Below are 144,179 nucleotides of genomic sequence, written 5' to 3' on the forward strand. Positions count from 1 at the left end.
TTTCAAGCCTCAAACAAGCAGTATAAGGACAGATAATTTGATGACAACCCAGAGCAAGTCAACGGTTAAACGAAATTGGAAAAAACAGAACATGTTCACATACGCTACCTGGAATGTTAGAGGGATGAGTCACAAAGAAGAAGAACTAAATGAAAATTATTATTATTATTATTATTATTATTATTATTATTATTATTAGTATTATTATTGTTGTTGATGTCATTATGAAACAGAAATCGACTCTTGCATTTATTAACAATTTATGAACTTTAATTCACTGTAGAAAATACACTTTTCTATTCTAATATTAAAGTAAATAACTCTACTCATACCTTCAATGTGCTACTTGGACCTGCTTAGCTGCACACAGGAGGCTGATCCATGGCAGAATCATTGACACTGCAAGCTTAATTTCTTCAGCGATGGATTTAACTCTCTCTTTTTGATGTTTTAACTTCAGTTAACGTCAAGAAGACCAGTTCACACATACAGTACATGTACTTGAAAATGGCAATATCATAATATTAACTGCCATCTCAGAGATAGCCGGGTATTCACTTCTAATTGAGAACCAAAATGTTTCCAAAGGCACTTCGAGAAGTTTTAATTTCAATGTTCTGTCTGCTTTTAAATCTGCCAGTTCCTCTTGTAAGAGTATATTATTCGGAAGATGTTTTGAATAAACAATGAATGGATCACAAATACAGTTGAAATTTTGGACACTCTGTCCGAAGTAATTCTTGAGCTTCTGCTGCAAGATTACTAAATATTCTTTAATTAAGTCCATCGACACTTCATTACCGTCAGCAAGGGGCCTTACAGTTGGGAATATCTCAAACGATCCATTTTCAATAATCTGAATTAAAAGATTCAGCTTATTCACAAATCCTTGATTCTTATCCATACTAGTCAGAATATTTTCGTTCCTACCTTGCATTTTTCTGTTAAGCTCATTCAAATGTACGAAAATATCGGAAAGATATGCCAACTTAGATACCCATTCATCATCTGCAAATAAATCTGCGTATTCATAGCCATCAATAGTAAAAAATGCGAGTATCTCCTCTTTAAGTTCAAACATTCGTGCTAACACTTTACTTCGTGATACCCATCATACTTCTGTATGTAGAAGGAATATATTGTGCTCTGATCCCATTTCCTGACACAAAACGGGAAAAAGTCGCATAGTTAGGGGCCGTGATTTGATGAAGTTCACAACTTTTACTACTTCTCCATTACAATTTTCAGAGGGGATGGCAAAGATTTAGCAACAATGGCTTCGCAGTGAATGAGAAAATGGTCGCTTCATTTACTTCACATACTTTGTTTCTCTATGATAAATTATCTAGCATTAATTATTCAGGTAATCTTTTCGTACTTTGATTTTATTGTAATTGTAATTGTAAATTTAATACTAATTGTAATGTTATTTGTAATTGTAATTGTAAATTTAATAATAATTGTTATTTTATTGTTCATATTGTAGTTGGAATCTCCTGGTAGAGGGGCAGAGAAGGCCTGACGGCCTTATCTCTACCAGGTCAAATAAATAAATACTAATACTTTAGCCATGAATCCTTTCACTTGGCCTGTCATAGAAGTCTGTACAAACAGTAACGCAATTCTCCTATGTGTATTGATTACGGACCATATAATCATTAATTGTCCAAATATTTCTTCAATGGTTGCTCGCTCGGGCAGGTCTTTGCAAAAAAAAAAAAAAAAATACTAACAATTACATCACCATCACACTACGCCACACCGGTTGTGAAACATTGCACTAGATCATTGTGATAGCCAACATATTAAATAATGCGCAAATCGGTACTAATAGACTATAAATTATTATTAATCACTTAACAAAACTACAAAATAAGATATTCTACATCATCATCATCATCATCATCATCATCATCTTCTTCTTCTTCTTCTTCTTCTTCTTCTTCTTCTTCTTCTTCTTCAATTTCAGCAACAGTTGTGGAAGTTGAAGCACCTACAGTTTCTGGTTTTTTCCATTCATTGTTCTGATTTTTTAAAATAACCATGTAGTCTGGAAAGTCAAAATCATAGCAACATTTATCATGTCGTCTCAGTGTAGCCTTGTCAAAATTGACCGTAATACCTTTGTCCCCATTCTATTTCTAATTTTAGTCTCGCTAAATAGTCTTTCTACCTCTGCATTTGACCAGGGAAGTAAATGCATAGAAAGTGCGAACTCTATTAATTCTTTGAATGGATTTATACCTGAAGCACCTTTATACTGAAAAACTTCACACCAAAAACAACTGGCACTGCTAACATTTTGCTAATGAATCAAGTTCACTGAACGTCACTGTAGCGTACTTCAACTTTTCCAATTATTTCTGGGGGAGTATTGAAATTCTCCTCAATGGGAATTAGGAATCCTTGACTTTTTTTGAAGGGCATACTTGGGATTCAGTCTAGCAACATTTTCTGGTATTTCCACATTTTCAGGTAGTTTTTTCTGCAGTTGTTTGATTAGAGACACAATAAAAGAAACACATCACCCTCAGATTGACTGCTCATGTGTTTTCAAAATCAGTATTTGTGGTAATCAAATGTAATTATTGGCAATACAATAGTTTTAGCTAAAGATTCAATCAAAAATTAAGTCATTTAGGAATTTACTGTACAATATTTGATTCAAAGAGTTTAATCACTCTTGTAACATCCCCAAGAATCCCTTTTTGAAATAACAAATAAACTAAATTGTTTTCATAATTAACATAGCATATAAAGTCTCTGCTGTGTAACATTTTTCACTTAAACAAACAATTTCAAAAGATATTTTCACTTCCAGTCATTGGGTTGTTACGTGGTCAATTTCAGAATAAATTGACAGCCATCTAGTATTACAAGACAACTAATTTCGACTTCGAAAACAAATTACAAATTTCACTTATGAGGAACGCACAGACATATGATACTGCTAATTGGAGTGACATACACACCATACAAGAATTAAATTAGGTACTACCGGTATTTTTTGTTTTAACAAATTGTAAACGCCACTGTTCACCCCTTCATTACACTGGCGTTGTCAGTTCCTGTATCTTTCTTCTGCTTTAATTTAAGCGAAATTTTTTGAAACATGCTTTGATACCTGTGACGATACCTGAGGCATTACATTCACAAAGATCCATAATATGTAAAAATGTTGTAACGTTGTTATTTTTAGAGGCACTATAATAGGCAATTGCTATTATTTAGATACTTTGTGATAATAATATCGGTCACTTCATCTATTAAGAGACTATATGAACTATCACCAATGTCTGTTCTAAGATAATTTGCAAAATATAGACTGAGAACATTCTTTATAATATTGCTACACACCGTACTCCTATGCAACTGTAAATTGTCAGCAGCTTTGTTTCCATTAAATCTAGTTTTACATAATGTTCCCAAGTGGTCACAAGACAAAATAAAGGTGTGCCGGCATACAATTAATGCCAATGATCCTTTGGCAGAGGACTTTTCACGGATTTTTAAATGTGTATAAAACTTAGGCTTGCCAACAGTTCCATATTTCCTGGGACAGTCCCGATTTCGACCATTGCATCCTGCATCCCGAAATAATTTGCACAAGCATCAAAATGTCCTGATTTCATGGCATATTAGGTATTTGCAGCTGATTAGTCTGGATTGGAAGATATTCCCGCACAGTCTCGAGACATGCTTCCAATATGTGACGAAATGCAGAAATATGACAGTATGCATGTTCCAGGCAGAAATTTAATTCTTGTTAATGTGCCAACAGTGTGACGGGTGCAATGATCTTAACAGGCCTACACAAGTTAGGGCAGGTTTGATCACAGAATACTTAATGAATCATCTATCCTCCGTCCTCATCTTATGCACTTTGACTTTAGTTTGGCGCCATTTAGTATTACGTCCATTTTCTTCCACTTGATGCGTCATTCATTGGTTTTGACGGAAAAGTGGAAAAATTTATACTACGACCATTTCTATGATAGATATAGATATAAACGAGAACAACAACAAAGACTTGTAAAATACCGTAGCCCCTCCTCCATCCATCCACCCATCCATCCATTTAGTTATCTTCGAACATTGCCAGAATTATATTAAATGGTATAATTTTAATTTTGAGGATTTCTTAATGTTGTATAGTGCAAAATGTTATGTACTAAAGCCTTTGTTTTGTAATATAATTTATTAAGGTTATATTATAAACAACACTGTAATAATAAAATATAACTTAATTTATTTTGATGTAGAATAATAAAATATATTCTAAATAATACATTATTCTCTTAGCACATACTCGTATCCTGGTTTTCAATACAACACAATGAACTATTAATGGCAGTGACAACTCATGTAATTCAGTCTCTAGAAACATGTAAAATAAACAATGCATACAGAATAAAGGGGTAGCTATATAATCTTAAATTTGCTTGGTAAACACACAACATATTCAAAGCTAGTAGTAGGAAAATATTCAATGGTCCCCAATTTGCTGAACAAGATGCTTAATATTGAATAGAAATATCACGGTCACGAGAGCTGGGAGATGTGGATAATAAGAAACAGGTCTATTTTAAAAATTTATTATCAGTTTCTATAGAAATACGTAGACTAAACAAAAAGTAATGACAAGGAATACATCCTTAGTCATTCCAGTACTAGTTATTTGTGGAGGAAGAAAAATATCTTCCTTATTAACTGTCTTACTGCATGTCCTGTTAGGAACGAATGTAATTAAATGAGAGAATATTGATACCATAATTATATTAATTACATATAACACTAAAACTGTGAGTTTCAGTTTAAAATGTGAAAATAATGTTTTGATTTATGAGGGAACATTAATCAGATGATACAATTTGTTTTTAAAATTTCACAACCACAATTAGTTCATTGTGTAAAATTGGTTGCTTATGTTTTATTATAAGTTTATACCAACAGAGATATGAAAGAATTAAATATCCTAACATTTTGTGAATATTCATATACTGGCAGATACATTTGCTTCGGTATTTAAGGCATATGCCTACTAGTCTTTAGAATAGTAATTACTTCTAATTTGAATATGTGAGAAAAATTATTCAGATTCTCCAAATTTGTTTCTTTAAATAGCAATTTCAAGTTTACTGTTTGTGAACGTGTGGTTGAAAGACATAGCAAAAACCACTTTCCCAATAAGTTTCATATTATTTCACCATAGAGAATGTGACAGATGTTTTAATCTATGTAAAGATTATTAATTTTTTTGTTCTATAGAATTCTCTGTTATGGACTTAACAAATATTTTAGTGTTTAAGAGATTGTCTATTTATAGACAAACATTATTCAGAAAGAAGAATTCATAGTTAACTAGTTCGTTGTTACAAGTCTAAGATTAATATGTCTAATTATGCTCTAACTTCCACTTTCTTGTTCGTTTCATTCTGTTTTTGTACATACTATTCTTGATTCAGTTCTGTTTTTAAAGGTTTATGTGGGAGAGAACAGACGTCTGTTAGTAGTTTTCAGTTGGAGTCAAAAGATCAATTGAAACTGTTGACTCAGTTCATACTTAAAATGATATAGTAAAAAGCCACTGGTTTAAGGAGCCTGAGTAAGTAAAGATTTCAACAGAACTATATAATTAATTCATCAATACTTGCCCCTCACTATTTACCTATCACGTCATTCTTTCTTGCTAGAATTTAGGGGCAGAGTTTCGTACTGTGGTTAATAGAACTTACGACAATAAAATATATCATACAAAACAATTAACTTTTTGCTCCACCATGAAAGCAGTTTCCAAAATGTACTTATTTAAAGACCTTTAAATTTATGTTGAAGAAATTACCTTTATACAATTAAACAAAATTTAATGGTAATTTATATGAAAGCTGAGCATATAGTATCGGTAGTACTTATTCATTTCTATCAAACACCCCAACTTACAGCTCTTCTTTATCAAACTTAAGAAACATGTCGTAAAATCTTTTCTATTAAAAGTAGGAATTTAAATTAATTTTCTTAACCTTGCATAATATAAAGAAATAAACAAACACACACACATATTATATTTAATTATATATAGTACGTACCATAGTTTAAAAATATCACTACTGCTTAAAACATATACTAACAGCAGCTTACTATTCCTAGGTACTTTTTATCTTTTTGTTCATAATGTATAGTGTTGTGTTCAATAAAAGGAATACTGAAGACAAAGGAATCACACCTGTTGTATTGTGCTTTTTTTTTTTTTTAGTTTATCCCAATATAATTATGTATTAGGCCTATATGAGAAAATATTGAATTCCCTTGAAACTTCCATAAGAACTTGAAACACAATGGGAGAAGATTATATTAAGTACTACTGCATGTAATATCCCTGGGCATCTTTGTACTCATTTCAATAAAAGTTTCTACATAACAAAAAGTTTGTTCTTGTCAATAAATAATAACAAATTTAACCAATCTTTAACACCACGACTACAAACTATAAGCTATCTTAAGGGTTATTTACCAATATCACAAATGTTGACCAGCTGTTTGGCATGGCACATAGTTAAAGAAAAATAAAGTTAAAAATAATATTATTGGTATATCATTTGATTGAATAATGTACTCAAATAGCTAGTTGTTGAGGATGGTAACCATGACTTGCAAAATAGCAAGTGTACTTTAACCTATCGCTCTGTAAGCCAGAGCCTGATAGGGCGAGAAGGTACTGCTACAAGTCTCAGCACCATATCAATGGCCTTCTTATCCACCAGTTCAAGCTTGAACTGCTTTACTACCTGAAACAAAAAGACAGGCACAAAGATTGTAAAATTCCATTAAATTTATTACCGGTATTGCGATAATGCAGGAATAGCACAAATACTAACAATTACAATTAAACAATCAGTAACAGTACATAAATGGAAACACTCAAGAAAATTAATGATCTAAGAAAAATGTAGTTAAGTATAAAATATTAACCAGTGGATATATAAACGAAGATGTGAAAGTTAGTAGTACATATTTAAAGGATGTCCAAAGATAGAATGTTCAATATGAGACAATCTACTGGTATCTCAGAGAAAACCAACACAGGGACATTAGAGTCGAAGATGAAATGAGTATCTAGACCTAGTAGCTGCACTACGCCTATGTGAAAAAAAAAAAAATAATATGTACAAGGGAGAGTCAAAAAGTAACCTTAATAATTGTTTTATTAATTGAATATGTACAATAAGACTACAAACACTTCATCATTTTTCAACATAGTATATCAGGAATGTAGCGAGGACTATGCTGAAAAGTGATGAAGTGTTTGTAGTCTTATTGTACTTATTCAATTAATAAAACAATTATTAAGGTTACTTTTTGACTCTCCCTCGTAATATATCGTTTCCACTTATTCATTTATTGTTGTTTAAGGCACTGCAGGTTTGAAAATATTTTATGTTAACGACAGTATTTTTATTTTGAAGAGTGTGTTTGACGAGTCGTAAAATTTTATTTTATACAGATAATTAGTCCTAGCAGGAATCGAACCCAAACCCGAGAGAAACTCCGAATCAGCAGGCAGGCATCTCTGCTGACTGAACTATACCAATGGCTTACTCTTGCTAATCTGAAATTGAGTGTGGTATCTATTTTCGAACGTTCTATTAGTTTTTAATATATTATTTAACTGTGCTGTATCAAATATGTGATTATCTAATATCAGTAGAGACACAGGCATAGCTCATGTGGAAAGCTCGTTTGTTTGCTGAGCCAGAGATGTGCTCGGACATGAGTTCTATTTCCACTGCTTGGGTTTTTCCGTGGTTTTCCTCAACTGTAAGGTGAATGTCAGTAATCTCATGACGAAACTTCGGTCTCATCTCGCCAAATACCATTTCGTTATCACCAATTTCATCAGTGCTAAACAATCCAGTAGTTGATACAGCGTCGTTAAATAACTGTCCGAAAAACATCAATGGAATTAGTGATAGTAAGATGGTAATTAGGAAGATAAGCCTGAGGATTTGCCAACTGATTACCTGACATTCGCCTTACAGTTGGAGAAAACTTCGCGGAAATAAAAGACTACCAGGTGATAGCTCAAACAGTATTTGAATGAATGCTTGTGTGCAGCCTTCGAAATGTAAGTCTCAAAGTTACATTATTATAGAACAAGTAGCTGAATACTGCAGATGTTGATAATGAATTATTACTTGTACTTACTCATTCCATATTTAAATCCTGTATTTTAGGGATCCTAGACTTTCCAATTTTGGTGGAACAGTATCGATTTTGAAACCTTTGTCTCGTGTCTCAGCTAGATGTCTTACAGGACCTATATTTGTACCACTTTTTGATGTTACTTTTCTACATTTTGTTTTGCTTTGTGATTTCATGAGCTGACTTGAAACCCAGGTCATTTTTGTAGTCTTTTTTTATTTTATTATTGTTGCATTATAGCACGTCCGTTTAACGATGTGAATACATGAACGACAGTATTTTCAACAAGAGAGAGCGTATCACTTGAAAACATTAACAAATTGTTGGAATTCTCATTTTGTATTCTGGAACCAACACTGCCGTAGAATGCATATTGTCCTCTGAGTGTTCAGTTTGGACAAAAGAATGAAATCAAAATGAACAATGACACACTGAAAGCTGTAATTACAGTAAATCATCATTTTAGTGACTACTGTATGTGGGAATTTTTTTTACTTTCTTTCGAAAAATCATAATATTTTAATTCAGATACATGGATATGCAAAATATAGTTCGCAAGTCCCAGGAGAGGCGGTATCCTTGTCTTCTAACAGTGTTGCAGCTGAAAATGCCATTTAAAAATTGAGTAGGCGTAATTGTCTCAGTTTAAAACAAATTTTAAAGTGTCCTGCTTTTTGGAGTTTAAAATCTGGGATCCCTAGTATTTATTATTAATTTCAATGAATGGAAGAATTACATTCACCAGATCTACATTCCCACATTACTGCTCTCATACAGTAAACAATGTTTTCTAATGGCTGGATACTGATCTAAGCCATTAATCTTTTCGCTTCCCAACATATTGTGAATTTTATTAGTAACAACAATGTAATTTATTCGTCACAACAATAATTCCTTTCTACAATTCACCTTAAACGCTCTCGTCAACAATTGGATCTTCACTCAACACAGTATTCGTTATAGCACTCCACCGACGACAATGACAATTTACTTGGACTATTACGCACAACAATGAACTGTTAATCTTAACTAATATTTACAAAGCACTATTTACAAATCAGAACTACCAGTTCTCAGTTCACAGTTCTTCTATCTCAGTCACTCGAGTTCACAGTATCTCGAACCACAGACCTTCAGAGACAGTTCACTGTACTCGAACTCGGGTCCCTCCAACTGCGGTCCACTGCACTCGAACTCAGGTCCCTCCAACTGCGGTCCACTGCACTCGAACTCAGGCCTTCGGCTGCTGACGCAGTTGCGGACGCACACTCGAGTCGAACTCCGGTACACAAGACTGGCTTCCTTGCTCTGGCTTTCTCACTGACTGAATAACTGAAAACTGCTGTCGTTCCTTCGCGACCGTAATTTATAACCACAGCGACGTAGCCTCGAAAGTTCGAATTCACGAGTCTTCCATTTCGACGGATTTCTCGGCCTCTCTAGGCAAGCAGAAGATGCGCGCGCAAACTCTCTCCACTCTCTCGCCGCGTTGGCCCTTTCCCCTCTTCGCCGCGCGCCATTCCTCCGTGCTCCGCGCGATCTGCTTTCTTGCGGGACGCTGGTCGTGAGTTCGAATCTCATGTCGCTGTCACAATATAGTAGTAGAGCCTTCCCTGGATCAGGTTTTCTGGTTTGAAGGAGAAGGGCTCTTTTCATAACTGTATTATATTTATTAAAGATTGTGAATTTCTTCATTGTCATAATCACTATCTTATTTAGGTGTTCGTTTATAAACAGTTTTATTGTGATCAGTCAATGAATCAGTAAATTGTTTTAGCCGAGAGTTGTTTTTTTATTTATAATGATTTACTTTTTTAACGTCATATGCTTTAGAAATCTTCTTGATTTTGTAGTCGTGAAGCTGTAGTCGGGTGGTCCAGCGATAGTAAGATATTTTTTCTCCTATATAAGTTATAGTATAGCTTCATTTTAGATATTTCTATATTTCTTTGAGATGTTTAACCTACGCGACGGGGATCAGCGAAGCGCGTAATAGGCTCTTTATTCACAGTCTGACAGGCGCCTAACGCATTTAAAACCAGTAGACGCGAGGTAGGTTACTGAACTTTAGTATAGCATAAAGGGGTTTTTCCTGTCTAGGAACGCGCTTGTAGCGTTGTTTGAAGCTTGCAAACAGTAGTAGCATCTGGTGAACTCGTCACCTTAGTGAGTATTTAAAAGGACGGCGTACCGAGACGCACCCCCAGACGATTGCCGGCCTGTGAGCCAAGCGTGTATTTTCTCAGAAGATTGCCGGCCCGTGAGCCGTACGTGTATTTCCTCAGAATATTACCGGCCAGTGAGCCGATCGTGTGTTTGGTCAGAAGACTGCCGGCCAGTGGCGTGTTTACTCACTTATACAGTCTACGGCCTGTGAGCCGATCGCGTGAGTACTAATAATATTACCGGCACTTGTTCCGATCGTTTATATCTTATCATTCTCAGTTTTCCAGCCGATCGAAGTGATAAAGTGTAGATTTAGCACCTTTTAGCTTTGTGATTTACTCAAAAAGTGGCAGCAGTGATTTTAGACTGGCGTTAGACGAGACGCCGAAATCACACGGAAGACAACAGCCAGTATTCCGTCGCTTGGACTCAAGCAAGGGACGTGAGCCGAATAAATATACTTAGTGGAACTTTACTCCTTGGTTTCTTTTCGTGAGAAGGACAAACATCACATTATATCCTACGCCCACAAAACCACAAGGTCCCTGAGAAGAGATCTCCTCTACCGGGGGACAAGATCTTCCAGCATCTGTCCAACTGAGCAAACCGACTTCTCATCTGTCGGCGACGAGACAGAGAGGAGGGCAACCATCGTAATTGGCGCAACCAACTCACGTGCCACCAGGTAAAACCGTCGCAGTCGTCGTCAGTGACCTAGTGGTTATAAACATTCCATCTCGCCAGAACACAATGAATTTTTAAGTAGAAAAAATTCAAAGTACAACTTTCTTTGAATGAGAAAGTAAAGTCGTTGGTTGCATGCACTAGTTTTACCGCATATAAAATAGTCCTTTTTATGAATAGAAATAAATATTTTTAGTAGGACTCTGTTCTTAACACTTGGTAAAATTTATAAAATTTCCGATGACGATTGTAGAGCCTTCTCATTTTTTTTTTTAGCTCTCTTCATCTTCTCTACCTTGTTAGTTTTTCAATTCTGTATAATTTTAGTTTTTGACATTATTTATTTATGTTTTATTTTATTTAACTATTTTGTAAGTCAGCCTGTTCACTTCCAAATAGACTAATATCAGACCTTTATAAAATTGTTTCCTCTATTTAATTTTAATGATGTGAAAGAGTATTTCAACTGTGGTCTTTGGTATCATTTTGAATTTACTAATGACTTCTGTTGCTGATTTGGAGTGTGATAATATTACCCATTTATTTAATTTTCTTATAGAATTTTTCCATTTTGTGTTTCAGTGCTGCAGTAGTAATTTTGCAAATTTTGCATCGAAGATTGTAGAACCATGACTGAATGTCAACTACTGTATGTGGCACTTATAGTGCATACCTGATCTAAGTCTCTTTCTGAATTTATTACGGAACAACCATTGTATATTTTACGTCACTCACATTTTGGTTACACTGTATAGACGTAACTGTTTCAAGAGCTATCTGCAGTAATTTGTCAAGTGTGTCTTATATTTCGAGACTTATTTCTCTAGCGAGTTTCATGCAATTAAGTCAGTTCTTTTATGAGTGGTTTCTGATGAAACTTAAGTACAGTATTCAGAGGGAAAGAAGAATTCAATCAAATCATTCGAGAAGACTTTTTATTTCTTCTCTGAAGAAATTTAAATCTACAGAGAATTAACTGAAATTCAATATCTGCGACAAAATCACTGTACGCGAATAATAATAATAATAATAATAATAATAATAATAATAATAATAATAATAATAATAATAATAATAATAATAATAATAATCCGAGACACGACAGCCCATGAAGGACCATGACCGACCAGCTGGCTGCTGGCCTCACATCCACATGCCGAAGCAGAGGTGGACGATCATCCAACTAGAATGGATGTATCGTGTAGTTAGCACGATGATCCCCCCAGCCGTTATAGCTGGTTTTTGTAACCGGATTTCGCTACCTATCATAGCTCCCCAAGCGCATCACGATGCTGGGTGGGCACCGGTTCCATACACTGGCCGAAATTTCATGAGAAAATTTCTTCCCCCATGAGGACTCGAACCAGCGCGCATTCTGTAACGCGAGTCCTAGGCAGGATGCCTTGAACCACGAAGCCACAGCCCGGGACTCTGTATGCGAATATTTAATGTTTTTTAAATTTGTTTATTTTACGGCGCTTTATCAACTGCTATGGTTATCTAGCATCTGAGTGAAATGAAGATGATATTACCAGTGAAATGGTCCAGCACCGAAAGTTACCCAACATTTGCTCTTAATGTGTTGAAGAACAACACCGGAACTTGTCCTAACCAGGATTTGAACTCAGCCCACTATTCGTTACTTTACAGTGATGGACTTACTTAATGTTAAAAAAATTATGGTTTATTTAACGACGCTCGCAACTGCAGAGGTTATATCAGCATCACCGGTGTGCCGGAATTTTGTCCCTCAGGAGTTCTTTTACATGCCAGTAAATCTACTGACATGAGCCTGTCGCATTTAAACACATTTAAATGTCATCAACCTCGGCTGGGATCGAACTCGCAACCTCGAGCATAGAAGGCCAGTGTTATACCAACTACGCTACCGAGGGTGACTACTTAATGTTAAATGCTACATTAATCATATAGCTAATACATTGTAATAATTCAGAAAATTAATTTAATGCTTAGCTTACTAAATGTGAACGTAAATCTAAGTCTTACCTTTGCTATAAGAAGAGTGATTTGTATTTCAGAAATTTTGCGACCGATGCATGATCTGACTCCCATGGCAAATGGCATGGATGCATATGGACTATAAACACCTTTATAATTGCCAGTGGAATCACGAGTCCATCGATGCGGCCAGAAGTCATTTGGCTTTGGGAAATTCTTTTCGTCACGGCCACTTGAGTAAAGTGACAATATAACAAGTTCCTAAAAGAAAAACATCCAAGACTTAACTCTGGTTATTGTAGCATTATTATTATTTTAGCACATTTTATTTGTTGTCCCACGTTATTGTTCAATTTCACCAATAAAATGTACTTACTTCGAGAAATATGATACCCTAATAAAAATAAATACACAAAAAAATAGACAAATGTAAAAATAAAAAGTATAATGAAGGGAAGGAAATGAATAAATGAAAAATAAAAAAAATGGAAAAATGAAAAAATAAATATATATCGATGGCCCAGAACCAGACTGTTCCAAGTCCATTTTACTAATTTTTTTCAGGAGAGCTATTTTAAGCTCCTGACATTCAAAACTTCATGAAACAATTTGGAATAGCTTCATAGCAACCTTATGGAGAGGTATATTTACAATTTTGTTCGATTCATATATGCAAATACATTAATAATAATAATAATAATAATAATAATAATAATAATAATAATAATAATAATAATAATAGGAATAACAATAATAATAATAGGAATAATAATAATAATATGAATAATAATAATAATAATAATAATAATAATAATAATAATAATAATAATAATTCGTGACGCAACTATCCATGGAGCTCCAAGACGGAACAGCTGACTATTGACTTCACGTCCTCACGTCCACATGTCTTAGCAGAGGTAAAGGATCACCCAACTAGTAAGAGGATAACATATGGTCCTGGATATGAAGTACATAGAGAAAGTAAAATTCATATGCTGTGTGAAAAATTAAAGGATTTATTTCTATGTAAATGTAAATTTATTAGTATACGTCTAGCTCAAGTTCTGAATATAAAATTTTGAAACTGAATAATATTTTTAGTAACTGTAAGTGTATATTTCTACTTCTTGCTTTCTGAAGCATACTAACCCCAGCTGAAACATGGTAGCCTCCAATCAAACTGTCCTGGGCCAGATATCGCGTCAGGAATGGCGCAACAGGATACATGCGAAGAGCTTCCCTCATCACACCTTTCAAGAGGGGCAACTGAACCATGTCGTCAGGTGTGTGAGCGTTCTGCAGCTCAGCACAAAGTTCTTCTTGTGTCTCTTGATTGAAGGCAAGCGAATACAGCATCCACTGAGTGGAGTAGGCCGTCTGCAGCAGAGAGTAATACAAACTTTACATTTCAAATGTACTGGAAGAAGATGGTGGAATTGGCAGTCCAGGAAAAGAAGAAATGTTCTAATTGGCCTGTGGTTACCTATGTTTGCCGTTGAATCCGAATTTTGCCACAGCTGACGATGATATTGCTTAGTAGCATGGAGGGTGAGCTTCCCCCCCCCCCCCTCGGCTGTATAATATTTACTTTTCAGGTTTATTTATTTCTGTAAAAAACTAAATTATATATATTGGAATTGCCTATAAATTACTATTAAGATCATTACTTTGTAGAAGAGATAACAAGACTGGACTTGGAAGAGAGAACTCTAAAAAATGTTTCTAAAAGCAAGAGAAATCTGCGTTATCTTTTTCCTGGTACTATTTTTAGGGTTGTTTCCAAAAAAATTGCATAGTTTAACAGTTTAATTTTTATTTTGATGTTTTCAATTCAATTTGCAACTCTAACAGAGTTACTCTGTGTTTCAATTTCATTTTTTAAATTTATCAATTTGTATCATTTTCGTTTTATTACAAAGCCATTATTTTCGGTTATATTGACAAAGAGATATTTCTATATTTAATTTGTGTTTAACTACCATAATTTCATTTTTTGTTAATTATTTTTCAGCCGCATTTTTTATGAAAGTTGTACTTCAAACTCTTAAATAAACTGCTCATAATAATAAAAATCATGTTTAGATGCTCTAAAATTCCTTTCATAAAATTAAATTACTGAATATTTTCTCCGGAGAGGCCTCACACAACTCTGGTAATTGAGACCTTCATCATCCCCACCCTTTTAAAATACACATGGACGTCTTTGCTTAGTTTGGTTTTAGTCTGATTGTAGATTTGCGGCACATAATAGTACCCTGAACCAGACAAAATTATCAAAAAAACTATTCCTCACTCTAGAATCTTTCATAGCTTTTTTATATAGATCTAAGTAGAGTTCAATCGGTTTATATTCAATCTGATAAATTAAATGAAGTGAAGCTCAGTTAAGTTCAAAATTAATTTAAATTATGTTGAATTGATTTGTTACTGATATGCAAATTGTATTTTGTAAAGTTAAATTAAATTAAGATAAATTAACGAATTTACATTTAAGACCAGTTGTATAAAAGTCACTAACTATAGGTAATTTTTAACTGAACATTAGCAAATAACTAGAATTTAGTTGATGTATATATTATCGTTGGCTTATAAGCAAAACATGTTAAGTAAAAAATATTACCTTCGAGAAAAAGGCGTTTTGAAAACTCTTGACAAAACTGAATCCTCAAAATATTATTTTTAGTAAGTTGTTCTTTTTATGTGTATTTAATTTTCCAATTCTAATTTTATACACCTACATTATGTACAGATACGGAAATAAAATTTTGAGCTCCCTTGCTATAAGTTTCGCTTACAACACACTGCACATGTGCAGTAAAGATGAGCCCCTATATGTATGCTACTTGTGGACAGGCGTGAAAAATTGTTGCCTATATATAGGCGGACTCGCTCCAAATTTTAATTCTGTATCTGTACATTATATACGCCTCTTTTTCTCAGAAGGAATATTTTTAATTTAATGCGTTTTGCTTGTAAACCGACGTTATGTTGTATAAAATTAACTTATGAACATATAAACTAGGTTAAGGTTTAGTACTAACTGATATTTGCAGTAAAATATGTGACAACATACCGAAACATGTGCAAAGTCAGTTGATTTTCAACTGTTTCGTCAATGAGAGAGGAAACACAATCATCACCGGCTCTTAAATATGCGTCTCAATACATGTGAGGAGGCTCATGAAAATAGAATTCAGAGTATGATTTCGTTTTGTTTGTAGTTGTAACCTTTCTTTATGTTGAATAACTCTTCTCGGGTTCTCAGCCAGGTGAGTTGGAGATTTGCTTCCAGGCTTTCGACGGCTAGCTCTGCCATCTTCTACAGGGAATGAAGTGATGTGGGACCATGTCTAACCGGTATATACCGGCTGAGAACCCGAGAAGAGTTATTCTACATCACAAGCCGGCAAAGCCTCAAGTCATACTTTCTTCATGTTCTTCCACTATAAATTTTTGTAACCAAAATCTAATTTTAAATTTTTCGTAATCGAATTCAATGAACAGATTTCCTCGCCCATGGAAAAATGATGAGCACAGCGAAATATTAATTTATAATTTAATTTAATCTATAAAAAAATAAAATTGTGTATATTATCATTTCGCCACAATCTGAACTTAAAAATTAACAAAAGTATGTTTATATACAACGAAAATATACTTTACTTACCATTTTACTTACAAGGAAAAACTTTTATCTTTTTTTTTTTCCGAAATATTTCTGTAAACTTCAGTTAATATGATTAGTTTGAGAAGATTCGTTAGTTATATTTAACAGAAAGCTGAGATGAAATAATCTTCAGTGAGTATTTATACAACCAAAAATTCGCAGTGAAGTATAAATGAAAATTAATTTGACGTCTTAATCGGAGGTTAATTTTTATACAACTGGTCTTTATTTTATTTTTTCTTTTGCGGAGGAGGAGCCCGAAGGTTTGCACTATAGCCTGAGCCTTATTGTGCTTACCAATCATGTACTGTGAATGATATTTGTCGCCGAACAGCTGCGTTGTATGTTGCACCATGAACGTAACAATGATAATGACATGTAAAGAAATGATGGCGAAATGAGTCTAGATCCAACGCCGAAAGTTACCCAGTGATTCTGTTTCAATTGGTTGAGGGAAAACCTTGGAAAAAAACCAACCAGATAATTTGTCCCAATCAGGATTTGAACCCAGGACCGCTCGTCCCACAGTCACACATGCTAACCGCTACCCACAGCGATGGACACAACTGGGCCTTAATTAAGTGCTAACATATTTTTATTACTCTAGTTTCGCTCACCGTGTCCCCTGCAGCCAGCACAAGGTCTGCGACAATGCGGACAACGTTCTTGTGCTCCATTCCTTCTGCGAGCATTGCGCCCAGGAGACCTTCCCCATTTTGACATTCTGGCACCATCTGCAACACCAGCCTATTGGCTGTTATAAAATATCATTTCAGAAGATTAAAGAATGCTAGCTGTCAAATATAGAAGTTCTGTTATTGATAAATAGTAAGATCAAATTATGATAATATCTATTGTCTTAAATAATGTTATTTTCCTTGCCAGAAAGTAGCATCTAGGCCTACACATCTTTCCACAGAAAGCGTAGGCTACGCCTAATGTTAAAATCATTGAATTCATTAAATTTTTGGTGACTAAATGTGTGGTTTTTTCATCAGTGACTGATGATCAGTAATCGATCCACAACTCTTGTTCTTCTCAGACGAGACATGGTTCCATCTGACTGGTCGTGTAAACAATCAGAATACTCGCTATAGATGTTTTAAAAATTCACATAGTGTACACGAAATCCTTCTTCATGATAGGAAAGTTGGAGTTTGGTGCGCTGTTAGAGCAAGACGAATAACCGGTCAGATTTTTTACGAATAGAACACGCTTTGTCTACTCTTCATTGTTCTTAAATTGAGCATCTTAATTATTGTGAGGTTAAATATCGTATATACGGGTAGAACAAATGAAATCAGAAACATTACAGTGGCCGAACTTAACTGTGTCAATCAGAATGTGTTTTCCCGATACAACGCCTCTTTAGCCGAGGGAGGACGACATTTCCAGTATCTTCTAGGTACGATTTTATACATGTTTTAAGTAGCGGAGTTAACGTACGAGTGCGGCCAGCTGCGACATGTCCAGCCGCCGAGAAGCAAAAAACTGCGATAGCGGTCAGTACAGATAATAGAATCCTTGAAGAAACAGAATACCGATGGTAACATGATTAGGCGTTTATTATTATTAGTCTGTTTGTCGACCTGTATAGGAAATTAAAACATACAACCACATTATAAACATACAACCCACCCCACCTCAGCTTACTCGATTACCGTACTTAGTAAAGGTTTGCATATTTCGGTAGACGAGGGTATTATACACACATCGATGTAATACATTTTATGTATGCACCAGTAACTTCTTGTGAAACTGAAAGAAGTTTTTCAAAGTACAAAGATTGCTTATCAGAAAGGAGAGCATTTTCGTTTGAAAATTATAAAATGCAATCTACCTAGACATTTGTTACAGAATTACTGGATTTAAAGAAGACTGCTGAATATCACAATCGTAAAATTTATTGCTTTTTATTTTTGAGTAGAGGTTATAGTTTTTGTTGTTGTGAGTCTTGCAATACTTTGTTTATAACAATTATAATTTACTATGTAGGCCTATTTCTTAAAAAAAAATAAACAACTATTATATCGTCGCCTGAATGCAAGAACTAGGTAACTTGATTTTTCATATTTTGTGACATCGCCTATTTACTTATTTAGGCCGTGTCTCAAAGCTACATTTTCAGCTGAAGTGAACTAGATTGCTGTAGTAAATAGCCGGATGTGACGTCAGAAGTCATGATCCAAAGCTACATAGTCCATAGCAATCAAGTCCGTAGTAGCTAGTCAACGAAAATGCTTGCTTGATTGATGACTTGTTCACTAAACAAACATGGATACCTCATCAACAATTGGGGTTATTAAATCTGAAAATGCTTTGGAATTGAAATAATGTAAATATAATGTAGAATAACACGTTAAATTTGAACACTGATATTGTTAGTACCTTCTGTAGAATGTTTTAAACATTACTGTAATATATTAAGCCCTTATCTTTTCCATAAAACTCGTAATGAAACTACATTAGGACACTGCCTTCTTAATTTAGTGGTGCACCGTAATGTCATGGTTTTTAGAAAAATAATCGATGAAGAAGGCCATGTTTCAAGCATACATTTCCAAAGTTCCCTAGTGTATAGTTCACAAGTCACCTAGTTGCTAGTCACTAGTGTGTAGTATGGACTTGAGCTTTGAGACACAGCCTTATTGTCTCGTTTTCTTTTACCTATTTGTTATATTGGAAAATAGATGTCACTGGTATCGTTCGATCAGTTACCTAGGCTGTGTCTCAAAGCTCAAGTCCATACTACACACTAGTGACTAGCAACTAGGTGACTTGTAAACTACACACTAGGGAGCTTTGGAAATGTATGCTTGAAACATGGCCTTCTTCATAGATTATTTTTCTAAAAAACCATGACATCACGGTTCAGCACTAAATTAAGAAGGCAGTGTCCTAATGCAGTTTCATTACGAGTTATATGGAAATGATAAGGGCTAGATATAATATTACAGTAATGTTTAAAACATTGTACAGAAGGTACTAACAATGTCAGTGTTCAAAGTTAACGTGTTATTCTACATTATATTTACATTATTTCACTTCCAACGCATTTTCAGATTTCATAACCCCATTTGCTGATGAGATATCCATGTTTATTTAGTGAACAAGTCATCAATCAAGCAAGCATTTTCGTTGACTAGCTACTACGGACTTAATTGCTATGCACTATGTAGCTTTGGATCATAACTTCTGACGTCACATCCGGCTATTTAGTCAACAATCTAGTTCACTTCAGCTGAAAATGTAGCTTTGAGACACGGCCCTAGATCCTGCATTACATTTTGTGCGATTTTTGCTATGCTATAAAAGAGGTAACTAAAAAACGCAAATTTCGAGTTACCTAGTTCTTGCATTCAGGTGACGATATGTTTTCTTATAATATGTATGAACTAGCCACCGGCGTAGCTCAGTCGGCTAAGGCGCTTGCCTGCCAATCCGGAGTTTCGTTCGGGCGCGGGTTCGATTCCTGCTTGGGCTGATTACCTGGTTGGGTTTTTTCCGAGGTTTTCCCCAACCATAAGGCAAATGTCAGGTAATCTATGACGAATCCTCTCGCCAAATATCTCGCTATCACCAATCCCATCGACACTAAATAACCTCATAGTTGATACAGCGTTGTTAAATAACCAAGTAAAAAAATATGTATGAACTATCATCATTTCCTGAAACAGTGTTTTGCAGATGAATACTAATTTTTTATGAGCTGACTGTACAAGTTTATACATATGTCCAGTGTCAGTAGCTCCTTGCCGCATTATTCGTTGCACAAAACACTGGAGAGTGTAGTTATGGGTCGTCCCTAACCCGCCCCTAGCCACCGTTACCTAACCTAACCTATGTCTTCACTAAACTCGTAGTTCAATGTGACCAAACACTCTCATGATCACTAACCTGCTAGACAAGTGCAAAGAAAGTTTGCAGAGAATTTTCTAGATGTCAAAATCCTTAGTCGTCCTATAGTGCATAGTATAATATTAGTAGAAAATTGAGAGGAACTTGACGTGTTTAAAACAAAAAGCGAAGAAGAAGGCGTCATATTTTGACCCAAGACACGCTAATCGATATAATACTTCATGTAGAACGTTTAAAAATAAAACTATGCAATTTACTATTATTGCAATTAGCATTAGTTGCAATGATAAATGACTGTCAAAGAGATTATTTTGCGGCTACATTTCGGGCCGAAAGGCAGAAGCTGTGGACAGTGAAAATACCGCTCAGCAATGAGAAAATAAGACTTTGCTTTTTCTATTGAAGCATTTTCTTGCATTGCCATAATACAGTAGTTACCAAGTTACTTTTCTTAAAATGGCTACTACAATTTTCTTACGTCTTGATATTTTAAAATTACATTTCTTTCTTTGTTGTTTAGTCAACTGTCCGAAGACAGGTCTGACCAGCGAATAGGGATTATAAAGAATGGACACTTCGCGTCGGTACCTTTGATGTAGCCGGACTGATTTCAGTGACCTTCAAGCCAGCTAAAGCGTGAGATTCTGCTTTCTCCCTAGTGTTGGCGCTGACATCACATCAGCTAGCAGTCGACACAGCGGAAATATAACACATATAATTAATACATCTAGGTACATTATGTACTCAAATAAAAAAATTGGTTCCATAAAATAATAAATCCGTCATTAACTGTAATGTCTAGACCCTAGAGTTCCTTTATAATGAGAGTTGAGACGTTGACCCCAACAACAATTAAAATATGTATTGATTTGATAGCGCTGAAAATGGAAAAACAAAAACCTATATTATATTATATACAAATATTAAACGAATTCGATACTTAATTTTATAATGTATTATAGTATTTCATAATATAATTTATGATATCTGAAATATAAAATATTATTATTACAACTAGTTTGTCACTGAGAAATAAGGAAAAGCTGTTAACTTGAATTTATTGTAAGCAAAGCGTTACTGGATTATGCAATAAGGTAGGCGATGTTTGGATCCTGTGTCTCAACTCTATACTCAATTATTATCTTAGCGTATGCTCGATTACACTAACCTCTAGCGCTTGAAAGTGGAACTATACGCTGGCGCACAGAGAAACAAAACACAGGAAAATTCGCTCAGTGTCCATTCTTTATAATCCCTATTCGCTGGTCTGACCGTCTGAACCTCACAACTGATACCAACATGGCACCGCTTAAGAGGCAACTAGCTAGATTGCATACATCACAGATTAGCTACATACGTGGTGTGTCTAAAAAGTTCGGTGAATGGTGTCATATCTGAACGGCAACTTGGCGCATGTGCTTGCGCGTGCGCATGGTTCTTCAGAGACTTGGGGAGAATCGATGCACAGCATGCAATGCATGTGACTGGCAGAGTAAACAGACTGCGACCAGTTGAACGTAGTCAGTGTGAGAGGAAGTGTCACAGCGCAATGGAGCAACGTGTAAACATCAAGTTCTGCTACAAATTGGGGAAGACTGCAACGGAGACACATGGAATGTTGGTGCAGGTGTACGGGAGGGAAGCCGTGAGCAGAAAATGTGTTTACGAATGGTTTAAACGCTTCCGTGAAAGGAAGGAAACAATTGAGGATGAGCCACGTTCAGGTCGGCCATCGACAAGCAGAACCCCAGAAATGATCGAGAAAGTGCGACAAATGCTGGCACAAGATCGGCGACTGACTCTAAGATCGACTGCGGAGGAATTTGACATTAGCAAGGACACAGTGCAAACCATCGTCCGCCATGATTTGGGTAAGCGAAAGATCTGCTCCCGATTTGTGCCGCACAAGCTCACAGACGAGCAGAAAGCAAAACGGATGGAAACTTCTGGTGATTTCATTTCCATGTGTGACCAAGATCCATTGCTTCTGAAAACCATCGTCACGGGAGATGAGACCTGGTGCTACCAGTTCGATCCGGAATCAAAGCGGCAATCGATGTCATGGTGTTCACCGACTTCCCCGCGACCAAAAAAAAGCCGTCTGCAAAAATCCAAGGTGAAAACACTGTTGATCGCCTTCTTCACCAACAATGGCATCATCCACAAGCAATTTGTTCCTGCAGGTCAAACCATTAATGCTGCATTTTACCAGTCCGTTTTGAACCGATTGCTACAGCGTATCCGGCGGTTTCGGCCAGAGTTGCACAGGACTGGAAAATGGATGCTGCTCCATAACAATGCCTCTGCACACTGTGCGATCCGTGTGCGCATGAGATCGGAGGAGTCTACTTACGAATTGTAGGGGAATGGGTTAGCCTTTGCCTTGAACTCGGTAGACACACGCCCGACCTTCCCTTCTACTCCTACCCCCCTCGACAGAAACGTTGTTCCCCTACTGCGCATCGCGAGTGTCTTGACAAAATGCATGAGCTGTACACTAATCAGACTTCAAATGTATACAAACAATAATTGTTCTTCCTCTGACACATATCGTCAATGAGATGTATTATACCTAGCCTACATATCAGCCAGAACCTCAATCAGAGGTAGTTATTTCTTATCTAACTTAATAAACAGGCCTAAGAGTAATCTCTGAAGTCCATTTCTGAATTTTATAAAATAGCATGGTTATAAATCTCTACTTAAAATAACTATTATTTTACCTTTTTTTACTTATTATTTTACTTTATTTTACTTATATATAATTAGGAAATAAATTTTGGTGGTATCTTCTACAGTGACATCAACCCCTAGAATTATAATTTAAACCCTGAATTCATCATTGAGTAGTGTTTTTGAGCATAATATTTGAAAGGCCCAAGGGTAGATGAAATAAAATTACCACTTTTAAAAGAAACACATGCGTATATTTGTTAAAATATTCAACGAGTAGTTTCCGTTAGACTGAGACTTACCCACGCCAATAGCTTCATCAATAGCAGACACGAAACTCTTCCATGCAGGGATTCTGAGGAATGCGGCAAGACTTGCTGGTAACAGACTCAAGCGTGAACTTTCCTGGAAGATGAGGTGCACAACTGATGCAAAATGGGCTAATATATCTTCCATTTCTTTCCGTTTCCTCAAGTATTTGTCTCCCATTAAAATTGATACCATAACTGAAAAGAAAATATACTTCAAGCGTATAATACAGTGAATAAGAAATTAATAAGTGAATTGATAAAGGACGAGCAGCCATATCAAAACTAAATAATATTCTGTAGGATCGGGCCGTGACTTCTAAAACAAAGACTCATGTATCATGCAATAGTTTAAATACAATTAAGCCTACATATGCAGCAGAAACATGCAGGCTAATTTAAAAGCAGGAAATGCATAAAAATTAAACTCAACAGAAATGGATTTTTGATGACGGTCGGCAAGGATTTCTAGGAAAGACAGAATTCAGAATATGAAGACTACAGGAAGAAAAGGGGAAATGCCAAGATTTTCAGGAGAGCTAATTTAAAGTTCAAAACTAATTTATTCAAGAAGTGTGTTACAAATGATAAATATCACCATGCATTTTGGAAGGTGGCTAATCTAGTAATCAATATGTTCAATATGTTTTATTGTCGTCTAACCATAAACTTCCAATTTTTACTATTATCTCAATTTTCATAAAAAAGTGACATTCCCTCTTTTCTTCCTGTGGACTTCATATATTAAAAAATTAACGTAACTAGGTCCCATTTGGATGACATTAAAACAATTTAAATGGTATGGACATGTGAAGAGGATAGCAGAGGACGGATTACTAATAGTATAGGCCTATTGTGATACAAGTGTGGCAAGTGCATTATAACAGAATCAAGGAAACAGTTTGAAAAGAAAAAAAAAAAAGAAAAGGAGACGAAGTCGATCTTTTTCCAGTTTCTGAGATCTTGTTACGCACTTAACGCATTGTATTGCATAAATTTGTTTGCTAACTAAATATTCATCCTATAAGAAAGTTTGAACGTCGTTGCCAAAGCAGTATGTAGGTTATTTTGTTTCGGCGTATACAGTTATTGTTGTTTCTGGTAATAAAATTTGTATTAATTTGATCAATATACAAGTTTATATGATTTTGCACAAAAGAAAGACATCCCTTCAACTTCAACCATCAACATATCGAGAAATAAATAAAACCCTCACCTTAAAAACTACGGATCGTACTGCTCCGGTAACATTTAATAATTGTACGAATTGTAATATCACATTTAATTTTTCTAAATAAAAGCTCCATTTGTTTCTGCTTACAGCATTAGAACGATAAGTAATTATTAGAGATGAAACAATTCCTTCGTAAACACGATATCAGCGTATATTGACTCGAGTATTGTACATAACATCAGAGGGAAGGGGGAGGGGGGTTAGAATTGTTTTCTGTACCGTCTGGTTATAACAACAGTGCTGAACTGTGGTGCTATGTGTCCAGTGCGGTAGTCAGTGAGCGAGTCTATTTCTAACGTGTAGTGCAGTGTTATTGTCATTACTTCATATATTAAGTCATTCTATATGAAGACTTTAGTTGAATTGTACACTCCATAGAGGACTACCAAGAGTAACAACTTTACATTGGTTATATTTCACTCCAAATGTTCCGAACAGGTAGTCCCACCGAAGTATACTTTGTACTTTGTATGTACGGTATGTTTGAAAACTGCTCTTGTTTACATCTGACCGCTGTATAGAGTTCAGAGACACCCACACTGTATGGTTGAAGCGTAAGCAACCTCGTGTCCATGGAAGGGGAGGTTTCATCTCTAGTAATTATAACAGCACTGTGATTTCTTTTGTTTATAGCCTATAGCAACCAGAGAACGTGAGGTACTGTCAACTTACGAAGCATGAAACAACTATAGTAAATAAAGAAAAAAAGGTATGATCGTGCAAAATAGAAGTTATGAGTAGTATCCACCAGAAAGACGGAAACGAAGTAGGCCCAAGGTTATAAAGAATTGGCGGAATGATGAGAAAGAAAGGATTCACAAAGGCAGATTGGACGACAGAAACAACTTGAGGATGAAGACTAACTAAATGGATGCAAGGACATGTGATAACATTGTACAGCCTGAATAACAATAATAATGATAATAATGATGATGATGATAATAATAATAATAATAATAATAATGTATTTATTTTATTTTATTTATTTACTGATAGTTTATTCATGTGTTGGTAAACAACTGTTGGCCAATTAGCCTATAGTCCAGCACAGTAATACAATAAAAAATAATAAAAATATTATAATGGCGTTACAGCTTCAAAAATAATGATGTAATATTAGTAAAGGCCAGGATAACAGCTTTTATTGCCTTCAAGAATTCATATTTCTCAGCCAAATTTTAATTCTGACCTAATGGTAAACATAGTAACCACCCTCGTTACTAGTTCTACGAATTATGATTAATTTTAGTTAGTTACAATTTGCCATTTACAGATAATTAAACTTTCATTTGTATTGTATTTTAAATTCAGTTAGCTTGTAATTGCCTATGTAATTAAAAATTATTTTACATTGCTGTTTACTTAGTTTGTGATCTGTGATTTATTTTATTGCACTATTGTTAATTTTAGTTAGCTTGCGATTTGCTATTTACTTTAGAAATTTATTTGTACGGTTTTTCGTAAATTTTAATTAGCCTGTGATTTGCTATTTAAAACAATCAACTAAACTTCTGTTGTTAATTTTACTCACAAGCAAACATTCTGATGGGGGCAAGTAAGAAAGTTATTTTTTTTTTCTTCCACCATGTTAATAATGTCAAAAGAAGTGCTTATACAAATTTTGGTCACTCGACCGCAATTACGAGGCCGTCCAAAAAGTGATTTTCCCTGGGACCATTTACAGAAAAAAACACAATTGCATGGAAAGATTTATTGAAATAGATACAGCAATTGTTTCGCTATTTGTCAACATATTCCCCACTGGAATTGAGGCATTTGTCATTCCATGGGGTCAATTTTTGTATCCTTGTGTCGAAGAAGTCAGCCGCCTGGGATCGGAACCAGCGTTTGACAGCCGTCTGCACCTCTCTGTCGATCGCATATGACAAATGTCTCAGTTCCAATGGGGAATATGTTTAAAAAACAGCTCAACAATTGCTGTGTGTGTTACAATAAATTTTTCCAATGAAATTTTGTTTTCTTTCTGTTAACGACCCCTGTGTGTTACAATAAATTTTTCCAATGAAATTTTGTTTTCTTTCTGTTAACGACCCCAGTAGAACTAATTTTTACGGCCCTCGTAATTGCGGTCGAGTGGCTAAAATTTGTATAAGCACTTCTTTTGTCATTAAACATGGTGGAAGAAAAAATATTAACTTTTTTATCTGCCCCCATCAAAATGTTTGCTTGCCAGTTTGAAATTTGCTATTAATTTGTGCCTATTCTATTTTGTTTCTATTACTCGACCGAGGCCAGTGGAGTCCTGCAGCCCGGAACGCCACTAGTACTGCTCCTGCGTTATAGAAGAATCGGGAGAATGTTTTCGAGGAACTGAAAAGTATATTCATATCATGGAATACGGACTTCGTTCTTAAGTGAAATGACAGCAAATCAAAACATAATATTTCTTGATGTACAACAGCGAGAGTAGAGAAATATTTTAAGGTCGTGTCATTATAATTGAGAGCTGTGGCTGCTTCGATGCACTGACCCTGCAGCATCGAGGCCACTGCGCAATGGTCAGATGGGTCTAGACTCCACGTATAGAGACGACACTTTGTACTATGGAAATACGACATAGAAGATTTACGATTTACTTATTCTATAATATCCTGAATACTCACTATCGATGGCCCATCGGTAGAGGTCAGACTCCAGATGAGCGAGCTCTCGGCCACCGTACTGCTTCCTCCAGCGCTCCACAAGGTCCGTGGCCACAATGTCGCAGGATGCTACCACACTGCTGTTGTCCGGGCGCAGCAGCAGCTTGTTCAATACGCGGCGGTTCGCCAGCCATTCCTCCCCGTCCCTGCAAGTCCGGAAGCACATTTTGTTCACTTACCTCACATTTCTTGAGTGAACTGTCCGAAGACAGGTCTGAACCTCATGACACCAATGAGGCATCACTCATAAGGCTACTAACCCAGGAGATAATAAGGTAGGGTGGCCAGTTCCTTTTCCCCTCCATTGCATATATCGCTGACTAGTTACATATTACACTAGTCAGACTTGGGTTATTTTACGACACTGTATCAACATCTAGATTATTTAGCGTCTGAATGAAATGAAGGTGATAATGCCGGGGTCCAGCACCGAAAGTTACCCAGCATTTGCTCGTTGAGGGAAAACCCCGGATATAACCTCAACCAGGTAACTTGCCCCGACCGGGATTCGAACCCGGGCCACCTGGTTTCGCAGCCAGACGCGCTGACCGTTACTCCACATTAGTCAGACTTCAGATGCATACAACAAATTATTGTTCTTCCTCTGACACATACCGTCAAGTGAGATGTACTGCCTTTGAATTGAAAGAGAGGGGAAATGGAAGGAGAACTTTAAGAGGTACGCGAAAACGCGTCCTCGCAAAGGGGGTTCGGGGCTGAAATAAACTGAGTATGTGAACTCCAAGCCTGTTGACCACTTGTCTTATTCGGGGTTACACTGGTAGACTGAAGACGCTCTAGAAAATTTTGAAAGGAAAAAGCCGAAATGGACGTAATCTCTTAGGTACCACATACGCGGGGAATGGGGATGCGATCGAAAACTGACCACAGGACAGAGGAAGAAATGGCGGAAGGTGTAAGCCTGCACATTGAAAGGGACTTTGTCTTTTCGCAGTGCAAGTGGAGTCGAGAAAAACTCGCTCGTGTAACAGGTATGATGTTCGATGGCTAAGGCAAAGCAAGGCCGCGAGTTCTAAATCTGCCTGATAATAGATGTATATATCAGCCAGAACCTCAATCAGAGGTAGGCCTATTGAGTTATACTGCACTTAATAAAATTACGCGTTTGTCTATTATTTAAAGTGTAACATAAACACAAAAATCAATGCTAATTTGAACAGAACACAACAGTGCAGAACGCAGAATGCAACAGTGTTCAAAATAGAACGCGACGCAACAGTGTAAAATATGGAATGTAGAACCTAAAGGGCTATATACAGCTATATAACCTTCTTGTGCAGAACTCAACATCGTAGAGTAGAATATGGAATGCAGAACGCAACAGCGTAGAATACGGAATGTAGAAAGGAACAGCATAGAATACGGAATGTAGAAAGGAACAGCATAGAATACGGAATGTAGAAAGCAACAGCGTAGAGTAGAATATGGAATGCAGAACGCAACAGCGTAGAATACGGAATGTAGAAAGGAACAGCATAGAATACGGAATGTAGAAAGCAACAGCGTAGAGTAGAATATGGAATGCAGAACGCAACAGCGTAGAATACGGAATGCAGGAAGCAACAGCTTAGAATACGGAATGCAGAAAGTAACAGCGTAGAATATGAAATGAATAACGCAACAGTGTAGAATATGGAATGCAGAAAGCAACAGCGTAGAATACGAAATGCAGAAAGCAACAGCGTAGAATATGAATTGCAGAATGCAAGAGCGTAGAATACGGAATGCAGAAAGCAACAGCGTAGATTACGGAATGCAGAAAGCAACAGCGTAGAATACGGAATGCATAAAGGAACAGCTTAGAATACGAAATGCGGAAAGCAAAAGAGTAGAATACGAAATGCAGAAAGCAACAGTGTAGAATACGGAATACAGAAAGCAATAACGTAGAATACGGAATGCAGAAAGTAATAGCGTAGAATTCCGAATGCAGAAAGTAACAGAGTTGAATACGAAATGCATAAAGCAACAGCGTAGAATATGAAATTCAGAAAGCAACAACGCAGGATACGGAATGCAGAATGCAACAGCGTAGAATATGCAATGAAAACTGTAACAGTATACACTAGAACATGGAATACAGAATGCAACAGTGTATAATATGGAATGCAGACTGAAACAGTGTAGAATATGGAGTGCAGACTAAAACAACGTAAATATGGAATGGAGACTGAAACAGCGTAAAATATGGAATGCAGACTGAAATAGCGTATAATATGGAAAAATCAGGAAAATATTTCTTTACGAGGAGTAGGTTAAAGGAAACGATATTCCCTGCCTTGGCGTACTGATTGATAGTGTATTATTATTATTATTATTATTATTATTATTATTATTTAATTTCCGAGATAGTTAAGTAAATATTTTATCTAAGCATGTCATGGTTACAGTTACAACTGAAATATATACTAGCTCAACCAAGAAGCCACAGACGATAAGATGGAATACTTCATAAATAGATTACTTTTATTGTATACAACAAAATATGTGTTCTTCGTAAAGCAACCTATACAGAGCAATACAAAGTTTTGTCGCCTATTTGCCTTGAGACGATATCGTAAACACTTGTCGAAATGAGAGGTCGTTTTCCCTCAACCACTTTCGAAAGTAATACACGATGTGCTAGCTTCTGTTCTTTGTTTTTGATTCTATTAATGGAAATACCAGTTCTAAAAGAAACAAACACTACTGTGTTATAGGCCTACTCATTTGCGCATAAAGTACTGTACTTTGTAAAAATTACCGGGGAAATCAGTGGCGGCTCCTGCATATTTCTTAAGAGGAGGAAAGAAGTTAGCAGCACCAAATGACACCTTCTTGAATGAAATTTGCTACAAATTAGCCTACATGCATATATGTAAGACCAAGGAGTGTTGGGGTTGGCCTTCCCTTCTGTATAGCAATAATCTGTTCTTGTAAACTAAGTTTCCTAAATTGTCCAAAATATATTATGTTTTCACTTCCATTCATTGTTGAATAATTGCACAAATTAACAATTGCAAGGAAATTCACAACCTCGTGGCATTTTTCGAAGAGACGTGTTGGAAGAGACTAGCTACTAACTCGTAACAAGAACCGTTTTACGGAAATGGAAATGGGAATGGGAAATAATCTGAGGAAAGCGAGAACATTGCACCCACCCACGTGGTCTGTGTTGCCACGTACATTTTACAAGTTCAGTATCACATGCTTTTGAAGAATGTCAGTTCTTGTAAAGTCATACTACCATTATTGTTCAAAGCTGCCGGTGGCCGATTAATTTTTTATGCTTCTTTCTCTGGCCGCTAGTGCGCTGTTGTCTATGTGTGTTAACTGCAGTAGAGGAGGAATGGAGTGCCTTTCCTCTACACCAGCGATGTCAGACAGGGACTAAACGGAGCGGAGCGCTCCAGTAGACTGGTTTCGTGCTCCGGTGTTTCCACAGACATAAGCAAGTTCAAGCTCCGATCTAGCTCCACAACCGGCATTGGAGCTTACAACTCTGACACTACTGCTCTACACAGACAATCTCGCATCTTTCTCACAGTTTTCTACAGCACATGAGCGCGCGTCGTTTAAAACTCGATCAACCGAGTTTTTCTTGTAGCTGTGAACTTAAAAATTATCGAATCTTCCTCGAATTTCAAGCCACATATTTTATTTGGTATTTACTTTCAAAAGAAGAAAATGTGAGGAGGACGTTCCTCCCCTATCCCTCCCCCGAGGAACCGCCACTGGGGGAAATGAATCTTTGCAATTCTGCTCAACCGCAATGTAATCTTAACTACAGAATTTTCTATACTCAGTCAACTAATTTTGTGCCTTGTAGGCCTATATTTATCTAAGCTTCACAATGATGACTGATAGCATTTGCCACTACGTAATAAATAAACTGGGACTCAATTCCCGACACGAAAGTGAAAATTTGTGAAAAGCAGAAATGGAAAAGAGAAGGAAGAAAACTTAATGCTAATACTAAGAATGCGCTTTACTTAGGCAGTATGAGAAGCCGATTCAAGCCAGTCCTGCATGACAATCAATCACCAGTTCAAGTGGTCGAAGCTCTTCTTGGAATGAACCAGTGCCACTAATCTAATTCCTGCCTTTATGTGTCAATCGTACTTAACAAATGGCGTGCAAATTATAACCAGTTATGACCATCAACTGTAGCTACATCAGCTAGTTCATCAGGAAGCTGTCCAATGGTGACATAAATCACGACTCAACGTAGAATGTATCTAATAATCTTGAAAGTTTCTATCAGAATATAAATATCACATTGAAGGATTATGGGTAAAAATATTATCATAGACAATTTTCGCACCCTCCTGGTACACTAAACTGTTAATGCCATGTTGACGTCAGTAGTGACGTATTTGGTGACGTATGTTAACGTTCGTAAAACTTCGGAAAGAATCATTATAGGACTAAGATATTTCTCGCTCCTTTAACATTTATCATGTCTTAGTTCCTATGATAGTCAATCAATCGCACTGAAGTTTTTTTTTTAATTGACAGCTCTATGTCTGAGGAAGGCATAGAAAAAAATCCGAAATGAAAATCTTTTTTGAAAAGTAAGAACAAAATACTAACTTCGATGTGACCTGTTCAGAATAGACATAACGTCAAAAGTTGATAAGCGGTAAACTTTCGTTTTTCACGTTAAAGGGGGGGGGGGATCAAAGCGAGAGAAATGTTGAGAAAGAACGGAAATTACTTTTCCAGAACTTTAAAGCGAATGTCATGTAATCATATAGCGAATCCTCGGCCTCATCTCGTTGACTAACATCTCGTCATCACCAATTCCATCGACACTAAATAACCTAGTAGTTGATACAGGTCGCTAAATAAACGACTAAAAAAAAAAAGAAAACCGATCGACGAATGACTGTAAATTAGTAAAGAAAATAAATAACTCTTGTAGCTCTGAGAAAATTATTCACATACACTGAAAGTCTTTCAAAAGTGTGTGCAAGATGGGTGCCCAGATATCTCACTGAAGAGAATAAAGAGCAAGACGAATTGATTGGATAATGCACTCGAAATCAAAATTGTTAATAAGAATTTAAACATTCAGATTCTCTATCACTAAAAACGAATTTGAATTGAAATAATCTAAGGAAATAGCAATGGTTACAGTTTATTTTGAGACGTAGAAGGGTCGATATTCGTTGATTATTTCTTAGGTGAAATAAGGATGAATGTAGTATATCATACTGTAGTAGTTTTTGAAAGAAGTTAAAATATGTGAAAAATTGTTTAAAGGCATCATGCTCCTTCATGACTACACCTTTCCTTATTGCGCAAAAATTATATCAAAACACCCTTACTGGACTTGGCAGAGAAGAGCGCCCACATTCTCTAATAGCCCGGATTTATTTACGTGCAACTACATCTGTTTGGACCACTGAGGAAAAGTTTAGGATGCAACAGTAAAACACACAACATACATAGACTACTTTGTAACGACTGATCTGGTGATGAAATAAATGAGGAAATGCTTGCAAATCAACCAAAGTTTCGGACAGAACGACAATGGTCCTGATGTTCACATGTGCCGTTCTATAATAAGTACCCCAGTGTCAGTGACAAGGTTAGGTAGGGTTTGATGAGGAGATACATATGTGGCAAGTGATCTGACTGTTAGCCATAGGGTTAGATAGGGTTTGATGAGAGGTACATTAGTAACAAGTCAGTGATTGATAAGGGTAGGTAGGGTTTGTTAAGGAGACAGATTAGTGATAATTAGAGATGGTAGATTTTAGCAATCACGATAAATGCGAATGTTAAAAAATTCTGTCAAAATAAGTAATTTTGTGTTTAAAAGCATATTAATGTACTATATTACTGCAGTTTTTAAGTCCACGATAAAATGCGAAATTCAGTACAAAATTCGAAATTTATATGTTTCTGCGAAATAAGAGCAAAATTACATTTTATGAGACATTTTTGACTTTTCTGCAAAAAAAGAAACAGGGTCTATTTATAGGCCCCGCCACACAGACGTTCTTACATTTTTTCAAATAATTCGGTCATCCCTCCATGTTAACTTTATAGTATAAATAGCATAGGAATATGACCAACCTAATGCCCTCTTTGTTGTTGTCTATACGGTTATCTCTAGTTTTCAAATTATGTGCCTGATTTTGGTGATAGAATATTGGCTGCCTATGTGATCTCTTCAGGTCCAGTGCTCACAAACAAGTTGTAGGCTATGTGGCAGCTGGTGATTGTGATTAACAAAATGGGTCGGGATGAAACGAGTGGATTACCATTAAACAACAAGTGGATGATTATAAACGTGAACATTTATATGTTAGTGATTCTAATACTTTTATGTGCAAATAGTGTAATAAGAGGTTGGCTTGGGAGAAAAAAGGCATATTAGGAAGTATATAAAGTGTAAGCAGCACATACAAGCGAAAGAAAATTTCAATTTGAAAACCACAGAAGAACAATGTGGCACGCTACTTTCTCAGAGATCGAAAACAAAGCAAAGAAATATTGTGTTGAAAAAAATGAGTTTGTCGAAGACACACTATCTCTGTGTGAGCAGGTCCATGTCTTTGGACACGTTTCTTAACATTCAGAATTTCACTGTAATTCTGTATGTTCCTTTACTTACTTATTTTCAGGAATTTTAACTGGAAAATGTAGAAAATGCATTTGTTTACTATCGTACCATAAAATTTACCATAAAAATATTCCATCCAAGCACGCTCCAAAATGCCAAACTCTAACATTAAATTGATATAAAATGCTATATTTGATTTTTAAAGTGCTAAATTTTTAATTCTAAGTTGCTAAAATCTACCATCTCTAGTTATAACTATGATAAGTACTTAATGCAAATATGATACAAGTGAATGTCAGGCCAATAATCCTTCTGTTCCCCAAATATATTTTTTCAAGATGAAATGAAGCTCTCTGATGGCTGGCAGAAGTGCATCGTTAAGCAGATGGACTAATTTGAAAAATAATCAGTATTTGAAATTCTCGTGTTATGTAATGTTGACAAATACAGTACATAAAATATGAACCGAAATTCGATTAAAAACAAGATAGTAGAGCTAAACAGAAGGAAATTCTATTTTTTTTAATCCCCGAGGAATTAAACAGCGCAGCGATGGGATTTGTAGACCAATACTTTTTACGTGTTGTAAATATACCGTGCTAGTACCACAGGAAATGTATAGACGACCACTCATTGAAACTACAGCACCTTTTCTTAGCTTTTAGGTTCATATGTTCCTGAATACAATCATTCAATTCTGTGAAGTACTAATTTTTAATTAATTCCTTACTTTCTTCCTACCTACCCACACACCCATTTTTTTTCGATCCAAAGTTTTGTTTACCTACAGTACAAAAACAAGAAAAGGCAGAACAAAAAAATAAACTCCCATGGCGTGGAGTCAGCAGTTGTGGAGAAGCTGATTTTTCAACAGCAAAACACAGAGTAATATACTGTATTTCATATTAATGTAATCGGAGAACATGCAATATGTTTTGTAATGTTACGTATACTAATATATTTATAGGTAGACTGTAGTCGTATATTGATGAGATCCTATTCATTTTATTTCCTACATTGTTTATTCAGTACCTAGTTGATTTAAATGTAAAAGTGGACCTGCATTCAATATGCAGACAATGACAAATGGTGAGCTGGTAAGAATATTTTCATGTGCATTTTAAGATAAGATTTATGTTGACCACATAGTTGAAAACATCACAATTGTGATCAGAAGGCAGGCACACATAATACAAAATAGTGTAAGGAATTATATACATTGTCTCATACGTTTGCGTGTTTCTAAGTAATTCAGTGCTTCTACCATGTTGTGAATAGTTATGTTTATAGTTTATTTTCCTTAACTATTATTCAAAATACACACCTACATAAAACCACATAATATGCGCCCAAATAAAAACTTCGGTTTAGAGGATTACGCAAAAAAATATATATTTCGTGTAACTTAATTTCGTTTATGAATTGTGCAGTTTAAGTAGATCTAATTATTAAGTAATGTTTTATAAATACAGACCGGCAGGTAAAAAGTACCTAAGCGCTGCTCGGCCGATCGGCGGCCGAGGCCCATGCAAACGCTAGCATCCCCCTCCATGAAATCACGGCGCTCTTCCCGCCTGCAGTCAGTCGTGAGTGAGATTTCATAAAAGAGTACAGTAGTGTTGTGCAATGGTGAGATATTTACTACGTCGCACAGTATGCAATTTTCCCAATCTAGGTGGACAAAACTCAAATTTCGACTGGTTTAGTTAGGCATAGATGAATGTGTATTCATATTCTTTAACGTTTGGAGAATGTTATGCGGGATAGCTTTTACTGTTTTATCAGCAGTAAGCCATTTTTAGAAGGTATGAACAATGAGTCATCGTGCTAACTACACGATCCCTCCGTTCTGGTTGGATGATCGTTCACCTCTGCGGAAGCATGTGGACGTGAGGCCGACAGCCGGCTGATCGGCCGTGGCTCTTAATGGGCTGTTGCGTCACGGATTTATTTTTTTTTATTAGATTCTCGAGACGAAGATGATTGGGGTGTGTAAATAGAACGATAGTAACTAGTAGAATGGAACAAAAATATTCTCTACATATCCGGAAGGACACAGATCAAGGGAAAGGTCCAAGTATAGATAGTGGGTTTGTGTTCGATAGGATCTGGCAATATTTAGAATTCGGAGTTGGAAGGAGCTGTTAGAGGATAGGGATAAAGTGGAGGAGAGCCATAGATGAGGTTAAGACCCATCACGGTCTGCAGTGCCATGCAAGAAGAAGAAGAAGAAGAAGAAGAAGAAGAAGTTGGTGGAAACAGAAAGTAAAAACGGTATAACCCCGAGAGAAAACTCTGGCAAACTTCGTTTTGCCCACAACAAATACAACTCGGATTTCACCGAGATTTGAACTGGAACCCACTCTGCCAGCTATCAAGGCGACTTTCCTCACGAACACGAACAAAATCTGATTAGTTGAGAAGCAGGGTCGGATATTTATGGAGATCACGAAAATCACGATACAATAGATACACAATCGAATTTTGCCAATCTCTACGAATTAAGTGATTATGATTAATAATATGCGGATAAAACAATCAACAAATCGCGAAATAGAGTTCTAATAGCGAAATATTAACATATTCGCGAATTATTAGTCTACTATTGTGTCGTTTTATAGTAAATTTCACATTCTGAGTTCTTTCGGATTTTTTTTTCACTTGAATTTGTTATATATCCAAATAGGCTATATTACATAGTATTCCATGTGTTCTGATTATATTAGTGAACTCAAAAGACGGAGAATTCAACATTTCACTAATAATCTGAAAGTGTTAATTTGAGGGCTGCAAGTTTTTTTTTTTTTTTTTTCCGTTTTTAATGAATGTGTGTTAAATACAGCCTCAATCTAACAAATATTGTCTATTGGCCATACCGCACTTTTACCAGAATCCAACGAACCTTTAATGTTAATTATTTGGAAAGTAATATTCGTACCGAGTTAACACTCCAATTCCAAAATAATTGTATTTTCCACAATTCCAATTAATCTCCGTCAAGAGTACAAATCAATCTCCAACAATCTCCGCCGACATCAATACTAAAAAACACAAATGATAAAATTAATCTCCATAAATACCTGTCCCTGTTGAAAAGTAATTGCTGTATTCAGAGGGACAGGCGGGATGTCTAAAACAAATTTTTCAGTACAATATTAATGATCTTGAAAACGTGCCTTTCCGTGAAAATCTCAGTCTATTTTTTGTAGTAACAAAATCGCTCTTTATACTTCGTATTACGAGAAAGTAAAACAGTTCGTATTGAATTCCAAATTTCATGTCTCTATAGGCCTATATAAAATGTTTAATGTTATATTCTATTTAAAGACGCTCACAACTGCCGAGGTTGTATATCAGAAATTCTTTAAGCACATTTACATGCCATCGACCTAGCCCGGGATCGAACCCGCAACCTCGGGCATAGAAGGCCAGCGCTATATCAACTGCGCCAACCAGGCCGCCCCTGTATAAAACTTTCAGATAAATACAATCCGATAATTTCACTGCAAAAAATTTACTGGGTTTATTCCGTAATTTAATCTATTGAATAAGATCATAAGTTGCAGATTCTCAACATCAAGCACATGTAAAATGAAACCACAAAGATCTCCTGACGGTATTCGTGACGAGGGTAGCCTATACACGAAAAACTTCGTACAGCGTTAGCATAGCAAGAAATAAGCTGAAATTCGATATATTCCACATGGTACGAGACAAGCAATGCTAAGAATATCTCAGTTCTTGTGTCTCCTAGCAACGATCACAAAATGCACTGCTTACAAGTAAACAGAAAATGATATCTGCTGTTACGTGGAGGACATTCAAGAGATTGAATTGATCCTACGTAGGCTAGAAGAACAGAACAAACTACATGTCACAAAATGTATGATTAGAAATTATGCACAAACAGTTCGGTTATCGCAGAGATTGTGTGATAAGGAAATGATAAGCATGATCATTGAACATAAAGGAAAAGTATTCATCACTGTTTAGTCTGCGTGTATGCAACGTGTTAATTAGTATTTATCTACGTATATTTTTCGACGTAAGAAATTCAGTGCATTCATCTGACGGCTTCTATGGTTGCTTAAAAATCCATATAATAAAATTATCTTTTATCGTTATGAACATCATTGTGTTATCTACTGTCTCAGACGTCAACGCTACGTACAACGACTTTCATTGTACCTGCACCAAGTAACATTTGTCGTAGAGACATTGTGGAATTAGACTAATTTCCTTGAAAGATGATATGGCACATAGCTTCGTGTTGTTTTGTGAGGCTGTGACTAAACTTTTGTAAATTATAAAATTGCCCATTTTTGCCTTCTTCTACCGAAAATTCTACTAGGATTCACAGAGATTTTTTGAACTAGAGTAGGCCTATACAAAAGTCAAGAAAAATTTTTATTTTCACAGAAACTTATTCTGCTGCCTCCGGCTTCAAGATCTGGAGGTTCCGGGTTCGATTCCCGGATTTCTCTCTCTGGGATTCTGAAAAAGTTTCCTGGGTGTCTAAAGTGTGGAAATTTGTATGATGAAAGTATGCCGGGTTATTCAAATGAAATACAGTTCAACCCCTATTATTCGTCAGCCTATTAACCGGTTGGCGGATTATCTGTCTTTCTCTCGCTTTTTGCTTCAAAAATAATATATATTAAATATTGTTTTGTACTGTACATTATATTAGTACGTATGTTTTCTATAGAGCATTATTACAATTGAAGCAGAATTGCTGGGTAACTTTCAGCATTGGAACTCGGACTCATTTCACCATTATAATTACTCTTCTCCTTTTTCATCATCATCATCATCATCATCATCATCATCATCATCATCATCATCATCATCATATCCGTTTCTTTCCTATATTTCGGGCTTCTTCCAATGTAGAGTCAGCTGTGAGCCGCCACTAAACTTAGACTCTGTGGATATGTGGTCATTCGTTATAGGTGGTAGTGGTTTGTACCTTGGGCTCTCCACTGGGCTCATGATAGTTCGTGGGACCGGGGATGAGGGACCGCTGTAAGGCCTACGCAGAAAGGTAAAGGGATCATATAGCTGTAGGCGACACGCAGGATAACTGTAGCGCAGTGGGTCTGAAGGCATACATAGCATTCCATCCCGGGTAGTACAATGGGACCATCCGAGCAGCCTGCGTGCGAGGACAGTCCCAGTCCGTGCCCTCCCTTGAAGGGGGACTAATAGTGTTCCCCAAAAAGATTCGAATCAGTGCTCATTCTGTACCACTACTTAAGAGATATTACGCCTTAGAGCTATGGGTGTAATGTAGGCTATTAGTCACAAAGTTATCGAAATTCGTGTCTATTAACAATCAATATGTTTTGATAGAATCTGGAAAGCATAAAAGTTGCGTCCAATTATCAGTTGTATTAATATCAGTGAAAATATATATATATATATATATATATATATATATATATATATACACACACAGGGAGATTCACGAGGATTTACCGTCCCCTACGGAGCTTATTTCGGAAGATATTCTGAGCAAAAAATGTCATATAAACAATCTCAATATTTTCAAAGTTACACTAATTTGAAGTTGTTTGTAAAATACCATTATTCTTGAGTTTTAAGGGTAAAAGAATATTACAGATAAAGAATGAACTATTCAGGAGTACCATTTCTTTAATTAGCTATATTCTGAAGCTAAAATTGTGTTGTGAATTCCATAGTTGCATCGTACAGATTTTTTTTTTTTTTTCGATTTTTAACTACAAAATTACATTTTCTCACGCATTTATCACAACAATTGTTACAAATCACGCCGCTCTTGTAAATTCTTTAAGACTATACATTAGGATGCATAATTAAACTGTAAAGAATCAAGTTGCTAAAGTCATATGATTTGTAACAATTTTTTTGGTAAGTGCGTAAGAATAAGGTCATTTTTATTAAAAATTAAAAAATTAAATCTGTACAAAACAATTAACAACACATTTTTAGCTTCAGAACACTATCCAATTAAAAAAAATGACACTTCTGAATAATTAATTCTCTATTTGTAATATTTTTTTACCCTTAAAACTAAAAAAAAAGATATTTTACTAACAAATTCAAATTAATGTAACTTTGAAAATATTGCGGTCAGGACAAATGTTTATATGACTTTTTTGCTCAGAATATCTTCGGAAATAAGCTCCGTAAAGGACGGTAAATCCTCGTGAATCACTCTGTGTATATATATATATATATATATATATATATATATATATATATATATATAGCTTATTTACAGGTTGTGGTATTTTGGTGGTAGAAATTATACCTATTTAAATCTCAGTTTCGGAATCGCATGGGAAAATATTTTGTTCATAACGTAATTTCTATTTTCTAGATTTTCTAATTTCCTTTCATCCAACGGCAGAACAAAGGAAACCAATCTGTTCCAGCCATCATCAAGATCAATTGTCCAGACTCCAGGTTACGTTTCTAGCAAAGAAAACAGTTTTTTGCTGCATAAGTTTTAAACGCATTGTAAAAAGAAAAAGTCCGACGTCAGCTCGGTGTTAACAACCCTCGTTGCAAGTGACGCTTCGCACGCGTCGTTCAGTCGAGTCTGCTTTTTAAAATTGCTTTGCTATTGTTTGCGAGAAACGAGTAGGCTACATGTCATAATCCTGTCAGCATCGGAAATAACAATAGAGGTGTTGTTTTCGTATCAAAAGAGTTAATCTAGATGCAAGTGAACAGTACTGGCAATTTAGAATACTGTGCTGTGATTTGAAATATATTATATAACCTTAGTGCTGTAAGTAGAGCCATCATAGCTCTGTAGAGCAACGAACTGCAGACTGGAAGGAGACCTTCCAGGTGCGCGGGTGGTGGCGTGCCATAACTTCCAGAACGGCTCCAGGGTGCACTCAGCCTCCTGTCACTTTGAGTACCGGTTCTTTCTGGGGCAGAGGCGTTATTTAGGGAAGCAGGATAGAGTAATTGCCCCCTCCCGAGTTAGGATTTAAAAATTAATAATTGAGTAATACTACTAAAAATGTTGTTGTTGTTTTCTAATACCAGGCGTTTGACAATAAAGTCATTTGACCTATTGCACTCCAATATTTTTCAAAGATATTATCATGGCCAGCCTCTGAAGCACAGATTTTGAGGTGTTCCGAATCCATTTCTTGATTTGAGTTGCACAATGGGCAGTTAGGGGACTGATATATTCCAATTCTATGCAGGTGTTTGGCCAAACAATCATGGCCTGTTGCCAATCTAAATGCAGCTACAGACGATTTTCGTGGTAAATCGGGAATTAACTCTGGATTATGATGCAGAGAGTTCCATTTTTTCCCTTGAGATTATGTTATCAAATTTTGTTTGTTGAAGTCTAAGTATGTGGATTTAATAAATCTTTTCACAGAGTAATACGTAGATTCAGTAACAGGTCTGTAAGTAGCAGTCATGCCCTTCTTTGCTAAAGCATCCGCATTCTCATTTCCCAGGATTCCACAATGGGATGGTATCCATTGGAATACAATTCTTTTATTGAGTGATATTAATTGAGAGAGCATTTTAGTTATTTCTGCTGTTTGAGATGAATGTGTGTGTTTAGTGACTATTGATAGAATAGCTGCTTTGGAGTCTGACAATATAACTGCATTCTTAAATTCATTGATGTGGCATAGAAGATTCCTGAGACTTCCACTTATTGCAATGATTTCACCATCAAAACTTGTTGTTCCATATCCAAGAGATCTATAAAGTGAAAAGAGACAGCATGTAGCACCTGCACCGGCACCTCGTTCTCTGGAGATCAAGGATCCGTCAGTGTATAAATGAAGCCAGTTTTGTGGAGGGTACCTAATATTAATTGCCTTTAGAGACAATTGTTTTAGTATTTCAGTGGTTACTTCTGATTTCAGTATTTCTTCTGTTAAATTTAGATTATATTCTATATTTAATAGAGTTAAAGGGTTCGGTTTAATTTGTAAGTTTTCTTTTAAATTCGGGATATTGATTTTCTGTTTTAATTCTTGAAAAATGGATATGAAACTTTTTTAAGTTTTCAATCTACAGAGAGGACTGTACGAAATAAAAGACGAGTTAGTTAATGCCTTTGCTCTTACACTTTATTAGATTAATGGTTGTCCTAGTGTAAATAAAAGTGCATTTTCTTCTGTTAATTGGAATTTAAATTTCTTTATCAATAAAATTGTGTTTCAGCTGTTCGCATGCTTGGGTTTTTCCGAGCTTTCCCAAACAGTAAGGCGAATGTCAGGTAATTATGGTGAATCCTCGGCTTCATCTCGTCAAATACTACCTCGCTAACACCAATCCCATCGACGCTACATAACCAAGTAGTTTATACAGTGTCGTTAAATATCCAACTAAAGCAAATCAATTTCCTGGGTGTTGTCTGAACGACCTATATGCAAAAGAATTTTCGTCTGCTCTTCCCGTACACACGCACGCACAAACGCACACATACACGCGTGTATGCCTACAAATAGCATATTATAAACATCGTGCAATTCTCTTTTTTATGACTCGTTTATAAAACTTTATAAACCATCCTACTAATCTGCAAGAAGTAAGCTAGGCTAGTACATCACCGTACAACGTCTTGGCAAGACTAAGGTCGGCACAAAGCACTGATGTCTGAACTGTATATACAGAAAAGAAAACTTGAGTATGGAAATTAAATCTTAAGGAGAAATTCTGAATGCACTAAGTTAGTTAAAAAGTTAAGCATGGATGTTCTGCAATAGTTAAAATAAAGTCGGTAAATACAGACTCACTTCGCAACATGTCGCCTATAAAGCACAAAACGCTAGTATCTTGACAGGATCTAGATTTCATGCATACATAGTTTTCTGCCCAAGTGCAGGGCTTTCACTGCAAACTCAGCATTCTAAAATCTTCCCCATTTCTCGCTTTTCTCTTAGTCTCCGCGTACGATCTACATACTTATATTATCCATCATCTGAAATCTTCTTCTGCCTCAAACTTTTTCCCCGTTAACCATTCCTTCCAGTGCATCCTTCAGTAGGCAGTTTCTTCTGAGCCAGTGACCCAACGAATTCCTTTCTCTCTTTCTGATCAGTTTCAGCATTATTTTTTCTTCACCAACTGCTTGTAGCACAGCTTCATTTCTTATTCTGTCCACTTCACACACTTCATTCTTCTCCATATCCACATTTCAAATGCTCCAGTGTTTTCTGTTCACTTTATCGTTTTCAATTGGTTATTTTTCGACGATTTATCAACTGCTATGGTTATCTAGCATCTGAATGAAATGAAGGTGATAATGCTAGCAAAATGAGTCCAGGAACCTGGGCTCGCTCGTCACGGTCGGGCATGCTAACCGTTAGTCCACAGCGGTGGACCACTTCATCGTAATGTTCATGTTTCTGCCTCCATACAATACCACATTTCACATAAAGCACTTCACTAATCGCTTCCTTTATTTTTCCAGAGGTCCGTAGAAGATGCTCCTTTTTCTATTAAGAGCTTCTTTTGCCATTAGAAGATGCTCCTTTTTCTATTAAGAGCTTCTTTTGCCATTAGAAGATGCTCCTTTTTCTATTAAGAGCTTCTTTTGCCATTAGAAGATGCTCCTTTTTCTATTAAGAGCTTCTTTTGCCATTAGAAGATGCTCCTTTTTTATTAAGAGCTTCTTTTGCCATTGCTATCCTTCTCTTGACTTTCTGCCAGCAGTTCATGTTATTATTTTATAGTACTTTCCTAGATATTTGAAGTTGTCCACTTGGTCCACTGTCTCATTTCGAATTCACACAATAGATAACCGCTGAGACGACCTCCAAAATTCTGGAAACAGACTGCCACAGGCCACTAGGTCTAATACGTACAAGGGTGACGAGACGGTAATGATGGTGATAATGATAATCCACTATTTAATTAGCTATTCCATTGTGACAGCTCATAAAGTTATTAACAAAGAATCCTTCCACAGCTGTTGCCGAAACCTTTCTGCACACATGGCCTAAATAAAAAGGTGACCTATGAGAACCTAGATGCCATTACAGAGTGTCACACACAAACGTTTGAAAAGTAGCCTAAAATGGTAGGTCCTACTTGTACTTGTACTTCTATGACCTCTTCACTTGTAGCTAGCTACCAGTAAATCATACTTTATTGCTATGGTAATCCACTCAGGCGCTATGTTCGGTTCAAGTTTGTCGAGTATGGTGAAGTTCGATATTCGCCGATGTTCTCTCTGAAGAAAGAGGCCTGTCGTGTTTTTTATAAAAATATTCGCTGCCCGACACTCCTACCCCATCATGTTTTAACCGCGATTAGTTTTTCATATGAAATAAGACGAAGTTTGTAATGTCTCGTTTGCCGCTATTTTATGTTCGAACATTGCAGGACACTATTATAGAGAGTTTGGTATGATTTGTAGTCACAATTCAACTAGATCAATGTAGGCCTATACTATGAACTGTGTGCTAAGTTCTCGTTAAGTCGTAAAAGGCAAGCAATTTTTTTACAAAAGCAATTTTGAATCCTTCTCTATGTCTACAGTTGCTATAAACTACTATCTTATGTAGTAAAAATTGCGTAATCTTTGCAGCAATATTTTGAACACATAAATAACATTTCTTAAGTAATTAGCAAGTTATTTCTTTACCCCTGGGGTGGCTGAGTGGTCAGGCCTTCAGATTGTTACGTAGGCGGTTTGGGTTCGAATCCCGGTCAATGAAAAATCCGTATCGATACATCTACATCATTCCGTCAACATTTACTTTCTCCATTTCGTCATTCCATAGCATTCCCTGAACGCCGGCTGGCGACGCACGGAGGGAGCTGAGCTTGGGACGAGGAGGGTTGCCTGCTTGAAACCTGGATACGTAGCGAACTTTAGTGTAGTCAGATGGTGTGAATTTAGAAATGCGTCTAGTTTGGTTGTTAACGCCATAGATCTTGAAAGGTCGCAGTCCAGAAATTCCACTGCATTCCAAGTTATTTCTTTGCTGAATGTAGGGTAAAGCTGCCTAATGCCGTGATACCCCTAATCCCGTAATATTTTTTTTAAACTGAATGTCAGTCAAAGCTTTGCCGTTCGATCATAAAGTCAGACATCTTTCTCGAAACACTACTTTTGAGAGATCGGTGAACTTCCAAACAAGATACCCAATCCCGTGATATTCAGTAAAAAAAAAAAGTATCACGGAATTAGGGGTATCACGGCATTAGACAACTTTACCCTATATCTGTGTTTCAACACTCGACATAAACTGATTGTGCTGACACTTTATTGGCAACATAATATTGTTGGTAAGCACGTTGTAAAGCAGTAACAATAATTTTGATATGACGATTCGTTTTGTTTTTGTGAATAATGTAGTTCGCTCTCAACTCCTTCTCATTTGTAGGGAGTTTACGTCCTTAAAAGTGACTTTCAGCATGCAAATAGCACCTCTTACGTGTTTCTATAGATCTGAATTTCAAAGCAAAGCTCAGTCATATTCATCACTGAGAGCGGTGGCCAGGACGCACCTGCACGTCTGTCTGTCCTTCATATGTCTCGTCTTCAGGGAAATCCTGAAAGGTTACTGCGACGCACAATATAAGCGAAATACTTTCATTTACAAGTGGCAATCCGATGTTCACTAGAATAATAATTTAATAAGTAGGCTACACACATAATTATACTACAGTGGACACTGGTTAATTCGACATTCGATAATTCGAATTATTGGGCAATTCGAATAAAAGTACAATCCCCTTGAAACTCCTATTTAAAATAACGTAAGAAATTTACGTTTAATTCGAAGTTTTGAAGCCACCATTTGGATAATTCGAAGGAACAATTTAATTTTTTCATTATGAAAAAAGTGTATTCTGAATTTTATGAAAGTCGAAATATGGTTCGTGTACATCTCAGCTAAAATTTCCAAGAATCCATCTTCTAGTTTCCGCATTCCTAGTTGCTTATTGTTGAATTTCCGTTAGACTAGTCGACCTGGTTGGCAAGTTGGTATAGCGCTGGCCTTCTATGCCCAAGGTTGCGGGTTCGATCCCGGGCCAGGTCGATGGCATTTAAGTGTGCTTAAATGCGACAGGCTCATGTCAGTAGATTTACTGGCATGTAAAAGAACTCCTGCGGGACAAAATTCCGGCACATCCGGCGACGCTGATATAACCTCTGCAGTTGCGAGCGTCGTTAAATAAAACATAACATTTTTTTTTTTTCCGTTAGACTGCGACTACTGGCAAACGAACTCTACCTTATTGTCCAGCGCTTTGTGTCTTCAGGTAGACACCCACCCCTCCCTCATCGCCCAAGAACTGGAAATAACGAAGTACAGTACCCTCCCTTACTTTCACAGTACGTGCAGTACAAAATTCAGTGAACTTAAAACCTTCAGTTGATAGGAATGTTTCAGTGACTCGTTTTACGTACAATGTCAAAACGCGGAATGTACACCAGTTTAACACTGGCAAAAAAAAGTTGAAGTGCTCAGGGAAGTAGAAAAGGGAATAAAAAAGAAGAACGTTATTGCCAAGGAATATGGAATATTGCCGAACACTTTATCCACCTACATAAAGAATAAAGAAAAAATATTGGAGAGTTGGAACTTACAAAGTGGTGGAAATAGGAAACGCATAAGAGGAGGTGAATTTCCTGAAGTTGATGAGTGAGTGCTCAAATGGTTCAAACAATCGCGTGATCGCAACATACCATTGAGTGGCCCATTAGTGCGTACCAAGGCAGAAGAATTCGCAGAAAAATTGGGCTTTAAAAACTTTAAAGCAAGTTGGGGTTGGTTCAGTGGATTTCAAGAAAGAAATGGCATTTCGTTTAAAAACGTGTGCGGTGAGAGTGCTTCAGTTAATATGGAAACACCTAATGAATGGATTAGTGGATTACCTGAACTCACAAGGAATTACGAACAAAAAGACATCTTTAATGTGGATGAAACTGGACTTTTTTTCAAGTGTATGCCTAACAAAACATTCACATTTAAAGGGGAGCAGTGCAGCGGCGGAAAAAATAGCAAAGAAAGAGTAACTGTGCTAGTTGGTGCAAATATGGATGGATCTGAAAAGTTGCCGTTGTTAATGATAGGGAAAACTGTAAAACCAAGGTGTTTTAAATTTGTGAAAAGTCTTCCTGTTCAATATGAGGCTAACAAAAAAGCCTGGATGACTGGCGAACTTTTTGAAAATTGGCTCATATCACTAGACAAAAAAAAAATGTACAGGGCTAATAGAAACATTTTATTGTTTATTGATAACTGCATGACCCACAATAAGATTCCAAAACTAAAGAACGTTAAAATAGTGTATACTTTCCACCCAACATGACGTCAGTGGTGCACCTATGGACCAGGGGGTTATACATAACCTAAAGCACATGTACCGACGGCAAGTGGTTCTACAGATCATAAACGACGACATTAGAAAGTGTAAAATTGACCTACTGGATGCCAGTAGAATGCTACACAGAGCTTGGAAGCAGATTGCTGCACAAACAATTGCAAACTGTTTCCGTAAGGCTGGTTTCAACAATCGAGAAGTTAATACCGGTACTGAAATCGCAACGCAGAACTGCACGCATTGTATTCTTCACCTGACATAATTAGGAACATTAAATCCAGACGTTTGAGATGGGCAGGGCATGTAGCACGTATGGGCGAATCCAGAAATGCATATAGAGTGTTAGTTGGGAGGCCGGAGGGAAAAAGACCTTTAGGGAGAACGAGACGTAGGTGGGAGGATAATATTAAAATGGATTTGAGGGAGGTGGGATATGATGATAGAGAATGGATTAATTTTGCTCAGGATAGGGACCAATGGCGGGCCTATGTGAGGGCGGCAATGAACCTCCGGGTTCCTTAAAAGCCAGTAAGTAAGTAAGTACTGAAATCGCAACAGAAGAACCAGATGAGCCTATCTTCGAGCAGTGACAAGAAATAGCGCCTGACGTTAGTTATGATACATATGTAAATTTTGATGATAGGGTTGCTGTATGTGGAGAGCTGACGGAAGAGGAGATTATGCAAGAAGTGACGAGAAATCACATTTCTTCTGATGAAAATGATGGTAATGACGACGAGAATGCAGTAACAGAAGAGCCCGTTCCGTCACCTTCTGAAGCATTCAAAATGGTGGAAGGTTTAAGAAGATTTATTGAGGCTCAACCAAATGTAAAGGATAATTTGTTTCACTCGATAAATGAAATTGAAGACTTTATCCAACATGTAAAATTAAACAAAACTAAACAAACTAAAATCACGCATTTCTTTATGTAAAGACTTGTAGGCTATGTGCCTAATGATGTGTGTTTTTTTCTAGTGATAGATTTATGTTTTTATTTTCTACTGATTGCCTGTCTTGTACTCAAGTGCTTTAAACACTGTGTCACGCTACTAGGACTACACTTTTTATGGATGAAATATGGAAATTAAAAGGGTGAGTTGCATTGCATGTTAATTATAGCATTTGTATGAAATAAATTTATTTCAGGGCACACTATTTTGCAAAATAAAGCGTTTTTTGTTAATTCGAAGTTTTTTTAATTCCCCTTTGAGTTCGAATTAAAAAGTGTCCACTGTACTACTATTGCTGCAACATAATAATAATAATAATAATAATAATAATAATAATAATAATAATAATAATAATAATAATAATAATACTCCTGAAATAAACATTACTGTATGACGACAAAAACGAACACCACGAGCGCCCTGAAGGACTAACACTACGAGCGTCCTGACTAAAGGTAAGCGTTCACTACATCGTATCGCACCCCTCGGACGAATCGCACGCAACGAATATTTTAAGTGAAGTTTGTTCACTGTAACGGCTTTACCTCATCGTCTCATCGGATACCTCTATTAGCTGTTTAAAACTTATGACGTACGATATTGACAGAGGAGTTTTGAGGTTAGGTCTATTAATAATGAGTGTTAGCGAATAAGAATTTGTAATTGTTTCATGCTTCTTAATTGAAGAGGAAGAAACGAAAGAGATATTGGTTACATAATATCTTGATTACTGTAATGGGAATGCCTCAAATTATATAATTCTTCGCAGTTTTCTACGAGCGAAATAAGTTTTCCGTCTACCATTTAAACGCGCGACACTGAACATGGCACAACATAATAGCACAGTCTAGTATATACAGTCACGAAGCTTGAGGTGATGAGAGTACTATAACAATAGACTATGCCGGTACTATTTCGCATTGTTTGTGATGATGCGATAGTAACGATCCTAGTGGTTAGCAACTATCTATGGATGCATATTCCCTAAGTATTGAGCTTCGTGACTGTATATACTAGACTGTGATAATAGTAACAGTTGAGCAATTAAAATTGATTTATTAAAGAAGGCCATGATCGCACATATCGGAAAAGTTCTTTATCCGAGAAACGTGGACGGATTTACCGAAAGCCAATGCGTGCGATACGATGTAGTGAACGCGGTTACATAACAATTACAACAAAGATTGTCTTTTTCCGATCCATGCGATTCGTCCGAGGAATTCGATACGATGTAGTGAACGCTTGCCTTAAGGCTACAAATCCTATATGTCAACACTACCCGACTAAGACTAGGCAAACACTACGAGCGCCCTGACAGTAACATTACGAGCGCCATAACAAAGTCGAACATTACGAGCGTCCTAACTGACAGTAACATTACGAGCGCCATAACAAAGTCGAACATTACGAGCGTCCTAAGACGAAATTTACGCCCTGATATAGAAGAACACTATAAGAGCTCTATGCCGAACACTACGAACGCCATAAACAAACACTACGAGAGCTCTATATCGAACACTATCAGTACTCTATGTCTAAAATTAAGAGCGCCTTGATTAAGACTAACAATACGAGAGCCCTGACAAAGAAGAACACTATAAGAGCTCTATGCCGAACACTACGAACGCCATAAACAAACACTACAAGAGTTCTGTGTCGAACACTATCAGCGCTCTATGTCTAACATTAAGAGCGCCTTGATTAAGACAAACAATATGAGCGTCCTGATTAAAACTAACAATACGAGCGCCCTGACTAAGATTAACACTACGAACGCTCTAAGACGAACACTACGAGAGTCCTAAGATGAACACTATGAGCGTCCTGAAAGATTAACACTATGAGCGCCCTGAATAGGACGAACACTACGAACGCCCTGATTAAGACTAATATTACGAACGTCCTGACTAAAACAAACACTACGAAAGCCCTGACTATGATAAACACTGGACTATAATGACAATAACGATGACTTCAAGAACAAGTAGCCAGCGGGTAGTTTAGTCAGTAGAGAAACTGGCTACGAGCTTGAAGCCTCTATTGCAACCCCTGGGTGGTGGCGGAATTTGCTTCTTTACCGAACTTCCAGAAAGACCCCGAAGTCTTTTCAACATCATATCAAACGAGTGCAGTCTTTCCCGGAGGTAAAAAGGTGTTCGGAGGGTGGTTCTAACCACACCACGCCGATCTTGTGCCGAGCCCATGGAAGGATTACACTCTTTCGACTTCATGGGGTCTAAAGAGCACAGCATTACATTTTTTTTTCAGGAACGACTCTCCTATTAATTATTCACCAAGAATTACCTAATAAACGTAAAGGGATTAAAAAATCAAGTATATTAACAATTTTAACATTGTAACATAACACATGACTGAAAATAATCATTACCATATCTACGAATTATAGAAACCAAAATTGATAAACTGAGTTCTGAAGAAGACACATTTAGTAGGCTTAATCCTTCTACCCTACACATCCCAAGTTTTTACTGTACAAAGACTGCAGTTTTCTCAAAGAAATTGGAACTGAAGCCTCAATATCAGCCTATATGCCGGCTTCAATGAGTCGAGCCTTAGCCGCTCTTTCTCTGTTTCTATGTTAGCGCGATTATAGTACGTACAATACATCGACCGCGATCTATTTCAATAGATTGAAGTGCAACATTACTAATGTATGCATCAATCCCGTGTTCATGCTGGTACCCTTCCCTCGTGTTCCGCCACTGAACATCAGTTTGAGTCGCCAAGAGGTCAATATCCTCTTTAATTCACAACCAAACTCAGCCTTCGGTTCGAGCCTTGATATAAGCATTGCTAAGCACCGCATGTATTTCAGAATTGAGTATTCGTTCAGTCATGTTGCTCCTTGTCACGTTTCAACACCAAACAGGCGATGTATCTGTTTAACAATGATCAAGTTGACGTCACCTCACAGTTTTACAAGAGAAGTGTAGTAGAACAGTCTGTTTAATTTATTCACTGGACCATGAATTAAATATTACAATTAGATTTTATTCCGATTAACAAATTCAACAATCGTATTACAGAACAGTGCAGCTGAAAAATCAGCCGCACACGATCTGCATATTAGAAAGTGGAGAAACAGCATCTCACATTATTTGTATTTTCGCATGAAAATCTTTATCTGATGGAAGATATAACTTCCAGAAATATAATCCTGAAAGGAAACATTCAGAAAAATAAACTTGTAAAATTATTGAAATAAATAAATTTATATTTATGCTTAAAGATAGATGTGGAAGGTAGCAATAAACCGTAAAGTTTACGTTTTAGAGACGTTACAGACCCATTCTACTTTCTAATTCGTCCAATTGGGCAAACAAATATAATAGAATAGAACCAAACTAATTACCTAGACCGAGGATTTGCATGAAAATACATGTGTTTAGTAATAGCACAGTTTAGTATATACAGTCACGAAGCTTGAGTTGTGAGGGTACTAGGAACAATAGACTGTGCCGGTACTATTTCGCATTGTCTGTGATGAGGCGATAGAAGCGATCCTAGTGGTTAGCAACTATCCATGGACGCATATTCCCTACGTATTGAGCTTCATGACTGTATATACTGGACTGTGGTACGTCATATTTACGAAATATTCATATATCTTTGGGTTTCGAAGGAAGAATAACTGAACAGGATCAATTTTATTTTGCATATTGTGCATATTTCAACAGTTTTGGTGAACAAATGCCTATTTTAATTTAACGTTACATATAATTTCATATTTTGTAATCTTTTCACTTTTTTTTTTTCCACACATTTTTACGATGAAATTTTGAAGTTCCTTGTCACAACCAATTGTCAAGAAATTCATGACTCGTGAGGATAAACAAGCATTGCAATATGTATGCGCTTGATTTGAGCCAGCCACCAGTAAAAAGAAAAGAAACAGCTTATTCAGAGTTCAGAAACGGACGACTACGGATAGTCGGCTCAGAAGTCTAAGCGAATGCTTAATTAATAAAGGGCAGGGGGCTAGTTCGCCTAGTCTGCAGGAGAGCCTGTCATTCCTAGCAGTACACAACTCGTTCCTGTCTAAGGCCATTGAAAAACTGGGGACCAGGGATTTATCTCTCCTTGACTCAATGGATATAGTTGAAGATGCGGAGGAGAAATTCTCTAAAAAATTAATCATAGTGTGACAGAAAAACAGTGATTCAAGTCATTTGCAGAAAGTGGCATCTATGTTGAAGGAGCAGATGAATTCTGGCCAAAGTATTATGGATCTTACATGGGCCCCGGTTTTTAAGTCTGGCCCAGTTACATCCCGTGATGTTGAACGTTAATTTTAAGCATACAGGCTTGCACTCATATTAACTGAGAAAATACGTTCCTTCATAAAAGAAAATCTAGAAATAACCCTTATACCCGTAGTTTACTGACATTTAAATTAGGCAAATGTAGTTGCATTAACACAAGTGTAATTATTTGATATTTGTCATTAGAATTTAAAAAAAAAGTATAGTTAGAAGTTATCTGAATCTCTCATTAAGAGTGAATTAAAGCGGTCCATAGTCAGCTCTTTTTTTTTATTTTATTTTTTTATTTTGTGCATATTTCTAAGATTTTTACTGCATTGCTGAATGCATATTTTAGCAATTTTAGTGCATATAAATCCTCGGTCTAATCTTAACAGAACCCAACAATTCCAGCCGAATTGAACTGAACAGAGTGCCCAACCGAGTACAACCCGAAACAAAGCCCAACAGAGTTTAATAGAGAACAGAGCCTAGCCGACAAGAACAGAGAACAAAGCCCAATCGAGTAGAAGAAAGAACAGAACCCAACCGAGTAGAACAGAGAACAGAACCCAACCGAGTAGAACAGAGAACAGAACCCAACCGAGTAGAACAGAGAACAGAACCCAACCGAGTAGAACAGAAAATAGAACCCAACCGAGTAGAACAGAGAACAGAACCCAGCCGAGTAGAGCAGAGAACAGAACCTAACAGAGTTTAATAGAGAACAGAGCCTAGCCGACAAGAACAGAGAACAAAGCCCAATCGAGTAGAAGAGAGAACAGAACCCAACCGAGTAGAACAGAGAACAGAACCCAACCGAGTAGAACAGAGAACAGAACCCAACCGAGTAGAACAGAGAACAGAACCCAACCGAGTAGAACAGAGAATAGAACCCAACCGAGTAAAACAGAGAACAGAACCCAACCGAGTAGAACAGAGAATAGAACCCAACCGAGTAAAACAGAGAACAGAACCCAAACGAGTAGAACAGAGAACAGAACCCAACCGAGTAGAACAGAGAACAGAACCCAACCGAGTAGAACAGAGAACAGAACCCAACCGAGTAGAACAGAGAACATAACCCAACCGAGTAGAACAGAGAACAGAACCCAACCGAGTAGAACAGAGAATAGAATCCAACCGAGTCAAACAGAGAACAGAACCCAACCGAGTAGAACAGAGAACAGAACCCAACCGAGTAGAACAGAGAACAGAACCCAACCGAGTAGAACAGAGAATAGAACCCAACCGAGTAAAACAGAGAACAGAACCCAACCGAGTAGAACAGAGAACAGAACCCAACCGAGTAGAACAGAGAACAGAACCGAACCGAGTAGAACGGAGAACAGAACCCAACCGAGTAGAACAGAGAACAGAACCCAACCGAGTAGAACAGAGAACAGAACCCAACCGAGTAGAACAGAGAATAGAACCCAACCGAGTAAAACAGAGAACAGAACCCAACCGAGTAGAACAGAGAACAGAACTCAACCGAGTAGAACAGAGAATAGAACCCAACCGAGTAAAACAGAGAACAGAACCCAACCGAGTAGAACAGAGAACAGAACCCAACCGAGTAGAACAGAGAACAGAACCCAACCGAGTAGAACAGAGAACAGAACCCAACCGAGTAGAACAGAACCCAACCGAGTAGAACAGAGAACAGAACCCAACCGAGTAGAACAGAGAACAGAACCCAACCGAGTAGGACAGAGAACAGAATCCATCCGAATAGAACAGAAAAGAGTGCCAAATCGAGTAGAGCAAAGAACAAAGCCAGCCCGAATAAAATAGAGCCCACCAACCGAGTAGAACAGAGAACAAAGCACATCAGAATAAAACAGAGCGCTCAATCGAGTAGAACAGAGTCCAATCGAATAGAAAAGGGAAGAAAGCCCAGACTTGATAAACACAATTAAAGCCATTACAATAAGATGGATGGGGCACCCATATCGAATTAAAGATAACAGACTAAATTAAGGAAGTAACCTTCATTGAGATGATTGGTACAAGAAAGAGAGAAGACTCCATTGAGATGGCTGGAGAGTGTACAACAAGTTCTCCAAGCGACTGGAATTAGATAACGGAAGACAGCATCCGCTGATAGGACAGTTTGGAATGAATTAGTGAAGACGGTCTTGGTCTGAATCAGACTGTTACACCAAAGAAGTGTATGAAACAAGTTGCACACAAGACAACAAGCCAACAAGCATTATTTTACTAGCAAAATTGGTAAACATTTATATTTTCATAGAAATTTCCTAATCAAATTGGTATTTTGCAACATCACAAAGTTCTCAATACTTAATATACTTTAAAACAGCAGAAAGGAAAAACTAATGTAAAAATTGAAGTCCGATTTAGTTCGTTGCTATTCAGGAATATAATACAGCAATTTTCTGCGTCCAACATCCTATTTCAAAACTCTACGGGCCATAGTTTGAATTTGTTCTGGGCAAAGGCTGGTTACTGAATTATCTACAGTTCCTCCGGAAGTTCTGAAGGAGAGAAATAAGATCATGAAAATGAGAGACATACTGTCTTGTCCACAGCAGTAGTGTAAACCTCGTTTTGTATACTTACTTACACGGCAGCTTGTGGCCGATGGAGTGTGAACTGGTCGCTGAACCACACACGAAGGAACTAAATCATCACATTTGTCAACATAAGGAATCTGTAAATACCGCAGGAAGGCTTACAGTGCAAATAGCGCCATCTAATCGTCTAACTAGGTGAGAAAACGCCGCACACTGGAATATTTGACCCTAAACGTTGGTGAAAAATATTCGAAGGGGTTTCTTAAGCTCACTATTATGTAAAACTAATATTGTTTGAGTTTTATTTCTGTAGTATTCCGTTGTATGATTACATCTCAGAAATTAATTTATCTTACCAGACAAAGAAAAAATTCTGAATAGAAGAATAATATATTTATTGAACTTAGGTGTAATGTTAGATATAGTCCGCGTCTCGCTATATCCCGGAGGTGAAACCTAACCATTTTCCCTTTATTACTACATAATGTATGCTAGTGGATTATAGCGATTTTCTAGTTGTCAGGTTGGAACTTTTTGCAAACTTTGCTCCGAATATCAATATCAATATTAATAAATACCGTTACGTAATATGGTAACAATAAATAAATAAATAAATAGTATACATTTTAAAGTGGCATTCGGTCTCGGAGTTTGTATTATTCATTTCGTGCAGTGAAAATAAATTTGTATGTTAGATCTCATGAATCATAATTGTTAGGCAAACCAATGAATTCATGGACAAAATACATTTTAATATCAATCAATCAATCAATCATAAATATGATGATGATTATTATTTTTAGTACATAGCGTTGTGATTTTACCTGCTTGACCAAGCAAGAGTCGCGTGAGCAGTCAGTCAAGTACCTCGCTTGCTAGATGCACGCCCGTCGTCCACTCAAAGATTACATTAACCCTTAATCCTGTAGCCTTGTGGGACAAAGTCATCCATCATATCATCATCTCGTCACACTTAAGACTTTCTGATCTTTGAGATCCTCGTTGGTGTTTTAATCTATTTAACGACGCTGTACTAACTTCAAGGTCATCTAGCGTCGATAAAATTATTGATAGGGAGATGGTGTTTTGACGAATCGCCATAGTCTAAGGATTCGTCATAAGGCCATAGACATTGACCTTACAGTTGAGAAAACCTCTTAAAAAAACAAGCAAGATAATTGGTTCAATTGGGTTTCGAATAGAAAATATCTGGCAACAGTTGGAAACATTGAAAAGATGACCATATTAGCGTCTTAGGATCCAAACATACGTGAACCTCATTATTATAAACAACACATATACACCCTGACATTTTAACACTAGTACTAATTCATAAAACTATTAACAATTTTTTTTTAAATAAAACCACACCTACAGCAACATAGATACAGACATGGAAATTCTACATATCCAACAGAAAACCAGAAACTAAGCACACTAGAACAGTACGAATTATACAGATTCACAAAAACACACCCACAACAAATCCTCAATACACAACTGAATTTCAGAACACACACACTATTTGACTCCACACTACCTAACACAAACTCACCCCAACAAAACACTGAAGACACCGGAAGATGAAAGGACCTCGCTAGTTCTGAAGATGGCTACTACTAAGCTGAAACTAGTCAAGTAGGTATTCACAAACTTAGTTTTAATTTACTACGTGAAAGTGATCATCATAAATATATTTCTAAGAAATTTCCGTTTAGTTTTAGTTATTAATGAGGTTCACAATGAGCGCATACTGAACATCTTTATTTTGACACTAATTGAACAGTAAGACCAATTAACATATTTTTCCCCAAGACGAGACCTTTTCTGATTCTGACCACTCTTTATGGGATATTTAGGTATGCCAATACATTCTTAAGGAAATGTTTTCTTTTTTGACATGTAATATAAAAGGATCAGACGACATTCTTCGTAGGTTTTTCAACACGAGTCATTTTTCGCAAGTAGTTTTTGAAGTCCTAATTTAAATCATCTTGAGCTTTGAAGCAGTAATTAGGAGAGGGAGAGACCGATTTATTAGCGAAGTGATATCTCCATATTTTTATTACATGTATTCGCGGGGATGTTCTGGCGACTTCGTTAGAATTAGCTTCCCCACACAGGTGTTTCGTCACTTGTCAGCATCGGACAGATTTAGGGCCACCTTGAGCGGGGTTTCGTATAGAGACTCGATGAAGCATAAAACCCTAAAGTTAGACTGGACCCGTGGGAAAGATACTGCCAAGCTCGGGTTTTCCAAAGAACGGGTATTCTTGTGAGATATACAAACTAATTTGAGGTTATGGGAAATCCAAAGTCTAAATTTAGAGATGACATATTTCGCGCCCAATAAGAAGAGATCTTGGTCCAGCTTATGAGGTCACTTTGGACCAATAGGGAATAGATTTTAGGCCAGTTAGTGACGTAGTTTTTAACCAATAGGATAGTTAGTTTTAGCGTAGGATAGGTTTTTATAAATAAGGGTGACGGGGAGCGGAGATAACGACTACTATTCCGCTTCGGAGCGGAGATCAAAACAACTTCACATCGTGTCGGCGGCCCTACATACAGGGCACAATAACTACTTCGTTTGGTGTCGACAGGACTACTTTTTCGCTTCGTGTCGACACAATCACAACATCTCATCGTGTCGGCGGCCCAACTTAATAGTCTTTCTTCAGGCGAAGACTCGATAGATTGAACTTTGTCATCGGCGAGACTACTCGCCAACGTTTAGGAGCTTCGACCGTAGTGTACGGGACAGAGTATTGAATTTATAGTATCGGATAGAGCTTATTCAGAGCTGCAACTGAGTCGATACAGAATTGCGACCAACGATTGAAGTATAAATCAGCCGGAAATACATACTCTAGGGTTTACCAAGTGAATACGACAATAAACTTATAGTTTTGGAATTTACACTGCCTTTTATATAAGTAGCCGGCTTGGGATTATTCCCGACATCAACCTACACCACAACCATACCTCGGCTACCCTGAGTGAATCTCACGCAACATCGAGACGCACCCACCCTCAAATGGCGCCCAACGTGTGGTCCCAATAACCACTCACCCTCAAATGGCGTCCAACGTGGGACCTCAATAACGACATCCACCCACAGCTTCCTCACTCAGTTGGTCAATAGGAAGTTAAGCTCGGGAAATCACTGTAAGTCCATGGAACAACATTTTGTGCAGTATGGGGCATTTGATACCATGAATATGCTTCCACCATTTTTTTTTTTTTTTTTGCCGTTTCCTGAAAATAATTGTGAACTTTTGCACAGTCATTCTCGAAATCAAATTGTATCGTTCTGGAAACGAATTTAAATTATTTACTGTTAATTAGAAACAGTTCTTTGAAAATATTAAAAATCCAGAATATAGCAGTCGGAATGTAGCCTACTGCAAGTAGACCTGTGCCAAATTTTATCTCATCATGACTGAAAGATAATAGCGTATAAAATGTTCAATTAGCTACACTTCATTTAACAATTGGACAGATGTACTACTCCTATTAAGCCATAATCTTGCGTTATAAATGCCATTTTACCAGAGTCTTACGGGCTGCAAATGTCCAATTCTAGTAAGTAATATTTACATATGGAGAACAGATCGGGCCAAAGAAATAATCATTTTCTAATGATGACAATAAGCACAATCATTTGATTTAAATTGAACCGTTGGATAAACAAGGAAAAGTTCCCAAAGTCAGAAACGTGGTTTCTTAATTTCATTAAGTTCATGCCAATGACACTGATCTCGATGTTATCACGGAAGTGGTGCCATAGCAAGTTCATACAATGGAGAACATTGCTCAGCAATAACAAGAGGAATGCCTGGCCGACACGCGACAGGTTTCCATAGGAGCATTGCCCCTCGCGTGGGTGAGTTCTTAAATTGTACAGACCAATTCCAGTGCCCTCTGCAAGCTGCAGGTCGTGGTATGTTCGTAACCGAAAGGCTGCACGGGACTGACCACTCAATCCATTTACCATGTCGATGTGGTGGCAATGGCACGTGTTAAAACAAATCATTTATGGTATGGAAAGCAAGTTGTGTCGAAGATTCCTTGCCTACTGCTTCAGTTCAAGTTAACTATAGTGAATGAAAATGGCTCAGAGAATTTCTTCGCAGCACTTCTGTTTCTCTATTACACCCATAATTTCTCCAGTCTTTCAAAATTATCATCGATGTCGTAAGTGTAGAAAGTAACATACTACAAAATTATGCATTTGTCTATCCCCCGGATAATATTAGTTCACTACGAGATTCTCACTTTCAGGACAAGTAATAACAGTTAATTTTCTATTCGAAACCCAATTGAACCAATTATCTTGCTTGTTTTTTTAAGAGGTTTTCTCAACTGTAAGGTCAATGTCTATGGCCTTATGACGAATCCTTAGACTATGGCGATTCGTCAAAACACCATCTCCCTATCAATAATTTTATCGACGCTAGATGACCTTGAAGTTAGTACAGCGTCGTTAAATAGATTAAAACACCAACGAGGATCTCAAAGATCAGAGAGTCTTAAGTGTGACGAGATGATGATATGATGGATAACTTTGTCCCACAAGGCTACAGGATTAAGGGTTAATGTAATCTTTGAGTGGACGACGGGCGTGCATCTAGCAAGCGAGGTACTTGACTGACTGCTCACGCGACTCTTGCTTGGTCAACTTGGGTAGAATGAAACATGGAATACTTTAACAATTACACCAATATTTACAATTTAAATTATTTACACTAGGTACACTACAATACGCTATTTTTACTATTTACACTGTCATGAAGAATGTAGATCTACATTGACCAAACATTATTTACACTATTATGTACAGTGTTGCATATTGTAATGCAAAGTATGTTATTTAATAATAGCATAGCCTTATTTTGTAAATAGTTTATAATATGTAGATATATTTGATCAACGTAAGCATTATAATATAAATGTAAAAATGGTGTATTATAGTGTAGGCCTACATAGTGTAAAAGGGGCTGTCAGACAATGTCTACTTTCAAAAGTCAATTGTCAAAAAGACTCCTTTCGTCTCTAGAATATGATCTTTCTTCAAATATAACTTTTGTAGAATTTTATTTTTATTTTTATCCATTATGTTAATCATTCCTTTGGCCCAAATTATCTTATTTAACACTCAAATATACTTGTTTAACACTTAGAATTACATGTAATTAAATACATTTACATTTTGCTCTTAATCTACTATTATTATAAGGTGAACCTGGGTAAGTGTAAATTTGGGGCAATTTCAACTCATGCCATTAAACACAAAAAGGCAAGTTTGTAAAGTGACGCCGGCGCTTTTGTCATTTAAATATTTGCAGTGTATATTAAATGCCCAAAAGATCAAATTCTCATTCTATGTGTCTTTTTATTCTTTCAATTTGTCATAAGCGAAAGTTTTATGCCTTTTATTTAGTTTATGTGTCATTTTGTCTTTTAAATATTTGCAGTGTATTAAAAGCCCAAAATATCCAATTCTCATTCTTTAGTTTGTGTGTCATTTTGTCATTTAAATATTTGCGGTGTATTAAATATCCTAAATATCAAATTCTCATTCTATGTGTCTTTTGATTCTTTCAATTTGTCTTAAGCAAAAAGTTTTATGCTTTTTATTTAGTTTGTGTGTCTTTTTGTCATTTAAATATTTGCAGTATATTAAATGCCCAAAATATCAAATTCTCATTCTATGTATTTTTTTGATTATTTCAATTTGCCTTAAGCAAACGTTTTATTCTTTTTATTTAGTTTGTGTGTTATTTTGCCATTTAAATATTTGCAGTGTATTAACTGCCCAAAATATAAAATTCTCATTCTAGTGTCTCCTGATTTTTCAATTTGTCTTAAGCAAACATTCTTAGGAACATAAAAAGTGCTTTTTACTTAGTTTGCGTATTATTTTGTCATTTAAATATTTGCAGTGTATTAAATGTACAAAATATAAAATTCTCATTGTATACCTACTTGCCCCAAGACATATTTTGATCTTTGCTGCAGAAAGATACTAGGTTACACTAGCCCCAGCACTGGGGGTAAGTGTAACCTACGAGTCAATAAATATGTTTTGCGTTCGTGGATCTCAACTTAACGATGGCCACGTGTTCAAATTTTGAACAAATTTTAATTTCAATTCAGTAAGTTATGAAATGTCAAAGTTGAACTATTAAATTTATAGGTTTTGCTTACTTCTGTGTACCATTATTATTATTATTATTATTATTATTATTATTATTACTACACTGTTTTCTGTATTGCTGTTATTAATATTTTCTATGTGTTTTGAGTGGAAGTGCTGGTTGAGTGGAAGAGAAGGCCTTATGACTTTAAATCTGCCAGTAAAAATAAATAAATAAAATGAATAAATGATTTCAATTACATGAAAAATCATCTTAGTATCAATTTTGATCATTTTATAATGCATTGTGAACAGTCTGCCGGGTCTAGTTTTGACTCATGAATAGGGCGTCAATTGGAGCACAAACATGATGCAAGTGTTCCTTGATAGTACCTGTGACACGCGCCAAACATGACGTCACGTCAATATAGTCTATGAACAACTAATCTTATCTCGGTACGTTCTGGGTCAGAATATGGTCTCTATTGATGACAGGCGTTTTAAAAACGACGAGTTGGTCTTATATGCTTCAAGGATATTAAAAGTGACATCGGTCTATATGTGTTGTATGACAGTCTTAAACGAAATAAGAATCTTAAACATGAGAAGGGTCTTAAACACAATAAATGTCTTAACAGCTTTGTTTATCACTAAATTTTACACGTTCTGCCCTTTAGCTTGACTTGACTTTAAGAGGGCTGGACTAAGGACAGGTTCGTATACTTAGGTGACGTTTTGCCCCATTGTGCGCCCTATACATACAATATAAGGTGATTGTCCAAATCTGACAGGTGACTTGAGTGGCATTCGTGAATCCGGCGGTGATAGGTGGACCATCCTGCCTCAGCCTCTTATAGAGCCAGGTTCCATTTCGCAAACGAGTACAAACCGATTACTTAGTCCTGACAGCTCAGCGACGCAAAAAAGGGGAAGTAATAGGAGTAGTGGGGAGAGTTCCGGAGTAGATATAAGGGCGAGTGGTCGGTAAAGGAATGCAGTAGAGCTTAATTGTTCTAGAAACATACCGCTCTACCGTACGCATGACATCCGATCGCTTCGAAGGCAAGCGAGTGACTAACCCAAACACCCCTTGGCGCAGGGTTGCCAGATAAAGGAATCGAAACCGTCGTACTAACTTATAAAAATTGTCGTACTGCAGCATAAAATTGTCGTACATTTCTCAACTTCCTAATATACTTCTAGTCACCGCTGTGTAGTAATGGTTAGCACGTCTGACTGCGAAACAAGCGGACCAGAGTTGAAATCCCGGATGAGACGAGTTATCTGGTTGACGTTGTTTCCAGGTTTTCCCTCTACCCATTAAGAGCAAATGCTGGTTAACTTTCGGCGCTGGAGTAATTTCACTAGCATTATCACTTTCATGTCATTACGCAGTTGATAAAGAATCGCAAAATAAATATATCTACCAGTAAATTCTAGTTCCAAATAAAAATACTACTAATTATTATAGTTCACATCCATAATGACATTCAGCATTGAAACAAATCACCATCAACACTGTCATCGTAGTAAGGCGTGCACGATGACGCTTGGTAAGAAACAAATTTCTTATATTTAAAGTCAGCAGAATTTGATCTTTGGCCGGTGCGGCGGCAGATAGGCCAATAAATGCGGCGGCTGAAAATGATATCGAATTAATTCATCTACAGTCGACTCAAAACCCGACACCTCTATAATGTCGGCGCGTTTAGACTTCTTAATGCTACTGCGGTACTATTTAATTGATAAAAGATATCCTTTATTAACAAGGAAGGTAATAAAATTAAACTCGTATTACTTTGATATAACGTAGATATACGTGAAACCTAGAGCTCAAGATGACAAATTATGACTTGCATGGCAAGCATAGTTACAGATCGATTTTCAAAGCATCCCCCCCCCCTTAAAAGCATGTTTCTTTCATATTAGTTCAGGACATATTAAATGAAGAAAACTTGTCTAAAAGGGACGAATTAACCATAGATTTAATTTTAATTATAGACTAACATTATAAGTTCCCAATTATTTTTTCCCTTTAGTGAAATAGTCGTACAAAATTGCGTACGACATAGAGTGCGGTCGTACCTCGTACAAAGAGTCAAAATAGTCGTATACGTACGACTATAGTTGTACGTATGACAACCCTGCCTTGGAGTAACTAAATGTACTCGCCTGACTCAGGCGCACATCGCCGGCAACTGTCAGGACTAAATAATCGTACTATAGCTTGATAAGACGCAGAGGCCCGGAGCCCCAAGTCCTTTCTATATATGTCGGAAACTCATACTACCCCAAATACTTCATCCCAGCCTATTTCTACTATTGCAGATGATATGTGAAATGAGGGGGGAGGTGAAGAGAGTTGGTAGAATGATAGAAGGAAACGGGATTACCCCGAGAAAAATCCTCAGCAACATCCGAGTTGTCCACCACAAATTCCATCGCGATCTGGCCGGGGATCGAATCCGAGCAGCCTGGATGGAAGACCAGCGCGCTACCATTTGAGACACAGACACGACTACGTTTTGCTCTTAAACCCGAATCTAAATTCTGTTCCTTTCAGTAGACGCTGCCAGATGACTGAGCTGTAAGACTAGACCTAATCATTAAACAGGCCTTGATTACTTCTTGTTACACAAGTAGAGTGCTCGTCATATAGCACGAAGGGCAGACTGGAGAGCAACGACATTCACCCACCTACTCCACTGATCGGGGCCAGGGCCAAAGGTGCGATCACCCTGGGAGGCAACCAGGAAGTCTAAGGGGCAGTCACCTCCAGTCGGTCTCATAGAAGAGCCGGTACCACTTGGCCATGCGCCAAACAACCAACCATAGGCGGGATGCAGGTCCTTGTCGATCTGGGAATATCGAGGCTTAATTCACGAATTGTTTTTCTTCTGTTTCTTTGGAATATAGAAAAAAGTTCTAGATTCAAAGTAAATTATTGCCAAAACAGAATTAAATTGCACTCTAAACTAGTTTCATTCATCGCACTGTTTTGAATATGTGAAATAGCCGTAATGAAGTACCTACATCAGACGACTTTTTAAGTTATGAATACATCTGAATGGTGAAGAACCCTGAGAAAAATATAATATATAGCAGAAAATTACAAGGCAGATTAGCAAACAAACCTTGAAAACATACAACATGGAGAATGTTCCTTTCATTGCTCAATCAAGTTGAAGGAAGTTGTAATGACTTCACTTATTTTATCGGTATTATAAGTAGGCCTAATAACAAAATTGCTTAGAACATAAGTATTATCAGAATTACCCTTAACAACTTATTCATGTCTATGAAGTGATACCTCGTATCTGCAGAAATGGTCAGAAATTAATATTTAAAACAGTTTTTTGATTCACTTGCAAATTTACAGATAGCTTCTTAGCCATCGTTATGTAGCATCAATACAGCAGTAATAAGTCTACTGTAAACATGTCAACAAGTTCCTCAAGTCTTGTATGATCTGGTATAATGTGGTTCAACTGGAAGAATAAAAAACGAAATGACATAATATTTCACTGTACGATTTACGCGTTTTGTAATAATTTAGTTCCTCTGATGTTGCGAATAGTATTTATAAAATAATTTAATTTGTATCCAAGTAGCAGCAGCAGCAGCAGCAGCAGCAGCAGCAGCAGCAGCAGCAGCAGCAGCAGCAGCAGCAGCAGCAGCAGCAGCAGCAGCAGCAGCAGCAGCAGCAGCAGCAGCAGCAGCAGCAGCAGCAGCAGCAGCAGCAGCAGCAGCAGCAGCAGCAGCAGCAGCAGCAGCAGCAGCAGCAGCAGCAGCAGCAGCAGCAGCAGCAGCAGCAGCAGCAGCAGCAGCAGCAGCAGCAGCAGCAGCAGCAGCAGCAGCAGCAGCAGCAGCAGCAGCAGCAGCAGCAGCAGCAGCAGCAGCAGCAGCAGCAGCAGCAGCAGCAGCAGCAGCAGTAGCAGTAGTAGTAGTAGTAGTAGTAGTAGTAGTAGTAGTAGTAGTAGTAGTAGTAGTAGTATTAGTATGATATTTATTATTTATAGTTCACAGAAAAAATACATACACATCATCACTTAAAACTTACATATACACACTTTATAATTTTACACATAGCTATACAATTATTAATACAATTTCTAAAATTAAATATTTAATATAAGATGTTTTGTCTTGCACTTATGTCTAGTTTTAGTGTAAGACTCAACTCACTTTAGCATATTGTTATAAATTTTTTTTTTTTGTGTTTATAAATATATTTGTTTAATTATTCCTCATTAAAAAACTGAACCTTTTTCTTAGCAAATCTTACCGCATTTATTTCTAGTTATTTCATTAATTTTTCCATTCTCATTTTTTTAACCAAAAAGAGATATAAACCTATTTGCTTTCGTAACTTTTTATTATTATTCATACGTTTTTATAGCTATTTCTTTATTCATTTGTAGAAACTTTTCATTTATGAATTTCATCCGAATTTCTTTTGTGGGTTAACATTAAAAAACAATATGAATATCATCTTCTCTTTGTCCACATAATAGGCATATACCTTGAGATAGGTTACCTCTGTTATTTGTTAATCTCCAAATCTCCAATTTGAACCAGGCCAGCCCAAATCTTTCTTTCATTTTCATATTATCTATATATGTACTCTGTCGCCATATTTTTTTTATAATCATTAAAAATATTAGGGAGTGCATTTCATTAATACTGCTAAAATCATTTTGTCTTATAACATTTTTACATCTTGATTTAACCAAGTTTAGGATCGCTGCGCTATTACTAGTAGCCAAGTCATCCCATATCCGATATTAAAGATGTTATTTTTAATTTTTACGATTGTTTTATCTGTCGTATTTGCAATTTGATTTAATAAATATTGTTTCACAAACGTATTTTGATCACTTTGGATTCTTTTGATTAGATATTTCGTGTTTCTAACTAGGATTGTACTCATGATATTGTCAATTCCCATTTCTATTCTAGCAGCAGTAGTAAGTAGTAAGCAACAGCAGCAGCAGCAGCAGCAGCAGCAGCAGCAGTAGCAGTAGTAGAATATTTAACACGGTTTTAAACTGCAGTAGTTATCCAGCATCGAAATTCAACGTGGATGAGAAATGGTTGAACAATTTTTCCTGAAGCACTCTTATCAGGAATAGAGTTGACATGCAATGAATCTACAACATGGGACTTCACTTTCGGAGGAAACTACCTATGTTAAGAATTTTATTGTCCTTTAAAGCCAATCGCCCTCTGCCGGATTTGAACTCGAGTTCCTCGGATACGATGTCTGGCATGATAACCGCTACGTCACAGGGGAAGACTGCATCCGGGTAAAAGAATGGATATTCTTTCTCTAGATTACACATAAAAGGCAAATTTTTTAAATCCCGAAATTAAGACGTCACTTCATTTATTAATATGATTTAAGTATATTCGCAATCCTCAAACATAAAGACGCTCTCCAGTAAATGGGTTACCATTATACGTATTTATTAATTTCCTTATTTACTTAGATCTATGTGGGCTGCAATTCGGACCACGCGATAAATGCAAATAATGGTATAGCGAAGACCGCTACAATTTTAAAGTAATATACTTACAACGATGGCACTATAATATTATTATAGAGCAAGGAGTCCCGTCTCTCCCGGGCCACGCCCAAATATCATGTCGTTTTTCGGTGCAAAGCAGTCACTCAATTTATTTCAACATCCGGTTGAGATAACATATTCGTATTTGGTGACGTGAAGCGCTCTAAGTGACACTTAATAAAACACGAATAGGCCTATACTTTATTCAACGCGAAATTAATTTTAGCCTATGTGTTTTTTTTTTTTTTTTTTTTTTTTTTTTTTTTTCAGGAATAAATGTACATTGCGAAGACGCCGTGCAATACCGCTTAAAACGTCAACAATAAAGTGAAAATCTACACAGAAAGCAAAAGGAATCGAACAAGTCCAAAATCATCACTCTGCGTTTTCAGTTAAGAATGCAGCATTAGCCTTTACCAGAGTCGTTTCGGACCCTATTGCAATGTCACTTAGATATAAGGGACGAAGGGCGGGGTTTTTAATTGGTTATTTTACGACGCTTTATCAACTACTATGGTTTATCTAGTGTCTGAATAGAATGAAAGTGATAATGCCAGCGAAATGAGTCCAGGGTACAGTGCCGAAAGTTACCCAGCATTTGCTCTTAATGGGTTGAGGGAAATCCCCGGAAGAAACTTCATCCAGGCAACTTATCCCAATCAGGATTTGAACTCGGGCCCGCTCTTTTCTCGGTCAGGCACGCTCCACAACGGTGGACTATTTCTTTTGAGATAGGTACAGTAACTTTTACGTTAGACTAAGAACTTGTTAATACCACTTCGTAAAAATATGTAGAACTGTGCTGTTGCTAATAATTTACACTGAAATGCATGTTTCCAGCATCCCCAACACTCAAATGTGGTTAAAATTATCTTTGGCATACTGCCTGTATTGTAAGTCAACATTTTTCCTGAATTATTTAGACGAATCTTGTTGATCTTCATTATCTATGAAGAAATTAATTCGATATTAATGCGTATGAAATGCAGCGTTTACTGATGAAATATCATTGAAAAAATTTAGAAAATAAAACTACTGTTTATTCGAAATTGGTTCAAACGATTTTTCTTTCAAGACTGAGTGTCAAGTGAAATGGTATATATTGATCATACGCCTTCAGGTATATGTTTCAAGGAACTGTTATTTCACCTACAGAATTATGGTTCAAATATAACTGTTTGAGATGAATGTTAGGACTTAAAATAATTTACATAACTTACCCTAAACTTTAATATAGCCGTGTCCTATTAGGAGATATAGCTGAACATGGCTGAACAAGAATTGACAAGTCTCACAATCTCCTGTAAATATTCCCCAAAAGACGAAATTATTTCGTAACACATCGACATTTAATTTTCATAATGCAGTACGGCCCTTCGGTTAAAGGACGCTCTCATACCTCTCTGGGAGATGAAGTACTGCTCGTCTGGAATGACTTGATGCTTCCCCAGCGCGAAAGGGGAGATCGAGTAGTGTGAGAAAGGGTCTGCAGGAGCTGCCAGTGGGTGATGCTGCTCGGGCGGAAAACTAAACAGTGAGATTAGTCAGGCATGTACGAGTGCGAGACCCGCCAAAAGTAACCAATATAGGTTTAACTGTTTCTTAGGATGTTGAACTTAGATCCTTTGACCTTTCATTGTCTTCTTTTGTAAACGAGTTTGTTAAGATTATTGACGGTGAAGGTCCGAAAAAAAAATTATGAGTGTCATAGAACTATCCCCCATTCAATAGACGTTAAGAGCACAGACGGGCTGAAACCCTTTCTTGTATCTGATACAAAGATTTCGGAAAGCCACATTCTTTCTCTTTTTTCAAATACACATTTTAAACCATTTCCCTACCTCGGCTATGATTCACACAAGGTCGACATGGAACTGTCATTAATTATAACAGTTGTATTATTAGGCCTATTTACTATTAGAGTTCGCAATAAAATGTGTAATATATAATTTTTAAATACAAATAAATAACTCCTCATCTCTGATTGAGGTTCTGGCAGTACATCTCACTTGATGGTATGTGTCAGAGGAAGAACAATTGAATTCACTTCTGCAAAAGGGATACATGTTACAAATTTATAGTTTTGAGATAATCAAGAAAAATTGAAAACTACTGAAAATTTGATACTGAAATTACTACTATATTAAATTATCAATAAATGTAACTGAAATACAACATCGCCTTCTAACAATCACTATTTTGTAACCTGAAATAAATTGAAATATTTTGCAACATATGTTTTTTTTCGCTTAAGAACAACTTTATTTTGTGTCAATTTCAGCAATTAAACTGCCTCCATAACACCAAGAAACAAATTATTTATTTTGTTTCCATAGCAACGTTTAGCATAAAAACAATTCGGGATAGTTTGTGTAGCGATGCAGAAAACAAGCAAATCTTTCAGATGATGCGACTAAAAATATAGAGTGTCATTTAAAAAAAGTTTCCCGATGATATCACAGCTCTCATAACAATGACCATAAAATGTTTCCTTAGTGTTAAAAAGTTCCCTTCAAAATATAAGATTTGACGTGTCTGAGGGTTTTTCGAAAAAAAAAAGTATCCGTTTAAATGTAAAAGACAATTTGCGGAACTTATAAAAAAACACCATAGCCTATTATGAAACAAATTTATTACATTAAATTTGTTGTACTTTATTGCAAGAGTTTATGTTTAGGAAACAAGACACTGCAATTTTATAAAATGTGTTTCATACGTTACTTCTTTGTACGACAGCATTACAAAACAATTAATAAAGAAATAACATCAAATTTGTAATGATGGATAGTTTAATATTATGGTCTATGAAGAAAAGGGTTGCTATGACAATAATGATGTATTAAAATTATTGCACGGAAAATCGTTTCATAATGACGTTTTAGTTGGCATAATATTTTACGGCACTGGTACAATAATGCGGCATATTATGAACGATTTTTACTAACGATAAAGACCGTTTATAATACTGGAGTGTAAAAGAATATTGCTTTATATTGATTTAATCAATAAAACTGCTTTCTTAAACTCAAGAACTAAAAAAAAATATATCAGCAATAAAATTGTTACCATAATAACCACAACCATAGTACTTCTGTATAAAACAAATTAAGTATTGCATAACGAAGTAATTATGCGCTTTCAGATGATATGAAAATTATAGGGTGCAATTTAACAGTGTTCTAGACAACTTCATAACTGGCATAACAATAGCTAGTCATAAAACATTTTGTTTCCATAAAAATATTACTTTCTAAATACAAAGTTTCACGTGTCTGAGTTTTTTTGTCCAAAACCCGCTCATTCGATTTTAATTGCAATTAGGCTAGAAGGATCCTGTATAAGTATGAGTGCACACATCTCAAAAACAAATTTTGTTAAGATCTTTTTTATACTGGTAGCCACCGGCGTAGCTAAGGCGACTAAGGCGCTTGCCTGCCGATCCGGAGTTTCGCTCGGGTGCGGGTTCCAGTCCCGCTTGGGCTGATTACCTGCTTGGTTTTTTACCGAGGTTTTCCCCAACTATAAGACAAATGTCAGGTAATCTATGGCGAATCCTCGGCTTCATCTTGCCAAATATCATCTCGTTATCATCAATTCCACCGACGCTAAATAATCTCGTAGTTGATACAGCGTCGTTAAATAACCAAGTAAATTAAATAAAAAATATTGTATATATTATTTTCATGTACCGAAGTACATATGATATTTCCATGCAGATATTCTGCGTCATCATACGATGAAAGAGTAATGGAACGGAGAAAAATTCTCTCCGGCGCCGGGATTTGAACCCGGGTTTTCAGCTCTACGTGCTGATGCTTTATCCACTAAGCCACACCGGATACCCACCCCGGCGTCGGACAGAATCGTCTCAGATTAAGTTCCAACTCTTGAGTTCCCCCTAGTGGCCGCCCTCTGCACTACGTCATAGATGTCTATGAACTTAGGACTAAAGTCCACACATGTGCTGAGGTGCACTCGTTATGAGCGACTAGCTGGCCGGGATCCGACGGAATAAGCGCCGTCTTAAATCACGAAGTGATTTACGCATATCATATATATTATTTTCATATATATTATTAGTGGATAAAGCATCAGCACGTAGAGCTGAAAACCCGGGTTCAAATCCCGGCGCCGGAGAGAATTTTTCTCCGTTCCATTACTCTTTCATCGTATGATGACGCAGAATATCTGCATGGAAATATCATATGTACTTCGGTACATGAAAATAATATATATGATATGCGTAAATCACTTCGTGATTTAAGACGGCGCTTATTCCGTCGGATCCCGGCCAACTAGTCACTCATAACGAGTGCACCTCAGCACATGTGTGGACTTTAGTCCTAAGTTCATAGACATCTATGACGTAGTGCAGAGGGCGGCCACTAGGGGGAACTCAAGAGTTGGAACTTAATCTGAGACGATTCTGTCCGACGCCGGGGTGGGTATCCGGTGTGGCTTAGTGGATAAAGCATCAGCACGTAGAGCTGAAATCCCGGGTTCAAATCCCGGCGCCGGAGAGAATTTTTCTCCGTTCCATTACTCTTTCATCATAAAAAATATTGTACTGGTTGCTCTTAAAAAGATAACTTTAAAGTATACTTTTATAATAGTGTTTCTGTGATTAGTTATGTCGAATAAAAATGTATTTCATTATCAATAAATATGTAATAATAATAATAATAATAATAATAATAATAATAATAATAATAATAATAATATAGTCGCAATAATAACTGTAATAACAATTTTAAGTGTGTTAATTATAAATTACACCCATCATTATTATGATTACTGAGATCGTTTTGGGATTATAGACCTAGTCTTGTTTACAGCTTCATCTATCAGATCTGTACAGAACAGATGTGAATGACATACAATTCATAATATACGAAATTTGAGCGCAAATCCAGTCGAATATTTATCTTCTCACCTGGGTTCGATGAACGTGTTTCCCGTGCGTGAATCACTCATTACAAGGTACGAGGCGATACTCAAGGTCGCGCGACTAATTAAGACGATAAGAGTGTTCGCCTGTGATACACTTCCAAGTAATTCTTTTTAGTCGGACTGGGTTAATCCGGTTTTCTAAAAGCTGCGGAATGTGCGAGGATTCACTGCAAGAAGTAGGCTTACAACGAAATGAAATGAAATCATCTTGATGCGTTCAATAAAATGTAGAAATTATTCAGAGCCGATTAAGTGAGACGGTTATTAATAGGTTCCTGAATACTGTTGGTTTCTAGTCTTCATCACACGAACGAAGGCGAAAACTTTAGAATGCCGTGTAACAAGGCTTGTTTGTGGTCGCATGAGTTACAGCCAATAAGCTACGTTCATCCAAAGAATTTGCTTACCAATGTTTCTGCGTCGGTGTTGAGGAAGCTAGAAGTGGATACTTTGGCCTGCAATATTTCTGACAAGATTACCATTCGACGACTTCTTCGTCATGCTGATGAGAACCGAATAGTCCGAAACCGGAGATTCGCAAACTGAGTAAAAGAATTTCGTCCCATTTTGTGTATTACGGGCCAAAAGTCTTTGGAAAACCCAAAGACTGCAAAGGATAATACCAAATGCAATCAAAGGATCAAACCTTTGGCAAAGATCTGCGGAAACACAAACTTGTATTTTAACGGTCTTACTAATAGAAACTCTATATACAGACGTTTAACTATCTTATACTTATACAATGAGTAGCTCGTTTATAAGTCGTGTGTAAATTCCTTACTAATAATCACTACATACGTCGTGTATAACAGTATAACTGTTACACAGCTACGTCATAGTTTCATCATTACTTCGTTACGAAAGGTAATAGAATATCCGAGGTTCTCTATTGCATCCGGTAGAGCGCTCTAGTGTGGCGTGTTAAATATCGATAGCGCAACTGGCTCTAATCGATTACCACACCACATTTTGGTCAAAGAGTACAAGCTACAGCAATATTATTCTAATAATTCTTTGATCTTTGGTTTGTTCTTCTGTGGTTACAAGGTAACCATCATCATAAAATGACAGTCGATACGAACAGCTGTTAGAGGGACGGCCATTTTTTTCCCTATATACAACGCTTAAACAAGGGGTTTCGTGTATATAACTACTGCAAAGCAATTCCCATTGTATAGTTACAGCCTGTTTATACGTCCATAGCTTATTCGCGGTTTATTAGTAACGTTTTCTGTCTCAACTCTGCATAAGTCTCTTATAAAAACTATACACGGTTTATTAGTAAGACTGTAAGAGTGTAACCTCTATTTTTTTTGCGTTTTTTTTTGCGTTTTCTCTGTTTCGGCTTCAATTCGCCTCTTCAGCTAGAGAAGTGTGATGACAAAAATTCTGTCGATCACTACTGTAGGACAGAGTGGAGAAGGAAAGATCTCTAACGAGAAATTCCAAATTGTAGAATTTGTTACACCTCCACAAATGCTATTGCTTTGTCTTTTGACTTACGTCTTTTGACTTTGCTTTGCAAATCATACTTTTCAATTAAATTACCCTACCTTGTTTCACAGCTGCAGATAAGAGTGACACTAAATAGTGATATCATTAGGCCTACATTAAAAGTCCACTCGATTTTATTTAATATTTTTTTTCCAACTGTAAAAAATGAACAAAAAATTATAATTATGCATTATATTTATAAAAAAATTTCAATTCATAGTAATAAATATAAATGCCTTTTAAATCGAAAACGGGAAGGTGAAAACAAGCGTGTAAGTTTTTTTGTTCCGTCTTACGCATATAACAGCAATGATTCTTCATCAATGATGTTTATCTTGACAGTTGAAAGCGGAAAGCGCAACGTATGGACCTCAAGATCAGTGTGACAGAACTCTAGTGGGATAACCCTTTGGATATTTTTTTCAAGCAACAACTGATTGTCCGTCAAGTGGCAGAGGTTACACACACAAAAGTCCAACGCTCCCATCGGAGAATACCGTCAAGTCCTACTGGATGCATAAAAGTTTCATATCATGGCCCTATGTAGTGACCCGCTTCTCAGATTATGCACAACACGAAAAAGTACGTATGTAAAATTAATTATATGTATCAATTTATTATTTTATATCTAAACCAGACACATCATCTTGTGCCTATTCTTTTAGCTCATTCGATCGTCACTTAGTTAGTGGACTGATAACAGTAATTCAATAGGCCTATAAGCCATAACAGAACTTTCGACCAAAAGAATTCCAATATACAGAATATACAACCAGGCATGTGGATTTTCGTCAAGGATTTCAATTTCGGTTCGTCGAGTTTGTAGTCACAAACGAAGCATTATATTATTTATGTGTCAATTTTTTATTAACATTCCTACTTGAAAAGATGAAAGATTGCAATTATATGACGAATTTTGTCGCTGTCATCGTCACCATCACCCTCTCCAAGAATTGCGCGCCAAAACTGAAAATGTATGAATATTCATAAAATTATTTTATTTGGCCCATACCGTACAAGGCCATTGCTTAATATAATGAAAATGGATCCGGATTGGGCTGATTTGCTGGTTGAATTTTTTCCGAGATTTTTCTCAAGTATAAGGCGAATTTCAGGTAATTTCATGGCGAATCCTCAGCCTCATCTCGACAAAAACCATCTTGCTAACACCAATTCTATCGATGCTAAATGACTTAGTAGTTGATACTTACTTACAAATGGCTTGTAAGAAAGAAGATGGGTGAAATTTTTCCATTTTTGGTCAAAAATTTGTTTTTCATTTTATTTCATAAAATTAATCTATAGACCCCAATATATATGAGTCTGCAAATTTTCAGCTCCCTGTGACGCTTGAAACTGTCATTAATTACGCCATATTTAAATCACTGCGCTCTTTAAATGCCTAGCATGTACATACTTCAAAAGTGATTTTTCTCAAATTAAATTTTTTGCTCCTTTCTATATATTCAAAATCTAAAGGCTGTTATCATTTTCAAGCTATCAAGCTGAAAATTTTTCTCCATGTTGTATAAAGTATGGTTAACAAATTAGAGAATCAGATTTTTGATATGTTAATTACCTTTTAAATTAAAAGAAATAATTTGTATAGGAATAGGTATCGGTGCTAGAAAATTAAAAAAATGACATTTGACGAAACAATTTCTTTTTCTCTATTCTAAGGATATATTTCTGAAATATGAATGTTGAGTGCTTTTCTAGGTTCATCTAAGATACTGTATTTTTTTTCTAGACCATGCATTTAAAATTTGTACCAGGAGATAGATTTTGAAAATATGCCCAATTTTTTGTTAGAAAAAGGGCATAACTCAGAAAATATCTGGGTAACATGCATGAAAATTTGTAGCATGTATGTATATATATATATATATATATATATATATATATATATATATATATATTTGGAATGTGTATGCCAAAATGAACCAACTAGCTAAAAAAACTACAGAAGTTAGAAATTTCATCCATCTCCTCCCTTAAGGAACCCGAAGGATCATTGTCGTCCTCACATAAGCCCGCAAAAATCATACTAGAATCTCAACTTCAGTGAGCTCATTTTGTTAATGCCCTTTTCATCATGAGGGTGGAGGTAATTAAATTGACCTGAAACCTTCATGAGTTTCAGAAGCTGATAGACAATTTTGGATCTTTTCTGTGCCCCAAATTTATAATAACTACCTAGTATTTGATAAATTCCAGAACTTAATTAATCTAATTCATACATTACATGCTGCAGTATGTCTTCTGTGGCACGAAATATTCACTTATTTTGTGTATGTGTTGCAGTGCCCTATCAATATACTCATCACAAACTACAAGTGATGCCATCTTAATCTGGGGCAAAATAGAATAAAGAATAAAGGGACGAGAGAAACACACTTGGGTTGTAAGATGTACACTGGCGTTCAACAATATCTGACATATGATTATCTGATCGTGTAAGCGAACTTTCTAACCCCGGGATAAGTCAGAACCAAAGATATAACAAATTGACAAACTTTGAAATAGTTCCGCTAATTCTCAATAGATGACATTATTTTTGGGACGAGTAAAAAAGTGTTGGGGAAAATGATGATGTAGATGAAGTATAAATTTTTCCCATAATTGACAGTATCAGCGATTCCCCACTAAACCTAGTGCTTTTTTAAAATCTTAAGAGGAGGATGAAAATTTGAATTCTATAACGCGGATATGTTTATTTGCTATGGCTACACTGACTGTTACTTTCACCATCTATTCATAGAACTAATAACTAAAGAAGCCACACTTACAGGAACAAACTATCGATCACTATCGATTAGTAGGGGTCAGGTATCTTTGAACTTCAGTGTAGGCCTACGTTCCAAACCCAAATGCTACTGGGAATGTATTATTGGTCCTCCCATTTTGTAATCAAGCAAAATAGAGTGAGGCACAGCAAAGACCAGAAGATAGATTTCTCTTTCCATTTCTGTTTGTGTTCATTATATTAACACTTCTTCAGCAAATACACGTAAAATCAGGACTTCTCTACTGCAAGTCACAATAATGGTGCCCTGAAGTGTTTTCTTTTATCGAAACCCGTCCGTTATTTAACTGCATCTTACTGAGTTATTGTGGCCCCGCTCATTTTATGTGCTGCCCTCTACATTGTTTGTCAGAGGTCTCAGTGGTCTCAACACTTCTGCATAGACTTTAACAGTCTCAATGTAGACATCGTTGTGCAGATGTAGCCTGTAGCCTATGAGTCTCCAAGGCAAGGAATTTGGTGGGGACAGGAAACGACTAGTTTGTAACTTTTGTCTTGAACCTTCTCAACCGAGAGCAAGATTATGTTATATGCCGTAAATCTAAAACCTGTATGCAAACACTAATGCTTTAATCTTATGTGCGTTCAAATTCTACGTAAGCCACGGATGTCTGTCGCGTGTCTGATATCTCATGTTGCCTTTGAGGTTCGACGTCATGTTGATCCCACAACATGGAAGTCCTGTCATGTGTCTGCAGGGTGTTAAATCAAATTGAATACTAAAATTGTGACATAGCAAAATAGAAGAGGGCAGAACTAGAAGCAAATCTACAACATAAAAACCCCGACTATATTTCCATTCCGAACGACATCACACTATGAATTTCTGCATTCCTTGCTAATTTATTGCCGTCTAATCAGTTTGGGCTCGTGAATTTCATCTTTGGTAAGCGTGGTATGGAAGCAGTTAGAGAGATTCTAACAAAAAATTGTTAGAAGGAAAGAGACTGCCCTGAAAAATCTTCTTGCATAAAGCACGTTTGGTCAGGCCATTAGGCCAATGACTTGCCTGTAACTGAACGTGACCTTCCTACACAAAGAGCACACGTGGAAACGTTGCAGTAAAATAAGCTTCCATTAGATATTTTTTAAAGATAATTTCATTTGATTTCCGGAATTGAAACATTGAATTACATATTATAAAATAAGTTTACACTAATTAATATGAAATACAATTTTACATTAATTGGAATGTTCACATACTGAATCATTATCTTTTATAAAATAAACTTCAATTAACCAATTAATTTCAAACGTACTTTTCGTCGTTTTGAGTACTGAAATATCTGGCTATTTAAGCATACAGAAAAATAATTTATTACAGTTGTATGAACACTTTTTGATAATTAAATTAAGATTAATATAATCAGTTAAAAACCAGACATGTTTCGGAGGAATGCTTCTCCATCTTCAATGGCAATACCACGACGCTGGTTCAGATGTTCGACCGCGTATCGTGGCTTAAAGGAGACTCCTTTAAGCCACGATACGCGGTCGAACATCTGAACCAGCGTCGTGGTATTGCCATTGAAGATGGAGAAGCATTCCTCCGAAACATGTCTGGTTTTTAACTGATTATATTAATCTTAATTTAATTATCAAAAAGTGTTCATACAACTGTAATAAATTATTTCTCTGTATGTTTAATATCTCATTTATGAACACTGTTGAATTTGACCTTACTTGTGTTAATTCAATCTGACTATTTATTGCAAAAATAAATCTGTATTACTAATTCACTTGAATGAACTTTTGCGACATTCTCAACGTCGTGAATGCTAATAATGTGTCATCGTGATCACCGATAGAGTCGACCCATACTATGTGTCATCAATCATCATCATTATCGTCATCTATGTCACCATCATTGTTAATACCGTCGTCACTATCACCAAGGCCATCATATTCACAGCAGTACAGTTGTTAATGTCGTCGTCATCAATAAATCCAGAATAATTTCTCATGAGAATGAATTAAACATTTCTGTTATCTTCTACCTAATTAATGAGGTCGTTTTGTCTGCACTGCAGCATTTTAATTGAAGGCATTTCTGTCCTGACGTAAGATTTCACAGCGATCGCATTTAAGCTTTGATCGATTATAATTGAGACGGCGTTTATTAAGCCATTTGTAACGGAAGAGTTGGTTTTGCACATTGATTCTATTTTGCAAATTTTTATAAATGAGTAAAGTAACATAATTTTTTACACTTAGCAACAGAAAGCAGATTTTTAAAATAGATAACATTTCTTTTTGAGTAATTTTTATGAAGTAATTCGATTTAAAATTAATACTGCATTTGCACAATATCTTATATGTTTTTTTTTTCAATTATATTTTGAGAAAGCGTTATGTAGATGAGGAACTATTTGGTTTGGCAGAAAATGGATGCAATAGGAGAACTGATATAATTTATTGGTCTATAAAGTAATTCTGATATTGGCTTAGTGATCGACCTAACTGTTCACTTTGAAAGTTACAGCGGTCAACCTGATGATGTTGATAAAGAAAATTATTTAAGAGCCCACCATTTGATACGATTTAGAAAAATATAAACTTAAAGAAATCAAAATAATAGGCCTCATGATAGGAGCCAGAGGAACTATTCAATTTGGAAAATTATTTTAGCAAACATATAATCTAGAGGTCCACAAATTAAAATTTCTTGTGCTGTTAGCTCTTAAAGGATCCATAGGTCTTCTAAAAAGTTATTGTTATGTTATAACCCAATAATCCGTGGCGCTACAGCCCATGAAGGGCCCAGACCGACCAGCCGGCTGCTGGCCTCACTTCCACATGCCGAAGCAGAGGTGGACGATCATACAACCAGAATAGAGGTATCATGTGGTTAGCACGATGATCTCCCCAGCTGTTATAGCTGGCTTTCGCAACCGGATTTCGCTACCTATCGTTGCTTCACAAGTGCATCACGATGCTGGGTGGACACCGGTCACATACACTGGCCGAAATTTCATGAGAAAATTTCTTCCCCCATGAGGACTCGAACCAGGGCGCATTCCGTAACGCGATGCCTTAAGCCTTGGTTTTTCTGAACCGACGCATGCGACGGGAGGTGCGAGGCCCGCCTCTCAGAAATCCGGACTCCACAAGAGATAGTGAGTGGTTTCTATTGTCATATATTTTATAATATATATTTTATAAAATATCTTTGTCAAAGAACTTTGATAGTGTAATAGCAGACCAACGGTGGAGATGGATTACATTTATATTTATTATTGGATTATTATTTGAAATTTTGTTATGAAATTGGATTTAATTGTAATTTTTTGTAGATTGTAATGGTGATTTTGGCTCTAAAATATGTACACATCGCCCGTCGCTCTCATTATTTATTAGTTGAGATAGACGTTCGCAACTGCCGAGGTTATATCAGCGTCGCCGGTGTGCGGTATGTGTCACGTGTTTTTATTATAATAATAATAGTTATTATTATTATATTTTAATTGCTGTTTATTTTACAATTTTTTATCAAGTGCGATGGTTATCCAGCGTCTGAGTGAAATGAAGGTGATAATACCAGCGAAATGAGTCCAGGCCGAAAGTTACCCAGCATTTGCTCTTAATGGGTTGAGTGAAAACCCCTGAAAGAACTGCAACCAGGTAACTTATCCCACATAGGATATGAAATTCCCAATATGTTTCGTAATGCATCACATTTTATATTCTGTGCTTTATGGATCAACCAGGAAGAAAGAAAACAATAATTAGGCCTATCGGTTTATTCAACCGGCTGGAATTTGTATACATACCCAGAATTTATTTTTAAGAATGAACTGCAGCTTTACTTGTATTTGCAACAGAATGCAAGTATGGAGCTTAAACAATTTCGGTTAGTGTTTGGTTTTACGTTTCATCAAAAATAGGGGAAAGTCTGCGATGTTTGGATAATCATTGTAAAATATTGTTGATAATTCTTTACTTCATTTCTGTACTTAGCGCGTAAACTTGACCAAGACGAAAATGAGCACTATATACATATGTTTTCAGTAAAGTCCTAATCGTTTACGTCAATGGATCAAAGACCATATATTGTATGTTATTCACAAATCAACAAAATACGAATACATGGCTTCTTTGGAAAGGAATAAAACAAATCAAACTAGACTTCAGCTAAGATCGCTTGCATTTGAATAAGAAGTTCTCATTTCAATACCATTTGGCACGGGAGGACAAACTGTTTGTGACTACTAAGAAAGAGAGGGGAAATAGGAGACAAAGAAGAAAAAGTGAGTTTCAAAGAGATAGAGGCAGGAAAAAAGAGGCAGACACAATGACAAAGTGACAGAGATAGTGGGGACAGAGACATTAAGGAACGAAAAGAAGAGAGGGATAAGAAATAGAGAGGGGAAGGTGGAGAGAGGGGGAGAGGAGATATAAATAGAAAGATGAATTGCGAAGAGTGAGAGAATTAAGGTGGGAAGAGGGTAAACATGTAGAGGGGCAATGCAGAAATGTCAACGTTGAAGATGGAGACGGAGAGCGGCAGAAGATGCAGACAGAGAGGGAAAACCTGGAGACAGAGGGAGAAGATGAATACAAAGAGAAGATGAATACAGACAGGAGGAAAATGGAGACAGATAGGGGAAAATGAATACAGTCAGGAGGGAAATGGAAACAGATAGGGGAAAGATGAATACAGACAGGAGGGAAATGAAGATAGACAGGGGGAAAATGAATACAGACAGGAGGAAAATGGAGACAGATCAGGGGAAAGATGAATACAGACAGGAGGGAAATGAAGATAGACAGGGGAAAATGGATACAGGCAGGAGGAAAATGGAGACAGACAGGGGAAAGATGAATACAGTGAGGAGGGAAATGGAAACAGACAGGGGAAAATGGATACAGGCAGAAGGAAAATGGAGACAGATAGGGGAAAATGAATACAGTCAGGAGGGAAATGGAGACAGATAGGGGAAAATGAATACAGTCAGAGGGAAATGGAAACAGACAGGGGAAAATGGATACAGGCAGGAGGAAAATGGAGACAGATAGGGGAAAGATGAATACAGACAGGAGGGAAATGAAGATAGACAGGGGGAAAATGAATATAGACAGGAAAATGGAGACAGATCAGGAGAAAAATAGAGACAGACAGGAGGAAAATGAATTGAGACAGAAAGAAAATGGAGACAGATAGGGAGTGAATGAAAATAGACGGGAGGAAAATGGAGACAGATGGGGAAAATGAATACAGACAGGAGGAAAATGGAGACAGACAGGGGAAAATGGAGACAGACAGGAGGAAAATAGAGGTAGACAGAGGGAAAATGAATACAGACAGGAGAAAAATGAAGGCATACGGGAAAAATGAATACAGATAGGAGGAAAATGGAGAACAGACGGGGGAAAATGGAGACAGACAAGTGGAAAATGACTATACGCAGGAAGGAAATGGAGATAGACAGGGGGAAAATGAATACAGACGGGGCAGACGGATACAGACGGGGGGGGGGATGGATACAGAGAGAGAAAAATGGTGACGGAAAGGAAGGAAGAACGTCACGGAGAGGGAGGGAAGTTCGAGAGAAAAGGAAGAGCAAGTAAGGTAAATAGGAATGAAAGTGATAAACAAAAAGAGCACGAAAAATAAGGTACTGAATAGGAAAAGACACACATTGTCTACGTACTAGATGCTGTTCTATTCAAAATGAAACAAATGCATTAATATAAATTGCATAGTTTCTTCTAATGTTAAAATGAGGTTAATTTGAATTAAGTACAAACAAATGAGAATTACATTGACATCAGCATTACTGAACACAGAGTCGGCCCCGCTCCGGGTCCCTCAACTCACTCGCTTTACGCGTGTCTCATAATGACTAAGTGATCCAATTTCAAGTCCAAGGTTACACATGAAGGAGACGCCACAATATTTATTACTCTTATCTCCGCTTGACAAAGTAGCGGTTCATAATAAAGTCCTTTCTCTTTTAGGCCTACTTCAAAACGTAGCAGTGCTATTCAGCTGTTACTTGTAGGATGTAGATATAAATGAACAGGATACGTAGGAGTCATACGACAATGAACTATGAATACGAAGTACGGAATTCCTGTGAAAAAAATCAGACAACTAAATATCAATAGTGACAGGAAGGAATGCTTTATCTTCATCATCACCTGCTTCCAGTGCTTGAACATTTAGGCCTTTCCTGTTCTCATTGGAAATCATGAATGAACGAACGCTAGATGTCACGTATCGAGACGCCTGAGAACTTTCAAACATCAAAGTTGAACTTCTCACTTCCGTTTCTTTGTGTTGTACTGTCACGTTGTTAGTGAATATCTAATGTTGGCTCTCAATAAATAAATCAATCAATCAATCAATCAATCAATCAATCAATCAATCAATCAATCAATCAATCAATCAATCAATCAATCAATCAATCAATCAATCAATCAGAGGAGGAGGAGGAGGCGGAGGAGGGAGAGAACACCAAAAGGTAACACGAGTGTTGCCATACTTGCAAGAACTCTTGGGACTCTCTTCATTCGTGTGAGCTCCCAGCCTGAAGTCCTTTTGTCTCACTTCGTTCACACCGTTCCACAAGAGACTGAAGTAAATTTTTCAGGCGGGCGAACGAAAATATGAAAGCACAGGTCTGACAATGAATTTTGATGAAATGAAATTTTAAAATGTGTCATGAAGATGACATTCTTCCTTATAATTCAATTTCTTTATCACGTTTCCTTTAACTATTATTTAAATGACAGCCTTAAATGAAGTAATTTAATATGCATCCAAATAAAATGAAATTATTAACGTTTTATTTTCTGAACTGCATAAATTACAGGAAAATTAAGACGCTTGATTTCAGTTACACATTATTCGGTTTAAGGGAACGCATAGGTGAAATTACTAAATCTTACAGTTTTCATTTTTTTTTTCTCAAAGACCAAGGACACTAGAATAAAATTATGTGACACGTTTCCTTATTAAGATGAAATAAAAGGCAGGAATTTTTTTCAACGTGATTTTCTTTAATTTTCGACGTGTGGAACCATTTATATATTAATTAATTAAATTAAATGGTTCCACACGTCGAAAATTAAAGAAAATCACGTTGAAAAAAATTCCTGCCTTTTATTGCATCTTAATAAGGAAACGTGTCACGTAGTTTTATTCTGGCGTCCTTGGTCTTTGAGAAAAAAAATGAAAACTGTAAGATTTAGTAATTTCACCTATGCCTTCCCTTAATTTATCGTACCTAAAATATCTTTACGTGCAATATATTGAAATCAATCACTCTTAATATTAATATTTTTATATTTGCTAAAATTGGAATTTTAAAGTGAAGTAATTGTAAAAATATATTAAACCTTCACTCAGTGGTTCATTGACATAGTGTACTGTAAATAGCTTTGCAGTAGGACGGCAATTCTCTTAACAATGAGTCGCCCTCCGCTACTTGTTGGACTCGGAGGTCACAACTCGGAAAATTCGCGACGAAAAGCACAAATAATTGTATAATAATGATTTGCTATTAGTAAAACTGTTTTTCCGACGATACTGACTTCACCGCCTCATTTGTCAGTTTATTCTTTGTACACTAATACGAAAAGTCACAAATAAAATCGTTACTTTTGTTCTGAATTGAATCACCACTATATAGTTTTTATTTCAAATGAAGGTTCAATATTTGTTATTAAAATTATTCTTCTACTTGATTATACAGGGTTATTTATCGTCATAGCGAGATGGCACTTAGCAAGATGCGGCCGATGATTCGCCATGGAATACCTGACATTCGCCTTACGGTTGGGAAAACCTCGAAAAAAACCCAACCAGATAATCAGCTCAAGCGGGAATCGAACCCACGCCCGAGCGCATCTCCGGATCGACAGGCAAGCGCCTTAGCCGACTGAGCTACTCCGGTGACTAAAATTATTATATTTAATTTACACTATTCTTGTTATGAATGACTCAGATACTGAAATACCAACCAATTCCAGCAGTTTAGGAGAAATCACTGTACCCAAACCGATGGCATGTATGAAACCACGTTTTCGTTATTGTTATGGAGAATCCTGAAAAAGGTGTGTTTTCCGTTAAAGAAAAAAAATGCAGAGATCTTTTACGGCATCAACAGGAAGTAAATTACAATAACCGTAACATAACAGAAGCCAGTGTTCCCAATTCCATTTTTTCTTAAACAGATTTGAGGATGTGTATGCAAAATGAATCCTAGGGATGCGATGTGATATACGATACGATGCGAGACGAGATGTACAGACCCAGAAACAAAATTTGGGCCACGAAGTGTGAATCACGGCACGATACGAGACGCGACGCACTATACGATACTGGACATGATGCACGATGCGATACATGATGTGATATACGATACGATACGATACGTGATAATGCGTGGTACTGTACGATACGATACGTGATAATGAGTGATATAATACGTGATGATGCGCGATATAATACGTGATGATGCGCGATATAATACGTGATAATGCGTGATACTGTACGACACGATACGTGATAATAAGTGATATAATACATGATGATGCGCGATATAATACGTGATGATGCGCGGTACTGTACGATACGATACGTGATAATGAGTGATATAATACGTGATGATGCGCGATATAATACGTGATGATGCGCGATATAATACATGATAATGCGCGGTACTGTACGATACGATACGTGATAATGAGTGATATAATACGTGATGATGCGCGATATAATACGTGATGATGCGCGATATAATACGTGATGATGCGCGATATAATACGTGATAATGCGTGATACTGTACGACACGATACGTGATAATAAGTGATATAATACATGATGATGCGCGATATAATACGTGATGATGCGCGGTACTGTACGATACGATACGTGATAATGAGTGATATAATACGTGATGATGCACGATATAATACGTGATGATGCGCGATATAATACGTGATAATGCGCGGTACTGTACGATACGATACGTGATGAGTGATATAATACGTGATGATGCGCGATATAATACGTGATGATGCGCGATATAATACGTGATAATGCGTGGTACTGTACGATACGATACGTGATAATGAGTGATATAATACGTGATGATGCGCGATATAATACGTGATGATGCGCGATATAATACGTGATAATGCGTGATACTGTACGATACGATACGCGATAATGAGTGATATAATACGTGATGATGCGCGATATAATACGTGATGATGCGCGGTACTGTAAGATACGATACGTGATAATGAGTGATATAATACGTGATGACGCGCGATATAATACGTGATGATGCGCGATATAATACGTGATAATGCGCGGTACTGTACGATACGATACGTGATAATGAGTGATATAATACGTGATGATGCGCGGTACTGTACGATACGATACGTGATAATGAGTGATATAATACGTGATGATGCGCGATATAATACGTGATGATGCGCGATATAATACGTGATAATGCGCGGTACTGTACGATACGATACGTGATAATGAGTGATATAATACGTGATGATGCGCGATATAATACGTGATGATGCGCGATATAATACGTGATAATGCGTGGTACTGTACGATACGATACGTGATAATGAGTGATATAATACGTGATGATGCGCGATATAATACGTGATGATGCGCGATATAATACGTGATAATGCGTGGTACTGTACGATACGATACGTGATAATGAGTGATATAATACGTGATGATGCGCGATATAATACGTGATAATGCGTGGTACTGTACGATACGATACGTGATAATGAGTGATATAATACGTGATGTTGGGCGATAATCTACAATACGATACGTGATAATGAGTGATATAATACGTGATGATGCGCGATATAATACGTGATAATGCGTGGTACTGTACGATACGATACGTGATAATGAGTGATATAATACGTGATGATGTGCGATATAATACGTGATAATGCGTGGTACTGTACGATACGATACGTGATGAGTGATATAATACGTGATGATGCGCGATGTAATACGTGATGATGCGCGATAATCTACAATACGATACGTGATGATATGCGATACGATACGATTTTATACGTGATACCATATGGTATAGGCTAAGATACTGTACGTCATACACGATACGATATAGATCTAAGGCCTATATTACAGTATCAAATTTCTGTGTTACAGAATACGATAAAATTTTTGATCAAATATACAGGGTGTTTCAAAAATACGGGGCATAATTTCAGGTATGTATTTCCCACATGTAGACAATCAAAATAGTTCATTACAATATGTGTCCGGAAATGCTTCATTTCCGAGTTATGGCCTTCACAACATTGAAATTCACAGGAACGTTTTTCTTTCCGCAGGTCGTTGTCATTACAGAAGATGTTCAAAATGTCCACCTTCTGCTTGAATACAGACCTCACATCGATATCTCATTGACCTGCGAACACGATCCCAAACTCCAGGAGTATTGCGTATGTCCTCAGAACATGCCACAATTCGATTCCGAAGGGATTCCAAATCAGGCACCGGAGACGAATAAACCAATGATTTTAAATGGCCCCACAAGTAGAAATCGAGAGGGTTCAGATCAGGTGAGCGTGGAGACCAAGCAATTGGGCCACCTCTACCTATCCATCGATCAGGAAACCTTCGATCCAAGTACCGGCGAGCCGTACGACTGAAGTGTGCAGGAGCGCCATCATGCAAGAAGTGAATGTGTTGACGATTGATCAGTGGAGTGTCTTCTAAAACATGAGGTATGGTTCCGGTGAATTTCCATGTTGTGAAGGCCATAACTCGGAAATAAAGCATTTCCGGACACATGTTGTAATGAACTATTTTGATTGTCTACATGTGAGAAATACATACCTGAAATTATGCCCCGTATTTTTGAAACACCCTGTATATGATCAAATGTAAGATTTTGAGTATATTACACAATGTCAAAGCTTTTATCATATCTGTCATTACAGTTTTAATAATGGATCCACAACAGTTCTATGCTTGTTGCAACTGTAAATGCAGTAATGTATATTGCATTAATACTAAAGAAGAAATCAAAGAAAAAACGTATTTCATCGGCTTAGAGTGTAGGCTAAACCTGCTAACTAATAAAAAAGGAAATTTACAGGGGAAACAAGACTGAGTATAAATTAACTCTGAAGCTTTAGGACCAATTCCAAAGTACAGACCTGGTCCTAAAGTTTCAGAGTTAATTTATACACAGTTTTTTGTTTCCCCTGTAAAATTTCCTTCCTATTAGTTAGCAGGTTTACACTCTAAGCCAACGATTTGGGTTAGAAATTGGAGTAGGGAGAAAAGATACAAAAGGAATCTATCAAACTCTACTAAGAGAACTTCATTGTGAAGATGTGAAATCCTATATGTACTAAGTATTTAATAATGGATGATGAAACTTTTCATGTGACTCATAATGTGACATTAAAAGTTTTGTGGTTTTCACAGACCATGTGTACTTAATGTCCGCCATTTTCTTTCTTCTCAGTCACAGATTTTATCAAAAGTATGATGATGACCATAACTTTTATCACAGAACTATGTCACAGCTAGATATGACCAAAGATCTGCTATAGACACTGTAAAAGATTTTATTATATACATATTTTATTAAATTTCTGTGACACAGAAATTTGATAGTGTAATTATAGGCCTAAGATGTGATTTGAGGTGTGATACACGATCTGATACTCGATGCAATATTATACAGTATACAAGACATTATAGGCCTATATGACATCCTAAGTACAACATATATGTTGTATTATACGTGATAATATAGAAGTTATAAAACAATATTTTCGAAAAATAGATTTCTTCAGCACCCCTCAGGGGGTTACAGCAAATGCTAACTACACTGCAGTCAACTTCACGAGCATCGTTCTCAGGTCTGCAATGTTCATAATTAAATATTTATACGCTATTATGCTACTGATGCTTTGATTTTGTTGTGCAAGGAAGTTCATATCTTCACGACAACTTTTAGCGCTTGTGTTATTACTGAGGATGCCGGACCGTAAGCATAAATTACACAGCAACACAGTGCATTGCTATCGCAGGGATCTTGCAGCTCCCGGAAGTAGCTCCGTTACCGAAGATATTTATTATTTCATCTTTAGCTTCGGGGTAACTGCAACTGTAAATATGCAGTTGTGCTGCAACGAATATGATATGATAGGTATCTATTAACCACATCTGACCACATGTAGACTGAAAATGTACTCCTCTACGACAAGGAAATAACGGTGTTTCATATTTAATAAGAGTGTTCCTTGCTGAACTTGTAATTGCGTGATAGCCCGTATATCAATGCAGTGACTATATAAATATTAATTGAAAATCATGGCGGGTGCTAATATGACAAAGAAAAAAAAGTAAGAATATATCTTTATACAACATAATATCCTATATAATTATAAACCTCTCTGTTTACATTGTTGCTATTATCATTATGACTTATTAATCTATACTAATAATAAATCTGTAGCCAAAATTTTTCTGGTAATTTTCGATTTTCCAAAAATAATTGGTGTTAACATGTATAATTAACCATCCTGAAACCGAAAATCGCTTTTTTGAAATTTTTGTTTGTATGTCTGTCTGTCTGTCTGTTTGTCTGTCTGTCTATCTGTCTGTCTGTATGTTTGTTACCTTTTCACGCGATAATGGCTGAACCGATTTATATGAAAATTGGAGTATACTGTAAATTAAGTTCGTTGTAACTTAGATTTTAGGCTATATGACATTCAAAATACTTTATTTAAAAGGGGGGTTATAAGGGGGCCTGAATTAAATAAATCGAAATATCTCGCTTATTATTGATTTTCGTGAAAAATATTACATAACAAAAGTTTCTTTAAAAATAATTTCCGATAAGTTTTATTCTTTACAAAATTTTCATAGGACTGATATTTAATGACATAAATGATTTTTAAAATTACAATAACAACGCCATCTAAGGCGCTGTATTGAAATAAAAACAAATGACTTCGTCTATAAGGGGCCCTGGACAACAACAATCGAAAGCTATGAAACATAGCCTACAGAGAATGTTTCTGTGTCTGTATGAAGTAATATCGGAAGCTTAATTAACCGATTTGTATAATTAATTATTAATTCACCATTGGAAAGTGTAGTGTCTCTAGATGGACATAATGCTGTAATGTTATTATAGTAACTTCTGAGTGAAGCCAGGACAGGTAAGATTAAAATAGCTTCTTATGCACAGAAAAGTTGATAGGCTATTCTCTATTTCCTAAAATAATGTTTATGTCTCTGGATCAAAATGATCGCATTTTAATTTTTTAAAAATATAATTTAAATTAAGTAACATACTAAACGATTTATTCTTCTATCAAACACGAATGTTCCCTGGATCAAATGTCCTATTTTAATTACGCAATTACTTTATATTTATTTCTAACGGGTGCAGCGGAGCGCACGGGTACGGCTAGTATAAAATATAATGTTATTAATTCATAAGATGGATTTAGTCTTGTTGACTTGTTCCGGTTACAACAGTTTGAACTCTTGCGAATTTGAAGTACCTAGTTTTAACATTAGTCTATAAATATAAAATTATATATATATATATATATATATATATATATATATATATACACTGTATATATGTATATACATTACAAAATTAATGATTTTCACAATTTCAAGATAAATTTTACTCCTTTTCATAAAATTTCCGTAACATATTATTATTCTTCCTTTTACGTCAATTAAGAAACTTTTTTAAAATTCCATAATCTGGCATTACCCATGTCATAATATAATATAATATAATATAATATAATATAATATAATAGCAGAAGTTTGCCTGAGTGATATACTGGTAATTAAAGTTTTAAGTAGAAATTGAGAAAAAAGCACTACTTGAGAAATCACTTCTCTTCATAATACTATCATTATACATACATACATTTTATTTATTTTATTGGGTTATTTTACGACGCTGTATCAACATCTAGGTTATTTAGCGTCTGAATGAAATGAAAGTGATAATCCCGGTGAAATGAGTCCGGGGTCCAGCACCGAAAGTTACCCAGCATTTGCTCGTATTGGGTAGAGGGAAAACCCCGGAAAAAACCTCAACCGGGTTTCGAACCCGGGCCACCTGGTTTCGCGGCCAGACGCGCTGACAGATGTGGACTACATACATACATACATACATACATACATACATACATACGAAATATAATAATGGGATGTAACAATATCAGTAACAAGTCCAGACGAAATTAACTATTTCGTGCGAGAATGAATACCTAAAATGGTGGTTTTAAATGTCGTTATATAGGCAATCAAGTTACAGCGATGAAAGATGAATATCAACACAAGTGAAGTCTAGATATCTAATGTAACTTTGAAAGAACCACAGCCAGTAAGTTAAAGTAGTGTTTCAGGCGGTCTGCTAAGCTCGGGCAACTAAGATATAAGAATGTTTTGTTCCAGAAGTTTTAAATTTCCACAACGATTCTACAAACCCATTTTTGTCTTTTATTTATTACAACTCCCGACAGCAGTATAACCCTAACATGGATCCTCTAATTCAAATACATTGTTCTAAGCAATCTAAATCTGTTACTCGAGATTCAACACTTTATTTCCTTTCTGGAGCAGACCACATTCGAGATTTTATCGCCTCTTAGAAATCGATCATTCTTCGCAGGGTTTGAACAGCGAACTTGATATCCAATGATAAGCATGATAAATGCACCACCGAAGACAAGTATTTTGTGACTGATATCTGCGGCCTTGCAAATAATTTTGGATAGTGACGCTGTGAAGTCACCATTCCACTGCTGTTCCTGGCTTCTGCCACTATTAAAAGCGCTACGATGGTTCAATGTTTGCGCACTGTGCTTGTAAGCTAGGAGTCCCGGATTGAAATCCCAGTTTATCCACTAGTGAACAAGACCGTAGCCAAGAAAACACAGAGGTCACAGTCTAGGGCCTACTCCGGTTCCCTTGTGACATCCCAACAATTTTTCATTTACATTATCATAATTATTCATTACGAGTGTAATGTGGATCTGCTGCCTGTGGTGCACTCCGGATAGCGTCTGACGAACTAAGTGAGCTACGCTTCTCGGCAATAGTGAAATCTATGAGCATCCTTGCAGAGTCATGGCTTATAACTACAGGTTAAGCGCAACTGTCATGGGGGGGGGGGGGAATGTAACTACTAATGAAAACGTTTCATTCACCAGTGATGATACTATTATTTCACAATAACGAAGTCTCGCTGAGCTGCTAAACAAACAACTTTGGTGAGTATCACAAACAACTTTGGCGAGTATCACAAACAACTTTGGCGAGTATTACAAACAACTTTGGCGAGTATCACAAACAACTTTGGCGAGTATTACAAACAACTTTGGCGAGTATTACAAACAACTTTGGCGAGTATCACAAACAACTTTGACGAGTATTACAAACAACTTCGGCGAGTATTACATACAAACAATGAATGACTATAGAAATGATAGGCCTACTTCAGTACTCCATCCTTAGGAATGACTATTTCCACCTCAAACTTTCCCTAACCTGCAGTGCCACAGATTCCAGTCGCTGACAGTTGCAGCAATAATCATCGAACACTATCTTAGTAGAATATACGTAGCATGTTGTTTTCAAATGGCTGGAGCTTGGTTTCACACCAGTAGTCCTTGTGCTTTCCAGCAGAGTCCAGCTAAATCTTTTCTGTCCCTTTTCCCCTAGGCCCTAGGTCTAGTCGTCTGCAAAGTAAAGCCTTGGTTTTTCTGAACCGACGCATGCGACGTGCGAGGTACGAGGCCCGCCTCGCACAAATCCGATCTACACGAGAGATAGTGAGTGGTTTCTATAGCTGCGAAGTACGCTGACCTCGCATCTCGCAGTTATAGAAACCACTCACTATCTTTCGTGTAGTCCGGATTTGTGCGAGGCGGGCCTCGTACCTCACACGCCGCATGCATCGATTCAGAAAAACCAAGGCTTAATAGTTGCTTCTTGTTTGAAGATACATCCTCTCCATACAGGGATCATCCTGTTCCTGAGACAATTCCCATTCTTTGCAGCTGTTCATCTAAATTCTAAGCATTCGTGATTTGTTTCAGCAGATATATTGATGGCTTCGTACTTTTTATTTAAAAGGTTTATCTTATTCTTTTCTTCTCTATTATGGCTTACAGTATATTTTGTTTTACTTTCTGTAGCCTTCTTTGTGGCGAAATTTCTTTTGCTGTGTCTGCGGAACTTTAGAACCTTGTTTAGCTAACGGGTCTGCTTGTTCATTACCGAATAGCCTCACATGAGAAGAGCTCCATTGCAGCACAATATATTTTTCTTATGCCATCAATTTTTACTTGGTTTATTTTACGACGATTTATCAACTGCTATGGTTATCTAGCGTCTGAATGAAATGAAGATGATAATGCCAGCGAAATGCCAGGGTCCACCCCGAAAGTTACCCAGCATTTTTTTCTTAATGGGTTCAGGAAAAATCCCGGAAGAAAACTCTATCAAGTAACTTGTACCAATCAGAATCTGAACTCGGGCCCTCTCGTTTTGCGGTCAGACATGCCAATCGTTACACCAGAGCGGTGAACATCAAAATTTTTTAGGCTTACATCTATAATGAACAATTAGGTATGCTTTAGTTTCAATCGTTTTAAGCACTTGTCTAACGTTCCAGTAAAAAATATTAGTAATCCCTAAGATTAATACAAACAACTACACATAATATAATCTATGACCGCTCCGGAAAGTGAGTAAACAAGCCAGTAACAATGTCGGCCGTGTGTTTGGCAGCCACACAGTATGAACGGTCGCGTGCTGGTCGCCTTCATTCTATCACGGAATTGGTCCGAGCTCGGCTCTCGATCAAGCATGGAATTTTTCATTGAAGAATCCATAGTGACGTTTGTGGCGAACGAGGTCGCAGTTGGGGATTTTTCTCAGGGTTCTCCCGTTTCCACACGTTAGGTAGCCCAGCAACATCAGTCCATTCTATCTTCATTCCATTGTATTCCATAGCATTCCCTGATCGTCGGCTGGCAGCGCACGGAGAGGGCGTCTAGGGACGGTTAAGGCTGCGTGTTCGAGATCTAGATATTCAGCAAACCTTAGTGTAGTCTGCTAATGTGGGTTGGGAATGCGTCTAGCTGCAGGGTAAGCGCAGTAGATCTACCGAGTCGCAGTGTAATATCTCCCGAGTTGAGTTCCAAACTGTCTCAAATTTAGTTGATATGTGAAACTTCGGTTCTATATTAACTTAAAAGTTTGAAGCAGTTGTGGCTCTGGAGTGTGAGAATTGGTGACGTATGGATTGTCCACTTAAGAGTGTTCGGAACCTCAAAAATGACGAAATTTTGAAATTTTATTTTGTCTCATTGTAGGCCTATTCTACAGACTTCAGGAATTACAATGATATATGACGCTTATTGTTTTGAAAATTGGAAAGTATTTTTTTATCTTTTTTATTTATGTTGCACCTGTCAATTGATGATTTTTGTTAATTTTGAAATTTCCCAAATATTACATTTTTTTTTAACATAACACGCATTATCTCAGCTTCTACCCGAGATACAAAGCTCAAATGTTTACCACATGTTCTCCATAAGTATTTCCTAGTTTTAACACAGGGAAATGTTTCTATGTTGGATAGTTAAAAAAATATATATATATAATATATATATTCTCTCTTTTTTTCTTTCCAAAGTTCAGTTTCATAATAAAAAAATTTAATTTGTAAACTTTTTATAATAACTAAACGTACTTATGTCTAAATCATCAACAGGCTTCCAGTAATATGTGGTAAAAGTTTCATCTTTCTACATATGAAGGTTTCTGAGAAAATGGATCATGAACTTGGTGAAATTTAACATTGTGAAGGTAGGCGATTCCGAACCTTCTTAAAGCGAGGTAAGAAGCTGTTATATGTATTAATCATGAGTGACATGCTCGAAATAAGAAAAATGTTAAAATTGTTTTAATGTCGCCTATTATCTTTGTCTTCCATGACAGTAGCGTTGTCATACTTGCCTCTACATATAAGTTCTAGGCTAGGCGCTCAGAACCGCAGAGACAGATACATATTAATTAAGGCGCAGTTGAAATTAAGTAAATGCACTGGGAGGGGGGAATAGTAGATTTAGACTTCTGCACATAAAAATCTCTGAAGAAGAGAGCTCCAGGTAAATTTATCCGGCCAGCTGTTTTTCGCTGACAAAGTTCTCTTTTTATGGACAGATATATCTGCAGGATTACATTTGGTCAAGAGCGAGTGGTGTCTGACAGGTCTAATGTACAGTCTTATACAAAAAAAAATGAACGGCTGCCATGCCCAAATTCCCATTCGGAAGACTTCGGTTGATTCCATGAGAGCTTAGGTTTACACGTGAAGGAATTTCCTAAGGGCCCCATACACACTCAGTTAAACTGTGCAGTTTATCATGTGTCACGTTATACCTGACAGATTAACTGCATAAACTGTGCAGCTCGTGCTGGTAATAACGGAGGCCTACGCTAGTGGAGCCACTTTTGCGACAATAAACTGTGCAAATGGAAATTTATTTTTCAAAACATTAATTTTCTCACGCATTACAAAATAATAAAACGTTAGGAAGCTACGAATACGTGTATTAAAATAAAAATATAAAAACACGACGAAAAGGGATTCGAACTGCCTACACTCGAGTCCAGCGCACTACGACCTGAGCCACGCCGCTACATCATTTCTTGTTGCAGCAATGAATAGTTTCGCTGCAGTCGTTTGACTGGTAATTTTTAATTTTTTTTCTTTTCTCTTGAACCCAGGCCTATATGAAAAAAGCCGAAACATGTCATGGATTTGGCCACCCAAAATTTTCCCTATCCGAATCTTGGCATCAAAGTGGAGCGGTCTCCTTGTCAGTTCTTTTACGCAGTTAAACTGAGTGTATATGTATATTTACGCAAGATTCTGCTCTGTTTTTCCTTTGTTTGTTTGTTGTTTTTTCTGTCTGTTTATAGGTCAAGTGTTATGGATAATTTATAACAAAGATATATTAAATATATTCAAGGAGTGAATTAATTGCAAAATAAACATCCTATTCCTAGACCTGTTAAGATTTATCTTGTCTCAGTAGAAATAAAACCAAGTCCCTTCAAATGAGGGTGGAGATTATAGGAGGGTTGTAAATTTTCAGATTCCTTTCAAAATCTTGTTGTTGTACAGGCTGCCGGAATTCAGTTTCTTGAAAGACAAGCTCAGTGAAGGAACTACACAGTACGAAGAGAGATATTTTGTTATTTTATTTTGTGCTACAGAATGTATCAACTAGTTCCTTCCGCCACTGGATGGATGGACGGCACCGCTCCATTCCCCCATCCCCATAACAACACAGACGAAGTAAGACATATCTCCTTTCTCTCTCTTTTCACAGTGAGGCAAGATACATCACACAGCCTTTAGTCGTATGAACCAGGCGCTGTCCGAAGTGGACTTAGGTAAAATTCACGCTGCAGGAGAGCGGTCATTTTTTGTGTCTAAGACCGTACAATGCGTATAGAAAATACGGAAGCACTCGCAGAAATCATTACGCTAAGGTCGATAGGATGTATTCTGGGCTGGAAGACAGACACTCTTTAAAAATACTGACATACACTAAAACAACTGTTTAGACATGATGGAAACAATAAAAAAAAAAAAAACACACTTCACGCGCATATCTCTTCGGTGACATATAGGCATAAACAGTAATGAGAGTGTGGTAATTATTCGCAACTTCATAAAGAGTCTGAATTGTTGCGAAAAGGGTCAAATGAATAATGAGAAATCTGTTTCTTCATGTAATTTTTAGATAGTTTCTATCATGTCCATTTCTATAGTTATATTACTAGAAAAAGTTCTGCGTCGTGATCTAAGGCATTATTCTTGGACTCGTTTACAGAATGAGAGCTGGTTCGAGTGCATATGAGGAAGGAATTTTCTCACGAAATTTGGCCAGGAATTTGGGACCGGTGATCACTCAGCATCGTGATGAATTTGAAGAGCTACAGTGAGTAGGAAAATCCGGTTTCGAAAAACAGCTATAACGACTGGAGAGATCATCGCGCTGACCGCAGTTACATCCATACTGGTTGGATGATCGTTTACCCCTGTTGACGCATGTCGGTTTTGGTCCTTCATGGGATTTCGCGCCATGGCTCACATTTCATTTCTAAAAAAAGGAAAAAATTTACTTCCAATAAATGTGTGTGGAATGCAAATGAACCTTAGTATGATTGACCAACAAGGACACTTCCATATCTGTAACTTTGAGCCGCCACGATGGTCTAGTGGCTAGAACGCTTGACTTATAATTATGTGGACTCGGTTCGAACCCCTGCGTTCCCCCGATTTATAACTTGTGTTGGACAAGCCCGCAGTTCAGGTAACACACGGGTTTTCTCCGGGAGCTTCGATTTTCATATGGCGTCCCAACAAATCTCCAAAATCTCATCTCAACACGGATATAGCGTATACCAGCCTCCTATGGCGCACCCTGGGCAACGACTCTGTCGGTAAATTGGTCTACATAACTGGCTTCATATGGGTGAATGACGAAGAATCAAATAGGCCTACCCGTCATTAATATATACATCATTAACTTTGCTAGTAGAAAGATACATTACTTGCTTTCTTAGATACTTTAAACATTAACCAAGGAATCGTCAAATTGATGGGTTGTAAATTATTTGTTGATCGGTGTAAAGGAAACTATTCATAGTTTAGTAAGGCTGGTATTACGCTATTGAGTTCTTTGACAAATAATATTATAAAACATTTTATCAAAGATCTGAGATAAAAGGTAGGATTTTGAGGTATTACCACTATATAAAATATTTTATCCAAGATAATCTAATATTAAGGAATAAAAATCATCAGCCTTCATTTACAGTTAAATAAAATATTTTTTTTATCACAGATGTGCAAAAATGAATGATGGACATTACTATGCATGTTTAGCTACAATTAGTTCAAAATATTACATTATAAATATTGCTAAACAATAAACAGAAAAGGAAACACCTGTGGTTTAAAACATGGATTGCAAGACGTAACAAGAAAAGTACCCATCAAAACTCATTAAGAAAAAAAAAAAAGATACAAAGCGAGGACTTAAAAAGTTATATAAATTATTTGAGAATGAATGAAAATAATTTTCAGTTTGTCCAAACTTGTGCATCACTCCTGTATAGCAGTTATAATCTCTGCTATTTTATATACACTTCTCGTCTTTTATTTATGTTTTTTGTAGTCCGTGTTTTGTGTTTTATAACATTTCATTTGCTTCATATTCTCATTATCAACATTTTGATCATAGTAACAATTCAACAATATTTACGTTCCGCTATATTGGTTTCAAGCTAGGCAGATCTTTTATAAAAGATAACAAGATGCAATGCACTTACATTTTATAAAAGATCTTTTATTAAAGAAACTTTTATGTAAGAAAACCCATTACACCGTCATATATTTATTATAGATCTTTGTCAAAGAACTTTGATAGTGTAATACCAATCTAAGATGTTAGGAAAAGAACAGGTGTTATGTTGAATTTCCATTAGCAAAATCTGACGAACGTTAAAGAAACAAATGTTAAAGAAACTATAGTCACGAAGCTTTAGTTTATGAGGATACTAGGAACCATAGACTGTGCAGGTACTATTTCGCATTGTCTGTAATGAGGCGATAGTAGCGATCCTAGTGGTTAGCAACTATCTATGGATGCATGTTTACTACGTATTGAGCTTCGTAATTGTATATACTAAACTGTGGTACAGTAGGACTCCAATTTAGAGGAAGGAACATTTAACTTTCAAGCAGATTTGATTCAGTTCATGCTACGCTGCTGTCGTGTACACAACGAGTACTCGATACACGATAAAGAACAAGATTTAGCCAAGAAGAAAAATTGCAGGTTATTGCTCCAATAGAAAATAGTAAACAAATAAGCAAAATTGCTAAGCGATGTAATCTAACCTTATCTGTTGTTTACAGGATAAACAGTGACAGAGAAAAGATAAAAGCTTTTGCAGAAGAACTGAAAAAGAAAGGGGGTAATGTAAAGAAAAGAAAATCTATGAAATTTCCTGATAACAAGCAATTAGAGAATGAAATTTTTGAATGGTTCAAGCTAAAGAGAAGTGAGGGAATTCTTATGTCAGGTGAATACTGCGTGTGAAAGCAACGTGAAGTTAACAACAAACTTGGTGTTTATACAAAATTTAAAGCTAGCAATGGGTGGTTAAGGAATTTTAAAGCACGTCATGGCATTCGCCAGATCTCAATACAAGGCGAAGAACGAAGTGCTGATATATCACCTGTTTCTCAGTTTGTGTAGCGTCGATATCGAAAACTATTTATTCAGTGTATGATAAGAAATGTCCGTGAGTTCTTAAAGAAATACTCTATATAGTCTATAAAATATGCAATTGATAACATTGCAAATGCTTGGAATGATGTATCCAGGGAAACTATAAAGATAAGCTGGAATAAATTAACACCCAATAGTTAAGTTGACTGTAAGGTATCTGATTAATGTTCAGAGGTTATTATGCAAATAATTTTATAATTATTATGTCACGAAATAAGTGAATTCATGAAAATATATTTGTTATTTATTCATTTTTTTGTTGAAATTATGAAAATATATTTATGTTTTATTCTATTTAAAGCGATTATATATTTTATTTATAGAAGGAATTTAATTTTTCTTATGACACTTAAAAATGAATAGACTACTTTGGTACTTTATATTTAACTACATGCTAATAATAATAATAATAATAATAATAATAATAATAATAATAATAATAAACAGGTTCATATTAATAAGGAACAGGTTCGTTTTAATAGTTTTTAAGTCCCTCTTTACTGTAGCTACAATAACATCTGAACGAATGCAGGGGTCTTGCTACGTCGAGTGCATCGTCTCGGGCGAACTTAGTGTTTGCAAGGTATTCCTCTAAATTGGAGTTCTACTGTACTAACCTGGACTCTTCTCATAAACAAAACTTTGCGGTTGTCATTTGTTAAAAAAAATTGACGTTTTTGGCTAGGACCGGAAATTTGTAGTTGACAAGCTCCCTGCTGGTATTTCAATTAAGAGGCGTTGTATGGAATTCCAGAGTTGTGAGAGGACTCCTCAGGTTAACAATGCGACCCTTGCTAAAAAGGTTGAGACTTGCTCGTGTCTAAAAGCTGCCGATGACTCAGGTTCGTACCGGTCTTCTCCCACTTGATTCTTTGCTAGCTTATACAACCCAACTATCGAACTCAGCTTGTTCGGCTGCAAACAACTCGTTTAATGAGAAACAAACATTAGAACAAGGCAACATAACTACGCTGGCATTATATTGAATTTTGTGCAAACAGATTAAGTCCAATACACTTTCCACTGACCTCGTACTCTATACATTTCTATTATTTCGCTAACGACATTCTGAACTTCTAACTTCATTTAATTCCATTTCCGATTTTCAAATGTACAGACGATATTAATTGCATCTCGGAAAGGAAACACATCTTTGTAACACGATAATCTATATCCTTATATATTAATCGTATATAACGCTGAGTAAATTTTAGGTAATCATTTTAATCAGTTATTTAATAATATCGCATCATCTACGCAGTTGCCTAGCGTCGATGAAAAACGTACTCGTAATAGCGAAAGGATATTTTGGCGATATAGGTAAGATAATTCATGATACATTACTGAAATTTGCCTTACATTTGGAGAAAATCTTGGAAAAAAACTTAACTTAATCAGCCCGACCACAATTAGACTAGAACCTATGCCCGAGTGCAGCCTCGGATCATGTTTGCTGACGCTAACCAAACTGGTGACCGTTAACAATTACTACTCGCAACCAATTCGTATCTGAGAACATACGGCGTAGTGATCCATTCTTGTATATAAAAAAAGAAAGGGGAAATCATTAATCGATATCAAGTGCAAATAATACATAATATATATCAGCCTACTCAATAATTGTAATGTAGATTATAAGTCTTATCCTCTAGATTTCCACTTCCTTCAGACAAGCGGCCGTCTCAATGATTTGGAAAAAAATTTTTCCTGTTAAAATCTTATCTTTCATCTTTACAGTATATCAAAAACTGAGTAGTTCTTTTCTAATATAAGTACACATTTATTTAGGCTAGACCTACTTTTTATTAGCTTTCAATATTTTTAACTGCAATAATAATAATAATAATAATAATAATAATAATAATAATAATAATAATAATAATAATGTCCCACATCGTAGCGTCGTGATTAAACTAAGACGTGACTCGCTGTACGGAATGAACGCTGGTTGGAATCCTCATGGGGTAAAACATTTTCGCGTAGATTTAGGCCATTGTATGGGATCGGTGCCCATCCAGCAATGTGATGAATTTGGGGACTTAAAATTGTTAACGAAATCCGGTTTCGAAAACCAGCTACAACAGCTGTGAAGGATTATCGTGTTGACCAAACTTTACTCCTGTATTGGTAAGATGATGGTTCACTTATGTTGAGGCACATGGACGTGAGACCAGGCAGTTAGCTAGTTGGCTATGGTCCTGCATGGGTTGTGGCGTCATATAAGCAATAATAATAATAATAATAATAATAACAGTAACAATAATAAGAATAATAGTAATGATAATAATAACAATAATAGTAATAATGATAATAATAATAATAATAATAATAATAATAATAATAATATAGGTTGGAAAACTGCCTGTATATGTATGTATTTATTAACACTACAATTGGGTATACACCCGGTGGTAGTGATATATAATATACAATAATTAAAATTATATGAAATAAAATAAAATAAACGTAAATGAATATAAAATAAAATAAACGTAAATCTATAAATAGTAGATGCAATATAGACGAAGTAAAAGAACAAGCCAAATACAGTATTAGACTACTTTTGCGGTACCTACCAAAGATACGAGTACTAAAAGCATGTATTTCCATATAAATCTTGACTACAATATTCTTCGAGCAATGCAGTACTTTCCCTTTTAGTACGCTATAAGGCGAAAGTAAACTAAACGACGATACAGTCACACATTGTACGGCCATCAGTTTTGTACAATATTGGTGTAAGTATAAATTGTTATATTTTATGTGCACACTTCTCGGATGAAATAGTTATCTACTATGAATAAAATCCGTCCAGTAGTTGGCTTGGCTTTCAGAAGGCGAGACCGGGGATGCAAGGCACTTAGATTTGATTTGGCTCATTGTGCGCCCTCTGCATATATGCGATGATTTTTCAAGTACGACTGGTGGTCTGGGTGTCATTCGGGAATCCAATGATGGCACTGACAGGTGGGCCATCCTGCCTCAGCCCTGGAAGAGCTAAGTTGAATCCTCGTACGAGCTAAGTTGAATCCTCGTACAAGTCCCATAGCCCGGAGCCCCATGTCTTTCCTATATCAGCATCGGAAACCCGTACTGTCCCCAAGACCACCTCAGTCTATTGCAGATGATAGATGAAATGAGGGGAAGGTGGAGTGTGTTGGTGGAATGCTAGAGGGAAACGGGAATACCCCGAGAAAGAACCCAGAAACATCTGCTTTGTCCATCACAAATCACATCATGACATGACCGGGAATCGAATCCAGACCGCACTAGCACTTGAGTCATAGATGTGGTCCCGTCCTGTAGTTTGGAAGTAAAGATTTTAAATACCGGTGTAAGAACAAAACGAACGACATAACATACAAAATTTTACCAGTATCAATGATGCTGAAAACATCCATTAGAGTGTCGTGACGAAATTTATTTTTTTAACATGACAATTTTTTTCCCCGTAACTTCTGAGAGACAGAGAACACGTAATGTAGATGTCGACAAGAGTAAAATGTATTACAACTCACATAAAGAAGAGGCCCCTCTTGCAGCCGTACATCTTGTTGTAGAGCACCCAAGAATCAGGCAGGATATGCTTGGGGTACTTGCCCTCGAGGGAGAAGACGCGGCGCATCTCGGTAGGGTCGCAAACGAAGACGGCCGTGACGGGCCCAATCGTTTCCTTGTACACGGGGCCCAGCTGGCGGTGCCGGGCGTCCACGTACTCGTGCAGGTGGGGCGACGAGCCCGCCGCGATGAGGTCCAGCATGGTGCCCACGACGGGCAGGCCGCGCGGCGACGGCATCTCGCGTGCCTGCGCCGGCGCGAACCAGCTCGACACGGCGCGCCTCCACATGCCGGCACCTGGAACGGGACTGACCACGCGGCCCGCCTGGTGAGGTGCAGCGGCACGGCGCGCTCTGGCGGCCGCATGTCACCGCACTGCTGCGGCCCATCCACGCAAACTCAGCGTAACGTAACAAGTGGTTGCCATGACGAGCCGGCGCGGCGCGTGGCTGTAAGCAGCCGGGTAGTGTAATCACACCTCAACAACCCTTGCATATACACATGAGCCTAAGGGTGCCGTCAGGGACGTCGCTAGGGGGGTGCGAAAGGGTACGCAAGCACCCCATAAAAAATCGGAGCACCCCTTTCCGCACCCCAAAGGACATTTGAAGTCCTGATTTGAGCAATTCATTTAAAAAAATATTAGGCATAAGTTATTTTGAAGTAAAAACAAACATATTCCTGTAAGAGTGTAAAACAATTTTCATTAAACGCGAGAAATAAAAACTAGCCATTATTCAAACTGTACATAACATTTGACACGTAATTACAGCACTGTAATAAAGAGAAACTTGAGTCAGAAGATGATTACTATGCGGATGACTTTCATCCAATTCTTGATAAAATTTTTAATGAACTGGAATACGGATTTTCTGAACATAGCTCAATAATTAAAGGCATGAAGTGTTGCAATCTGGATCTAAGAATTTTCTTGGATGTGAAAAAACTATGTCCCTTCGTGCATCGTTATGGATGTAATGAACAAAGTGTGGAAGCCGAAGTGAAACTAATCCGTAAAACGATTGAATGTTATGAGAATGAACATGATGTCACTACTGACAACATTTTAAAATTTGTTAATTTTCTTCAGGAGTATAAATTGGCATTTCACGAAATTCACAAACTTTCCAGAGTTTCTATCGTAACACCAGCATCTAGTGCGCGATGTGAACGTGCATTTTTGTGTTTACGTTGCATTAAAACTTACTTGCGGAACAGAACGGGCCATGAATGTCTTAGCGATCTCGCAGTCCTTGCTGTAGAGCAGGATCTCGTAAGGCGTTGGATATTGAGGATCTAATCGACAAATTTGATGCTGCCCATGGTAATCGACGTATAGCTTTATATTAGGAAACTCAACACACATTCCCAGGCAAGCAGTAATAGTAGTAATCATCATCATCATCATCATCATCATCACCATCCTTGCATATATTGGGCCTAGTGGCCCGTTACGGTCTCTTGCCAACGCTTGAACGGTCTGCCCAAGGATCTCTTGCCCACAGGATGGTAATTTAAAATTTGGCTTGGAATTCTAGAACGAGGCATTCTGATGACATGTGATCTCCAGTTCTGTCTGTATTTCTGTAGGTATTCCGTAATCAGTTCAATCTGCAGTTCTTTCATAATGTCAAAATAGTAATAATAATAATAATAATAATAATAATAATAATAATAATAATAATAATAATACATAGTAATGATAATAAACAGATGTATAGTATGCGCGCAACTGCATGAGAGAACATTTTGGATTTTTTATGTACCACATTTTTACAGCTCGCACCCCATTTTTACAGCTCGCACCCCATCCGCACCCCCTTTGCTCTGATCCTGGCGACGTCACTGGGTGCCGCATAAGTTGAGCAATCAGGTTACCTCTCCGATGTGCATGAGGAGTCTGTTGAGACCCCAGAGTTCTATAATGTGTACTGAATGACATTCATACCTGCGGAGTGACCAGCATCCAAAATAAATTTTTTTCATTGATTTTGTACGTTAATTTTCTCAACTTTAAAATTTTTCTTTTCTCTTGTCATAAATTGATCTGAAATTTAAAAACGCCTTGGATGGGCGCTTCGAGCTTTTGAAGACCTCAATGGAAATATAGCTAATTTAATTTTTTGTTTGAGTGTATAATAATTATTGTTATAATAGCTAGAAAAAATTATTATAACAGGTTCTGATTTACGTATACAATGAAATGATAATATACAGATTTTCCTGTGTTATAATTAGACATCGGATTTTTAGGCACTAAAAATTGCAGTTTTAGGCGCCTAAAATAAGCTCAAAATTTGTAAAATTAGGCTCTATTTTAATGAAAATAGGCATTTTAGGCACATCAAGGTATCATACTTATTTCTTTCACTGAAATTTTTAGTTATACATTAAAATACGCACAAAAAAGTATGTTTAAACATTAAAAAAGGATACTATATTATATTTATAAACAGAGCTGCACAAATTTAATATATTGAAACTAATGAAATAATGATTATTGATATCAAGATTACTCATTTTAAGTTATTGAAATTCAGTTCCATGCTCAGACTTTATTATAATTATCTGCACAGTACACCACCAGAATTTTTTCTAAATTCTCCACAGTTAACCTTTGCCTTTTGTCACTGAGAATAATTTTGAAAGCAGAAAAACTTCTTTCAACCGAAACTGATGTGAAAGGCGCAAATTTTAAATTAGGTACAATAGAAACATCAATACTTACTGGAACATTTACACTTTCCCCCGATATCACTCTTGATACTTTTTCCAACAATGAAAATCCTACATTCTTATTTAATACGTTGTCCCACTTATTTTTAACTTTTTTCCCAGTTTCGCCCAAAGCAGAATGTATGTTCACTTGAGCTTCCTTTACTATTGCTATTTGGCTACAAAGAGATTGTTTTTCACGTTCTAATTGTTCAATGCTTGCAGGTATGAAAGAAAAGTTTGATGTTATGTAGGCAATATCGTTTTTCACTCGTGAGTCATTCAGACAATCTTTCACTGCTTTCACACACGCTGCACTATCAGTTTCAGGTACCGTAATTTATCAATAACTGTGATCACTTCTTTAAAATACTTAGAATAATACACCACTGACTGAATCCAGGTTCCCCATCGTGTAACAACCGGCTGAGGTGGGAGTGGGATATCTGGAAAGTTCTCTCTGAATATTGAAATCCTGGATGGGGCTTTACAAAAACATTTTTTTGTGTTAGAAATAAACGAATTGACAAGAGGAAATTCATTCCGGATTGTTTCAGAAACCCTGTGAAGGCCATGTGCTAGACAGGTTACATGCGTGAGGTTAGGATAAAATGTTTTAAGAAGTGGAGCTGCAGCAACCATGTATGAGGCAGCATCAGTACAAAACAACAGAACTTTAGAATCGTCTATATTACCTGAGTATAAAGACTGTAGGCCTTTATTTACAAAATAAGCAATGGCTTGGCTATTCACTTTCGAAAGTTCCTTAACACATACGAGGTGTGGAATCGAAGGTCCATCAGGACTAAGTTTTCCTACTACCATATTTGCTATATACCTATTCATAGGATCTGAGGTTTCATCCACAGAGACCCATATGTAAGAATCACCTATATCCTCCCGAATGGAAGCTAAAGTTTCATTGTATATTCTGTCTAAGTAATTTTTTCTTAGGGTCGACTCAGATGGGATATTTTGTTTGCAGTATTTTTGTAAAAACTGTCTTAAAACCGGATTTTCAATTGCATTCCAGGGAATGTTAGCAGCAACAAACGCTCTGGTTAAATCAGCATAGAAATTGCTGCTGAGATTGGATGAAGTAGGCTGTGTTAGTAAAGTTTGTTGCAGTTGATTTTTCTGCTGAGCTTTAGCCTTATGAGCCGCTCCTTGCACATGCTGCTTTAGGTGGCACTTCTTTTCTTGCGAAATCTAAAAATGTAAAGTAAACTGAATTAAAATAAAATCCTAATTGTTGTATTGCCGTATTTCTATCACAAAGTTAGTGGGTTCGAACAATCAAAATTTTAATGACCTGCAAATACTTTAACTATCGGAATTTAAAAGGTTAAAGTGTAGTGGTCTTAAAAAGAATTATACCTCAGGATAGCTCAGTCAATGTATAAATATTATAGGCCTACTCATTAAAATTAATAGAATTGATATATTTCAACTATTGTTACATACCTGTTTGCTACAAATCTTGCAGAATATTATTTTTCCATCATAAGTGAATTCTGAATATTCTGTTAGCCATTGCCGGATCAATGTAGATTTTGCATTTATATTTTTCGGCATTATCGCGTTAAACTTCACAGGAAAACGTCCTACCGCTCAAAACTTCTCAACACAAATAAGGTGAGGGAAAGAGCAACTGTTAACGAGCATTCAAATGAACCGTTGTTATTGAGATTCAATTGGACAAAAATACAAAGTTCCACTTATTGTTGCATTTCCTGGTAGTGTTAACACTAGGAGGGCCATTCTTTTAAATATTTTGTAACGGTTTACCCTACTAATTCGCAGTTTTACGACTTTTCATAAATATTTCAAAAACACTCTTTCTCCAAAAATTGTGATTTTATGACACTCTGAAGGGCAGTACAGCTAATCGGTTTCAGACCGAAAACAGTCATTTTTATAGTATAGTATATCTCTGAATCGGTAGCAGCACATGTTGTGATTGTTGCCTGCTTCAAAACTAAGGTTGGTTCTTTGTCGGCATTTATGCCTCCAAACATGTTAAATTCGGTGAAATCTATTGCGAGTGTCGTGAGATTCAAAACATTTTGTTTCCTTTATCAATGGTTTCATGGCCGGTGTGAAGCAAACTTTCCACTTTTTAAATGCCTTAAATTTCGCAGTGAATGCATGTATAAATTATAAAAAGTAAGAGTAAAATGCGAAACTTTACAGTGAGTTAGGCATTTTTAGGCGAATATTAACAAATTAGGCTCTAATAACCGTTTTAGGGCATTTTAGGGCACTATAAAACTCTTTGAATACCTTTCAATTTCCATGAAACACAAATATTAATAATTATTTTTACTTTTCTCCTAAAGAAACAAAATAGGCATTTGCCCTAGAATCCGATGTCTGGTTATAATAGCTGGAAAAAAAATATAACAGATTGTGATTTACGTCTACAATGAAGTGATAATATACAGGTTCGACTGTATAATAATTGTTGTAGTAGCTGGGAAAAAACAGTGTAACAGATCGTGATTTATGCCTACAATGAAATGATAATATATAGGTTTGACTGTATAATAATTGTTATACTAGCTGGGAAAAATTAGTATAACAGATTGTGATTTACGTCTACAATGAAATGATAATGTACAGGTTTGACTGTATAATAATTGTTACAATAGCTGGAAAAAATTAATATAACAGATTGTGACTTACGTCTACAATGAAATGGTAATATACAGGTTTGACTGTATAATAATTGTTATACTAGCTGGGAAAAATTAGTATAACAGATTGTGATTTACGTCTACAATGAAACGATAATGTACAGGATTGACTGTATAATAATTGTTATAATAGCTGGGAAAAATTAATATAACAGATTGTGATTTACGTCTACAATGAAATGGTAATATACAGATTTGACTGTATAATAATTGTTATACTAGCTGGGAAAAATTAGTATAACAGATTGTGATTTACGTCTACATGAAATGATAATGTACAGGATTGACTGTATAATAATTGTTATAATAGCTGGGAAAAATTAATATAACAGATTGTGATTTGCGTCTACAATGAAATGATAATTTGCAGAGTGAACCGTAGGTACGATAATGTCATTAAGTTCAGAGGGTTATTCTTTGAGATATTTTAGACAAAAAAGTTCAGTACAATTTCGCTTCCTTTTCAGAAAAAAAATTGTTTTATATGAAACATTTCATAGCGTGTTTTGGGAAAGACATTGATTGAATTCTCAATATGCTCAGTCAGTTTAAGAGAGCAGTGTATTATGATAATAAATGGTCGAAATTTGACCCGAAAAAATGTAACTTTTCGTTCTGCAAAGGAATTTTTAAATGTCTTATTTGGTCAGATAAAATGTCTGCACATTTCAAGGACAAAACTAGAATTCTTTCAATAATTTATTATCATAATACACTCATCTCTTAAACTGGCTGAGCATATTGGGAATTCAATCAATGACTTTCCCAAAACACGCCATGAAATGTTTGATATGAAACAATTTTATCTCGAAAAGGAAGGAAAATCGAGCAAAATTGTATTTAATTTTTTTGTTTGAAATATCTCAAAGAATAACTCCCTGACATTACTTATGGTTCACTCTATATAATCACAAAATTTCTTAATAAACATGTTCGGGTACTCAAACATCTCAATTGTCCATTTACGTAATTTTCCAACGAGTACAGCAAACAATGAGGATTAGCCTAATAAATATTTGGTAGTATCTTATGGAAGATATTGTCATTTGTGATTATGACTTAAGTCCTTAATGACAACAATGAAGTAATTATATACAGGATGTTTAAAAAATACGGGGCATAATTTCAGGTATGTATTTCCCACATGTAGACAATCGAAATAGTTCATTACAACATGTGTCCGGAAATGCTTTATTTCCGAGTTATGGCCTTCACAACATTGAAATTCACCGGAACGTCGTTGCCGTCAAAGGAGACATTAAGAGGGCACTCTGACAGTTCATTCCGAGGCGAAGGTTACATTCAGTGTTGTGTAGGCGTTAGACTGTGCGACATGTATTCAAATGAAGAGCTGGCAGAGATACACTTCATGTACGGTAAGGCGGACGGCAATGCTGCGCTGGCTCGTCGTTTGTACCAGGAGAGGTACCCACAGCGACAATGTCCAGATCGGAAGACATTTGTACGTCTACATTACCGTCTGTGCGAGTGTGGAAAATTTAACTCTCCTGGTTTGGGAAGGGGACGACCAAGATCTACAACTCCAGAAGTACAGGAGGAGATTCTGGAGGCTGTGAACATGACTCCTTCTATAAGCACACGAAGGGTAGCGTTGCAAGTCAATGTTCCTCATACGACTGTCTGGAGACTGTTGAAAGAGTACATATCAATTGTATCCTTATCATTTGCAACGTGTACAGGCCCTGTCACCAGCAGAATACCCTGCACGAGTTACTGTAGGTTCTGTCAGTGGTTCTTGCAGCAGTGTGGTGTAAATCCGAACTTTCCTGCCTTAGTATTATTTACAGATGAAGCATAGTTCACACGAGATGGCATAACAAATTTCTACAATCAGCATGTATGGGCATATGAAAACCCACGTGCAACTGTTCCATCTCATCACCAGGTGCGGTTCTCCCTCAACATGTGGGCCGGTATCATTGGTGATCGATTAGTTGGACCCCATGTACTTGTAAACAGACTTACGGCGCAGGCGTACACAAACTTCCTGGAAAACACCATACCTCATGTTTTAGAAGACACTCCACTGATCAATCGTCAACACATTCACTTCTTGCATGATGGCGCTCCTGCACACTTCAGTCGTACGGCTCGCCGGTACTTGGATCGAAGGTTTCCTGATCGATGGATAGGTAGAGGTGCCCAATTGCTTGGCCTCCACGCTCACCTGATCTGAACCCTCTCGATTTCTACTTGTGGGGCCATTTAAAATCATTGGTTTATTCGTCTCCGGTGCCTGATTTGGAATCCCTTCGGAATCGAATTGTGGCATGTTCTGAGGACAAACGCAATACTCCTGGAGTTTGGGATCGTGTTCGCAGGTCAATGAGACATCGATGTGAGGTCTGTATTCAAGCAGGAGGTGGACATTTTGAATATCTTCTGTAATGACAACGACCTGCGGAAAGAAAAACGTTCCGGTGAATTTCAATGTTGTGAAGGCCATAACTCGAAAATGAAGCATTTCCGGACACATGTTGTAATGAACTATTTTGATTTTCTACATGTGGGAAATACATACCTGAAATTATGCCCCGTATTTTTGAAACATCCTGTATAACCACAAGATTTCTTGTAAAAAAAATTAGGGATTCATTAAAGACACAAATGCCCATCTATGTAACTTCTCCAATATGCCCAATGAGAGTTACAAATTTTACAAAAAATGGTTTTTCAGTTTTTCACTTCCTAACGCACATAAAACATTTCCTCTCCTTTTCGCTGAAAAAATTCTTACCCAGACTCTGATAATGCATTTATTTGATTATTACGATGTTCTATTCGATGTAACTTCAAAATTAGCCATAAAGTTACAGCGGGCCCATAATATGTCCATTATATTTATATTCAACATTCGGAAGTATGACCATATTCACCGTACTTGGAACAGCTGTCGTGGCGCTCGACTTGAGAACCGCAGAAAACTACACTCGCTCTGGCTGCTGTATCAAATCTTGCACACCTCTTGTCCGACTTTCCTGTCATGTCGGTTTTGGAATCTCTCATCTCTTCACAGCTTTGGCACGCGGTCTCAACAACAAACTATTAAGGCTGGTTCACAATAAACCGGGAACGGAAACGACAACGAGAACGAAATAATGTCAAAATAAATATATTTCCGTTCTCGTTGTCGTTTCCGCTCCCGGTTTATTGTGAACCAGCCATTATTCTTATACCTAAGCAAAGAACATGCAGATATTCTCAGTATTTCACAATCTTCACCTCTCGATCTTTCTGCCGATATTAGAACATGTTGGACGCTATCGTCTTTCAAAATTAAAAAATACAGTAACTATCTAATTCAATAGGTATAGTAAATTACTTTCGTGCGTAAATATAATATTCGTAAGCAATATTTAACAATGTAGGGCATGTAGCACGTATGGGCGAATCAGAAATACATATAGATTGTTAGTTGGGAGACCGGAGGGAAAAAGATCCTTGGGGAGGCCGAGGCGTAGATAGGAGAATAATTTTACAACGGATTTGAGGGACTGAATTAATCTTGCTCAGGATAGGGACCGATGGCAGTCTTATGTGAGGGCGGCAATAAACTTCTGAGTTCTCTAAAATCAGTAAATAAGTAAGTAAGTGAGTGAGTAAGTAAGTGTATTTCTAGAACGAATGAACTAAGGGGAAATGGGAGGAGAAACAATTAAAAGGTACGCGATGACATGCCCTTGTAAGGTGCGAGAAATTTGGGGCTTAGAGAAAACTTTTATGTAAGCTCCAACCTTGTTCGCCACTTGTCCCACTCCATTTTTCACTGTTCCGTTCAAGGAACACAGAGAATTCTGAAGGTACCCAATGGCATGCCCTTGTAAGGTGCGAGAAATTTGGGGCTTAGAGAAAACTTTTATGTAAGCTCCAACCTTGTTCGCCACTTGTCCCACTCCATTTTTCACTGTTCCGTTCAAGGAACACAGAGAATTCTGAAGGTACCCAATGGCATGCCCTTGTAAGGTGCGAGAAATTTGGGGCTTAGAGAAAACTTTTATGTAAGCTCCAACCTTGTTCGCCACTTGTCCCACTCCATTTTTCACTGTTCCGTTCAAGGAACACAGAGAATTCTGAAGGGTAATTACGAAAATGGACGTTAACGTAATAACTACTATGTAAGGGGAAGGAAAATCGCAAGCATATCTAATTCATTCTTTTATTATTTCACTGTATTCCTTCCCGACTTTCTTTCTTTCTATCTTGAATATACTTAGTGCAAACATGAATTGGCGACGATGCAGAATACTAAGATCCGTTATCTTTCATCGACTTTATGTAACCGTGACATGCATGTTGAATTATCAGCAAGATTGCTTTGCCTTTCTGTGTTACTACAATCTGATAACATTACACAAAAAGAGACATGACGGGAGACAATGAAACGTGACAATACATTTCTATATGTAGGCTATAGTGTCTTAGCATTTTGAACTTCTTCAGATCCTGTGGAATTTATGACGGATAAAGCTGTTGGGTTTTCTACACATAGGTCTACATTAATTTCATTTGCCATTCTCATTACACCATCCTCTACAATTTCCTCATTACTTTATTACAGTCTCATTGCCTCTAAACTACTTATCTAATCAATAATCTCGTTGCATCGCCGTCAGCACCAAGTCTGGACATTTCCATATTTAGTGACTCCATCAAACGATTGCCTCAGAAATCCCTTCGAAAAACGAAAATGGTGATGCTTCAAAAGACCTTTCTCAACATAGACGTATTTTATAGAGATCATTAATAGAGAAGACATTACCCTACACATCTGTGAAGGTTGCGTTAATAAGAATTTACTAAATTACACAATATTGTTTTGTGATATTAAAACAAAGAATGTGACAAAATATATAAATTTTTATGGTCTATGCTCTCTTTTGTTGTCCTAGAAAAAAATCATAATGTCCATCATTAAATTTAAATAATTAATGTTACTCAAAAATGAATATTCTTTGGCATTTTACTCGTATTGTAACAAAATATCTATGTACAGTACAATGATATTGATCCAATAGATAAAGTAATCAATATCAGTAGTAGTGTAGTTTATTTTATTACGAAAAAAATTATAGTTTGTTTAACGACGCTCGCAACTGCTGAGGTTATATCAACGTCGCCGGTGCGCCGGAATTTTGTCCCACAGGAGTTCTTTTACATGCCAGTAAGTCTACTGACATGAGCCTGACGCATTTAAGCACATTTAAATGCCATCGACCTGAACCGGGATCGAACCCGCAACCTCAAGCACAGAAGGCCAGCACTATACCGACTGTGCTACCTAGGCCGACTTTTATCACGAGGTTATGACAATAGTGAGGACATCAGAGTGCTGCAGAACAGCACTTACAACCGGTTTATATTCGACCGGTTGCAAATCAACCGACGAGGTTGGACATTCGTTCGGATATCCGGTCTTGAAGCGGCTAGACAGAACCACAAATATAGAGGACAGAATACGAAGCGCATTTCACCATACAGGAACTCTGATGACATTTTGTAACTGTATAAGTGGAGTAATTGAAGGAAACTTACTTTTCCTATGTAAAAAGGGGGTTAGCTTGAAATTCTTAGGAAAATAATTTGGGACTAAGAGGGATGAAGTTACAGGAGAATGGAGATAGTTACACAACGCAGATGCACGTATTGTATTCTTCACCTGACATAATTAGGAACATTAAATCCAGACGTTTGAAATGGGCACGGCAAGTAGCACGTATGTGCGAATCTAGAAATGCATATAGAGTGTTAGTTGGGAGGCCAGAGGGAAAAAGACCTTTCAGAGGGCCGAGACGTATATGGGAGGATAATATTAAAATGGATTTGAGGGAAGTGGGATATGATTATAGAGACTGGATTAATCTTGCACAGAATAGGGACCGATGGCGGGCTTATATGAGAGCAGCAATGAATCCGCGAGTTCCTTAAATGCCATAAGTAAGTAAGTTAGCTTGAAATAGGATTATAATTGATTGGACCCTTTGGTACATTTGTATTCATAACTAGAATATAAATCAACAAAGGAAATAAGCGTAATGCATAGATGAAACATGACGTGTAAACAAGAATAAAATAAATTACATTTACCTACAAAAGAGAAGAGCAAATATGTACACACTTACTATTGTAACGTTCATTCTTTAAACTCAAAACACATAGGCTACCTCTAAAAGAGTAGTTGTTAATATAGCCTATGTCTTTTAATTATTATAAGTGGATGTATTATTATTTCTCTAATAAATCGTTTTTAGGGAGATAACAAGTTATTAACAAAAATAAAAGCACTCCCAATTCTAATGATTGTAGTTTCATGATGCGTGCTTCAATCAATGAGAAGAAAGGAGGACATATCATTTGAAAGGTACATGATGATAATCGCGTTCTTGCAACTATTCTTGGGACTCCTGGATGACTCAATATTATCTGTCTTTCATGATCCAGAGCCGTCCAAGCGAGTGAGACTCGGACATTCGTTAAACCGAACATTGGACTACTCCGCGAGACAGAAGAGCTTCGCATATTGTTTATAGCGCCAGGCGTTCTGTCTGTTCTATGATAAAGGAAAATATTTTAAAAACAAGTAGCTTGTTTGTAAATATAAAGTTTGATATTTTATTATTACAAATGTTACGCAGTTAACTGAGAGGACCATTGTTTAACTTAATAGTCAAGTTACTAGAGCTACATATTCGTACATTCTTCCAACTTTCTTTTGCTAGTTCAGAAAATATTTCGATCCCTTTGTCGTCCACACAGCTCTAAACAGAAATAAATTTCCCAGTATTGCTTTACTGGCAAAGTAAGAGATCGCTTACTTATCTACTCTGCATTCTTTGACTGAATAGTTCTGGAGCTGTATGAGTTAGGTGGCTGGCTGGCTGGCTTCACGAGGGCTGGACCCGTGCACTTAGGCACTCTTTGGCCCATTGTGCGTGCTATACAGAGTGATTCACGAGAATTTACCGCCACTTACGGAGCTTATTTCCGAAGACATTCTGAGCAAAAAAAAAAAAAAAAAAAAAAAAAAAAAAAACATTGCTATAAACATGTGTTCTAATCTCAATATTTTCAGAGTTACACTAATTTGAAATTGTTAGTAAAATGCCTTTTTTCTTTAGTTTTAAGAGTAAAAGAATATTACAAATAGAGAATGAACTATTCAGAAGTATCATTTCTTTAATTGACTAGTATTGTGAAGCTAAAAATAGTTGTTAATTGCTTTGTAAAGATTTCGTTTTTTCAATTTTTAACTAAAAATTACATTACTCTTACGCATTTATCACAGCAATTGTTACAAATTATAGTCTATGACTGTAGGAATTTGATTCTTTAGAGTTTAATTATGCATCCTAATGTACAGTCTCAAAGAGTTTACAAGAGTGGCGTGATTTGTAACAATTGTTGTGATAAATGTGTAAGAAAAATGTAATTTTGTAGTTAAAAAAAATTCTGTACCAAGCAGCTATGGACTGATCTTTATCGTGATCCTTCTTTTGGTCATTGTCATTGTCCTTGTAGTGGTCTTTATCGTGATTATTGTTATTGTCCTTGTAGTGATCCTTATCGTTATCCTTATTGTGACCATTGTCATTGTCCTTGTAGTGGCCCATGTTATAATTATCATGGTCAATGGCAGTGTCCTTGTAATGGTCCTTACCATGGTCATTGTTCATGTAATGCTCCTTATATTGGTCATTGTCATTGTCCTTGCAGTTGTCCTTATCGTGATCCTTATCATGGTCAGTTATTGACCTCGTAGTGGTCGTATCGTAATCCTTATCGAGGTCAGTCATTGTCCTTGTAGTGGTCCTTATCGAGATTCCTATCGTTGTCATTGCCATTGTCCTTGTAATGATCCTTATCGTGATCATTTCGTGATAATTTTCATTATCCTTGTATTGGTTAATGTCATGATCCTTATCGTGGTCAATGTTATTGTCCTTGTCGTGGTCTTTATCGTGATCTTTGTGGTTGTTGTCGTGGCACATATCGTGATTCCTATCGTGGTCTATTTCATTGTTCTTGTCCTGCCATGGTCGTTGTCTTTGTCAAGGTACTTATCATGGTGCTTTCGAGGTCCTTGCGATCCTTATCGTAGTCCATGTCGTAGTCATTATGTAATCCTTGTAGTGGTGCTTGTTGTTGTCCATGTCTAACCCTTATCGTGGTCCTTGTCTTTGTCTTTTTTGTGGTCCTTATCCTCTTAATGGTCCTTGTTTGTCTTTGTTATGTTCCTTATCGTGATCTTGTCGTCTTTGTCATGATCCTTATCATGGTCCTGTTCATTGTAATGGTCCTTATCGTTCTTCTTGTCTTTTTCACGGTCCTTATCGTGGTATTTGTTGTCTTTGTTATGGCCTTTTTTCGTGATATTTGTTGTATTTGTCATGGTCCTTATCGTAGTCTTGCTTGTTATCGTGGTCCTTGTGATCCATACCATGGTCCATATCGTGTACCTTATCGTAATCCTTGTAGTCCACGTCTTGATCCTTATCGTGGTCCTTATTGTAATCCTTATTGTTGCGCTTGTCGTAGTCCATGTCGTGATTCTTGTCGTTGTCCTTGTTTTCGTCTTTGTCCTTGTCGTAGTCCTTATAATTGTAGTTGTTGTCTTCGTCATGCTTCTTGTCGTGGTTCTTGTTCTCTTTCTCAAAGTCAGTATCATGGTCCTGGTTCTTGTCGTGATCATTATTGTGTCCTTATACTCGTATTTGTCCTTTTTGTGGTCCTTGTTATCTTCCTTGTGGTCTTTGTCATTGCTCTATATTTATCATTTTATAACAACATTGTTTTTTTCCCCTACGAATAGTGACTATTTGCTACACGGTTCCTTCCATACTTTCATAAAAGATAAAAGATAATGGGACGTAATCAGGGATCTGTACCAGATATGGACAGATAACTAATAACATTTTGACTGATGTGTATTTTGGAATAGGGTGAAATTACGCATGCATTGCCAGATATCTTCCTGCATGGTTACGTCGATAACGTGCGAACCGCGCTATAAAACTTGGACCTTCGCATCACCAAGAGTCGTCTCATTCCTTTTTTGGGGAACTGTAGACTACGTAGCTCTCCTATATACTGCTACTCTCAATTGTGACGTGAAGGCTATTGACGACGAAATCGTAGCAATGATCTATTTATTTTACATGCTTAAAAGAAGAAAAGAGTCCACACCTGTGGAGTAATGGTCAGCGCGTCTGGCCGCGAAACTAAGTGGCCAGGTTCGAATCCTGGTCGGGGCAAGTTACCTGGTTGAGGTTTTTTTTCCGGGGTTTACCCTCATCCAAATACGAGAAAATGCTGGGTAACTTTCTGTGCTGGACCCTGGACTCATTTCACCGGCATTATCACCTTCATTTCATTCAGACGCTAAATAACCTGAGATGTTGATGCAGCGTCGTAAAATAACCCAATAAAATAAAAAAAAAAGAAGAAACGCTCGTAAATAGAAGTTGTCCTATTCATCCTCTGAATAAAAAAATTAACCTACTGGTTCCATAAATGCATTAATCTCTTTGGCTACTTCTTCCCTCAGTTCATTTAATAAGTCCTTCTTATGCGTTTCTTTTTCAATGTTTAAATAAAAAGAGGGGGACCTGCATGAACACAAAGAACAACTTCATCTGCGTCTACATCTATTTCAAATTCAAATTAAATACAATGTAAGAAAAAAATTATGCCACTGAATATAACCCACACTGGACAGGGCAAATCAGGTGGGTAGCAGATTTCATGCAAGCATAGAATGAAATGTCCGAGCGTGTCCACCAGCGGACGAAACTTGACCTGACATCACCGTTTTGCTGGAGACCGTCCGGGACGTCCGCTGTTGATCGGGACATGTCCGAAGCAGTATGCTGCAGCCTCATAAGAATGCGTATAATCACTGTCTCATCCGACGGTCCAGTCGACCTGGTTGGCGAGTTGGTATAGCGCTGGCCTTCTATGCCCAAGGTTGCGGGTTCGATCCCGGGCCAGGTCGATGGCATTTAAGTGTGCTTAAATGCGACAGGCTCATGTCAGTAGATTTACTGGCATGTAAAAGAACTCCTGCGGGACAAAATTCCGGCACATCCGGCGACGCTGATATAACCTCTGCAGTTGCGAGCGTCGTTAAATAAATCATAACATTTTCCGACGGTCCTAGACAAAACTGTGCTGTCCGATGCAGTATGATACCGGCCTTACAGTGCTTATTTTTATGGATAATTAATTTCCTATTCTCAATTTATTACAATTTTTAACTTTGTTGAGTATGAATCTGTAGTGGCCCTTCAACGGATTTTACAAATTTAACATAGGCAATATTGCTAATATTTGTTTAATATCTGCTTTCAGCTTCATTCATAGTTGATATTATTATTATTATTATTATTATTATTATTATTATCATTATTATTAACATCATCATCATCAACATTAGAGGCACAGAGATACATATCGAGCGGGACAAAGGACATCCCTAAGCACTTAAAACCGAAAGAAGTTTTGTGCACCCATTATGGAGTTGCTTGCGGACTGTGCTTCCCATCTCAGCTGGTCTCATTATCTTCCATACTACACATTACTCTCTAGCCTTTAAATATTTATACAGTATCTCTGGTTGATATAGCTAGCTTAATTACTTAGTCAGTTGTCATATCACCACCATCCAAGCAAAAATCTGGGGACTTCGGTACCTCTTATACAGATCTATGAGTTACTGCCATCTACCAGACTTCGGACAAACCGCGAGGAACACCTATTACGGCAGATGGCCGATTCGGCGTCACGCAAACAGAAGAGATGTTCTGATAAATCCTCATAATTAGACAGTGGATGCGGGATGACTTAAGGAAAAGTGAAGTTGTTTGGTATCAGAGTATATGGCACGTAACGCGCCGTCCGTCTTTTGTGTACCTGGAGAGTACAGCAGCGTACATAACGAAGGAACCCCCGTCCGTTTATATAGTAACATTACAACGCAATGTGTGCAGTTGTGTTATCCTGCTCAAGTATTTAGTACGCGTTGAATAGTGTTGTGCTGATCCATTCATAATGGCAAAACGTTAAATTCGCTCAGAGATACGAAATGCAATTAAAAAGTATGAGAGTGACATTTTATGTATTAACGAAGACAATATCGTGTGTAATGTATGTAAAATTGAAATAAAACCAGAACAACTCAGGCTATAGAGAAACGTTGCAACAGTACATCGCATCAGGAAATGCGTTGAAATGAAATCTGAGGAACCATCTACATCATCATCATCATCATCATCATCATCATTTAGTGGTGCGGGTCTAACGACACGTGCAACATGATACCCATACAAATATTCCTCTAAAGAAATTGAGTGATCCCCATTTAGAGGTTTTCTTCAGAAATTCTCTCGATACAAAAACTGTTTAAGCGATAGGCGAAGACGATTCAGCTTCGACAACTTACGAGAGTATATCGTCGTTTACTACAACGCTGGTAATTGCATTAATGATGACGAGGACTGAACCTTGCAAGGTATGTACTATAGTACGTTATTTTTCTTTTCCTTCTGACTGTACGGAGATACAGTAGCATGTTGATGTCGTATGTTTACGTTTAAAACCTGTTGAGCCAATGGTCTGAATGAAAAAATGTAATATATAGTAAATGTGCACCTACATTCAACGATAAGTCATCCCGCATCCACTGTCTACTCATAATCTTGAGCTTGTCCGCCACAAATACAACTCCACCGAGATTTGAACTCAGATTCGCTGTCGTCGTAAACCAGCCTTCTGCCAACTAAGCTACCAAAAATTATTAATTTATTACTATTATTTTTATTACTTTAATAGTAGTCTAATTGAAATTCATCCTTGAAGAATATAACATGTAATATAGTCCTATTAAAGACGTGAATTATCAAAATATGAGAAATGCATTTTTCATGCTGACTGTGTTCTTAAAATCATGGCGAGATATGTAATGTTTTCATATCTTACTATGAATGTTGAGAAACCCTTTAAGCTACAGTGCTGAACTCTGTCTTACGTTAAGTTACATTAAGTTCGGCTGTTGAAAATGGACCCTTGTTACGGACGTCTGGCTGCACTCTTGTTTTTCAGCTGACGCATTTCCCCTCCCTGTTTGAAAACACCTAGAACGAGACTCGAACTATAAAACTCAGCCATAAAACTAGTATTACGGCCTTTAACATGTCCCCCCAAGCGAACCTTATTTTAGAATGTCTTACTGTGACATCATAATAATGGCGAAGTCTGAGGTTTCTTCAATTCCTTTAATTAATAATAAGGAAAAACATTTAAAGGCGTTCCTCGAATTCTTACAGAGCATGCGACAGGAAGTGTTCGTAAAAAGAATTCAAACTCAAGTTCTTCTAGTGTAATAGTATTGCACGAGGGAAAAATGTGGGTGTGAAAACAAGGAAAAAATCGTGAACCAAGATTCCGTTGGTTCATGTAGCCAAGGAAACACGTTCTTGAAAATCCTAATTTACTTCTTACAGAATTCGTTACTGCAACTAAACAAGGTAATACATACGTATAACTGTTTAATTTAACAGGAAGCTGTAAGAATTTCTGAAGCACAAAATGGGGCACTTACCAACACTAAAGCTCCGCGAAAAACTCACTCTATTAATCGTACAACATTCAGTAGCGGAAATAGAAATTCAGTTCTTTAATTTTAAAACAATTTAAACACAACGTAGACATTAACTGTTAGATTTAACAGAGGCCTATATTCGGAACAGAAGAAGATATCAGATGGTAGACGAAATTAAGATATATGGATCACATGGGGAGACAAATAGGAAAGCAGAAAATAGGAAAGATTGAAGAATACTGGGTTTGTAGTGAAAGACCTGCCATTTAGAAGAACACTATGTATGTATGTATGTAAAAATAAATTATGGTTTATTTAACGACGCTCGCAACTGCCGAGGTTATATCAGTGTCGCCGGTGTGCCGGAATTTTGTACCGTAGGACGCATATCTTTCTAGCGCTGCAGATCAACATAGCCTGGAATTTAACAGGAAAGCGTTCAATTCAGCGCGTACTCCAATAAAATTTAAGACATAGAGGCATGTTCATTTTCTGGTCTCAAAGGGTGCTATTCATAGACATTTCGCTAGCCCCCGCTACGAGAGTGCTAGACAGGATTCATATCATAGGCTATCATATCGCTGACACTGGTTTATGAATACGAAAAACGTTAGCTCGCTGATCATCCACCGAAAGCCCGCGCTAAGAATGTCTATGAATACGGCCCTAGAAGTCTAGAAGTGTTCCTCGTTCCGCGTGGTAATCATTATTATAAGCGAAGCGCCTGAAAGTTACAACCAACAGATTTAAGTGATTTAACACGTGACAAAAAATGTGTGACAGTTGGATAATGATGATAAGTAAGGGAATAGGTGAAGCCGCGTCTGTCTTATGGCATGAAGAATTTAGACTTGCGATGGCGACGAGTTGGAACGTGGGAGAAAGTTGAATCTGAATTGTTAACGGTGGATTAAAAAATCACAGGAAAAAAGGAGAATGGTCATTAACCCCAATGGTACTCTCAGATGTAAGAAGTCGTTTGTATACAAACTGCGAAAATAGGTTTCAATATTTTCATGGACATAAATATTTTCAACATGTTTCATATAAAAAGAAAGCGAAGTACAGTATTTTTTCAACTTGTCTGTGAACAAGTTTTCTCGTAAATATTGTATAATTCCGTTCCTTTACCTGTTGCGAATGATATTGTTGTTTAGTCAACTGTCCGAAGACAAGTCTGAACCTCGTAAGTGACACCAATAAGGCAACACTTATGAGGCAACTAAATCTTGTAGGGTGGTCAGTTCCTTTCCCCTGCGAATGATATTACCTTTTTAAATTCATTTTCTTCAACTATTACTCCAAGGATACAAGTAGGCCTATGTTAATGAATTTATTTAATATGTTTCCAAGTAAGAAAAAAATAAGTTTCTTTTTTGGGTCACACAAAAGCATTATTTTTAGTCTCTTAATAATTTTACTTCATTTATAGATTGCACGTTTTAAATAGATACACGTGAGTTAATTTTTCACAACATCACGTAGAACGTGTTTATCGCATCCCTAGAATAATACTATCGTAACCCTAAAAAATTGAATTTTGAGTTACAGGCAGTTTTGTAATCTTTATTTAAACCTATATCAAACAGTACAACTGTAGTACCGGTATCTCTAACAATAAGTTCAAGTGCAAAGTCTACAGGACTCTTACTAATGTTATGTATGTATTTATTTACACTGCAAGTGGGCAAGCACCTGATGGCAGTGGTACAAACAATATAAACAATACAATAAAATTACAATACACAATACAATTATACAATACACGATACAATTAAATACACAATACAATTATGTACACAATGCAATTAGAATACACAATACAATTATACACAATAATTACAATTAATAATAATAATAATAATAATAATAATAATAATAATAATAAATAAAATAACCTAATTAATAAGTGAACCTAATATGTATAGGCCCTACATAAGTTTCACACTGGCACTGATAATAATCTTTCACTTTACTCTCATCTCACTCACTGTACTGGCACTATGACACATTTCACTGACACTTTAGAACACATTTCACTTACACTATATAACATATTTCACTGACACTATAGAACACATTTCATTGATACTATAAATTATCACTGATAGAAACTATTCACTGCACTGTAAAACCATAACTTCACTGACTCACCGCTTCACTGATACAACAGTTCAAATAGGACAAACAATTACATCCTTATTTATACTTATAAACAGAACTACATTTAAACTAAACATTTCTAGTCTAAGACCCTCTTACAAGCTATTTTTAAATAATTTACAATTCAAACCAAGGGAGTAACACGTCAGGCTAAATAAATACATGTCACCTTAAAAAATAAATGTCACCTTAATTTTAATTACACTTTATACACAACTTTTTAAGTTATTCTTGAATCTCCTTAAAGAAGGATAGCCCTCAAAGACCGCTGCAGGTAGGTCAAATACTTGGTAATTCTGAGTTTTCATGTGACTTTGAAATGTTTATCTTGCATTTACTCAAAACTAACTTTTGGTAGTTACGACAGTATTATTTTAAGGGTGCGATATGTAATGAAATAATTTCCAACATTTTTCCATTTACAAAAGTATGATTTTGAAAGTGATGTGAATGCTAAAATATATTAGTGGTAGCCAGTGGCGTAGCATGAAATTTTGAGCAGGGGAAGCTAACTCAAGTTGTCTTCATGCAATATGAGAAAACGTATTACAAAAATATAGTCTTAAAATAAATAGTAATCAATTTCAAGTCAGCAGTCGAAGATTGGTTGGAACATCGTAAGTAACACCAATAAGGCATGACCTCAAATGATACGTAGTAAAATATGATTTCACGGTTTACACATATCTCTTAACAAATAGACACGTATACGTGTAACATTAGCTCACTCCCTGTCATACTTAGGGAAATCACAATATTAGTATCATTACGTAAGTATGCGTCTGTCTTTTGGTTGTGTCCTTCATTGACAACAAGGGAGTCGGTCATTAGTTTTTTAAATCACACTTTTGTTCGTAAGTCAGTCTTGATAATACAATTGTCCTAAAAAATTCAAGTAAATTAGTGTCAGCAACTCTTATTTCACTCATTATTTATTATATCAGCCACAATGCACACTAACACTTCAACTGAACACAACTGACGAAAAGGGATAACTCGGAAACTACTTATTTTAAATGTTAAAGCTAGCTTCTTGCTAGCCTTGCGACTAGGTTAGTTTAGTTAGAAAAGGATGGAAAATCTGCGGGGTAGATTAAACAGAAGAAACCAGTCTGCTTGGAAGCTGGTGTGTGCAGGCTTCTTGTTTACTGCTGCATCACAAATCATCCTGAGCTGCCGCATCACAATATTTAACGCGTAAATATAAATTCTATTAAAATTAATAAATAATTTTCTCCATAAACTGCAGGTTTATTATGAAATTATTATTAACTGGGGAAGCTAAGCTTTTTAGCTTACATTGACGCTACGCCACTGGTGGTAGCTGGATTTCGTGTCGTTAGTCAAGAAAAACTTGATGAAATATCTAGGAACTGCTTTCGAACATAGTCCTCGAAAGTCTCCGAGATATGCACCACAGAAGAAAGAAACCCAAACAGGTAATGAATTTAAGCGGAGTTCGAATCCATGGCCCAGCGAAGTCTTGTAAACACAAGTCCAATACGTTACCACTGAGCTATAACAGCAGTCCAAAATATGTTGAACACGACATTATTAATAGCCTACTTATTATTGTTATTGTGTGTTTTATATGTCTGGACGACGGGTCAAATGATATGGAATACTCCGGCAGTGTGAGTGAGACTGTAAAAGAAACAGTTCTGAAACAATATCATCGTGGACAATTAAACAAAAGTTTAAAAATAGTGAGTAAAATGTTTAACATGATATAATGTGAAAGATTGTAGCTTATGATGGTACCCGAGCTGCAGACTACTATCACAGTCTAGTATATACAGTCACGAAGCTCAATACATAGTAAATATGCATCCATAGATAGTTGCTAACCACTAGGATCGCTACTATCGCCTCATTACAGACAATGCGAAATAGTATCTGCACAGTCTATTGTTCCTAGTACCCTCACAACTCAAGCTTCGTGACTGTGCTGCTATCAAATCAGAATGAAGTAGCAATACTAAGATTGTAACGTTATCGTGCTTTACGACACAATTAAGATGTCCAGTTAAATATGGAAAACTGTACGGGGCTTGTGCATCTCGTGCTGCGAGTTCCGTTGCCTGCATTAAATTAATCCATATGGCGTGACACCGCACTGGTTCAACGGCACTGAAATGCTGATCCTAGCAACTTCCGTGTTCCAATATAATGAATGCACTTGCAGCCTGCGAAGAATCAAGAGCCTTGATGCAGATTCGGTGTAGAGCGCACTGGACACGATTCCCGCACGTTTTTGCCAATGTTTATTTTCGTAATCATAATTAGAATTCGTGGTTTTTAGCATTTATAATTTTAAAATTTAACATTCTGAGTTGTAATTTTAGCACTATGTAGCGTCTATGATTTCAGAAATATAGCATACCTAGGCCTACATATACATAAGTCTACATAGTGTTATGCCAAATGATACGTCTTTCACTGCAAACCCAGAATTCTCCAATCTTTCCTATTTTCTGCCTTCCTCTTAGTCTCCGCATATGATCCATATATCTTAATGTCATCTATCATCTGATATCTTCTTCTGCCGCGAACTCTTTCTCCCGTTCACCATTCCTTCCAGTGCATTCTTCAGTAGGCAGTTTCTTCTCAGTCATTGATCAAATCAAGTCCTTTTTCTCTTCCTAATTAGTTTCAGCATCATTCTTTCTTCACCTACTTTTTCCAACACAGTTTCATTTCTTATTCTGTTTGTCCGTTTCACACGCTCCATCCTTCTCCATATCCACATTTCAAATGCTACTAGTCGTTTCTCTTCACTTCGTAGTAACGTCCATGTTTCTGCTCATAGCATAATTATAGTAGCCTATTAACAGAATATAGCTAGTAAATCAAGGATAATAAGTTACGAAACAATCCTCTCTACAAATTCATCTGGTGTAACACTATAAAAAAGGGGAAATATTTCATAGCTAGGAGTGATTTTCGATCAACCACACTATTTTTCCTTGCAATTACTGTGTTAGAGCTTGCCTGTTTATCTTGTTCGTAACTATGTGTAAATGAAGTTTTGCTAGACACTTTTGCATGCAAGACTTACACTGTAATACAATCTCAGCCTTAACAAACTTATCCAGCATATCGTTTATTAGTGACGGAAACCATCCATTTCAAATCCACATGTAATATTAAAAGATAATCCCATAATATGTGTATATGGATAAGACTATTCTTCTAGCATAAATTAATTTTTTTTTTACTAATATAGGGCACAAACTTGATTTAAAATTTCAGCAAAGGAAGTACGAGTATGTTCCTATGTCTACACACACTCAGCACTGTTCGATAACTGCTATTAAAAGAACTCTAGTTAACGCAGAAATTAAAAGCTAGTTTCTTCTTCAGAAATCCACAAATTTATTAATATCATTCTTTTTTACAATTTCTTATTTATTTCGCAAAAAATCAAAATCATATCGTATTTTCAGACACTTTTCGCATTTTCTTGCAAATTCAAAACTACTAAATTACCAATCTTGAACTCGTGAAAGAAAGAAAATCCTAAAGGTCATACTGTTTGTATTGAAGACATTTAGCTAACTCTAATCATAACATAAGATGGGAACAGTTCTCCTGAAATGGAGCCTACAAGACGCTAACAAATAAAATTTCTCAGATCTTCAGCCCTGGCTGTTGGAGAAATAGGGATATCAAAGCCACTCTTTTGCGTAGAGATATTGGAAGTGTAATTCTTATGGTCCATTAATAAAAAATTATGTTATTCCTGTCGAAAAGGTTAGTTTAACCGATAAGATTGATTTCGTCTATTGTATGAATTAAATGTTTTCATTATTAGTGAAGAGCAACAAAAGCTTCCATTTAGCCGTAGCAACAATCGAATCGGTTGCTTTACAGTGCCACACACCTTTGATTGAAATTCTGGATGATATGTGTATATATCAGGCAGTAGGTCTACATCTCACGATACGTCAGAAGAAGAACAATTGTTTGAAGTCTGATTAGTGGAATATGTAGCTGATCGGCAATGTATGTAATGGAGGGGGAAAGGAATCACCCACCGCATTATCTCCTAGCCTGGTTTCCCCATAAATGGTGCCATGTTGGTATAAGTTGGGGTTCAGACCTGTCTTCGGACAGTTGACTAAACAAACAGTGCTATACGGCGTAATCCAGCGGTGATCAAAACTCGAGCTGCAGTGATTACATGCGACAGACAGCCTATGAAGTAAGGAGACGGAGGAAAGGTACTTGGCATAAAAACTACCAGTGGTGGTTCCTGTACTAACATCTTGATCAATCCCGGGGATAAAAATCGCGAGGTTTGCTGTATCAGTAATGTCACTGCTGTCATCAAGAGCCAGTGAATAATATATGATTTTTCTTGCTTCTTTTTTTTAACTTTCCTCTTGAATATAATCAAGAATTTTCTGAATTCTTCTCTCGATATTTGGTCGAGAAATTCGTAGTTTTTCAAAATTAAAAACTTCTTATGAACAAGTTATTTAAGCTATTTTAATCATTACTCTTTTGAGAAATTCTGTTCTATTAAAAGGCGTAAGAGCACGAGATATTTCAAACTCTATTAGGTAGCTGACTTCCTTACATTTATTTATCTCATCTTTCTCTTCCTGGCTATGATTTAAAACATGTCAATTCTTGGCGTTTAGCAGTTCGTTGGCACATAATATTGAATAAGTTTTTCTACAATATTATTATTAAATGAATAACTAATAATAATAATAATAATGATCAATAAGATTAAAATTGAGACAAAACCTAATAATTTTATCCTTCTAGGGAGAAAATATAAAAATATCATCATGCACGTACAGAAGAATTATAGAAACACATACTTAGTGATCAGTAATAATAATAATAATAATAATAATAATAATAATAATACATTATTCAGCGTGGCAATTAATGTTTCTATATACTCCTAATTGAACCGTTGACCAAAGTAAACATATTACATTTTGTCCGACAGTACAACAAAAACGTTCTCCTCATTCTTTACGAAACCATCTCTTACTGCTTGTAGAGACAAGAGTTTGTAGAGCGATATGATACAGCCATTGTTTGTCTTCAGTACCGGTACGTGAATGAAACATACAGTAATGTACAGGAAACTCCTTGTACCCGTTTGAATGTCTGTGATTACACGATGTAATCACGACACTCGCTTTGGTGACCGCTGGCGTAATTTCTAATTCGTGGATTTATCTTCATTCCACGGGACTAAATGTCCGTCCCTTGTCTTGTACAAATACCGAACATTAGATGACCGATACTAAATTTTTATAGGGTCATATTGGGTTTTGCTCAAGTCGTTAATAAACTCCAAACATCTTATAACGAGAAATTTAATATATATATATATATATATATATATATCACGCACACATAAAAAAACCTCGCCTTTTGTATTGTATAACACAGACATAGACCTAATGTATAATGTGAACTTTCATGGACAAAAAGAGAAACTTCAGTAATAGAACGAAGAATTTACTAGAAATGACCGCCACCTTCCCCTCTTGCATGGTTGTTCAAGGCCACTGCGTTATCATTGCGTTACAAGTAAAGACTTGTTTCTGGAAACTAGTTGTTGGGGCAGGTAGCATACACCCACACCGCACCAACCCCTACCTTGAGGGTTGCCACGTGCATTCTGCGAATTCCTTTGACCTTGCCACTGTTTTGTGAGTGCCGAAACCAGCTAAACGAGTAAAGAAAGGCTGACCTCATCGCTTTCTTACGGGGAATCATGTTCACTGTTGAATTTCCGACTCCATGTAGATTTTCAGTATTCTACCGTTTATCACCAGCTAAGGAAGTTGCAAAACTTTAATCAAATAGGCTATTTTGTGAGAAATTAAAATATCAATTTCTGTGAAAGACAGAAAGTTTGCATTTCTTATTCACCATTATAGACGTGTTCGCTAGTGTTATCTTATGGAAATGTCCAATAATGCTTTCAAACTCGTTTTGAATAGCTATTCAAATACAGTACAATTCAAACAAAAGAATTTCTACAAAGTTGTATTCTTACTTATTAAAATTATTTTTAGAATAAAATATGTACGAATCAGTGTCATGCATTACAGGCGCTATATTCGGTTCAAGTTTGTCGAGTACGGCGAAGTTCGATATTCGCCCATGTTCGCTCTGCAGGAGGAGCCCTGTCGTGTATGTTCCATCTTGTTATAAAAATATTCGCTGTCCTCTACTCCCACCCGTTCGTATTTTAACCGCTGAAGAGTTTTAGGACAGATCTTGCGATTAAGTTTTCGTATGAAATAAGACGAAGTTTGTAATGGCTTGGTTATCTCTCTCATGTTCGAACAATGCAGGACACTAGTACGAATACACACACTTTGTGATACACACATAGACGTCAAGATATAAGCATTAAGATGCCAAAATAATAAGCAAAATAAGTCAACTTTTTATAAAAAAATTATTATTTGAGTTAACTGAGCAAAACATATCAAATAAATTTCAGATTGTTAAATCAAAGTTTCTCGCTCTATTATCATCATCATCATCATCAACATCATCACCAGCCTTCCAGTGTTAGACTCCAGTGGATCTGTTACGGTCTCTTGCCAGCGTTTCCTAGGTCTTCCTAAATTTCTTCGACCTGTTGGGGCATACGATAAAATCTGCCTGGGCCATTTAGAGTTATCCATCCTCTTGGCATGTGTCTGCCACTGAAGCCTGTATTGCTGCAGATAATGGACAATAGAGTCAATTTTTAATTCCTTCAGAATATCTACGTTCCGATGATGGTAGAGAAGAGAGTATCCAGCAGTTTTTCGCATGAATCTCATTTTGGCAGTTGTTAGCCGTCTTTTGTCGCATTTTCTTAGTGTCCATGCTTCACTGCCATAAACCAAAACTGGTTGTGCGAGAGTTTTGTAGATTTTCAGCCTTGTATGTCTTTGTACTTGGGAAGGTTTGAATACACTATTGATGATTCCAGCAATTTTTAGAAATTTTGTGATTTTGTTGTCTATATCATCATCAGTGATGAATGATAGATTATAACCTAAATAGTTGAATGAATTCACACGTTCTACTAATGTGCCATTTATAGTGATTTTGGATGGAACTGGATCTTTTACTAAAAAGGCCATGTTTTTTTTGTTTTTTTTTTTTTCGGTTGATTTTTCCATATTCAATTTTGAAGCAGTTATTTGTAAGTTGTGGACGGCGCGTTGCAGTTCATCTTCTGTTTTTGCAATGATAACGTAATCGTCAGTAAACAGCAGAATGTCGAAACAAGTGTTCCGGTTGATTTGTATTCCGGCATGATGGCCTTGCCTCCAAATTTTGAGGATGTGGTTCATGTATATTATTATTACTATTATTATTATTATTATTATTATTATTATTATTATTATTATTATTATTATCAGGGAACGGATTTATATGGACTAAAAATATATGAAATATGTAAATATATATGTAGTTATTTTTACCAAAATATGGAATTAAATATGGATTTTTACCAAAATATGGAATTAAATATGGACTTAAAATTATAAAAAAATGACTATGTACGTTAAATATTGGTACATTTTAATCAAACTAAACAAAAAATATAATGGACGTACCTTATCTTCCAATGTAGTTTCAACAAAACACAATTTTTATTGTCTGTTACCATAACAATAGGTTACAAACATTTCTTTCAAGTGCTGAAAAGTGAATCTTCTTCTATTGTCTCTGAGGATAGATTTATACTGACTAAAAGAGCGTTCGACGTCACAAGAAGTAACTGGTACATAATTCAATTTCACAATGTCTGCTGGGGATAAGTCCAAGTTAATCTTCACTGTTGATTCACCACTCATCACAGCAACAACCTTTTGTAGTTCTTCATATCCAGGGTTTTTTGAAAGTACAGTGTCCACCTTAGCTCTTACTGCATCTGCAACTTTACCTCTACCACGATTCAGTTGTTCCACAGTACTATTTATAATTTCAAAACTTTCAGATAGTGAAAGGTGCCTATTTTGGAGACTTTTGAGCGTTTTTATGATGCATGAAAATGTATGCTGAATGTGAGCTAAGTCATTCTTCACACTTATGTCACAGGTAACTGTTTTCGCAGTATCAATTGAGACTGCATCTTCAGAGTCCAATGCAAGGAGAACATTGTTAATAGAGTCTATATGTTCGGCATAATATTCAACTGCTTCTAGCCATGTACCCCATCTAGTTAAAATTGGCTTTGGTGGCAATGGAATTTCAGGGTACATTTCTTTCAACACGTTAACTCTACTGGGAGCTTTGAGAAATACTTTTTTCACTGATGAAATCAACAAATCTACTTTAGGGAAATTGTCTCTGACCACTTCTGCCACACGATGAAATGCATGCGCCACACAAGTAAAATGAGTCAATTTAGGATATACAACAGATAATGCTTGTCCAGCTTTGACCATATAAGGGGCAGCATCGCTAATAAAGAATAACACATTATCGTACATAATACCCTTTGGCCACAGGATACCCATAGCTTCGTTGAACAGTTTAACTATAGTTTTGTTATTGCACTTTTCTAGAACATTACAATGTAAAAGAATTCGTTCAGAATATTGTTCACTTAACAAACCGATAACTACATTACCAACAAGTCTATCTTCTTTGTCGGGAGTCTCATCAATGGAAACCCAAATTGAACTATCTTTAATTTCATCTCTTATCTTCTGTATTGTCTCATCGTAGATGGATGGAGCATACGTCTTCCTAAGTGTTGACTCATCCGGGATTGTATGTTGAGTATATTTTTCAAGGAATTCCCTAAAGACCTTATTCTTTAGTTTGTAGAGAGGAATATCAGCAGAGATGAGAGAACGGCACAGGTCGATGTTAAACTCAGATCTTACATTCGATGTTGTTGGTTGTGTTAAAAACAATTGTCTCTGCTTGGAATTTAGTTGTTTGTTGGCCTGATGTTTACTAGTTGTAATGTGTTGTTGCACCAGGAACTTTTGTGTAGATGATACTGCACACTGACACAAATTACAAAATAATATTTTATTGTCAGTTGATAAACCATCTTCTTTAAATTCTGAAATGTAACTTGTTAGTTTTGATTTTAAATTGACTGAATGACGTACTTTTGGCATATTTACCGTCTTTATAGTATGATTTACAAAACTGAACCTATGTGTACTCTGACTGGCATTTAACTGTTGAGCTGCACAACTGAAGTCTGTTAAAAATTTTAAATTAAATTAATACAGTTTTGTAACTTACTTTCCCATTGTTGATAGGACTGCTAATTTTCAAATAACTCTGATGTTAAAGGGATTACTGAACATGTGTTTAAATCTCTATTGTTGAAATGTATTTTTAAAAGTTAATGGAATTTTGTTTTGTTTTATTGTTAAACCTAATATAATATGGACTGTTTTATATGAAATATGGAAAATATATGGAAATTAACGAAAATATGTACTAAACTCTAAAATATGGAAAAATATGGAAAATAAAAGTAGGATTTTTCAACCCTACACATTGTGAAACATAAAGATAATGCAAAATATAAATTATATTAGCTTTATAAGTAAATATGTATTTACATATAAATCCTTTCCCTGATTATTATCATCATCATCATCATTATTATATTAAAACAGATTTGAGGGAGTTGGGATATGGTGATAGAGACTGGATTAATCTTGTACAGAACAGGAACCAATTGCGGGGTTATGTGAGGGCGGCAATGAACCTCCGGGTTCCTTAAAAGTCGTAAGTAATTAGTATTACTACCATTACCATTGCCACTGCTACTAAGGAAGTGTTATTTCCTTCTCGAGTTTCCTACAAACATAGAGTGTCCCGCAATTCGACGGACATGGCTTACGGGTGTATTGGTGAGGTCATTTTAAGTAGAAAATGTCGCATGAACCTATTATATCCGAAGCTCAATGACTAGGCTCTATACTCCATACTGAAGTTAAGGCACATTAATGCAACGGATAAAGATATAAAGAAACAGGTCGTCGCTTCGTGTTCGTGGAGCACTGTTGAATATGCTCTGACCAACTATTGAAATGAGGCTTGACCAGAATATGTAGCTATGTAATAAGTATATTACATATAAAGGCATGCTAGAGCGGTGATCTCCTTTTCCATCGTGATCGTTACAGTACATCCATAAGTTATGGAACTTGAACTTTCTGCAGATATCACTTAAAATGATTTTATGTCGCGAGAAACTTCTATCAGTATAATGTTATTGGTGCATTAATACAAGACAATGGATCGTATACGGAGACTAAGAGGAAGGCAGAAAATAGGAAAGACTGGAGAATGCTGGGTTTGCAGTGAAAGACCTGTCCTTGGGCAGAAAACTATTAATGAATAAATGAATACAAGTTATTGTCTGACGTTTCTTCGTGTTTCATCAGGCTATTGCGTGTGTCACTCGCCACTGAAAACTCACTATGTTTCTGTGTACTTTTCTAGAAATTCCCTAAAATGTGGATTATTTATTTAATAATTAGGATGTTGGCACTGACCATCATGGTACACAAATCCATGCTGAACGTTGAGTCTATATCTTAATAATTTTCAGATTTTGATGATACTGCTTCTTTTGGATTACGTTCAACACATTTTCTGTGGCTTTTGGTTTTGCAATGCCTTTCAATAGATTGCTTTTGTCACTTTTATATTTATTTATCTTACACAATTTATATAGAGTGTTAGTTGGGAGGCCGGAGGGAAAAAGACCTTTAGGGAAGCCGAGACGTAGATGGAAAGATAATATTAAAATGGATTTGAGGGATGTTGGATATAATGATAGAGAATGGATTAATCTTGCTCAGGATAGGGACCAATGGCGGGCTTATGTGAGGGCGGCAATAAACCTCCGGGTTCCTTAAAAGCCAGTAAGTAAGTAAGTAAGTAAGTAAGTAAGTAAGTAAGTAAGTAAGTAAGTAAGTAAGTAAGTAAGTAAGTAAGTAACACAATTTATATGTAATGTTGTCTATATTACAGCCAAAATATCAGTTCAATATTCCTCAATTATGACCTGTAAGATTACACGCTTGAGCGTCTTACATAAGGCATTTTACTTTGCCACGAACTTACAATCAGCCACAAAGCTGTAGTTATTTAAATAACACGACTAGTAAGAGAACAGCATTGATTGATAACAGTATTCACTATGACTGCTTCCCGACTTCGATTTGCTAAAACGAGATGATAGCCGGATGTCAAAGCACCTGCATTACGTGCTCATACTACAAGCAATACAAATCGAACGGGGTTCACTTATCAGCAAGATAAAGTACAATCATGTTTCTTACGAAAATGTTGTGCTGGTTCTTGAGGTGACGCAGTGCAGGTGCTTTGACATCTCTGTACTATTTTGTATAAGAACGTAGAGTTGTGACGTTACATGTACTCGAATCAAGCAACATCATTCCAGCGTGTAGGTTGTTAGCCTAGCAATCACCCTTCCCACCCCCCTCTTCGAAATATGGATTTCTTATTTATTAACAGCAATGGAAAAGTCCATTCTTTTTCTTAACCATGAACGTCTTAGGGCCTAAATTATATATTCTAGGTGTAATTTTAATTGCTAAATAAATAGGTTATATTTTGATAATATTATTACTGCTATTACAGTGACAGATTATAGACTGGGAGAGTCCTGGTTTAGTCTCCGATGAAGACGGGTGGCAAACTATGGTGTATTTATTTTTCAAGGAAAAGCCTTCTGGGTAACTTTCGGCGTTGGAGCCTGGACTCGTTTCGCTAGCATTATCCTTCATTTCACTTAGACGCTAGATAATCATCGCAATTGATAAAGCGGCGTAAAATAAACCAATTAAAAAACCAGACATGTTAGCTAATGAGCAGTAACAATAGAAAACATCTTTCCTTAGCAAATGGTTTAGAAGAATGCGTAGGCAGTAGGCTTTAATCAATCCCTTAAAAACTGCGAACATTTACCGCAACACACACTTTTATATCATCATATAAGAGAAAACGTTACGTCTTCTTAGTCACTGGAGAAGACACTTTTCTCTGAGAATTTGTAGCAATTAACCACAAGCACCTAAAACAAGAGGTAAAGAGTTAAAAAATTGGTGCATTCGCCACACCTTAACTTCAATATAGGCCTACCTGTCTCCAGCCTTTGAAAAGACTAAACAAGAAGCAACATGTTTTCGCCTACAGCCGACACTCTATCATCACATATACAGGGTGTTAAGAAAGAGGATCTAATATTTTGAGGGATGGTAGTACGCATCACAACAAGAGAAATAAGTCCAATAAATATGAATCCTAAAATTAATAGTTTTTACGAAAAACGCCCTTTAAAATTCGTGTGTTGCTGACAAGTTAATAGAGCCACACGTTCTATTCTGTAGGCGTTTCTTAGCAAACCAATTGCCTGTCTTGCTGGAGGAAGTTCCACGCCATCAAAGACTACAAATGTGGTTTATGCATGATGGAGCATCAGCCCATTTCCATAACAGTCAGACGACATCTAACACGGGCATTTAATCTCAATGGATTGGCCGGGGAGGTCCTAGACCATGGCCTTCTCGTTTCCCAGATTTTAATCCCTTGGATTTTTGGTTATGGAGACACTTAAGTCCATAGTGTATGCAACACTCATTCAAGACGTTCAAAAGCTACAAAATCGTGTCTTCAGAGACCAACCAAGTGTGTTTAAAAGGTTGCATTGTTGCCTCTGAAGTTGAGCAGAAATATGTGTTAAGATGAATGGAAGTCACATCGATTTTTATCTGCTATGAGCAAGTTAAATTCTAATATCTCGGAAGATATTATTTTCAGGACACTTATGAGGGGCTTAGAACAAAAATCAGGTAAGTGACGGAAACCTAGTTTTGAGAAAATTACAGTTAAAGTTCTACATGCAATGGAATATTATACACTAGTTTGGTGAAATGATGTCTATATAGCAGCACTGCACAGTGTGATCTCTTACCTGATTTTATCCCAAAGAAACATTCTTTTGGGCTATCACAACACGCACTTACTTCATTTTGTTTAATAATGTCACTTATCTGCTTTTTGTTCTAAGACCCTCATATTTATTTCGACTTTTATTACTTTTTTGATGAGTTCTACCACCTCGTAAAATATTAGATTTTTTAACACCCTGTATATATTGACTCACGGTTCAAACTGTTCAGTGTCTTAAATTTACCACCACTTTAAATAAAGTATAAGTTGGTATTACGAAAGGTTTGAATATAACTTGATAACGAGGGTAACAATTTAAGTAATAACACACGAACTGAGAACTGGTCGGCAGAGGGACATATAACTCACGTGATCTGCTTGAGAAATCCCACTGAATTGTTCTGTTATCCCGCGTTATATTTTCTACCCCACTAACTGGCACGGTCTTCTCGCTCATAGAGCTGCTCCCTATTTCGTATGTTCAAAGACTAAACACTAGTGTTGGTAGAACAGCTGCGTAAAATATAAAGTGTAATTATTCTTAAAATCTAATATTCCATGCGAAATTATGTTCAGTATTTATATAGGTACCAGTGGTGGCTGAGTCCCGCGCCGTGGCGTCGCGGTCTAAGGCCGGGTGCACACAGAATCAGACGCGACGCGACGCGACGCGGCGCGGCGCGACGCTACGTTTTGCTTTACAACGCCTCGCGACAGCTTAAAACTGTCTGCTCGCGACAACTGATTTGTTGGCTGTGTGGGTTTGGAAAACTGGCCTAGGCTAGAAAATGGCGTCAATAATAGAGGACTGTCTATATGAAAAATTCTATTGTAGTTGCTTATTATTTCCTAAGGACGCAAGCTCCTAAAAATCTATACGATTGAAAGAGTCTTAAAATTAAAACGTCATTTTTTATGTTATGACCAGACATCGGATTCTAGGGCAAATGCCTATTTTGTTTCTTTAGGAGAAAAGTAAAAATAATTATTAATATTTGTGTTTCATGGAAATTGAAAGGTATTCAAAGAGTTTTATAGTGCCCTAAAATGCCCTAAAACGGTTATTAGAGCCTAATTTGTTAATATTCGCCTAAAAATGCCTAACTCACTGTAAAGTTTCGCATTTTACTCTTACTTTTTATAATTTATACATGCATTCACTGCGAAATTTAAGGCATTTAAAAAGTGGAAAGTTTGCTTCACACCGGCCATGAAACCATTGATAAAGGAAACAAAATGTTTTGAATCTCACGACACTCGCAATAGATTTCACCGAATTTAACATGTTTGGAGGCATAAATGCCGACAAAGAACCAACCTTAGTTTTGAAGCAGGCAACAATCACAACATGTGCTGCTACCGATTCAGAGATATACTATACTATAAAAATGACTGTTTTCGGTCTGAAACCGATTAGCTGTACTGCCCTTCAGAGTGTCATAAAATCACAATTTTTGGAGAAAGAGTGCTTTTGAAATATTTATGAAAAGTCGTAAAACTGCGAATTAGTAGGGTAAACCGTTACAAAATATTTAAAAGAATGGCCCTCCTAGTGTTAACACTACCAGGAAATGCAACAATAAGTGGAACTTTGTATTTTTGTCCAATTGAATCTCAATAACAACGGTTCATTTGAATGCTCGTTAACAGTTGCTCTTTCCCTCACCTTATTTGTGTTGAGAAGTTTTGAGCGGTAGGACGTTTTCCTGTGAAGTTTAACGCGATAATGCCGAAAAATATAAGTGCAAAATCTACATTGATCCGGCAATGGCTAACAGAATATTCAGAATTCACTTATGATGGAAAAATAATATTCTGCAAGATTTGTAGCAAACAGGTATGTAACAATAGTTGAAATATATCAATTCTATTAATTTTAATGAGTAGGCCTATAATATTTATACATTGACTGAGCTATCCTGAGGTATAATTCTTTTTAAGACCACTACACTTTAACCTTTTAAATTCCGATAGTTAAAGTATTTGCAGGTCAATAAAATTTTGATTGTTCGAACCCACTAACTTTGTGATAGAAATACGGCAATACAACAATTAGGATTTTATTTTAATTCAGTTTACTTTACATTTTTAGATTTCGCAAGAAAAGAAGTGCCACCTAAAGCAGCATGTGCAAGGAGCGGCTCATAAGGCTAAAGCTCAGCAGAAAAATCAACTGCAACAAACTTTACTAACACAGCCTACTTCATCCAATCTCAGCAGCAATTTCTATGCTGATTTAACCAGAGCGTTTGTTGCTGCTAATATTCCCTGGAATGTATTGAAAATCCGGTTTTAAGACAGTTTTTACAAAAATACTGCAAACAAAATATCCCATCTGAGTCGACCCTAAGAAAAAATTACTTAGACAGAATATACAATGAAACTTTAGCTTCCATTCGGGAGGATATAGGTGATTCTTACATATGGGTCTCTGTGGATGAAACCTCAGATCCTATGAATAGGTATATAGCAAATATGGTAGTAGGAAAACTTAGTCCTGATGGATCTTCGATTCCACACCTCGTATGTGTTAAGGAACTTTCGAAAGTGAATAGCCAAGCCATTGCTTATTTTGTAAATAAAGGCCTACAGTCTTTATACTCAGGTAATATAGACGATTCTAAAGTTCTGTTGTTTTGTACTGATGCTGCCTCATACATGGTTGCTGCAGCTCCACTTCTTAAAACATTTTATCCTAACCTCACGCATGTAACCTGTCTAGCACATGTCCTTCACAAGGTTTCTGAAACAATCCGGAATGAATTTCCTCTTGTCAATTCGTTTATTTCTAACACAAAAAAATGTTTTTGTAAAGCCCCATCCAGGATTTCAATATTCAGAGAGAACTTTCCAGATATCCCACTCCCACCTCAGCCGGTTGTTACACGATGGGGAACCTGGATTCAGTCAGTGGTGTATTATTCTGAGTATTTTAAAGAAGTGGTCACAGTTATTGATAAATTACCTGAAACTGATAGTGCAGCGTGTGTGAAAGCAGTGAAAGATTGTCTGAATGACTCACGAGTGAAAAACGATATTGCCTACATAACATCAAACTTTTCTTTCATACCTGCAAGCATTGAACAATTAGAACGTGAAAAACAATCTCTTTGTAGCCAAATAGCAATAGTAAAGGAAGCTCAATTGAACATACATTCTGCTGAACATACATACAAACTGGGAAAAAAGTTAAAAATAAGTGGGACAACGTAGTAAATAAGAACGTAGGATTTTCATTGTTGGAAAAAGTATCAAGAGTGATATCGGAGGAAAGTGTAAATGTTCCAGTAAGTATTGATGTTTCTATTGTACCTAATTTAAAATTTGCGCCTCTCACATCAGTTTCGCTTGAAAGAAGTTTTTCTGCTTTCAAAATGATTCTCAGTGACAAAAGGCAAAGGTTAACTGTGGAGAATTTAGAAAAAATTCTGGTGGTGTACTGTGCAGATAATTATAATAAAGTCTGAGCATGGAACTGAATTTCAATAACTTAAAATGAGTAATCTTGATATCAATAATCATTATTTCATTAGTTTCAATATATTAAATTTGTGCAGCTCTGTTTATAAATATAATATAGTATTCTTTTTTAATGTTTAAACATACTTTTTTGTGCGTATTTTAGTGTATAACTAAAAATTTCAGTGAAAGAAATAAGTATGATACCTTGATGTGCCTAAAATGCCTATTTTCATTAAAATAGAGCCTAATTTTACAAATTTTGAGCTTATTTTAGGCGCCTAAAACTGCAATTTTAGTGCCTAAAAATCCGATGTCTAATTATGACTACTTCACGACTCACAATAAAGAAAAATAATATATTAAATCAATAATGAGTGATAGTTGAGAGCAGAGAATTAGGCTTACTACAAATTACAGTGGTCGTCAGTCATTTTGCGCCAGACATAAAACTAACAAATTCTTAATAATTTAGACCTCCTGAATTAAAAAATAACAAGCAAAATGTTCCATCACTTCGGGTTTTCGAGATGCACAATATAATTAAATTTTTATGCATTTAATTTAAAAATCACCATATTTCGTGTGTAACTATTTTGTTTTACAAATGTGAAGACCCATTATGTGAAAACAAATGTAGTATATGTAGGGCACCATGATAGGAGCACTTGTAGAAAGGGAAATTATTTTATTGCCCTTCTACGAGTCTATTTGGAGGGAGTGAAACAGGTTCGCGGTATAAATTCACTAGAGTTTACCTGATTTTACTTGAGATGTGCATTTCTTACACAGTGAGCTTAATTACATTACTGTAGTTTATATCTTGCAATATATCACCATGTCAAATCCACTTCTAGAAGCGGAAATTGTTTTATTGTCCTTTTCGGTTCCATTTGGAGGGGAAGAAACAGGTTCGCCGTATGAAAACGCTTCAGTTTACCAGGATATTTCTGTGGTGTTAGTATTCTGTGTAGGACGTGTAGGCTATTTCTTTAATGTGTGCTCTAATGATAATATTCAAAGTATGAATGGTTTATATGTGCGGATTTGAAGGTTGTAGCAATGCTTTTTGGAATGCAATTAGGCTACACAAAATTTTGCTGCTTTCTGTACGAATTGGACAGTCGCGCTCCAGATATTTTATTTTTATTTTATTTTATTGGGTTATTTTACGACGCTTTTTCACCATCTAGGTTATTTAGCGTCCGAATGAAATGAAGGTGATAATGCCGGTGAAATGAGCCCGGGGTCCAGCACCGAAAGTTACCCAGCATTTTCTCGTATTGGGTTGAGGGAAAACCCGGGAAAAAACCTCAACCAGGTAACTTTCCCCAACCGGGATTCGAACCGGGCCACCTGGTTTCGCAGCCAGACGCGCTGACCGTTACTCCACAGGTGTGGACTCGCGCTCGAGATATGCATTATAAAATAAAACGACAATCACTAGAGCCAGGGAAGAAAAATGTTATACATCAACCCCTTGTACCTCAAAGCGAAGTAATTTTACCCCTTTTACACAATAAGTTAGGGTTAATGAAGAATTTTGTTAAAGGGATAAATTATAAAACTGAAGCATTTAAAAATATCCAGGAAAAATTTCCTGCTATTAATAATCCGTGGCGCTACACCCCGTGAAGAGCCCAGACCGACCAGCCGGCTGCTGGCCTCACGTCCACATGCCAAAACAGAGGTGGACGATCATCCAACTAGAATGGAGGTATTGTGTGGTTAGCACGATGATCCCCCCAGTCCTTACATCTGGCTTTCGCAACCGGCTTTCGCTACCTATCGTAGCTCCCCAAGTGCATCACGATGCTAGGTGGGCACCGGTCCCATACATTGGCCGAAATTTCATGAGAAAATTTCTTCCCCCATGAGGACTCGGACCAGCGCGCATTCCTTAACATTTCCTGCTATTAGTGGTTCAAAAATAAAAGAGGGAGTTCTCAATGGACCACAAATTAGAGAAATAATGGACAATCACTTCGAATCTTTGCTGGAAGGAAAAGAGACAGCCGTCTGGATTGCATTCAAGGAGGTTGAATTAATTTTCTTGATAACTGTAGAAGTGAGAACTATGAAGAACTAGTGAAAAATTTACTGTTGGCGTATTAAACTAGGGGTTGTAAAATTTCCCTGAAAATTCACTTCCTTCACTCACATCTTGACTTTTTTTTCCCGAGAATTGTGCGATTTCAGTGATGAGCATGATGAGCGCTTCCATCAAGAAATTTCAACTATGGAAAAAAGATACCAAGGACAATGGAGTACCAATATGCTAGCAGACTATTGTTGGACTTTAGCTCATGATGTACCTGATGCCCAGTGTGAAAGAAAATGGAGAAAAAGAAAGCTGTAATCTTCTGAACAGTGAATATTTAGCCTTATTGTCATTATATAAAACAATATTTTGAATAGATATAAATTCCAAAATGTCTCAAAAACTGTAACCAACAACTGTTTTTATTGCCATATTCGTATTCAGGATGCTCAAATTATGTAGAAAACATATATCACATGTCTAGCGCAAAAAAAAAGTGTTAACATTTGTTACGCAGTGTTATTACCCTGGGTATTATAAATTATGATTCACCTGGTGCTTTCATCTCATTTGCAATTTTTCACATATTTTCAGAAACCACATTATTCTCGTGATATTGTTTCAAAGATTGTACAGAATATATCTTTCCTGTACTAAATCAACTAATTTATCCGCATCGAGCTCCATTATGAATAATGTGCACTACACAACAATAGTATTTTTTTTGTAGATAATGAAAGCGTGCAATCATAGCCACTACTAACGCATGCGCAGTACACTGTCGCTATCAGACTGTTTCCTCGCGACGAACTTCTAGCAGTCATTCGAAGCTGTCTCTTCGTGTCGCCTTGTGTCTCCTCGCGACCGTCGCGCCGCGTCTGATTCTGTGTGCACCGCACCATAAGAAATCAATGGGAGACAAGTACCATGAGACAAAATGTCGCGTCGCGCCGCGCCGCGTCTGATTCTGTGTGCACCCGGCCTAAGGCATCCTGCCTAGGACTCGCGTTACGGAATGCGCGCTGTTTCGAGTCTTCATGGGGGAAGAAATTTTCTCATGAAATTTCGGCCAGTGTATGGGACCGGTGCCCACTCAGCATCATGATGCACTTGGGGAGCTACGATAGGTAGCGAAATCCGGTTACGAATACCAGCTATCACGGCTGGGGGATCATCGTGCTAACCACACGTTACCTCCATTCTGGTTGGATGATCGTCCACCTCTGCTTCGGCATGTGGGCGTGAGGCCAGCAGCCGGCTGGTCGGTCTAGGCCCTTCACGGACTGTAGCGCCACGGATTATTATTATATATACCAGTGGTGGCTGAGGCCACTTTGTCTGAGTAGCTTGTGCTAGAACATTGAAGTCAGAAACGAAGAGTAACGATAATGTATCGTTTTATATCATGAATATTTTATACAAATAATAATAATAATAATAATAATAATAATAATAATAATAATAGTAATAATAATAGTAATAATAATAATAATAATAATAATAATGGCAGACCTAGTAGGCTAATAAATTAATATAATAAATTCACGGAACTTTGAAGTTTTCTAAACTCTTCTATACTTGAATTTTATTTTTCTGTGATTTTCAGCAAAGAGTTCAATGACTTTCTGTCTAAAATTGGAGATCTTGCTATCACAAGTGAACTAAATCCAGCACACCTTTCTTAGTCCAATACCAGATGCATTCAAAAAGAACACGAGGAAAACGGAAGAAAGAATTTTTAATATCACATCAACAAATCCATTTGTTTTTTGCATAAACATTTTAGCACTTTTTATTTACATATTTATGTTCAAATCTAGAGTTAATCTTTCTATGTGTATTTACTTTCTGTTTATCTTCATATTATGAAGAAAGTGTATTTTATAATGGAGTATTTATTCATAATTTGTTCCTCATCAACACAGCATAATTACATGCATAAATTATGACGCCAGATACCGCATTGTTTTCGCTACGCCGGCTCGCGCTCTTTTCAATAACGTATTTGCCGGGAAGAAAATCAACCCTGGCATGGAACAAATATTCGTTATTTAGTGCTGCCATCTCGAATCGAGTTGTCAACTGAATGGCACGGATAAGACCTTTCCTCTTGCCATTTACAACCCCGTGAAGCTCCATCGAATGGATTACAAAACACTTTTGCGCATTCCCATACAGAGGTAGTTAGCAACTGGCTCGAATGACAAGGATATGTGCCGTGTACAGCTATGCAGCAGCGCATGGGCGAGCGAACGGCATTGTTAAGGCTGGTTCACAATAAATCGGAAACGAGAATCGGAACGAAAACGAAAACGGTAAAATTGTTAAAATGTATACATTTAAATGTGAGCATTCACAATTAACGAAAAGCTTGCCGGAGGTCGAGATCGGGAACGGAGAGTTGGCCAAGTTTCAACTTTGGCGTTCACGTTTCCGATCACAGTCCACTAGATTCATTCTATTGCCATCTAAAAGCTATTTTGTCTTCGTATATTTTGTAGCAAGAAGACCGTGACATAACCTATGCATTATTTTGTTCTGTGCTGTGCATCATGGAGCAAGTTTTATTTGATGAGATTCTAATATTGAAATCCTCACATTTACGATAAGCGGCGCGCCTCGTATAAGATGAGAAAATAAAGGAGAATACGTGGCTTTCAATAGCTGCATCTTTGAACACCGATCGGAAGCGAATCATATTTTATTACTGTACTGGTTGTATTACACACCACATATTCACGCTTCAATTCAATAACTACTGTTGTCTTCATTTTTGTTCTATTACAAATGTTTCTTCTCTAATTATTTTACGTTATGATAGACTTGAAATAGGTTGTGATAATAAAGGTGCAAGGGCATATTTATAGTACCGTACCTAATGAAATGTTTCAGTTGAAATTTCGAAGTTGGTTAACCTGTGTTTATGTTGGCTGCCTTGTACTCATGAGAGAATGCCATTGGTCAATTATACACAAATAACATCAGAATGCGTAATATCGACTTTACATATCGTTATTGACATACATATCGATATGCTTAGTCGTCTACGTTCTCGGTTTATTGTGTATCAAAAATTTTCATATTCACGTCCTCTGCTTCTCGTTTTCATTCTGGTTCTTGTTCCCGGTTTATTGTGAACCAGCCTTTAGTCTAACACGGCGCGGCGCGGTAGTTCAAATCGATGTTCTGCTGGATTCACTCCATGATAAATCCATATTTTTTATAATATTTGAGATCTTATAGCGTTCTGAATGTAAGTTAAAAATAAGATTTAATTATATTTTATTTAGGCAGTGCCATGGCACAAGGGCACTACCCCTAAAGCCGTCCCTGATAGGTACTTTACTGTTTCACTCTTTCAGAAGCAATTACAACGTTCTGCTGAACTCAAATGAACTGCATAAATATATTCTAAAGCAGGCGTTCTCAACCTGGTGCTTGCGAGCATCGTGGTGTTCTTTTAATGGCATTTGATGCTATCGTTATACGAGTGAAAATGTGCTAACGAGCACGAACGCTCATGAAGTCTTTTTTTCAATGCAAACTTTCTTATACGAGTCAGAGAAAA

The 144,179-nt window shown here is 36.6% G+C and overlaps 1 protein-coding gene across 1 annotated transcript; it reads right to left on the reverse strand.

The window, feature by feature from the left end:
• Window positions 1-6,279: 6,279 nt before the first annotated feature.
• Window positions 6,280-102,341, reverse strand: sad (Cytochrome P450 family protein sad). The gene is made up of 7 exons (XM_069816825.1): window positions 101,943-102,341; window positions 27,373-27,557; window positions 23,509-23,712; window positions 17,293-17,429; window positions 14,158-14,385; window positions 13,057-13,269; window positions 6,280-6,785 (listed from the first exon to the last, which is right to left on the reverse strand). Exons 1-7 carry the CDS (start codon window positions 102,269-102,271, stop codon window positions 6,675-6,677), a joined length of 1,407 nt encoding a protein of 468 aa, XP_069672926.1. The 5' UTR covers window positions 102,272-102,341; the 3' UTR covers window positions 6,280-6,674.
• Window positions 102,342-144,179: the final 41,838 nt, after the last annotated feature.

This window comes from Periplaneta americana, chromosome 17 (genome assembly GCF_040183065.1).
Source record: "Periplaneta americana isolate PAMFEO1 chromosome 17, P.americana_PAMFEO1_priV1, whole genome shotgun sequence".
Taxonomy (NCBI): domain Eukaryota; kingdom Metazoa; phylum Arthropoda; class Insecta; order Blattodea; family Blattidae; genus Periplaneta; species Periplaneta americana.

Coding starts and splice junctions, on each gene's coding strand:
- sad (XM_069816825.1), bottom strand. CDS start 102,271: ATGTGGAGGCGCGCCGTGTCGAGCTGGTTCGCGCCGGCGCAGGCACGC. Junction 14,386..17,292: donor TGCTGGCTGCAGGGGACACG/GTGAGCGAAACT, acceptor TCTCTGCTGCAG/ACGGCCTACTCCACTCAGTG. Junction 13,270..14,157: donor GCTACCATGTTTCAGCTGGG/GTTAGTATGCTT, acceptor TTTTTCTTTTAG/GAACTTGTTATATTGTCACT.